General features: G+C 43.3%; 2 protein-coding genes across 3 annotated transcripts; one reads left to right on the forward strand and one right to left on the reverse strand.

Annotated features, from left to right (window-relative positions):
• The first annotated feature begins 33655 nt into the window (after positions 1 to 33655).
• On the forward strand, positions 33656 to 57533 carry LOC111951003 (calpain-5-like). Of its 2 annotated transcripts, none has more exons than XM_023968955.2 (12): positions 33656 to 34242; positions 40874 to 41069; positions 42186 to 42317; positions 42770 to 42978; positions 43077 to 43269; positions 44348 to 44538; positions 44676 to 44753; positions 48005 to 48323; positions 53933 to 54135; positions 54241 to 54362; positions 56124 to 56260; positions 56414 to 57533. In XM_023968955.2, the coding sequence occupies exons 2-12, from the start codon at positions 40905 to 40907 to the stop codon at positions 56594 to 56596; spliced, it is 1932 nt and encodes a 643-aa protein (XP_023824723.1). In that variant the 5' UTR covers positions 33656 to 34242; positions 40874 to 40904; the 3' UTR covers positions 56597 to 57533. The 2 variants fall into 2 exon arrangements, with proteins under 2 accessions (XP_023824723.1, XP_070290706.1); XM_070434605.1 differs by lacking the exon at positions 33656 to 34242 and adding an exon at positions 39206 to 39439.
• A 3036-nt stretch (positions 57534 to 60569) lies between these two features.
• LOC111950740 (serine/threonine-protein kinase PAK 3-like) lies at positions 60570 to 121593 on the reverse strand. The gene is given in 18 exon segments (XM_070434606.1): positions 60570 to 60950; positions 61157 to 61294; positions 61407 to 61603; positions 61742 to 61841; positions 61955 to 62072; positions 62432 to 62544; positions 62710 to 62758; positions 75033 to 75096; positions 75641 to 75661; positions 75664 to 75735; positions 75738 to 75812; positions 76452 to 76599; positions 78491 to 78553; positions 79732 to 79769; positions 79946 to 80099; positions 80544 to 80644; positions 85847 to 86040; positions 121386 to 121593. Coding segments are annotated over 17 exon segments (1713 nt in total). The 5' UTR covers positions 86019 to 86040; positions 121386 to 121593; the 3' UTR covers positions 60570 to 60860.
• Between the last annotated feature and the right edge of the window lie 19670 nt (positions 121594 to 141263).

The raw sequence follows: 141263 nt of genomic DNA on the forward strand, positions 1-141263 counted from the left end.
CTCTCTCTCACCCCCCCCCCCCTCTCTCTCAAACTGCACCTACAAGCCCAATAGCTTAGCTCAGAACTCATTGAAGAGGATGTGTCCCCTAGCTCATTCAGATAATGATCCTCCATGTTTTTCCCTGTAGGATCTCTACCTGCCCCTATCTCTGGATGATGATGATTCTCTTGGGGAGTCCATGTAGAGCCTCCTGTCTGTCAGCTGCTGCCTGCCTACCCGTCTCCCCCTGGCCTGCCACTCGGAGGTATCTCTGGTGCTCTCCACCTTCACAAACGGCCAGCGTCCTCTAGTGTACTATCCGGGAGGACTTCTCCATTTGATCTCTCCCTGGTGCCACGTGCTATGTCTATCTGACCTTGGCCACCACGGCTGTTCCACCTTTTGCTGCTTGAGAATTCACCACTAGATCTTGTTTTTTATATCCTATGTTGTTAAGAATGTATATGCTGGGCGTATACGACAATGATGTACGAATTACTGCATCTAACAAATTCGCCAAATCCTTCTATTGTGTGAAAGTCCAATGGTTCCTCTTCTGCTCTCAGAAGGGGCACATCATTTACTAACAAGCAATTTCAAAGATGCAGTTCCCACAATGTAACTACAAAAGTGTATTTTTCCCCAGTTGAAAACCATGCATTCTGATATAGGGCAAATCACACATTTCTACGATTTTCCCAATTCAAGTGCACAATTCCAAGCAGCAAATGGACTATTTCTCTGGGGTGTAGTAGTCAGTAGTCAAGTTTTGCTCATAATGTCCCTCTTTGTCCTCTCTCTTTCTGTGCTATGGTTCAAGCTGTTAAAAGTAATGAGAACATTTTTAGGGGAAGGCGCTTTAGCCGTGAGAGGTGAATGTCCTCCTTTTCATCTACTGTAAATACTGTGTATAGCCATTGCAACATCCCAGCTAATGCCTAACATTCATAACTATGCTTTCATAAAACGTCAGTACAACGCCTGCCAAACGTTGAGTCAACATAACATGTTTTCTGTGCATCATCTATCTATGAGGTCTTCAAAAACTGCAAGGCACAGTGGAGCCAAGCAGCTTTGAAACCGTGGGCATATAGAGTAGGGGTACTGGGGGAAGTCCTATTAGTGTGTACAAACCAACCAAAGCCAGAAAAATATTGGCCCTTTTTAAAACAAACAAGCACATCCTTTTTGGTTTTTATTAAATAACAGTTTAGGATTCTTAAATGTGTTTTGGTGATGATTATTTGAACTCCTTTTTGTGACTGATTCTAAGATGGAGACGTCAATGGAGATGTGATGAAGCCAGGTGTACTTATATTGAGGCAAGTTTAGAATAAATGATCCTTACAATAAAAAAATGTCAAAGCCAAAGTATATATTGTATCAAGCAAAGTGGAAATCTAAAATGTAGATCATCTGTAGTTCCCCCAGTGGAGACGTACCTGTCTGCTACTGTACTGTACTGTCTGCTTGTTACTGGGGCCTCCCATGAGACCATTCTAACCAGACCATGTCCATGTAGGGTAAATAGATTTTCACCAGCACAGAAAACAGTAAGTAGAGCTTCTCACATTTTGCATGGCTAGATCTTTTTTCTTAGTGCTTATTGATTGAATACAAAGTTTAGATAGGAGGAAATTGAATTGTTTGTTCGGGGGAAAAAAGTATTATTAAAAAAAACAAAGTAATATATATGTCTAAAACATTGTTCCTTTTCTTGACGAATGACACATGAATGGTTATAGTAACGTCATGTTCCTAGAGAGGATGTCCGGCGAAATCTGATTAACACATCGTTGTGTTATAGTGCAGGCGTAGGGACATTTTTCTGTGGCAGTCGTCCCAAAGAATAGTGTGAAATACTAGACCAAGTATTACGTATGTAAGGTATTTACGTATGTAAAGTGATCCAGTGTGAACCTCTCTCTGGATCTGACCCGAATCGGACCCAAATGAGCAGCACAGCACACTCTCGACTACTTACACCCGCCATCTGCAGGGAGTGATGTCACTGTGATGTCAGCACTACAGCTGCATGTCCACTTTTACATCTTCTGGGAATCAACACTTTGTAAAATAAAAGTCTTTTCTGGAGAATTCAGTTCTACTTTATCTCACCAGCTGTTCAATATCTTGTCTCTTTGCCCCAGATTTTCTACAGCTTAACATTAACAGTGTCAGTCGGTTGTTTTGTGTGAAGCCGCCACCACCATATAATACAGGAGGTGTGGGCCAAACTCTCACCTCCAGTGGTGCCTTTTTTTTTTTGATTGCCGTCTTTTGATATAAAAAAACAACAAAAAAACAGGAAAACTAAGACATGTCCTCTTTGTTAACAAACTGTTTGTAAAGCATTTTTAAATGTCTTGAATTGTAGAGCTGCCATCAGCGCAGTGGGATCTCTCATACATTGTTTTGTAGAATGCCAGGGTAACTATATCATAGTGCAAACGTACTCTCTTTCTGTTCTCTTTGAATGCATCTCTGATGGAATGACTTGGGGTTACTGGGAAATGTACAACGTCCTCTTTAATGGTGTTTTTGCAATGTCACAGTGGCTTGTTTCAGTGCTTCACTCTATGTATTAACCAATTCCCTTTTTCAATTAAAAGAGTTGTATTCCACCTCCCGTTCTGGCTGTACTCAAATGATGGCTGTTCGCTCAGTCTTAACTGAACAACACAATTTTACATTTCTGTCTCATTGTTTGAGTCACACCACTGCCACACAGTACCAATCCATATTCACATCCATGAATCGTATCATGATGAAGTCACATCACAGTCCATCTCCAATCTGTTTTTGATCATTACTAGGCGCGGTCTGTGTTGCAATGGATCCTACTGTGTAATGTTTGCAGCAGTTCCTCTTAGCTGTATTCTGAAGACATGCAACCGTCGGTGAATTTAGAAAGGAATTTTAAGTGATCATATCACCCTTTAAAAATAGCAAGGGAAACAACTGCGATACGTTACCATGGTAACACAATACAAGCCCTATCCTATACCTATGTCCCTTGGTACAGGTTTTGGGGATGTATTTGACGGTGTCCATGTGAGTGTATTTTATTCTGTGTGTGTGTGTGTGTGCATGCGCGCGTGGATGTGTGTGTCCGCATGCGTGTTTACGCATGTGTGTTCATGGTAGGGGGAAGTCTGGATGAGACGTCAAGAGGTAGAAAAGAGCAGACGCTGTGTGAAAAGCATGGTATTACTATTCTGTTCATGATCACCATTTTGGCCGTCTCAATCACCATGGTAACTGGGAGTCTCTCTCAACAGTAAACGTTAATCTCCAGTTTAAACAGGGGGTGTCTGGGAAATGAATTGCACTGTACACTACTGGGGACTGCTCCCCACGTTTACACTGCTTTCAATGCAGCTGATACAGGGGCACTTTAGTAGACCTGCCGAAGCTACTGCCAAGCACTGAACCACTGCTACTGCTGTTCTGTACTGTTTCCTCTGGTAAAACCTAACCAGACATCTGGAAGACATTCTGTCTCACCAAAGAGCATGTGTCCAAGACAAGTCACAAAGACAGAATAGCATGTCAATTATTTTCAAGTAGTAAATACATCTATAGACAGACAAAAGGTGTCTAAATCCATCATATAATTTACTACAATATATCTTAAATGTTAGTCATGATTGACCCAGATTTGAATGCAAGTTCAACTAAGGGCTCTTTTATATCTGGATCGCTAAGGAGTTACAGATTGCGCAATAGAAATGTAAAGGTAATTTCCGATTGAGCCGACATATGCAGCGTTCACTGTGAATGCAGTCTCCGCGAACGCGGGAGCGTTGCCTTTAAATTTCAATCACGCTGTAACGCTGAACTTCCGCCATACGGATTGAATAGAGCCCTAAAACTGCAGTAAGATTAAGAAAAAACATTTATCAACACATATACTTAACCACCTGTACGGGCTAAATACATCCACAATAACTGTGTACCTTACACTATTCAATACAGACGCATGTAATTCATCCACTTGGATATGACATCCTACAGTTATATAAACTCAGGCATTCCTCTAACCTGGTGCAAAAACCAGTTGGTCCCCATAAACCCCAGCACACCGGCAGAGAGATGGTCAACCCTAATGACTACCTTATGCAATCATGCGCACACTCTCAACATACAGTACCAGTCTACTCATTCAAGGGTTTTTCTTTATTTTTACTATTTTCAACATTGTAGAATAATAGTGAAGACATCAAAACTATGAAATAACACATGGAATCCTGTGGTAACCCAAAAAGTGTTCAATAAATCAAAATATATTTTAGATTCTTCAAAGTAGCCACCTTTAGCCTTGATGACAGCTTTGCACACTCTTGGCATTCTCTCAACCAGCTTCACCTGGAATGCTTTTCCAACAGTCTTGAAGGAGTTCCCACATATGCTGAGCACTTGTTGGCTGATTTTCCTTCACTCTGCGGTCCAACTCATCCCAAACCATCTCAATTGGGTTGAGGTCAGGTGATTGTGGAGGCCAGGTCATCTGATGCAGCACTCTATCACTCTCCTTCTTGGTCAAAAAGCCCTTACACCGCCTGGAGGTGTGTTGGGTCATTGTCCTGTAGAAAAACAAATGATAGTCCCACTAAGCGCAAACCAGATGGGATGGTGTATCACTGCAGAATGCTGTGCCTTGAATTCTAAATAAATCACAGACAGTGTCACCAGCAAAGCACCATCACACCTCCTCCATGCTTCACGGTGGGAACCACACATGCGGAGATCATCTGTTCACCTACTCTGCGTCTCATAAAGACATGGTGGTTGGAACCAATAAGCTCACATTTGGACTCATCAGGACTCATTTCTGAGGCTGGTAACTCTAATGAACTTATCCTCTGCAGCAGAGGTAACTCTGGTTCTTCCTTTCCTGTGGCAGTCCTCATGAGAGCCAGTTTCATCATAACACTTGATGGTTTTTGCAAATGCACTTGAAGAAACTTTCAAAGTTCTTGACATTTTCTGTATTGACTGACCTTCATGTCATGATGGACTGTTGTTTCTCTTTGTTTATTTGAGCTGTTCTTGCCATAAATGGACTTGGTCTTTTACGAAATAGGGCTATCTTCTGTATACCACCCCTACCTTGTCACAACACAACTGATTGGCTCAAAAGCATTAAGAAGGAAAGAAATTCCACAAATGATCTTTTAACAAGGCACACCTGTTAATTGAAATGCATTCCAGGTGACTACCTCATGAAGCTGGTTGAGAGAATGCCAAGAGTGTGCGAATCTGTCATCAAGGCAAAGGGTGGCTACTTCGAAGAATCTCAAATATAAAATATATTTTGATTTGTTTAACACTTTTTTGGTTACTACATTATTCCATAAGTGTTATTTCATATTGTTGACGTCTTCACTATTATTCTACAATGTGTAAAATAGTAAAAATAAAGAAAAACCCTTGAATGAGTAGTTGTGTCCAAACTTTTGACTGGTACTGTAAATACACACATGCTTGCACACACACAAACACACATACACTCGTACACAGACATACTGTACACACCATATGACAAAGTTGATTCGAATTGGACAGGGCTTTTGGACATCTGTAAAATAGTCTCTTACCATACTCAACATTCTACCATGGTGCTAGGAATCCCCGAATAGAGTCAATTTAAGAGACTATTCAAACCTTTATACAATACTGTATGCAGGGGTGATGTTTTCATGAATAACCAATATTATCATCAATGGGGTTGTAAAGAAATGTTCCTCACTACAATATTACTCAACAATAATAAACAGATTGATAAAATAGTTAATTTGTTCGATAATGTAGCTAAGAAACTAACATTGTTTTCGTGTATTATTTGGAACAACCCGAAGGACGGGTTTACCTTAGAAGGCTAGTTAACAGCCATAAGTCATTCCCTATCAGCCGTGGATCATAAAGCTATTCATCTGTGGTCATTACTGAACATCATTACTGATCACAATGACTGATAAACACTGAATATTTATCGCACATTAGTCAACAGATGGCCCAAACTGCCTTCATATAGTTCACGTTCCTGTAAAAAACAAAACAATCATGATTGTCAGATCATCTCATTTGCTGGTTTAGCTGTCCATGTGTACGATTCTCTGTCGTGCCCTCTTTTTTTGCCTTTGTTTCCATGAATATTTATTTTGCGAGAAATTCCCTTTGCTCGTGGATATTTCTACTGTTATCGACTTTAGAAGGAAAAGAAACAAACTTTCCGTAGTTTAGAGAATAGTTTGCAAAATTATAGAATTAGACGTGTGGCTTGCTGAGATGACGTATGCTCCTTTAGTTTCTCATATGTGAGTTTTGTCTCCAAAAAAGGACTTATCTTTGTAAAATGAAACATTTTTAAGTCAGATTGCATGCTTTAAATCCCATTTTGTACCAATATTGAGGTCGATTGGTTTTTCTATGGTCCTTACACAACTGTACAATGTAAAGATCAAAACTGAGTGAAATGAAAATACAAAGCTATCATTTTTGTGAACATTGCTGTCATATAAAAAATATCAACACCAAATAAATTTGATTACATGAAAACACGATCTGCTTTGTCTGAGTCCCTGGAATTTCCCTGGTGAATGCTGTCACCCCTTTTACATTTGTTCTTTCTGTAAACAAGTAGCCTACATGAAAATATAATACATCCACACAATAATAAATCCACACAATGCATTACAAGTTTCCTTCTAGTCCAGGGCCTTACCCACTGAACAAAAATATAAACGCAACATGCAACAATTTCTAAGATTTTACTGGAACTGGAACATGCAGTCGTACATGTTGAACCAGAGCATCCCAAACATGCTCAATGGGTCACATGCCTGGTGAGTATACAGGCCATGGAAGAACTCTGAGATTTTCAGCTTCCAGTAATTGTGTACAGATCCTTGTGACATGGGGCCGTGCATTATCATGCTGAAACATGAGGTGATGGCGTCGGATGAATGGCACGACAATGGGCCACGTGGTCTGCGGTTGTGAGGCCGGTTGGACGTACTCCCAAATTCTCTAAAACGACTTTGGAGGCGGTTTATTGTAAAGAAATTAACAATAAATCAAAAATCAGCATGCCAATTGTACTCTCCCTCAAAACTTGAGACATCTGTTGCATTGTGGTGCGTGACAAAACCACACATTTTAGAGTGGCCTTTTATTGTCCCCTGCACAAGCTGCACCTGTGTAATGTTGGATGGATTATCTTGGCAAAGGAAAAATGCTCACTAACAGGGATTTAAACAAATTTGTGGAATTATTTTTTTGATAAATAAGATTATTGTGCATATGGACATTTTGGTGATCTTTTATTTCAGCTCATGAAACATGGGACCAACACTTTACATGTTGCGTTTGTATTTTTGTTCAGTGTAATTTCATTGAAATTACATGGAAACTGTGAGTGCCCAGTGGGTAGCATCAAAAAGTAATGAAAATGTTACGCAGCGGATACAAGCGTGACATTTGGTAGAGCTTCTCTTTGGGATGTATTCTTTGATACTAGAAGGGGTGCCCAAATTTTGGGGCAATTGCGTAATTTACTCTGAATGTGACCTTAAACTGGAGATGGTCATTCTAACATTGGCTTTTACATTACGCTGCAATTTTCTAATGTCACCTTGATATGAAACCGTTAGGGTAAAAGCCTGTTAGAACAACCACCCCCAGTTTTAGGTTATATTCAGAGTAAATTACCTGTGTTCTCAATAAATTAGCTACATAATGTAACTCCTAGTATGTGATGGCAATTTTTTTACTTGATAACATGGTGTTTTTCAAGCGTCAAATTTGGTAGAGATTATCTTTGAGATGTATTACCTGATATTAGAAGGGGTGATATAAAATTTTGGGCATGGCACCCCAATTTCCCTTTTTACATAATCCAATATGGCCGCCAATATAGAATCAGATTTTTTTGGGGGGGAAATTGCTGTAGAATTTTTGTTGCCTTATATAATCAAAATGTTGTGTATTTGTGAGTAGTGGACCAGTCTTCAACAATACGCCATTATATTTCATAATTTTGTTGAACTACTGCATGAATCACTTTAAAAACATCATGTTATCAAGCTTAAAAATTGGCAACACCCTAGGAGTTACATTATGCAGCTAATTTATTGAGACCATGGCTAACAACAGTCAACATAGAAAGCTCCATTTTAACAAACCTAACGCTATGATTCATCTAAGCGCTGACGGTAGCGCTATAGGTTTGGGGGATGTGTCAGAAATATTTTTGCTATTTTCACACCCACAAATATTGGCACAGTTGCTGGCGTTTTGATGATCAATAAACAAAGATCCAATATAAAGAGAAAGGGAGAATGTCCACTCACCGTTATACTGCTGCCAAATATGTTTTATATACATATTGGAACCATTTTACAGATTGCATTCACACTTCTCCAGAAGTTGCATTGGACAGTGAATCATTCTAATAAGTTTGGTTTTAATTCAATTCAATGAAAAAACTAAGCCCTCCGTAGGCCACCCTTTCCCTAGGCCTACTATAACGAAGACTGTCTCAACAGCAATGGGTTGTGTCTTTTTTTCAACAACAATAAATACATGTAAAATGTAATGATATCATAAAATCTCCAGCATAAAAAGAGACAAACCCATTGCTGTTGAGACAGTCTTCGTTATAGTAGGCCTAGGGAAAGGGTGGCCTACGGAGGGCTTAGTTTTACAAATATGAAACGGAAAACAAACAATTATTACAGGAAAATAACTTCTAAATACGAGGTTCACCCTCATTATTGTTATTTTATTGTGTTACTTTTAATTTTTTACTTTTGTTTATTTAGTAAATATTTGATAAACTCTATTTTCTTAAAACTGCATTGTTGATTAAAGGCTTGTAAGTAAACATTTCACGGTAAGGTGAAATACCTGTTGTATTCGGCGCATGTGACAAATAAAGTGTGATTTGATTTGTTCACAGAGGTTCTCATCTCTCGTTTCACGATGGGCATGGACACATGTAGCCTACATCATGGAGGGAGATTTACTCACATCCAAAGCATGGCTAAAATAATTTTCGCCTGCTTACAATACATAGATAAAAAGGGAATGTCAGCTCACTGTTTTGCTCCTCAAATTTCATATTTTAATAAACCTTTGGTGATTAAGATTTATTTCCAGCAGTCTCATGAGCCAAACTCTTTATTGACGGTCTTGACTATCCTACTGTACTTGATTAGCTACATTAGACAGGACAAAAAGAAAAAACGCTTCATTGAGCAGGGGGGGGGCTATACTAGGTTTTAAATCAAATAAAACAAAATGGGGGAAAAAACTGTGTTTTATGTTTCTAGATACGAAGTATACAGGCACCAAATCACATCTTGTTCTCTGCGCAAGATGTCAGTGCGACAGTCTTTACTTGACGAAATTGCAAACTAACTTGCGTTTGACACTAGCTCTGCCTTAACGCCAGATGAAAATAGAGTCCATAATATTAATTCATTGAGAAACTAGGCACTTCTCAATATAAAACATATCTCAAGGAAGTAATTGTGGATAGGAACACATCTATCCATCAGAGCATTAAGAGCAATAATGTACCACTGCTTAAAAATGGAAACCTAGATTTGTTTTTCCACCTTCCAAGCGAAAAATCGGATATGCTAGGCCTGATCATTGTAGATTCCTACCCACCTGTGCCCTAAGATCGATATTGAGTGGGACACATACAAAGAAGATAGTCTACAAGACTCAACGAGAGAGAAGCGAGGAAAAGGCATCTGAAAGAAAGTTGGGAAGACAACCAAGCTTCCATGTAAGTTCTCTGACTTTCTCAGAAATCCTAATAACGAACAGGAGCTTTAAAAATGTTGACACAGAAGGTGTGCCAATGAATTTGAAGATGGTAAAGAGATATATGCTACAATTGATGAGTCTGTGGTCACAAAAAGGGCCTGACATCAATGGTGGAATGTGACCACGAAGAGGCAGATACAAGAGTATGCCTTCATCTTAAAGATTCCCTTCAAAAGGGTGCACAAACCACGATCATTTGAACAGTGGATATAGACATCATTGTCCTCCTTGCTGGGCTGTTCTTCCATCTTACCAAGGATTATCCAACCACCAAGTTATGGGTTGGTGGTTGGATAATGGCAGCAGATCAAGATGTTGGTTGTCTCCCCAACCCCTTGATCTGGATTGAAAAGAACACCCCTTCTTAGATGTTTTCATATCATCTGAGGAATGTTTGTACCAAATGTCATGCTTTTATCTGTTGCATAATGTTTTTTTATGGTCAAATACCAGCTATTATGGCAGCCATTTACAATGTTTTTGATAACTCGTTTCTGTGTTCCATTTGAAATGGGCACCCATTCTGGGATGTTTTAATATTCCTGAGGAATGTTTCTACCAAATTTCATGCTTGTATCCACTTCGTAACGTTTTCCTTCTCTAAGGCCATGGCGTATTGTGAATAATCACGATCAACTCATACATCACAACACATGATTCGCAAGACACAGATCAAACAGAGAAAAACACTCCCTAGTCTAGGCCATGTCCCTCTGATCTGATGGCCATGTGGCGTGAATGTGTGGCTCTAGTGCCCTCTGCTGCAGGACTGAAGGTCTGCCATCGACAGACCCCAGCATGAGCCATAGACCGAATGTCGTGGTGCTCTTGGCTCTGGAGACTGACAGCCAGATCGTGCTGCATTGGAAGTTGAATTGACTCCCTCCCTAGCGTTAGGGTTACTGCTATGGTTAGGGTTATGGCTAGGGTTAAGGTTAAGGTTAGGGTTAGGGTTGTATTTGAGGATAGGGTTAGGGTTTAATCGGGATGTGGATAGGAAGCTAGGGTGAGGGTTAGAGTTAGGTTTAGTTCAACTCTAGCTCAACCAAAACCCAAACAATAACTTCATGGCCACAACACTAATACTAACCAACCGTAACCCTAATTTGGCTTGAACCCTTATTTTGGCATAACACTAACCTAGTTTATCACCACTGGCTATTCATGATATTGGCCAGAACAACACCTTGGCTTGTCTGCCATCTGGTGCCTGCCTCATCGGGGCATGACGAGTGCATCCCTTTATTTGTAACCTGTCCCTAGGAATGTGTAGGACTTGCCACGGCATGGAGTAGTTGACTAAGGGCTCGATTCAGACAGGTTATTTCCACCATTCTACGAAGACCTTTCCTATGCAGGCCATTCCTATGCACTTTTCAGTTGAAAACCCAGCCACTTGCTGGCCAACAGATTTTCTCATGGAGTTTCTATTCAATAGGGTTTTCAACACATTTATCTTAAGCCATTCATTCAAATTTGGTGTACCTTTAATTAGAATTTTCTCCACAGACTCACTAGAATATATGGACAGATGGTTCAAAATAGCTCAATTAAAGACAGCCATGTAAATACACACATATTCTCTCCTTTCAGCACCAATTGTTATATTTTAAAATCCTCTTACGTTGTATATTATTTAGGGTTAGGAAAGTCTTTATGAATAATAAAAAAAAAACAGGTTTGGAGAGCCTTTATGTGCTAAATATATTGGTGAATAAAAAATACAGTGGTTTGAATCTTCCTGAAAGTTGCCATATTCAATTGTTCAATCCATAAAATAAAATAAAATATAGATGTGTACAATAGGGGTTGAACAGTAGTACTATAAATCTATACTAATAATCCTCACTAATCATGGAGCTGTGATAACAACGGTCCAGTCATTGTGAACCATGCATCAGGCTCCAGATTTAAACTGCTACGTTTGGTTTGCCTTCCATAATGATTCGAATAGGCTACATGTCCCAAATGATTGCACAGCTTGTAATATGTTAGCCCAGGTATTCCCAAACTGGGGTGCGTGCAATGCCATCGAGGGTACGCTAAATAAAAACGTGATTCACATTTTTTTTAAATTATAGTAAAATATATACAGTGGGGAGAACAAGTATATGATATACTGCCGATTTTGCAGGTTTTCCTACTTACAAAGCATGTAGAGGTCTGTAATGTTTATCATAGGTACACTTCAACTGTGAGAGACGTAATCTAAAACAAAAATCCAGAAAATCACATTTTTGATTTTTAAGTAATTAATTAGCATTTTATTGCATGACATAAGTATTTGATACATCAGAAAAGCAGAACTTAATATTTGGTACAGAAACCTTTGTTTGCAATTACAGAGATCATACGTTTCCTGTAGATCTTGACTAGGTTTGCACACACTGCAGCAGGGATTTTGGCCCACTCCTCCATACAGACCTTCTCCAGATCCTTCAGGTTTCGGGGCTGTCGCTGGGCAATACGGACTTTCAGCTCCCTCCAAAGATTTTCTATTGGGTTCAGGTCTGGAGACTGGCTAGGCCACTCCAGGACCTTGAGATGCTTCTTATGGTGCCACTCCTTAGTTGCCCTGGCTGTGTGTTTCGGGTCGTTGTCATGCTGGAAGACCCAGCCACGACCCATCTTCAATGCTCTTACTGAGGGAAGGAGGTTGTTGGCCAAGATCTCGCGATACATGGCCCCATCCATCCCCCCCTCAATACGGTGCAGTCGTCCTGTCCCCTTTGCAGAAAAGCATCCCCAAAGAAKGATGTTTCCACCTCCATGCTTCACGGTTGGGATGGTGTTCTTGGGGTTGTACTCATCCTTCTTCTTCCTCCAAACACGCCGAGTGGAGTTTAGACCAAAAAGCTATATTTTTGTCTCATCAGACCACATGACCTTCTCCCATTCCTCCTCTGGATCATCCAGATGTTCATGGCAACTTCAGACGGGCCTGGACATGCGCTGGCTTGAGCAGGGGGACCTTGCGTGCGCTGCAGGATTTTAATCCATGACGGCGTAGTGTGTTACTAATGGTTTTCTTTGAGACTGTGGTCCCAGCTCTCTTCAGGTCATTGACCAGGTCCTGCCGTGTAGTTCTGGGCTGATCCCTCACCTTCCTCATGATCATTGATGCCCCACGAGGTGAGATCTTGCATGGAGCCCCAGACCGAGGGTGATTGACCGTCATCTTGAACTTCTTCCATTTTCTAATAATTGCGCCAACAGTTGTTCCTTCTCACCAAGCTGCTTGCCTATTGTCCTGTAGCCCATCCCAGCCTTGTGCAGGTCTACAATTTTATCCCTGATGTCCTTACACAGCTCTCTGGTCTTGGCCATTGTGGAGAGGTTGGAGTCTGTTTGATTGAGTGTGTGGACAGGTGTCTTTTATACAGGTAACGAGTTCAAACAGGTGCAGTTAATACAGGTAATGAGTGGAGAACAAGAGGGCTTCTTAAAGAAAAACTAACAGGTCTGTGAGAGCCGGAATTCTTACTGGTTGGTAGGTGATCAAATACTTATGTCATGCAATAAAATGCTAATTAATTACTTAAAAATCATACAATGTGATTTTCTGGATTTTTGACAGTGAAGTGTACCTATGATAAAAATTACAGACCTCTACATGCTTTGTAAGTAGGAAAACCTGCAAAATCGGCAGTGTATCAAATACTTATTCTCCCACTGTATATATATTTTTTTCCATCACATTTTCACAGTCTCGTTTTACTGCCAAAAATAAAATTAACCATCTAGTGTTCAGTGAAATAACAACACAATGTCAAATACAGGTAGCCTAGTCAAATAATTAACATCCAATCACATTAACCGTTACGTAGCTGCTGCTCATTCCGTTTGCTCGAAAGTGGATAAATGGTTAAAAATAGTAAGGCCCACGTCCATAGAGACACATACAAGCTCTACTGGTAGTACTGCTACTACCAGCAGTACTACACCTGCACCTGTTGACGACACAAGTTGTTCTGCTTCCACGAGCACATCCAATGCTAGCATCAGTAATACTACATTTATTGATAGCCCAGCTAGCATAGACACTGACAGTTGTGAATCTGATGCAGCCTAAGAGCTACTGCCCCCTTACCCGGGAAAGCACCGAACAACAGACAGGGATGTTGGACCATCGAAGAGGCGCAAATATGATGCGAACTACATTGATTTGGGGTTCACTTATATTAGGAGTAGTGCCTTTCCTCAGCCACAGTGTGTTATATGTGCAAAAATACTATCTCACAACTCGATGAAACCTTCACTCTTGGGTAGACATTTAGAAACAAAACATGGCAATTTGAAAAATATGTTTTTTGAGCGAGAATTAAGACGACTTTCGAGTAGTAAGACATGTATAAAAGCAACAGATACCATTAATAAGAAGGCGCTAGAAGCATCTTATTTGGTGAGCTCCCGAGTGGCTAGGACAGGCAAGCTCCATACCATTGTGGAGGACTTAATTCTTCCTGCTGCCGCGGATATGGCTGGGACAATGCTGGGGGTAAAGGCCAAAAAAACAATACAGACAATGCCTTCATCAAACAACACTGTTTCACGACGCATCAGTGACATGGCAGGAGATGTTTGTGACATCTCTGGCATAAAACATACAAGCCAGTGAATTCTATGCGTTACAGCTGAATGAGTCAACAGACGTGGCGGGCCTGGCACAGCTACTGATATATGTTTGTTATGTTTATGGGTGGTCAATTAAAGAAGACATCCTCTTCTGCAAACCACTGGAAACCAGGACAACAGGAGAGGATATTTTTTAAGTACTGGACAGCTTTGTGACATCAAATGGACTTTGGTGGTCAAGATGTGTTGGTATCTGTACTGATGGCGCAAAAACTATGACAGGGAGACACACTGGAGTGGTAACGCACGTGCAAGAAGTTGCTCCCGACGCCACTTGGGTACACTGCAGCATCCACCGAGAGGTTCGTGCTGCCAAGGGAATGCCTGACAGCTTGAAATACATTTTGGACACCAGTAAAAATGGCCATTTCATGCCCTGCCTCCAGTCCACTTACTGATATCTGAACAAGAGAGCCTCATCGAAATTGCAACAAGCGGTTCTGTGAAAATAGAATTTAATCAGATGCCACTGCCAGATTTCTGGATTGGGCTGCGCTCAGAGTATCCTGCAATGGCAAATTGCCTGTTAAAACATACTTCCTTTTGATATATTTTTGTAATAACTGTTTTTCCATGTATGAACCTGTTATGCAATGAATTTCTATGGGCTAATAGCAGTAAGGACAAATTCAATGTATCATCAAATCATTTTTGTATATTTTTTTTGTTGATACCTACAGGGGTCCTAAAATTCAAAATAGAATAGCTAAATGATCCTTAGTATGACCATCTTAAAACAATTCCATATGCTAGCTTAGTAGAAACCCAGCCCCAGGCCCTTAAGACCTTATTCATGTCTGTTATAAACAGTTGCCATCTTCTTTATTTGTTTAGTTCTGCGGTGAACCCTATAACAAAATGACTACAATCACTCCTGTCCTGACTTTGGACAATTCGTCACACATATAGTGTGCTTCCAAACTGTTGTGTAGAGAGATAGGGAGGGGGAAAGGGAGAGAGGGAGAGAGGGAGAGGGAGCTGCATTTGTCTTCCACAAGCTAGAGCTGAGAAGACAAAATAACTCACAAATCATACAGGACAGTAAAACAATGATGGCAGAAGCATCATCCCTCAGGGCCTCAACAGCAAAACCACAACACCTGAAAATAGCCCTTTGTCTGCCGCAACACTACAATTACGAAGTCGAATAGAGATGGAAGAGAAAGGGAAACATCCCACTCCCTCATTTTTTCTGTTTCAATGAAAGTCAATGAACTAAGTACACCAGACCCAGCTGCTATCGCATTGGTCTCTGGGAGAGTCACCCCCTTAAGATATTGATGCCCATTGCAACCAGGTACCTTTATGTGAGAGGGGATTCAGTTTGCTGCCATATGGCTGGTTTCACATTTGTTTCCAGAGACCATAATGTAAAATAGATCTTCAACAATTGTCATTTATATTTACAATCCCCTTATCCAAACGGTTTACTAATTGACCTAGCTCTTATCAATAGCTCTTATCAATAGCTCTTATCAATAGCTCTTATCAATAGCTCTTATCAATAGCTCTTATCAATAGCTCTTATCAATTTGTAAATTACAGTGCATGGAGAAAGGTTTTATTTCTATCGTAAAAAATATGAAATAGATGTTGTTCCACTTGAAACCGACAGGTTGCTCGACCTTATTCATCGTTTCGTCTCGCATAAAGGTGGTGGAATAACGAGGGAACGAAGTCAAAATCAGAATACGGTATATCTGTAGACATACCTCCGCCACACCTTCATTTATTTGATCCCCACCCCCAAACGAATAGCGGGTGAATAGAATACTATTCAGTATACGTGCAGAGAGAAAAGTGCATAAAGATGCACGCGTCATGAACTATGCCTGGGCAGGGCGAAGCCAGAGGAATCTCTGGTGGAGGTCCGTAGCGGTCCTGACGTGCACATCGGTCGTCCGACCTGGGTATAGGGGCGAAATACTCATCGAACCATCTAGTTAGTAGCTGGTTCCCTCCGAAGTTTCCCTCAGGATATTACCTTAGGTCGGAATTCCCACCTAAATGAATCCACTTAGAGCTTGGCATGAGGACCCGAGGTCTGGACTTTATAATTACTGCAATTACTGAAACACGTACAATGATTTAGCTTTGTGTGAACTGCTGATTATAGGTTTCAGCTGTGCTTGCCCTAGACATGTATTTAGAAGGGAAATGGGTTTATAGCTAACAATCGTGTCTTATGGTATTTAACAGGCACAGGCAGGGCCAGACACAAGTTACCAATAGAGGAGTAACAGTTAACTCTGCAGTAACTACAGTAAAAGTGACTTCACACTCATACAGCATTAATGTCTCTTCTCTCTGTAACTGGAATACACACAGGGGTTATGGGGAATTTTCAGACTGATGAAAAGGGCGCAGGCTGATTAAGATATAAATAGCCGTTCATGGGACACATCTCTGCCAGTACACAAGTGGAGGGCTGTGCGTTGTTTGCCTTTGTACACAACGCTCCACAGAATGACAGGAGATAGCTTCATATTCACCACAAGATGTCTGGGAATGAATCAGTGACAATATGATGCAGCGACTTCCTATTCATTTTCTCATGGATTACGCAAGGACCTTGACCTTGTGTACGCAGTTGATGGTGAGAATGTTAAGGAAGGGACATTTTTTGAGAGTTGTGTAAGAAGTTCTGTTTGTAAGTATAATCATTACTTTCTGGAATGACGTTTCTGGAATGAGTCAGTGTGGTTTTCGTAAATATCTGGGTACCCTAGAGTGTGCCCTGCCGTCACATCAGCATGGAGAGTACTAGTCATGCTGCGTCACATACAGTGGTGGAAAAATACCCAACTGTCATACTTGAGGATACCTTCATAGAAAATAACTCAAGTAAAAGTGAGTCACCCAGTAAAATACTACTTGAGTAAAAGTCTAAAAGTATTTGGTTTTAAATATTCTTAAGTATCAAAAGTAAATGTAATTGCTAAAATATACTTAAGTATCAAAGCAATTATTTCATATTCATTCAATTAAGCAAACCAGACGGCACAATAGCCAGGGGCACACTCCAACACTCAGACATAATTTACAAACTAAGCACTTTTGTTTAGTGAGTCCACCAGATCAGAGGCAGTAGGGATGACCAGGGATGTTATCTTGAAGTGCCTGAATTGGACAATTTTCCTGTCCTGCTAAACATTTTAAAAAATGTAAACAGTACTTTTGGGTGTCATGGAAAATGTATGGTGTAAAAAGTACATTATTTTCTTTAGGAATGTACTGAAGTAAAAATTTCAATAATATAAACAGTAAAGTAAAGTACAGATACCCCCATAAAAACTACTTAAGTAGTACTTTAAAGTATTCTCACATAAGTAATTTACACCACTGGTTACACAATCTATAACTGGACCCTTGAGAGAGTTAAGATGGACTGCAGAAACTACATGCACAGTAAGTCCATCATGCATCCTCATTCATTCATGCTTAGCTTACAGTATATTGGGTTGCAACATCACAAGTCCTACTGGTATTGTGATATTGACATTGTGAACTTTGTAAAGGAGACCTCAGAGGCAGCAGCTCAGATGGTCCATCTTTGCTCCCATCTCTGTTAATCCAGATGCGTTCCCTTTATTTGGGGAACCTCTTCAGGCCATGTGTTTCACTCCAGCATGGATATGACCTAATTTGCTGCAGCCATGTTCAGAGTTGTGTGACTGTCCCCTGGCCCAGGCCAGGCAGCCAGTCAGGGTTTGTGTATCTCTGTCTACTGGGGCCTTGTTTATCAAAGGTGCATGCACACAAAAAAGACTCCAAACCTTGCATGCTCCAGTTTTCCCACAAAGGTTGATGTATACATTTTGAACTTGATGGGAAAGTGTGCTTATCTCCATGCAAATCTAAGACCACCAGTACACACAACTTTTAGTGCTTGATCAACTGTATTGCAAGCAAATGTTGTTATTTTGGGGTGAAATGGAGGTGTTTGATGCACTGGAATTATAATAATTTAGGTTAATAAAAACATTTAAACGTAGGCCTGATTATAAAACAGATGCATTTGCATGTTGGTAAGAAGATTGCTTAGCAGCATGACGCCTCATATATTTATTTAACTTTTATTATATACAGTAGACCTAAATCATAATCATATTGCAGGGCATGTCTCTCATTTTTTGTTGTTGCTAGAACTGTCTGGGAGTGGTCTGAGTGGGGAGGGGAAAATGGAAAACTAGCTGTTATTGGCAGAGAGTTTTGGAACTCTCGTTTTCATTGGTCTATTAACCAATTTATCACCTGGTGAGATCACCAGGCAAGCCAAAACTCTATCCCGCCAAACAGGCTGAAATTTCAGGCGGCCTTTTCAAACAACTCTTACACTAAAAATGCATTATCATAATTTTCATAGTGTGGAAATTTGTATAAAACATAGGAAAATCACATTTTGGACTGCACTGGGCCTGGTTTCCCATAAGCATCTTAGGCTAAGTTCATTGTTAGAAACATAGGATCCCTGGGCCATTAAGAAATGGACATGGCCCAGTTTCAACATTTACAAATCACAGAGCAAATTAGGGCGTTTTTGTTACCATAAAAGGTGAATGGAGGGTGTTTTTGTTACCATAAAAGGTGAATGGAGGGTGTTTTCCAGCCAGGGTTAAGGCACTCATTCACGAGAGCACAAATATAATATGGCTCTGATTTATCAATGAAAACATGCTGTATGTTGTCGATGTACGCCAGAATTTAGTACGAAATGTACGCACGGTTGATACATTCGCCCCCTGGAGTTTTAGACTCATAACTCTAATCTCTTCCTTAAGCTTGTCTCATGTCAAACAGGTCCCACCAGACCACTACATTATGTGGATGACCACACAGCTTACCCCATTACCAATGCTACCTCATCAAGACAGTACATGGCTCTGTATACTAAGCCAATATTTTGCTCTATTTCCAGCCCATTAACTTTTAATATGGCACTGAGTTTCCGCTTCATTAGACTGAGCAACCAGCCGTCAATAAACAGTCAGCTTCACAGACAACGGGTGCATGACGAAACATTGAAGGGAACCAGACTGTGTTCCTGGAAGTCTGTCGGTGCTCACATTTTTTGGGGGGGAGATAACATCTGAATAGAAAAATCTTTCACCCAAATAAGGGTGAAACTGGCCTAGCCAGGTAGGCCAGTTGAGAACAAGTTCTCATTTACAACTGTGACCTGGCCAAGATAAAGCAAAGCAGTGCGACACAAACAACAACACAGAGTTACACATGGAATAAACAAGCGTACTGTCAATAACACAAAAGAAAAAAAAGAATGTCTATATACAGTGTGTGCAAAGTGGCGTGAGGAGGTAAGGCAAAAAATAGGCCATAGTAGCAAAGTAATAACAATTTAGCAAATGAACACTGGAGTGATAGATGTGCAGATGATGATGTGCAAGTAGAGATACTGGTGTGCAAAAGAGCAGAAAAGTCAATAAAAACTATATGGGGATGAAGTAGGTAGATTGGATGGGCTGTTTACAGATGGGCTATGTACAGCGATCGGTTAGCTGCTCAGATAGCTGATGTTTAAAGTTAGTGAGGGAAATATTAGTCTCCAAATCAGTGCTTTCTGCAATTCGTTCCAGTCATTGGCAGCAGAGAACTGGAAGGAAATGCGGCCAAAGGAAGTGTTGGCTTTGGGGATGACCAGTGAGATATACCTGCTGGAGCGCATGCTACGGGTGGGTGTTGTTATCGTGACCAATGAGCTGAGATAAGGTGGAGCTTTACCTAGCATAGACTTATAGATGACCTGGAGCCAGTGGGTCTGGCGATGAATATGTAGCGAGGGCCAGCCGACTAGAGCATACAGGTCGCAGGGGTGGGTGGTATGTGGATGGCACTGTGATAGACTGCATCCAGTTTGCTGAGTAGAGTGTTGGAGGCTATTTTGTAAATGACATCGCCGAAGTCGAGGATCGGTAGGATAGTCAGTTTTACGAAGGTATGTTTTGCGGCGTGAGTCAGGGAGGCTTTGTTGCGAAATAGGAGCCGATTCTATATTTAATGTTGGATTGGAGATGCTTAATATGAGTCTGGAAGGAGAGTTTACAGTCTAGCCAGACGCCTAGGTATTTGTACATATTCTAAGTCAGAACTGTCCAGAGTAGTGATGCTAGTCGGGCGGGCGGGTGCGGGCAGCGAACGGTTGAAAAGCATGCATTTAGTTTTACTAGCGTTTAAGAGCAGTTGGACGCCATGGAAGGAGTGTTGTATGGCATTGAAGCTCATTTGGAGGTTTGTTAACACAGTGTCCAAAGAAGGGTCAGATGTATACAGAATGGCGTCGTCTGCGTAGAGGTGGATCAGAGAATCACCAGCAGCAAGAGCGACATCATTGATGTATACAGAGAAAAGAGTCGGCTCGAGAATTGAACCCTGTGGTACCCCCATAGAGCTGTCTCTTATACACATCTAGATGTGTATAAGAGACAGGTGGTACCCCCATAGAGACTGCCAGAGGTCTGGACAACAGGCCCTCCGATTTGACACACTGAACTCTGTCTGAGAGGTAGTTGGTGAACCAGGCGAGGCAGTCATTTGAGAAACCAAGGCTGTTGAGTCTGCCTATAAGAATACGATGATTGACAGAGTCGAAAGCCTTGGCCAGGTCGATGAAGACGGCTGCACAGTACTGTCTTTTATCGATGGCGGTTATGATATCGTTTAGTACCTTGAGCGTGGCTGAGGTGCACCCGTGACCAGCTCGGAAACCGGATTGCACAGCGGAGAAGGTACGGTGGGATTCGAAATGGTCGGTGATCTGTTTATTAACTTGGCTTTCGAAGACTTTAGCAAGGCAGGAAAGGATGGATATAGGTCTATAACAGTTTGGGTCTAGAGTGTCACCCCCTTTGAAGAGGGGGTTGACCGCGGCAGCTTTCCAATCTTTAGGGATCTCTGACAATACGAAAGAGAGGTTGAACAGACTGGTAATAGGGGTTGCAACAATGGCGGTGGATAGTTTTAGAAAGAGAGGGTCCAGATTGTCTAGCCCAGCTGATTTGTAGGGATCCAGGTTTTGCAGCTCTTTCAGAACATCTGCGATCTGGTTTTGGGTGAAGGAGAAGCTGGGGAAGCTTGGGCAAGTAGCTGCGGGTGGTGCGGAGCTGTTGGCCGGGGTTGGGGTCGCCAGGTGGAAAGCATGGCCAGCCGTAGAGAAATGCTTATTGAAATTCTCAATTATTGTGGATTTATCGGTGGTGACAGTGTTACCTAGCCTCGGTGCAGTGGGCAGCTGGGAGGAGGGGCTCTTATTATCCATGGACTTGAATGTCTAGCAAACTAAGAGCTTTTTGGCACAGAGCAGCTTGTATTTGTAAGCTTTTCTGTCAGGAATTATGTTGGCTCCTTGATTTGTTATTCTTGCTGCGCAATGCAATTCAATATCTTGACAGCAGCCCTTTCTAAAATGCAGATATGGAAACTCATATTTCAAAATACCTTGAGGAAATCAATTCATTTGTTGTCCCTCTTTAGAACTGTGTGCTGTTGAGCTCAACTAGTTAGATTTGTCTCTGCCTCATTGTTCACGGCTCCTGTTCCTTCCTCTGATTTCTTAATTTACCTCTTTCTCCTGCCCGGTAGGGTGCATCCCAATCATATCTTTTGTTCCATTAGCTTCATGGATTTAACAGATTTTACAGTGTCCCAAAACGTTTTGTAGTTAGAGCTACAGGATGCAAATTTATGTTTGAAAAAGCTAGCCTTTCCTGACTGACTGCGTGTATTGGTTCCTGACTTCCCTGAAAAGTTGCATATCGCGGGGACTATTCGATGCTAGTGCAGTCCGCCACAGGATGTTTTTGTGCTGGTCGAGGTTGGTCAGGTCTGGAGTGAACCAAGGGCTATATCTGTTCTATATCTGTTCTTAGATACATCTCTGTGGTTTCATCCAAACAGCTTTAGTGTATCCTGGGACTGTTAGCTCTGCTAACAGGTATGCTAACTATTGTGGGGATGGGTCTATCAGTAGAAGAGATGGGCACAGGCACGGCCTGACTCCTTTGATCCAACAGATATCAACTCCTCTCCTGGCTCTTTCAATACTTCCCCTCTCAGCACCCTGCACCTTGGAGAGCCTAACAGCCCCAGGCATGCAGTTGATAACATATCTCTCATCTTACCTCACTAGCCAGGAATTTGGCTGGGAGACAGCACTTAGCATGATGCCAACTGCCCCAAAACCTTGTCAGACCTTTTTTCAATCAGTGTGTGTGTGTGTGTGTGTGTGTGTGTGTATGAATGTATTTGGGGGATACAATCCTCTTAGGAGTGGAACATAACACGGTGTATCCCAGGCAATCCCTAAGTGAAAAACCTGAAATTCACAAATTGTATAAATATGGCTGCTCTGGCATCATATTTAACCTTGCATTGACGTGTTTTACCATTTCATTATCAGGACAGCTAGGTGTCACGATCGTTCGAAAGGATCGGACCAAGGCGCAGCGTGCGTAGAGTTCCACATCTTTTAATTAAATGAAACTCACCAAACAAAACAATAAAGCACAAGAACAAACGAACCGCTACTGGTGTGCACACAGGCAACTATCTGTAGACAAGATCCCACAAACACAATGGGGAAAATGGCTACCTAAATATGATCCCCAATCAGAGACAACGATAAACAGCTGTCTCTGATTGGGAAGCATACCAGGCCAACATAAACCATTAATCACCTAGATGACCCACCCTAGTCACTATCACGCCCCATCAACATAGAGAATAAACAGCTCTCTATGGTCAGGGCGTGACACTGGGGCTACAAGTAGAACACAAAACAATTTGCATTCATGACTTTTAATGACAAATGTCAATCAAAAAATAAGATCTGACAACATGGATCTTAGGGAGGTGGATAGAATTTGTGCCACCCTGTTTGTTTCCCCATAACATCACAAATGGTATATGAATGGTGTAGTAATGTAACATTTAGTAGTCAAAATATCAAAATACCTTCTGATTGGGCACCTAGCCATGCACTGTCATAAGGTAGCACCTTCATTACCTTGTTTAGGAAGCTCATTGGATCCCACCCGGGGCGGGGACAAATTGACAGTGTTTTTCACACAGAAAGGGAAGAAATGTGTTCACTTTTGCAGACAGCTACAGCTAATAATAGGCTAGCTAGCAACTACTAGCGGTACGCTGAATAATCATAGCTTGCTAAGTTTTGATCAGCATGGATATCCGAAATTGTCTGGGCACTGACAAGAACAAAAAAACGGATGACCACCATGTCGAGACGAGAGCGATGCCGAGTTCACTGAGCAGCCTGCTGGCCCGTGCCTACAGCAAGTGTAATCCTTGCCCATCCCCCAGCTGCCTGCTAACTAACAACATCAAGAAGAGCCAGGGCCTTGCACCGGCGGCACGAGGGTAACATCACAACAAGCACCTGCAGCTCCATTAAACCAGGCACTAGTACCTGACGACCTATTGGATCTAACCAAAACTGAACCAGGAGAAGGGGAGTTTATTGTGGCTTGCCATTCCTTGTCCACCCTGAAGAACGTATTCAGTGAACACAGACACAGCATGACACAGATTGTTAGTTACATCAACAAAAATCCCAGCTTGTCCAGCTGGCGTTTGAGAGGGACCTGACAAGTAAAATTCGTCAGGAAGGAGAATGGAATCAGAAACTTCTCATGAGGTTCAGCACTGCATGGAGGAGGCTGCAACTTTTCTAAATGGTAAGTTACAACCTTTATGGACTTGGCCGCCTTGCCAGAATGATTCATTCATTGGTTTTCCCTCATCTAAGTCTACTGGCTGTTTGGCTGATTTTTGAATGTAATGTATAGTTTAGGCCTTTGCGTTTTACTTCAATACATCTTTCAGATTTTTCTGTGATGTTAATGTCATTGTATGCTTTTGTGGGTCTAATTGCTATTGATAGATATACAGCATTGTGTTATTTTATTGGTATGGGACAATGACCAATGTAGCCTATTGGTTTGTTCTCTGAGGTGCTCCTGGGGTGCATTCAGTTTGCTTGACCGTTTGCTACATTGCGGAATGGTTTGTACTGAACACATTTCCCAAAAACTTTCTTGAAATTCTTGAACAGACTTTGAGGTACGTTTGCTCCCGTTTGGTGGGTGTGGCAAGGTGTGGCTTGAAGGAATGAGTGATATATTTAAAGGGCAGTGGCCATGCTGACAGCGTTCCCCAACCCACAACCCAACCCCTCCCCGTTTTTCAACTGGTTATTCAGTACAGCACAATTTCCGCTCAATTGAACATTCCAGAGCATAAAAACGTACTGAACGCAGCCCTGTTGTCCGGCTGTCCATTCCGGTGGTGCTGAAATTGGCAGTGCATCTAATGTTATCACTTCATCGGGCTGACTGGTGGTCGCCTTCTGTCCATGGTCCTGAATCGATAGTTACAGTGTGTGCTGTTTTCATAAGCGCGTCTGGGCTACCAGTCTTCGTGGGATTTTTCTTCAACATTGTGTGCTTTCTTGTCTGCAAAATTACAGTTGTTGTGTATATGGCTGCATAGCCACAGGAAGTAGGGATGCAGAGGGTGCTGCAACACCCCCTGATAAAATAATAACAATAATTTAAAAGTTATATACATGGGCGTGGTTATGGCATTGAACTGAGCGGATGTGTTTTTAGTGCTCTCCTGACAATTTTGGGTGAACTTCTTTTAAATTATTTGAATGTCTTGTTTTAAATCCTCGTAACACGAACAGCAATTTTCTTGGACAATTTCAGGCGTATCTACATCTATTATGAATCAACTTAAACATAGTCCTCCTAAAACAAGAAGAACATCTCGTATCAACAACGTGGTCCAGGCTAGGCCAGTTAACCCTACTAATTCAGCCAGCTCTACTAACCCAGTTTGCCCTGCATGCTCAGCTAGCTCCTCACACCACAAGTCCAACATGGCAACCAACGATGTCGACGACCTACACCAGAATCAGAAACAAGGGGTTTTGGAAGCAATCTCTGAGGGCGGACTTTTCCACCAAACTCGAAGGTGTCTTAACAGGGATTAGTGAGGTTAAACATGACCTTCAAGCCTACTCCACGCGTTTGAACGTAGCAGAGGAATGCATTAGCATGGTGGAAGATACTGTCGTCCCTGTCAAAACAACGACCGAAAAGTTGGAAAAACAGGTGCCGGACCTTACCTCAAAACTAAGCTCGCCCGAGAACATCCACAGGAGGTCTAATTTGAGACTTGTTAATCTATCTGAAAAAGTGGAAAATGGTGATGCAGTTGCATTTCTTGAGAGATGGCTTCCCGAGGCACTGAGGCCTGACAACTTTACGGACATCCTGCTTATTAAAAGAGCCCATCTGCTTCCGGCTCCTACAGGCCCAAGAAACAACCCCTTTCCTCGAGTCCTTATCATGAAGTTTCTCAACTTTCAAGACAAAGTCAGAGTGATGAGGAAAGCTAGGGCTAAGGGCAAGGTGATGTATGGGGACCAAGAGCTCTTCCCTGATCTATCTGGGACCTGCACCAAAAAACAAAAGGCTACGACGGGGTCAAACGCCATCTCAGGTCCCTCAACATTGCCTATGGAATAGCCTTCCCAGCTAAACTACGTCTGACTTACAATACGGTCACACAAGTTTGAATCTCCCTCTCAAGCCTAGGCATTCATCTGTGGCATACATCGTGAATCTTCTTCCTAGTCATGTTCCCGCTGTGAAGTTTACCACCACTCTGGACTACGGAGAATTAAAACACCTTGGATTATGTGACTGTTGGCAAGCTAACTAACATTAGCTAATTTATTAGCTGCTACTGTAGTATTGTAGCTAGCATAACAGCTAAGTGAATAATATTGCGAGCTAACCCCCTCAAAGTTTCCTTATATTATTTGTAGCCTGTATGTGCTCATCGGTTAGCTCAGTTTCTTCTACAGTGGGGCAAAAAAGTATTTAGTCAGCCACCAATTGTGCAAGTTCTCCCACTTAAAAAGATGAGAGAGGCCTGTAATTTTCATCATAGGTACACTTCAACTATGACAGACAAAATGAGAAGAAAAAAATCCAGAAAATCACATTGTAGGATTTTTTATGAATTTATTTGCAAATTATGGTGGAAAATAAGTATTTGGTCAATAACAAAAGTTTATCTCAATACTTTGTTATATACCCTTTGTTGGCAAGGACAGAGGTCAAACATTTTCTGTAAGTCTTCACAAGGTTTTCACACACTGTTGCTGCTATTTTGGCCCATTCCTCCATGCAGATCTCCTCTAGAGCAGTGATGTTTTGGGGCTGTTGCTGGGCAACACGGACTTTCAACTCCCTCCAAAGATTTTCTATGGGGTTGAGATCTGGAGACTGGCTAGGCCACTCCAGGACCTTGAAATGCTTCTTACGAAGCCACTCCTTCGTTGCCCGGGCGGTTGTGTTTGGGATCATTGCTGAAAGACCCAGCCACGTTTCATCTTCAATGCCCTTGCTGATGGAAGGGGTTTTCACTCAAAATCTCACAATACATGCCCATTCATTCTTTCCTTTACAACGGATCAGTTTCCTGGTCCCTTTGCAGAAAAACAGCCCCAAAGCATGATGTTTCCACCCCCATGCTTCACAGTAGGTATGGTGTGTTCTTTGGATGCAACTCAGCATTCTTTGTTCCTCCAAACACGACGAGTGAGTTTTTACCAAAAAGTTATATTTTGGTTTCATCTGACATCAGACATTCTCCCAATCTTCTTCTGGATCACCAAATGCTCTCTAGCAAACTTCAGACGGCCTGGACATGTACTGGCTTAAGCAGGGGGACACGTCTGGCACTGCAGGATTTGAGTCCCTGGGCGCGGTAGTGTGTTACTGATGGTAGGCTTTGTTACTTTGGTCCCAGCTCTCTGCAGGCCATTCACTAGGTCCCCCCGTGTTGTTCTGGGATTTTTGCTCACCGTTCTTGTGATCATTTTGACCCCACGGGGTGAGATCTTGCGTGGAGCCCCAGATCGAAGGAGATTATCAGTGGTCTTGTATGTCTTCCATTTCCTAATAATTGCTCCACCAGATTGATTCTTCAAACCAAGCTGCTTACCTATTGCAGATTCAGTCTTCCCAGCCTGGTGCAGGTCTACAATTTTGTTTCTGGTGTCCTTTGACAGCTCTTTGGTCTTGGCCATAGTGGAGTTTGGAGTGTGACTGTTTGAGGTTGTGGACAGGTGTCTTTTATACTGATAACAAGTTCAAACAGGTGCAATTAATACAGGTAACGAGTGAGGACAGAGGAGCCTCTTAAAGAAGAAGTTACAGGTCTGTGAGAGCCAGAAATCTTGCTTGTTTGTAGGTGACCAAATACATATTTTCCACCACAATTTGCAATAAATTCATAAAAAATCCTACAATGTGATTTCTGGATTTTTCCCTCATTTTGTCTTTCATAGTTGAAGTGTACCTATGATGAAAATTACAGGCCTCTCTCATCTTATTAAGTGGGAGAACTTGCACAATTGGTGGCTGACTAAATACTTTTTTGCCCCACTGTATATGACAGGCGAGATAGCTGTCCATTGAACGTTGGACGTCATGTTTAAGTTTATTTTTGTTATGTTGATAGTTCTCATCCGTTGGATTACATAAAACGCTGTAAAATGCCAGCGAAGATGTTTAGCTCCATGTCAACGGACTCGAAATGGCTAACGTTACCTCACTTATTTAGCCAGTGAGCCAGCCTTAACACAGCAGGACCGTATTCTTTCATCCTGGACCACCGAGAAGCATCGGGACTACTTTATATGAAGACTTAAGTTTCGATTAAATCCTTGGACTAAAATGATTGACACTCACATGCAAACCTGACATCATGTGCAAAGGGCCGTTCAATGGTATCTCTTTTTCTCACGTAGCCTGTTCATTTCTAATCCTTGATACTGTTTATGGTTTATAAACGTAGCATGGTATACTACGTTAACGCTATATGTATTGGCCATTTTGATACTTGGTAGCTACTAGCAACAAACCCTGCGTTGTGGATCATCTACAACTATTTTGGACTGTCCATACTGTAACGTTAACGTTAGTCTCAGGCTTCACTAACTAGCATTTCTGTTTTAGGTGGAGCTATTCTTTGCTACTTTTCAAACGAATACTACGTGATATTTCACATATCATCTGGCTAGATATGCCTTTTGTTAAATAAACTCCAACCTTGACTCCAACCTAAGTGTACGTAAACTTCCGACGTCAACTGTAGATGTTTATTTTACATTGAACACTGACCAAACGTCAGCGAGTACCAGATGGGAGGCTTTCAAAGCATATGTTAAGTGGCAAATGTTTTACCAGTTTCAAATCAATGACATCTGAAAATGAGAGAGATGGACAGCAAAATCAGAGAATTGAAGAGGGAAGTTCTATTGGATAACTCAGTAGAAGTAAACAAAGGAATTATTTGCTCTTAAAGATCAGTATGAAGAACGTTCCACCTCAAAGGCTGCGAACAGCGTAACGAGGCTGAAACAGTCCTTCTATGATCAAGGTGAAAAACCTGGTAAATTGCTCGCCTGGTGCATTAAGAAGTTAAATTCAGACAGGGCCATTAATGCAATTCATAATTTAAAGGACAATTATCAATGTATCCTGTAAAAATAAAACAAACATTTGCTTCCTACTACAACACACATTACAACTCTGAATCTTCTGAGAACTTAACTAATCAGACATCCTTTTTGGATGGTCTTGATTCTCTCTCTATTTCAGAAGACACAAAATTGCATCTGGAAAAGGAATTGGATGGTGTTGAAATATCTGATGCTATTTTCATTATGAAGGGAGGTAAAGCGGCAGGTCCAGATGGGCTCCCAATAGATATTTATAACATATTTAAGGACAAACTTCTAGGTCCACTTTTGGATATGTATGCTGAATCGATTCAGAAAGGTTGTTTCCCCCCCTCTATAAGGAGTGCTTTAATCACTCTTATTCTGAAGCCTGATAAATCCCCAACAAAATGTGAAAGTTACAGACCGATTTCTCTTCTGAACTCCGACTCAAAAATGATTGCTAACACCTTAGCCAGGAGATTGGATAGACTGCTCCCATATCTAATACACCAAGACCAAAATGTCTTCATGAAAAACATCAAGGTTACTAAACATGTGTGAAGGATCCCCTGATACTGCCATACTCTCACTTGATGCAGAGAAGGCATTCGATAGAGTTGAGTGGTTTTATTTATTTGAAGTGCTTAAGAGATTTGGGTTTGGGAACTACTCCTGTAAATGGAGTAAGATATTGTATACCGACCCCACTGCAGAAGTTGCCACTAACAACTTGATTTCACAACTTTTTAAGCTTTTTGGGGCACGAGACAAGGATGCCAGTCCAGGACTCTTTATTTTAGCTATAGAATAGCTATAAGGCGCCACTCGTCAATTAGTGGAATAAAAACATCAGATTTTGAACATCGAGTGGCCCTGTATGCCGATGATACCCTCTTATTCATAACAGATCTAAAGAATTCTATCTCTTCCCTCTCCAATTTAATTAATAACTTTGGTCAGTTTTCTGGGTTTAAAGTTAATAAAACCAAATCTTCCATTATTTTCCTCAACAAGCAAAAGAGACTGAATCCAGTTGAACAGCATCCATTTGTGAATACAGAACAAGGTTTCATATATCTTGGTATTAAAATCACACCAGAAATTAGCTCTTTGAGTTCAACAAATTATGAACCCATGGTAACGAGTTGTCACACCCTGATCTGTTTCACCTGTCTTTGTGATTGTCTCCACCCCCTCCAGGTGTCGCCCATCTTCCCCACTTATCCCCTTGGTATTTATACCTGTGTTTTCTGTCTGTCAATGAATGCCAGTTCGTCTTGTTTGTTCAAGCCTACCAATGTTTTGTGTCTCAGCTCCTGCTTTTTCCAGTCTCTCTTTTCTCACCCTCCTGGTTTTGACCCCTGCCTGTCCTGACTCCAAGCACGTCTGCCTGACCGCTCTGCCTGGCCCTGAGCCTGCCTGCCGTCCTGTACCTTTGCCCCTACTCTGGATTACCGACCCCTGCCTGCCTTGACTTGTCGTTTGCCTGCCCCTGTTGCTACAATAAACATTGTTACTTCTACACAGTCTGCACTTGGGTCTTACATGAAACCTGATGGTATGAACTGGCCATGACTGACCCAGCAGACTTGGACCAGTTCCGCAACGCCATCTCCTCCCAAGGATCCATCATTAGTACACATGAGGAGTTGCTTCGCGGTCTGATGGAAGGGTTCCAGGACGTGGCCGAACATCACGACCTAGCATTGGACGCATTGTGAGGGCAATTTCGTGGGTTGCTTATCAGGCAGCCTACCACAACGGTAACCTCCCAGCCCCTCAGTAACATGGCTGGTAGCAGCGCCGTCACCCTGGTTTCCCAGGAACCTCGCTTACCTCCCCCGGAGTGCTACGATGCAGATTCCCGAACCTGCCGGGCCTTTCTCTCCCAGTGCTCCCTCGTTTTCGAGCTGCAGCCTTCTTCGTTCCCCTCGGACCGCTCGATGATAGCGTACATTATTACGCTGATGTCCGGGAAGGCACTCGCCTGGGCCACGGCGTTGTGGGAGCAGCAATCCGCTGTCTGTCTCAGTCTGGAGGTATTCATGGCGGAGGTGAAAAGTTTGAGGCTCCGGTGTCTGGGAGAGAGGGTGCCCGGAAGTTACTCCAGCTTCGGCAGGACACCCTCAGTGTGGCAGACTATGCGGTGGAGTTCCGCACGCTAGCAGCGGAGGGTACCTGGAACCCGGAAGCGCTGTTCGACATGTTCCTGCGTGGATTATCAGAGGAGGTAAAGGATGAGCTGGCAGCCCGAGAACTACCAACGAATCTCGACTCACCCATCGCTTTAACCATCCAGATCGATGGAACTTAGGAGGGAGAAGAGGTCCGATTGCGGTCCCAATCACTCACTCAGGGATATCACCTTGCATCTGATGAAGTCCCCGGCATCTACGTCCCCAAGAGGATCCGAGCTTACCTGTATCCCTCAAAGAACCTCTGGAGACTGCTGGTTCACCTCTTACCGAGCCGATGCAGCTTGGTAGAGCTAGGCTGTCTCCAGCCGACCGCGTACGCAGACTTGAGACCTAGAGTTTTCTGTATTGTGGTACTGCCGTTCATTTTGTCTACCTGTCCCTTCAAGAGACCCAGCTCATTCGTTTGAGTGACTAGACTGGTGGGTCTTAAAGATAATTGTTCTTCTCCCCTTACCCGCCCCCCTCTCCATGCCATCCTGCTGTGAGGCGACCAGTCCAAGTCTCTCCAGGTACTCATCGACTCGGGGGCCGATGTGAGTCTCATGGACGTTACCCTGGCATCCGAGCTGGGCAACCCCACTCAACCCCTCTCCATTCCCGTGGGTGTTAGAGCACCACAGCGAGACGATTAAATCCCTGCTGGTTGAGTATCCGCAGGTTCCTGTGATATTGGTATTCTCTTGGCTCCAGCAACACAATCCCTCCATTGACTAGGCTACTGGTGCCATCATGAGTTGGAGCCCGTCCTGCCACACTCATTGCCTGAAGTCAGCTCTGCCTGCCCCGGGACATACCTGGTTGACTGGGAGGGTTATGGCCCGGAGGAGAGGTGCTGGGTTCCCGCTAAAGACATCCTGGACCCGGCCCTCATCGCCGACTTTCACCGCCAGCACCCCAGTCAACCAGGTATCCGCCCAGGTAGGACGCCAAGAGGTGTCCCTAGAGGGGGGGAGTACTATCACGCCCTGATCTGTTTCACCTGTGCTTGTCTCCACCCCCTCCAGGTGTCGCCCATCTTACCCACTTATCCCCTGGGTATTTTTACCTGTTCTGTCTGTCTGTGCCAGTTTGTCTTGCTTGTTCAAGCCTGGATTATTGACCCCTGCCTGCCTTGACCTGTCGTTTGCCTGCCACTGTTACAATAAACATTGTTACTTCTACACAGTCTGCACTTGGGTCTTACCTGAAACCTGATTATGAGTGTAACAAAATCCATCAACAGATGGACATCATTGCCTACACAGGAGTGTTGGGTGCTGATAATGGGCCTATGTAGATATTCCATAAAAAATCTGCCGTTTCCAGCTACAATAGTCATTTACAACATTAACAATGTCTACACTGTATTTCTGATATATTTTAATGGACAGAAAATTAGCTTTTCTTTAAAAAACGAGGACATTTCTAAGTGACCCACAACTTTTGAACAGTGGTGTGTATCACCCCTGTTAAGCTCCACAAATTTGACCCTAATATCCCAGTCCTGTGTGTTAATAGTAACACACATTTAGGCACCTTAGATCATTGCCTGAGGGAATGTGCTGAGATACAAAAGTTTTGGATCTCAGTACTGCGCTATATCTCTGAGATTATCTCTGAGACTACCCCAATACCACTAATCCCTAAACTTCCTAAATCTTTACCCAGAGAATTTGTCTTTACATAGGAGAGAGAAGAAATGGTTGACCTCTGTCTATTACAAGCTATACATTCAGTTGCTCTCCACTGGAAGTATGTCAGTTCCCCCTCACTTGGTCATTTATTAAAAGAATTAACGTCAAGCCTGGCTCTTGAAAAATGTACTTAAATAGTGAAAAAGAAAGCCCCAGAGTTTCCTGATATTTGGGATCTGAGTTTTTGCAAACCGGTGATTATAGTAGAAGCATTGTAACTGTTGATCTGTATATTCTCTATTTTTTATGTGAATATTGGCTATAGTCGACGCGTAATCTGAACTATCTGCGACTGCATATTATACTTTTTATTTATTTGTATTATTAGAAATGTGTTTTTTTCTGTTAATGTTTGGTTATTATGGTTTTGTCTATCTTAGGGTTGGGGGGGGGGGAGGGGTATGTGTGAAAAACAACAAGAACATTTTATTTCTCAAATTGTTGATTGTCCTGTTTGGAACTAATAAATATATGTGTCATTTTTTTAAATCAAAATAGTTATATATACTTTATCTTTCTTGTGTTGTTATTATATAAAACAACGTTTGTGTATGGCTATATTTCAGATAAAACATTTTAACAATATAGGACCAATCTAACTTGTGTTATTAGGGCTCTAAAACAATACTAGTTGTGACCCCCCCCATGGATTTAAAATACCGTCTCAGGCATGTCATCCTGGAGCCTGGCCTGTCCGCCAAGCAAAAACTTGACAGAAAATCAATTCATAAGATTGCTGTAAGTACAGAAATTGTTTGCTCAGTTGGAAATGAAACTAGTCAGTTTGTGACAACAACTATGTGAGCTTATTTTAGTATTACAGACACTATCTATTTCCTGGGATGTCCAATGATCTTCTATGTAGAAGAACCCTTACCTTCTAGCAACTCTTGTGTGGCTCGTGAGTGTCACAGAGCAAAACAGATTACATGCGCGTTTGTGTGAGTCTCAGCTTTTCATAGTGGAATCATAATAGTTTTTGTAGTTCTAACTGTTCAGACTTTACAGACATTTTTGTGAGAAGAACAGTTTTGGGGATCTGCCACTGTCTCACAAACACTGTTCTAGCTCAGCCCCCGGTAATTGCACAAGGCTAATGGTTGGTATCAGCAGATGCAGAAGTCTGTAGCTCAAACACAGTGTTTAAAAGGGTCACTAAAACGTGCCGACGTTACCGTGGGACTCGGAGTCAAATGATGCAGACTGTTGTCCTAGGGAGGGGACAGACGGGAGGACACAACCCTTTGGCTGTAGCTGGAACATCCCAGTAGAACTTGACAAGGCGTATCAGAGGTGGCATCTTAACAACCCTGTAAGGAACTCCAGGACTCCCATTGGGATTCGAGGAGGACAAGAACAGGTAAGAGCCACAACACTGTGGAGAACTAGGCCTACATTTGATTTGACATTAACTTGAGCCATTTTTCTTGTGTATGAAGTTGTCAAATTGTCTTGTTTAAGAGGGCTACATAACATGTACTCCCCTTTTAGAAGCAGTATCACTCAATTTCTTCAGTAGCAGTTGTAGAGGGAACGGAACGCTGTCTATCACAGCCTCCACGAAACAACTTGCATCTAGGGCAGCTCTGCTATGTTAAACTGAAACCCAATTGGATGTGTTGGCCTACATACTCCCAATGAGATAGTGATTATAGTATTCCAAATACAACATGTATCATACAGACATTATGACAGTGAATTAAGTTTTTCTAGTTTTGCCACCATTCTTTTTCTAACTGTATTAGTAACAAAACCTTTAATAATGCATTCTTATGAACTTACCAAAATCATTTAAACAGCCACAGCTTTTTAGTAGATTGTTGGTGACACCGAGTCTAAGACTATTGTATCAGTATGCACTAAAATAGACCATTATCATAGTAAACACAACAACCGTGATAAGTTGAACAGTGACAGTGCGATTTGATTGATCATCTTCTGATTTCAGACAGGCCTAGTTTGGGTGGCTACTTGATATATGTCCTAAGATAAGCAGCTGTATCGTCACACTGCCTTCAATATTATGGGAAAAAGATGTAACTAGATTTACCAGTTTTGTCATTTTCTTAGGAGAACATGTGTCCAGTTTCTCCATCTTGTCCAATGTTGTTTAACACACATAGATGTTATTTAACCTTTATTTAACTAGGCAAGTCAGTTAAGAACAAATTCTTATTTACAATGACAGCCTAGGAACAGTGGGTAAACTGCCTTGTTCAGGGGCAGAACGACAGATTTTTACCTTGTCAGCTCGGGGACTCGATCTTGCAATCTTTCAGTTACTAGTCCAACACTCTAACCACTAGGCTACCTGCCACCCCATGTACCTGGCATGTGTGCCAGAATAAGTGTGGCTTCTTGCATATAAAGTGTCCGTTTGGGAATGTTTCGGCAGATCACTTTTGGGTAGCTCAAGGGGAGGCAGTATCTGAGCTGAGCCCGGTAGACCCCACCCGTGCCTTGTATGGTTAGTACAGGTTTTGCCTGAGAGATTTTTTCTTTTGAATAGAAACTTTGAAGTCTAGAACTTTGTAAATATAATTGAATTGTACATTTGTCACCATCATCACCAGCGCTGTGTAAATACATTGAACCCCAATTTACACCTCTACCTGCCTGCCTCCTGCTGAGGAATTTGGTGTGATATAAATGAATTATGAAAGTAATGTTTATTTAAAAAACATTAAAACATTAAACATTAACATTAAACATTAAACATAAAAAAAAATGTAATGGCCTTTTTTCATTTTGAGAACAAATGTCTGTGCATAGCCCTCACTACCCGGCTGGCAATGAGCACTCTGCAGCCTGCAGACCAGCCTGGTCTCATAGACTAGACCTTAATAAAGTAAACGTAAATCCGAGACACTCAGATTAGTATGATATGTTAGGTTTGGTGTGGGTGGGTGGGCGTATAACACTCATGTCTAGCAACCCAAAGGTTCCGAGTTTGAATCTCATTGTGGACAACTTGAGTTAATTAGCTACTTTGCAACTACTTAGCTAACCCTTCGCCTAACCCTAACCATTTTAGCTAACCCTTCCCTTAACCCTAACCCTAACCCTAACCTTAACCTTTTAACCTCATTTCTAAACTTAACCCTAACCTTAACCCTAACCACTAACCCTAACCCCTAGCCTAGTTAACATTAGCCACCTAGCCACCTAGCTAGAATTCGTAACATATCATACATTTAGCAGATACGTAACACATTGTACGTTTTGCAAATTATAACATATAATAGGAATTGTATTTCATAGCATATCATACAAAATGGGTGATGGACATCGAAAAATGAATACATACCATACGAACCTAACATATCATACTAAACGGAGTGTCTCGGATCTACCTACAGAATAATACGAAATGCTCTGAGACCAGGTGGTGCAGAAAGGCTTCCCTCCAAAGTGATGGTGTGGTGCAGACAGAACATGCTTTCTATCCAATTCTGCAGCCTCATCTACAAGTAGGCCATATGAATTTGCTTGCTCTGGGGCCTCATTCATCAAACGTGTGTGCACACCAAAAAATACACTCTTGCGCCATATTTCCGGCAAAGGTTGGTATTTATTTTGAACTTGACGGGAAAGTGCCTCCACGCAAATCTCAAACCATCCATGTGCACAACTTCTAGAAGGTTGATCAACTACTGCAAGCAAATAGGCTTATTGTTCGTTTGGGGAAAATGTGAGGTGTTTGATGCACCGGAATTATAATAATGCCAGGCTAATAAAAACATTTAAACGTAGGCCTGATAGAGCAAATGCATTTGCTGTTGGTAAGAAGATACCCGCATAACAGCATGTCGTATAATATTTTATTTTACTTTTATTATATAGGCCTAAATCATAATCATAGTGCAGTCCGTCTCTCCTTTTCTGACATGACTGATTTAAATGATTTCCCGCTTCACAACAAGTAGGAGGCTACCATTTATCAATCACTAATTTAATAGCCAAGCATGCTCTAAAGTAAATAGACCGGTAGCCTTGACAGTAGCCTATGTGAGTAGTGTGGGTAGGCTATAGTACTGCTGTGCAATAGGATTAGGAGCGTGACATCATATTTTAGCCTATTTAATTTCAGAGCCTATACTTAGGCAGGAGATATAAACAAAATAATGTAATAATAAACAACATATTGAACAACAATTCGTATTTTGCATAGAAGCGTGGGCTGTAACACTATACATTTTTTCTCACCCTTTTTGTGATATCCAATTGCGATCTTGTCTCATAGCTGCAACTCCCCAACGGGCTCGGGAGAGGCAAAGGTCAAGTCATGCGTCTTCCAAAACATGACCCGCCAATCCGCACTGCTTCTGAACACCCACTCGCTTAACCTGGAAGCCAGCTGCACCAATGTGTCAGAGGAAACACCGGTCAACTGATGACCGTTGTCAGCTTGCAGGTGCCCAGCCCGCCACAAGGAGTTGCTAGAGCGCCATGAGCCAAGTAAAGCCCCCACGGCCAAGCCATCCGCTAACCCAGACAACACTGTACCAATTGTGCACTGCCCTATGGGACTCCCGGTCACGGTGGGTTGTGACATAGCCGGGGATCAACACTGTGATGCAGTGCCTTAGACCGCTGCACCACTTGGGAGGTCACAGGCTGTAGCATTGACTTAGAAATTGTTCGAAAGGACAAATATAACCCTTTGGTTGTTCTCAATCTCTGACACTAGCACCTCTATTTAAGTCTAGGGAGAAAAAAAAATGTCTAAGCTTTTTTTGGTTGCACGTTTGTATTTCATAGTACGGTGTTGTATAGTCCCCACCGGCTTGAAAGGGAGGATTTTAACCAAATATGGTTAATTAGGGGGGTTTCGAAAGATCAGGCACGAGCACGGAGCCTGAGTTGGTTATCTGAGGCTGAGATGGTTATCTGAGGCTGAGATGGTTATCTGAGGCTGAGATGGTTATCTGAGGCTGAGTTGGTTATCTGAGGCTGAGATGGTTATCTGAGGCTGAGATGGTTATCTGAGGCTGAGATGGTTATCTGAGGCTGAGATGGTTATCTGAGGCTGAGANTATCTGAGGCTGAGATGGTTATCTGAGGCTGAGATGGTTATCTGAGGCTGAGATGGTTATCTGAGGCTGAGATGGTTATCTGAGGCTGAGATGGTCAATGGTTATCTCCTCCTGGTGTACATATTACGGTCGTAGGATTGTTTGATAAATCACACTTTTTCTATGCATAAGAACATTCTAAATTCCATTTGTAAGCAGTATTTTAGAATAGTTTATACACAATATTGATAAATGAGGCCCCTGTACTCCAGAGAAGTGACATGATATATCCCCAGTTGATATTGGCTGCTAAAATGAATGACTTTCAGCTCCAAATGCAGATGTAAAACGCAGATTCTTTTGTTTTTCTTGTGCGTGAGGGTCGCAAGTTTTGTACGACTCCTTTTTGAGGGTTGCAGGTCAAAATGTTTGAAAACCACTGGAATACATGACACTGGCAACAAATGGAGTTGGGTTGGATATAGTCATGGTAGACCACATTATTTCTTAAATATCTTCTATTTTGACTGGAATTGTTTTGGTCGTTGTTAATAAGTGTAAAATGTATTCAAGTTCAAAATAGTTCAGCAAAATACTTTACTCATCAGTGTGCTGCTTTCCCCTCGTTTTGTAATAATTCCTTAAAGAATCTGTGTCCCCTGGTGCAGGGAAATCTTTTTTGGGGTGCACTTTTTGTTGTTGTTGACCACATGCCCATCAAAATGTCTGTGCACAGCCCTGGTAAGTGCCTCTGATCTACTGCTCTTTGCTGCTATGCATGCACTCCAGCTAACCACCATATTCAATATCCACACAAGCCACTAGCCAGCCAGACATACACTCACCGGCCAGTTTATTTAGTAGACCCATATTGTACCGGGCCTGAATTCTTTGGGGCATTCTACACGGTGTCGGACACGTTCCACAGGGATTCCACCAATTTCTATGAGTGAGGTACAGTAGACAGTCGTTTTGCTGAGCTTTCTTTTAAAGATACTTAAATTGGGAATGATTGGTATAGGACTACACATATGTAAAATGTGTGCACCATGACTGTAAGTCGCTTTGGATAAAAGCATATATTATTACTTAATTAGCAGGTTGTCATTTATTGTCATGCGTCTTACCCTGGGGGCATCTCTGCAGAGTTCATGGTCGCTAGCTGGCACAGCCACAAAGTCATCAAATCTGACTTTAAACCTAACCCTAACCTTAACTACACTGCTAACCCTAATGCCTAACCTTAAATTAAGATCAAAAAGATTTTTTTTGTTTTCATACAGTTTTACTATATAGACAATCTAGACTTTGCAGCTGGCCCATCTAGAGGACATTGCTCAGTTCTGCCTCCAGGGCAAGATTCATTATGACAAATGTCTATAATATAAATAATACAATAAGCAACCTGCATATATTTAATTAAGTATCTCTTTGCTTTCTTTGTCTTAGTTTGAGGAAGATACATGCAATCAATGTACAATGTGGCTGTTCTGAGTGTGAAGGAAGGAGAGAGACAGTGTACAGGAGAGAGAGAAGGACAGAGTAAGATACAAATATTCGAATTTATTCCACTAATTATTCTAGTGTATTGAATGTGGGGGCTTTTCTGCTTAATGTTCTGTCTGAAAACTGAAGGTAGCAGAATGTTGGACATGATGATAATGAACTGTCATCATCCTCACGACAGCCTTATCATGAACTGAATCTCACTGTGATACTAATGGGCTTCGCTCTGAGAGGCATTTTCTAAAGTGTGTAATGTTTTTGGGAAATGTAATTACCGACAACTCACTGGGAGTTTAGAGCTTGATTGCGCTCCGGTGACAACAAAATGGAATTATTTGTGTCTGTGTTATTCATGGCAGACAGCAAAAGGACGTGACTGCAGTGGCAGACAGTCACAATATCAGATCTTGTTTATAAAGAGTTTGACCTCTGTGGTCAGGGGTCAGGGGGATGGGGTAAAGTGCCCTGTACCAGTCAAAGAGTTAGAAAATCATAATATTCCCAGAGGACAGAAGATGTTTTGAACAGATGTTTTTCGTCTGAAAACTTGGCACACATGGGATGTTTCCATCGCAAAACCAGTAAAAGTTTAGCCTTTTGCTGTTTTGGTAACACTTTATTTTTAAGGGTCCGTAATAAATAATTTACAAGACATTTAGAAAGTATTTACCATTTATTAATCATTACTCCCACATGTATAAACCATTTACTAATCATTACTAAAGCATCTTTTCAGCCCTTAATCTAAAGTGAGCGCTATTTATGCTTTTTAAATACTTTATACATATTTGAGTTACCACTGTAATTTCTCTCACAAAGATGTGTATGAAATTGCTCGACATTCCAGCAGTACCTGGTAAAAGAATAAGCACACAACACAGGATATTTAAGGAAATATGTATACAGTTGTGAAAAACTAGCTTACTAACTGTAAAACATGTGGGAGTAATTAGTAATAAAGGGTGAGCAAACTGTAAATGCCTTATAAATGGTTTATAAACGCCTTATAAATGTTTTTTATGGACCCTTAAAATAAAGGGTTACCGCTGTTTTTGAGTCAAAGGTCAGAGTACAGTAAAATCCATGGTTGACCCTAACTTTGAAAGTGATGTAGAGTATTTGTTCGTAGATTTTGTTTGCTGAAGACTGTTTTTACTTCCATTTATTAAAATATGCACAATAGTTAGCATATTGGGTATTGGATGTATTTATCCTGAGACCAATTGTTTGCCCTGTGGGAGTTTGCCTTGGAGACTATGTCCAAACTTCGATGATTCAAAGGAAAAATGCCATTACAACATTTTCCAAGAAAGCGCTACTCTGGGATTTATGGGATGTATTAGTGTATGGTATGCTGAGCTCTTGTCCAGACACCCAGAGTCAAAGGTGAACAATGACAGACCCTCAGCTGACAAGGACTCTCCAGATAGTCTGCCTATAAAATAACATGACGTCTTCTTCTGTGGTCAGTTTGCAGTTTGGAGATTGCAGCGTCTGAACCATGTTCTCCACGGCCACTTCATACAAGAACCAGCATTACTCGGAGCTGAAGAAGGAATGTCTGGAGGACAAGAAACTGTTTGAGGATCCAGAGTTTCCAGTTACCAACGCATCCCTGTTTTACAGGAAACCACCTCCTGGTATCGTGGAGTGGAAGAGACCAAGGGTGAGTGACTGAGACGACTAAACAGAGCACTTCAATTTGATTTTTGATTCACCTGAGCAGTCACCTGAGCAGTCACCTAAGCAGTCACCTGAGCAGTCACCTGTGAGCAGATTTGACCAAGAGAAAAATAAACCTGTGCTTTATTATTTTATATATATAATACCAAAAGCAGAGTCTGCATGCACTGTCTGCATGCAAAAACACCAAACAGGAAATAGAATGTCACAATTTGTATTGCTCGTGTTTTTACTCATAGTTTTGGGGGAAATGTTATTGCTTAAAACACCAATTTATAGGTTGATGTTTGATGTTAGTCAAATGGAAGCTTATCAGAGTGCTATAGACTGCTGTCTGGGACCAGATCATGACCTTCCTCTGGTGCAATATTGAAACCAATGTCATGTTTATGATTGAACTTTCATACGTTCTGGCTTTGACAAGACTTTTACAAGACCTCTGGCATTGATGTACAAACAGTATGACTGTGTTATATTTAGCCATATAAAGGTATTGTGGAAGGTGTTGTTTGCTCATACAATATTTTGTGATGGAGTACTTCAAAGGTCAATTCCTTTTGAGTGGTTGTCTCTGGAGGATTGTGTTAAAGGTTGTCCATAAGGAACAACAACGCTGGCCTTGGCGATGTATGTCATGGTGAATGTCATCCACAATGGTCATGGTGGTGACAGACAACAAACTGTGGTGTGAAATTGGGGTGAGGGTGTTACTGGGAATGGTCTCGAAGTGTGTACTTTACGTAGTGTGTGAGATATATAGTATATGACAGAACATGTTTCAATACTGTCAGAGAAAAAAATAATCTATGGTTGTATCACTGCCAATCTGTTCAGTGGTGGGAGACAGAGTTATAGTATTCCTGTTTAATTAATGTATTCCCTTATCTGTGCTTTATATGGCACGTTGCTCAAGTGACAAGAAGAGAAATTACAATTTCTTCTTTCTCACAAAAGTACAACACCTCAAGAGAGTTCCAACTCATTTTAAAACAAAACATGTTCAAAGCCAGAACTATTTGGTAAAAATATTGTTACAAGCATAATCACTGAGCACATTCTAAGATGTATTTGCATTTTCCAAATCCTCTCGTTGGTACAGGAAATCAGCGACGAGCCTCATCTGTTTGTGGAGGGCATCAGCTCCCATGACCTGAACCAGGGCCGTCTGGGTAACTGCTGGTTTGTGGCGGCGTGCTCCTGCTTGGCACTGAAACCAGACCTCTGGCAGAAGGTGAGTTTGATTTCCTCCTGTCTGGTCACAGTCTGAGATGAGCGTTGCAAGAGAAGACTGTATGTGTATTTCCGTGTGTATTAGTTTCCTTTAGTCCCCGTATGGAGATATACAGTACATGGTGCTGTTTGGGAAGGAACATATACATTATGTATGTGACGTATGTGGATGGGTGTCTATGTCATTCCAAACTGTTGATACCCGACTCAGTTTAATTAACATAGTTGATGTGAGGAATTCACCTGAGGGGCTTTTTACTGTCATTGAATGGAAAACAGTGTCATGTTTCCTTCTTAAATTACCCTACTATCCCTCAGCAACATTAATATTTTCCTTATATTCAAATGAACCTGGCTAGGAAAATAAGCACTCGCCAATATTCCCACCCAAGTTGAAAACTATGAACATTTTACTAGACATGTGGTTCACTGTGAAGCCCTGTGTGTTGACAGGTCATCCCTGACTGGAAGGAGCAGGAGTGGGACTCTAAGCACCCGGTGAACTACGCTGGCATCTTCCACTTCCAGTTCTGGGTGTTTGGGGAGTGGGTGGATGTGGTGGTGGATGACCGCCTGCCCACCATCAACAGAGAGCTCATCTACTGCCACTCCAAACTCAACAACGAGTTCTGGAGTGCCCTGCTTGAAAAAGCCTATGCCAAGTCAGTATACTCTAAACATTACTCAACCCTCCTTTCAACTCCCCTTTTTTGCCCTCTGACCTCTCTGTATCCTCTTCTGTCTCTCCTCTTGTCTCCAGGCTCTCTGGCTGCTATGAGTCGCTGGACGGGGGCAACACTGGTGATGCGGTTGTTGATTTCAGTGGAGCCGTGACAGAGGCCATTAACCTGGAGGCTGACGTTTTCCACAAAGACCAGGAGAAAATAGACAACCTGTTTGAGGACTTGCTCAAAGTCTACGACAGGGGTGGAATCATCAGCTGCTCCATCAAGGTCTGTCTTCTCAATTGATCGTGTTCAATTGGTCAGCACACTGTATATAGTCACAGGTAACTGTCACAGGGGCAGAACACACTGGGCAAACACTGATTAAATCAATGTTGTTTCAACGTATTGTGATGTGGGAATCAACGTGGAAAATACATTGGATTTGAAAAAAGTCATCAACCAGTACAGTTTCTCATTTCAACCAGCCTTGTAAACATTGAAATTATGGTAAAACTTCAACTTAAATACATTGACTTTAAACTGAAAAAGTCTATTATTAATATTGTGAATTTGGCATTCTATTTATAGGGCTAATGGTAACTACTTCTAAACTTCCAAAGCTCCAATCAACCATGGATGAATGAGTTTATACAGTGCCTTGCAAAAGTATTCATCCCGCTTGGCGTTTTTCCTATTTTGTTAAAAAAAAGCCCACCTGTGTGCAATCTAAGTGTCACATAATCTGTTACACGATCTCAGTATATATACACCTGTTCTGAAAGGCCCCAGAATCTGCCACACCACTAAGCAAGGGGCACCACCAAGCAAGCGGCATCATGAATACCAAGGAGCTCTCCAAACAGGTCAGGGACAAAGTTGTGGAGAACTACAGATCAGGGTTGGGTTATAAAAAAATATCTGAAACTTTGAACATCCCACGGAGCACCATTAAATCCATTATTAAAAAATTGAAAGAATATGGCACCGCAACAAGCCTGCCAAAAGAGGGCCGCCCACCAAAACTCACGGACCAGGCAAGGAGGGTATTAATCAGAGAGGCAACAAAGAGACCAAAGATAACCCTGAAGGAGCTGCAAAGCTCCACAGCGGAGATTTGAGTATCTGTCCATAGGACCACTTTAAGCCGTACACTCCACAGAGTGTACCCTAATTTCAATGTTTACAAGCCTGGTTGAAATTAAATTGAAAACCGTACTGGTTGATTACTTTAAAAAAAATCCAATGTATTTTCCACATTGATTCCATGTCACAATATGTTGACAAATGATGCTGAAACAACATTTATTCAACCAGTGTGTGCCCAGTGGGAAGTGACTGACTAATGTGTTTGTCACTCTCTTAGGCGTCTCCTTCTGAAATCGAGGCTTGGATGGCGTGTGGGCTAGTGAAGGGCCATGCCTACTCAGTGACTGCAGTGAAGAAGGTACGGTTGGGCCACGGTCTGATGGCCTACTTCCAGAACAAGACCATCCCCCTGATCCGCATGAGAAACCCCTGGGGAAAGACTGAGTGGAACGGAGCCTGGAGTGACAGGTGTGGAGGACATGGAGCCTTTATCCTCCCCGCTCACGTGCAGTTCAACCTCTCCACACTTCAGTGCCCATGTGAACACATCAACTCATTATTTCATTCTCCCTCTTTCCTGTTGTCTCTCCCCCTCCTCACTTCAGCTCAGCAGAATGGGAAAGGGTTGGCAGCATGGAGAGGGATAAGCTTGGCATCACAGTAGAAAACGATGGGGAGTTCTGGTGAGTGTAAACAAAACAATTAAAGACTATTATCTCTTCTGTTCAGCGCATGAGATAGTGGTTTATCTACCGTAAAATTTCAATTAATAGCCCGGGAGTTTATTTGCTTAAATCAACACAACAGGCACTTTTTAGAGGCAGGCTTCTATTTAAGCCATGCGTCTATTTCCTTAAATCACACAGCTTTTTCTCATTTGCCATAGTTAATTGTGTAATACCAGCATTCACTTCCAGCATTTTATAAAAATTCTTAATTTCCTGCACTAATGTGTTATCATTTATACACTGTATCACGTTTTTTTGTCTCAGCATGCCTCTATTTCTTTAAAGAAATATATATTTTCCTTAATAATAATTCTCCTCTGACTGTGATTTTTCGTCAGTTTTTACTTTTGTCACTAGAGGGCGATTGGCCGATTTCAAGGGGTCTGTACTCCCAAAGTTGTTGATTGTTTTTGTGCATGTTTTTGTATGGCTTATTTGATCAAACAGAAGTAATCAAATCAAATTTTATTGGTCACATACACATGGTTAGCAGATGTTAATGCGAGCGTAGCGAAATGCTTGTGCTTCTAGTTCCGACCATGCAGTAATATCTAACAAGTAATCTAACAATTTCACAACAACTAACTTTTACACGCAAGTGTAAAGGAATGAATAAGAATATGTACATATAAATATATGGATGAGCAATGGCCGAACGGCATAGGCAAGATGCAGTAGATGGTATAGAGTACAGTATATACATATGAGATTGTAGGGTAATGTAGGGTATGTAAACATTATATAAAGTGGCATTGTTTAAAGTGACATGCAATTTTTAATTATTAAAGTGGCTAGAGATTTGAGTCAGTATGTTGGCAGTAGCCACTCAATGTTAGTGATGGCTGTTTAACAGTCTGATGGCCTTGAGATAGAAGCTGTTTTTCAGTCTCTCGGTCCCAGCTTTGATGCACCTGTACTGACCTCGCCTTCTGGATGATAGCGGGGTGAACAGGCAGTGGCTCGGGTGGTTGTTGTCCTTGATGATCTTTTTGGCCTTCCTGTGACATCGGGTGTTGTAGGTGTCCTGGAGGGCAGGTAGTTTACCTCCGGTGATGCGTTGTGCAGACCTCACCACCCTCTGGAGAGCCTTATGGTTGTGGACGGAGCAGTTGCCATACCAGGTGGTGATACAGCCCGACAGGATGCTCTCGATTGTGCATCTGTAAAAGTTTGTGAGTGTTTTTGGTGACAAGCCAAATTTCTTCAGCCTCCTGAGGTTGAAGAGGCGCTGTTGCGCCTTCTTCACCACGCTGTCTGTATGGGTTGACCATTTCAGTTTGTCTGTGATGTGTACGCCGAGGAACTTAAAACTTTCCACCTTCACTATTGTCCCGTCGATGTGGATAGGGGGGTACTCCCTCTACTGTTTCCTGAAGTCCACGATCATCTCCTTTGTTTTGTTGACGTTGAGTGTGAGGTTATTTTCCTGACACCACAGTCCGAGGGCCCTCACCTCCTCCCTGTAGGCCGTCTCGTCGTTGTTGGTAATCAAGCCTACCACTGTAGTGTCGTCTGCAAACTTGATGATTGAGTTGGAGGCTTGCATGGCCACGCAGTCATGGGTGAACAGGGAGTACGGGAGAGGGCCGAGAACGCACCCTTGTGGGGCCCCAGTGTTGAGGATCAGCGGGGTGGAGATGTTGTTTCCTACCCTCACCGTCAGAAAGTCCAGGACCCAGTTGCACAGGGCGGGGTCGAGACCCAGGGTCTCAAGCTTAATGATGAGTTTGGAGGGTACTATGGTGTTAAATGCTGAGCTGTAGTCGATGAACAGCATTCTTACATAGGTATTCCTCTTGTCCAGATGGGTTAGGGCAGTGTGATTGCGATTGCGTCGTCTGTGTACCTATTGGGGCGGTAAGCAAATTGGAGTGGGTCTAGGGTGTCAGGTAGGGTGGAGGTGATATGATCCTTGACTAGTCTCTCAAAGTACTTCATGATGACGGAAGTGAGTGCTACGGGGCGATAGTCGTTTAGCTCAGTTACCTTAGCTTTCTTGGGAACACGAACAATGGTGGCCCTCCTGAAGCATGTGGGAACAGCAGACTGGGATAGGGATTGATTGAATATGTCCGTAAACACACCAGCCAGCTGGTCTGCGCATGCTCTGAGGACGCGGCTAGGGATGTCGTCTGGGCCGGCAGCCTTGCGAGGGTTAACACATTTAAATGTTTTACTCACGTTGGCTGCGGTGAAGGAGAGCCCGCAGGTTTTGGTAGCGGGCCGTGTCGGTGGCGCTGTATTGTCCTCAAAGCGAGCAAAGAAGTTGTTTAGTTTGTCTGGGAGCAAGACATCGGGGTCCGCGATGGGGCTGTTTTTTTTATTGACTGTAGACCCTGCCACATACCTCTCGTGTCTGAGCCATTGAATTGCGACTCTACTTTGTCTCTATACTGACACTTAGCTTGTTTGATTGCCTTGCGGAGGAATAGCTACACTGTTTGTAATGCTTAGGTTGTTACGAGTGTGCTAATATAAGTAGGACACGTGACATCCAGACAACTTTGAGAAAAAACACTTTATATTGGAGTTGTGCCTGATGTTCACGAGCCACTGTCGAGTCCCCAATAACCGGATGTTACAGTTTTCAGGAGAAATGGAAAAAGAGCCTGTGACACGATTTCCACTTTGGAACGTTATCAAGGCGACACTCCATCTTAACTCCTCCACAGTTACTGGATTGGTTGAACAGTGCAGAACAGAACTTCCCTCAAAAAAATGTTCTTCTACTTGTCAAGACCAGTATGTAGGAGATCTGGTTTCAGGTGTTACTTTTATGCTTTCTACGTTAGATTAGTTGTTCACATACATATCTGCCCTCTCATTGGCCAGAATGGTCCCACCTGATCTTGACTCTTCCTGACTGCCTACCATTTTTGAAGACACTTATTTTCATTGTTAGAGCGGCCACTTGAGTATCTGGTCAATATAATTGATCATCTGTGTAAAAACAGATTTCCATAATTATTTCAATTCATTCCTGAATTATTTATTGTAACAAATAAAACATTAAACCTAAAAAAAATCATGATATTTCATGGAAACCTAGTAAACAATTCATTTAGACCCAGCATTTATTTGAAACCGGTGTAAATTTGCTGAAATGTGTGCTGATGCCCAGCTATCAAAAGGGACTGCGTTTGATTGAAGTTTTATAGTATCTACCAGTCTTAATTTGTGTCTCTCTCTGTGTGTTATCTCCATAGGATGGCGTTTCCAGACTGGTGTAAGTACTTCACGGATGCAGACGTGTGTCATCTCATCAACACTTCTCTGCTCACCATCCACAAGACATGGCACGAAGTGGTGCATTTCGGGAGTTGGACCAAGCATTCAGAGCCTCTGCACAACCGCTGTGGCGGCTGCATGAACTACAAACAGACCTTCCTACAGAACCCCCAGTACCTGTTTGACATGACCAAGGAGGTGGACGAGGTTCTGATCTCCCTACAGCAGAGAGACATGAAGATCCACAGACGTATCGGCCAAGGAGAGAACCTCACCCTTGGCTTCACCGTCTTCAAGGTAGTTCATATTAACACTCTCTTAGATTGACTGCAGTGGGACTGGGGTGAGAGACTGGGTCAGTGAGGGTTTGTCCAAAGGACAGGGTGCATGTCTGGAGCGTGGGGCGTTGGTCCAACTGCAGTTTATTTTAGGGGAGAAGTTCTCTGTGCTACATGTTTGGCTTCCCCATCCGTACAAGAATTTGGCTAAATCAATGGAATTTCCCTTTTCTCTCTTCATCCGTTGAACAAACAGCAAATCAGCCAGTGGGTGTTTACAATAATGGGTAGACATTACCTATAATGGCAACATTGGCCAATGAGACCTGTAATCACGAAACGAATCGGTAACACTTCATTTTAAGGGGTTCTTATTACAGTGTAAATACATGCAGTTAATTGTAACTTGATTGAGTTTACTAAAACAGATAAGATATAGGTCAACCTCACTGACTGGGGTCTACCATATGGGTGTCCTCCCAGATTATAATAAACAAAGTACTTATAATTACTGTGTGCAGTACCCATTATGACAACCTGATACTCTTTGCCATCCAAGTGAGAGGCTAAACCCACAAGTACACCACAGAGTACATGTAATACATGCATAAGTACAACGTAATTACTCGGTGTTACACAGGATTTAGCTACTTCAAATGAAGCGTATCTTGTAATTAATGTGTGAGAGCATTCGGAAAGTATTCAGCCCTTTTTCCACATTTTGTTACATTACAACTTTATTCTAAAATTGATGAAATAAATGTTTTCCCTCATCAAGCTACACAAAATACCCCATAATGACAAAGCGAAAACATTTTTTTTTTTTTACTTTTGCAAATTTATACAAAAAAAACAGGAATACCCTATTTACATAAGTATTCATACCCTTTGCTATGAGACTCAGTATTGAGCTCAGGTGCATCCTGTTTCCATTGATCATCCTTGAGATGTTTCTACAACTTGATTGGAGTCCACCTGTGGTAAATTCAAGTGATTGGACATGATTTGGAAAGGCACACATCTGTCTATATAAGGTCCCACAGTTGACAGTGCATGTCAGCGCAAAAATCAAGCCATGAGGTGGAAGGAATTGTCCCTAGAGCTCCGAGACAGGATTATGTCGAGGCACAGAAGTGGGGAAGGGTACCAAAACATTTCTGCAGCATTGAAGGTCCCCAAGAACACAGTGGCCTCCATCATTCTTAAATGGAAGAAGTTTGGAACCACCAAGACTCTTCCTAGACCTGGCCGCCCGGCCAAACTGAGCAATCTTGGGAGGTGACCAAGAACCCGATGGTCGCTCTGACAGAGTTCCAGAGTTCCTTTGTGGAGATGGGAGAACCTTCCAGAAGGACAACCATCTCTGCAGCACTCCACCAAGCAGGCCTTTATGGTAGAGTGGCTAGACGGAAGCCACTCCTAAGTAAAATGCACATGACAGCCCACTTGAAGTTTGCCAAAAGGCACCTAAAGGACTTTCAAACCATGAGCAACAAGGTTCTCTGGTCTGATGAAACCAAGATTGAACTATTTGGTCTGAATGTCTGGCAGAAACCTGGCACCATCCCTACGCTGAGGTATGTTGGTGGCAGCATCACACTGGTGGGGGATGTTTTTCAGCGTCAGGGACTGGGAGACTAGTCAGGATCGAGGGAAAGATGAATGGAGCAAAGTACAGAGAGGCCTCAGACTGGGGCGAATGTTCACCTTCCAACAGGACAACGACCCTAAGCACACAGACAAGACAACGCAGGAGTGGCTTTGGGACAAGTTCTCTGAATGTCCTTGAGTGGCCCAGCCAGATACCGGACCTGAATCCAATCTGGGGAGACATGAAAAGAGCTGTGCTGCGACGCTCCCCATCCAACCTGACAGAGCTTGAGAGGATCTGCAGAGAAGAATGGGAGAAACTCCCCAAATACAGGTGTGCTAAGCTTGTAGCGTCATACCCAAGAAGACTCAAGGATGTAATCACTGACAAAGATGCTTCAACAAAGTACTGAGTAATGGGTCTGAATACTTATGTAAATGTGATATTAAGTTTTTTCATTTTTATAAATTTGCAAAAATTTATAAAAACCTCTTTTTGCTTTGTCATTATAGGGTATTGTGTGTACATTGATAACGGGAAAATATAATTGAATCCATTTTAGAAAAAGTCTTTAACGTAACAAAATGTTGAAAAAGTCAAGGGGTCTGAATACTTTCCGAATGCACTGTATACAGTACATGATCAATCCTGACAATCTGGCCCTCATTTTAAGGCTTCTGGAAGAACCATCCAAGTGGGATGTACACCACAGAGTACATGTAATATCTGCATAAGTATAATGTAATTACTAGGTGTTACACTTTTTAAACTAATTAAATCCTGTGTAACACCTAGTAATTACATTGTACTTATGCAGATATTACATGTACTCTGTGAAAGTTGCGCCCCTGTTCATAAGTACAAGGTTGGCCTAGTTGTTACACAGGATTTTGCTATTTAAAGTGAAGTGTAACTTTATATAGAAATTGCTCATAGGTAACTATAATTACTCATTACTCATTATCAAGTAAAATACTTACAAACAAAAGATGAGATTTTAGTTTCATCAACTTTACTGCAACAGAATAATAAGGATTTTTATTGTTAGATTAATACTTTTATTAATTAGATTAAACAAAGCTATAGGCCTACTCAATAACATAAAAATAACTATTCTAGTGGTGATTTAAAATCTAAAGCTTATATAATATGGTGAGTAGCCTAGATAGCTAGCTATTTTTAACATTACAAGTAACAATAGAAATCGACAACTCCGTCTGACTGTCTTTATCTGTTTCTTTCTTGTAAGCCTTTCCCATCCTGTAGTCTGATACCTTGTGAGAATCTGTGGTAGAGAAGAAGAATGTATGACTTAGCATAGACGCTCTACATTATCCCTAATTATCATCATAATTTCTATAGTTTAGGCATATATAGTATACAGTGCCTTCAGAAAGTATTCACACCCCTTGACTTTTACAAATGAATTACAAAGTGAAAAGCTTAAATGTCTTGAGTCAATAAGTATTCAACCCCTTTGTTATGGCAAGCCTAAATGAGTTCAGGAGTAACATGTTGCTTACAAGTCACATAATAAGTTGTATAGACTCACTCTGTGTGAAATAATAGTGGTTAATATGATTTTTTAATGATTAACTCGTCTCTGTACCCCACACATACAATTATCTGTAAGGTCCCTCAGTCGAGCAGTGAATTTCAAACACAGATTCAACCACAGGGAGGTTTTCCAATGCTTTACAAAGGGCACCTATTGGTAGATGGGTAAAAACATTTAAGCAGACATTGAATGTCCCTTTGAGCATGGCGAGGTTATAAATTACACTTTGGATAGTCTTCAATACACCCAGTCACTACAAAGATACAGGTGTCCTTCCTAACTCAGTTGCCGGAGAGGAAGGAAACCCCTCAGGGATTTCACTAGCAGGCCAACGGTGACTTTAAAACAGTTACAGAGTTTAATGGCTGTGATAGGAGAAAACTGAGGATGGATCAATAACATTGTAGTTACTCCACAATACTAACCTAATTGACAGAGGGAAAAGAAGGAAGCTTGTACAGAATAAAATTTAAAAAAACATGCATTCTGTTAGCAACAAGGAACTAAAGTAATACTGCAGAAAATGTGGCAAAGCAAACCACGTTTTGTCCTGAATACAAAGTGTTATGTTTGGGACAAATCCAATAAAACACATTTTCAAGCATAGTGGTGGCTGCATCATGTTATGAGTATGCTTGTATTGGTTAAGGACTGGAAAGTTTTTCAGGATAAAAAAGAAACAAAATGGAGCTAAGCACAGGCAAAATCCTAGAAGAAAACCTGGTTCAGTCGGCTTTCCACCAGACTCTAGAAGATGAATTCACCTTTCAGCAGGAAAATAACCTAAAACACAAGGCCAAATCTACACGAGTTGCTTACCAAGAAGACAGTGAATATTCCTGAGTGGCGGAGTTACAGATTTGACTTAAATCTACTTGAAAATCTATGGCAAGACCTGAAAATGGTTGTCTAGCAATGATCAACAATCATTAATTCAGGTGTGGAAAGCTCTTAGAGATTTACCCAGAAAGACCCACAGCTGTGTCTACAAGTATTGACTCGGCTGTGAATACTTATGTAAATGAGATATTCTGTATTTCATTTTCAATACATTTGCAAAAAATTCTAAAAACATGGTTTTACTTTGTCATTACGGGGTATTGTGTGATGATTAATACATTTTGAAATCAGGCTGTAACACAACGAAATGTGGAATAAGTCAAAGGGTATGAATACCTTCTGAAGGCACTGTAGCTAGTTAGGCCAAGTTAGCTACCTAGCTAGTTGTTGTGTTATCCAGCTAGCAATAATAGTGCTTGTGTCGACACAAGTAGTTCGCCAGCAAGCTAACGTTAACATGCTGGGTGTGTCTCACATAATACCCTTAGGCTACCCTGAGGACAAGGTTCAGGGAAGATAAGACCACCGAGCCCAGCTAATGTTAGCTATCTAGTTAGCTAGCGAGTAGTGATCATAGCATATTTGCCAGCTTTAGGTAGTTAGCTAGCTAGTTAGTCAAGAATAGACAATTAGGTGGTGTGCTAGCTAATCCCCCCCAAAATTGACAGATTGCATGGAAAGTATATTCTGTACATGGTAACTATACTGAACAACAATATAAATGCAACATGCAATAATAAAAAATATTTGACTGAGTTACAGTTCATATAAGGAAATCAGTCAATTGAAATAAATTCATTAGGCCCTAATCTATGGATTTCACATGACTAGGAATACAGAAATGCATCTGTTGGTCACTGATACAGTACCATTAAAATAAGTAGGAGCGTGGATCATTAAACCTGTCAGTATCTGGTGTGACCACCATTTGCTTCATGCAGCGCGACATCTCCTTCGCATAGAGTTGATCAGGCTGTTGATTGTGGCCTGTGGAATGTTGTCCCACTCTTCAATGCCTGTGTGAAGTTGCTGGATATTGGTCGGAACTGGAACACGCTGTCGTACACGTCAATCCAGAGCATCCCAAACTTGCTCAATGGGTGACATGTCTGGTAAGTATGCAGGCCTTGGAAGAACTGGGACATTTTCAGCTTCCAGGAATTGTGTACAGATCCTTGCGACATGGGGCCGTGCATTATCATGCTGAAACATGAGGTGATGGCGGCAGATGAACTGCACGAGAATGGGCCTCGGGATCTTGTGCATTCAAATTGCCATTGATAAAATGCAATTGTGTTCGTTGTCCGTAGCTTATGCCAGCCCATACAATAACCCCACCGTCACCATTGGCACTATGTTCACAGTTTTGACATGATGCCATACAGTGTGCAAATACTCACCTTTGATGGTCACTGGTAAGCTGGAGAAGTGTGTTCTTGACCCATTGTCAAATGCACAATTAAATGATTTAACAATTTAAAATATTGTTTATCATGTGGTTTGTGCAGGCTGGAATATGGTGAAATACCCCTTAAATAAAATGAAGTGTTACCAATGATTTAGAGTTTCAATCTGTTCAAGCTGAAATAACAAACATTGGCGAACAGTCATGGTGAGAAATGATTTCTTCTGATTTAAGGTGGAACTGAACAGAAAGTACCGCATGCATAACATCATCACCCAGATGAACGTGCAAACGTCGAAGTACATCAACGCCCGCACGGTGTTCACGAGGGTCACGCTCCCCAAGGGTCGCTACATCATCATCCCCTCCACCTTAAAACCGGAGATTCTGGGAGAGTTCATGCTGCGTGTTTACACTGATGTAGACTCAGGATGCAGGTACTGGAACTAGACCTGTGGCATAGCTAAGAGCCCTATTTAGATGTAATAACACACTTTAGTATGATGTCGATGCAGTTTTTAGCATTACTTTTTGTCTCTCAGAGAGCTAACAGAACACAAACCCAGGATGAGGTGTTGGAGTGCATTCACTGGCTACCCCCATGCTGTGTCCCAGATCTACATCCACGGAGCAGAGGGGCTGGAGAACCAGGACAGCACAGGGGGTTAGGGAACGCTCCACAACCTCTAATGAATACTATACATTACAGGGAAACATAAGTCAGAAATAGACATTATGAGAGTATACTCGGCATGACCTCTAATGAATACTATACAGTCGTGGCCAAACGTTTTGAGAATGACACAAATATTAATTTTCACAAAGTCTGCTGCCTCAGTTTGTATGATGGCAATTTGCATATACTCCAGAATGTTATGAAGAGTGATCAGATGAATTGCAATTAATTGCAAAGTCCCTCTTTGCCATGCAAATGAACTGAATCCCCAAAAAACATTTCAACTGCATTTCAGCCCTGCCACAAAAGGACCAACTGACATCATGTCAGTGATTCTCTCGTTAACACAGGTGTGAGTGTTGACGAGGACAAGGCTGGAGATCACTCTGTCATGCTGATTGAGTTTGAATAACAGACTGGAAGCTTCAAAAGGAGGGTGGTGCTTGGAATCATTGTTCTTCCTCTGTCAATCATGGTTACCTGCAAGGAAACACGTGCCGTTATCATTGCTTTGCACAAAAAGGGCTTCACAGGCAAGGATATTGCTGCCAGTAAGATTGCACCTAAATAAACCATTTATCGGATCATCAAGAACTTCAAAGAGAGCGGTTCAATTGTTGTGAAGAAGGCTTCAGGGCGCCCAAAAAAGTCCAGCAAGCGCCAGGACCGTCTCCTACAGTTGATTCAGCTGCGGGATCGGGGCACCACCAGTACAGAGCTTGCTCAGGAATGGCAGCAGGCAGGTGTGAGTCCATCTGTACGCACAGTGAGGCAAATACTTTTGGGGGATGGCCTGGTGTCAAGAAGGGCAGCAAAGAAGCCTTTTCTCTCCAGGAATAACATCAGGAACAGACTGATATTCTGCAAAAGGTACAGGGATTGGACTGCTGAGGAAGGGGGTAAGGTCATTTTCTCTGATGAATCCCCTTTCCGATTGTTTGGGGCATCCGGAAAAAAAGCTTGTCCGGAGAAGACAAGGTGAGCGCTACCATCAGTCCTGTGTCATGCCAACAGTAAAGCATCCTGAGACCATTCATGTGTGCGGTTGCTTCTCAGCCAAGGGAGTGGGCTCACTCACAATTTTGCCTAAGAACACAGCCATGAATAAAGAATGGTACCAACACATCCTCCGAGAGCAACTTCTCCCAACCATCCAGGAACAGTTTGGTGACGAACAATGCCTTTTCCAGCATGATAGAGCACCTTGCCATAAGGCAAAAGTGATAACTAAGTGGCTCGGGGAACAAAACATCAATATTTTGGGTCCATAGCCAGGAAACTCCCCAGACTTTAATCCCATTGAGAACTTGTGGTCAATCCTCAAGAGGCGGGTGGACAAACAAAAACACACAAATTCTGACAAACTCCAAGCATTGATTATGCAAGAATGGGCTGCCATCAGTCAGGATGTGGCCCAGAAGTTAATTGGCAGCATGCCAGGGCGGATAGCAGCGGTCTTGAAAAAGAAGGTTCAACACTGCAAATATTGACTCTTTGCATCAAATTCATGTAATTGTCAATAAAAGCCTTTGACACTTATGAAATGCTTGTAATTATACTTCAGAATTCCATAGCAACATCTGACAAAAATATCTAAAGACACTGAAGCAGCAAACTTTGTGGAAAATAATATTTGTGTCATTCTCAAAACTTTTGGCCACGACTGTGGGAAACATAAGTCAGAAATAGACATCACAAGAGTTTACTCAGCATGACCTTATGGCTGGTTCATACTGTGTCATTGTGCAGGTGCAGATCCATATGTGATCGTGTCCTGTGAGGGCCACTCAGTCCGGTCAACAGTTAAGGCAGACACCCTGGACCCGGTGTTTGAGACCAGAGCCATCTTCTACAGAAAGAAGCCCAGGAAGCCAATCACTGTGGAGGTAAGATATAGAGGTGTCAAATATCATAAATACCAATGGGAACTAAAGATAAAGTGATTCATGAATTGGTACACTTGATGTTCTTAGTGTTAGTGTAGTTTTCATGCTTTGGTCTTACCTGGTCTACCCCTCCCTTCTTGTCCTCTTCCCCAGGTGTGGAATAGTAACGCTGTGAAGGACCAGTTCCTGGGCCAGGTGGTTCTGACAGGCTCATTAAAAGACTCGACCAAACCCCAGAGGCTCCAGCTAAGGAAAAGAGGCAGAGCCATGGCCGACGAGATGCCTGGCTCCATCACCCTCCGCATCGTCACCTGCACCGAGCTCACAGAGATGTGACCTGGATCAGCTGACTACTACCTGGGTCACATTGACAATGTATACAACACTCTTGTCACCTCTTGCTTGCAATAACAACGCCAGAAGGAGACTTTGGACAGGAGCTTATCACCACAAGACATCATTTGGTTGTCAGAATGTCTATGAATGTGAGCTCATAATCTTTTAAGGACTGGCATGGTCATTGACCAAGAAGAACCTTCAAGCCTTCCGGAGTACATTTTTTCTTACTGTTATTGCATTACTTTGTGTTTTGTAAAGAGACAAGTTATGCCTTTTTGAAAGGTGAATGAATGTGAAAAAGTCCGCATGAAGCAAGACAAAATGCAATTATTTTATACTAAACTATACACTCTGAAACACAATAGCTCACTGAAGTGATACACATATCGTATCTGTCTACAAAATGATGCAGCATATACATTTTAATAGCATGTTTGTTATCATATAGAAATGTATGTGCCTCTTTTGATATTGTTGAGAAACAGACCAAATGTTTAAGTTTTTGCTACACAATATTGTAAAGTCTTGAATAACCTGAATGTACAGTATCTACAGTGTAAGTTTTGGACTACGGTCATCAATTTGTATCCTTCCACTGAGCAACTTGAAATGTCTAAAGGGTATACTGCATGTGTCTAAACTACCGTACTCCCTTGCTCAAAATGACTTGCCGGGTAATCCCTACTTAAAGGTCAAAGTAAATCTATTCAAACCAAAAAGTTAATTTACAATGATGTTTTATTTATTTTTTATTTCAGTCCAGTTCCCAAACTGCAGTATTTTGTTGTTTTACACTCAAGACACAGCCATGCACAATTCATAATTTAAAAAAGTCTATAGCTTTAACCACAATTAAAAATAGCTTATCCGAAACCTTAGTTTCCCCCTGTCGCTTTTTCTCATCTGTCTGTTTCCAAAGATGGGGCCTGCTGAGGTTTACCAGATGGATCAGCAGTTTACAAACCCAGATGATAATAATAGTAGAATAATAATAGGAATAATTTAAAAAGAAACGCTTTTTTGTCTTTGTTCCATTCTCTTGATACACATTTATAGAGGAATTTTCACACCACGTGTACAGGTTTACACATTCAAAAGAGAGGAATGTACAGAAGCGACCGCAGAAGAGGAGCGGACCGGCGGGGCGGGGTGGGGCAGGCCGGGGAGCCGCTAGCTGTCCCAGAGTTCATCTTTGTGCTCATAGTTCAGGTACATAGGTGAGACCAAAGGTCACAGGGCAGATAGTCTCTGTGAGGTCCCTGATACTCTCAGCCACAGGCACACTCAGCAGTCGTGCTCCGGACAGACAGACAGGCTCCATGGGCGTGCTGGAGACAGACGGGACTGCTTCCAATGGCTCTGTGTCCAGGTGGAGTACAGTCTAACACAACCCAAGCAGGATTGTTCCATCCAGGAGTGTAGAGACAATGTTTATTTTCTTGTTCAATTTCCAGGGTGCAAACCATTTACAAATACATAGGCCTACTATAGAGCAACCTGAATATTGTCATTGCATTTTTTCCATCTTATTTACATACATACACACATATTCTAACAATGTTAGCCTACTTGGAAAATGAATTAACACGTGTTGCTTCCCATGCATGAAATCGGCCATGTCCTCCTTGCAATGGCTCTCCTGCATTTCTACAGTACGTATAGCCTACAGGGGTGGTACGAGTGAGCAGCTACCCTGCACCTCACCGGCTGAGTTAAGGTGGACAACAGGAGTGGCATCTAGTGCTGAGGTAGCTCTCTCGCTTACAAACACACACACACGTGCTCACACATGTGTACACACAGCCACTCATGCATACACTCCCATTCATCTGCACACGCACACACACACACACACACACACACACACACACACACACACACACACACACACACACACACACACACACACACACACACACACACACACACCCACACACACCCACACACACACTCACACACACCCACACACACACACACACACACAAACACTCACCTCAACACACCCACACACACACACACACACACACACACACACACACACACACACACACACACACACACACAATCTACCAGGGATATAGACACAACACAAGGACAAGTGTCTATGTGTCTATCCTGTCTCCTACTCTCTCTGTCCCAGGTCTGGACTGTAGTACAGTCCTAAGGGAAGCTGTGTCTCCTATGGGACAGGCAGAGGGATGGTTATAAGTAAGCTATTGAATTAAGAATCAAGAAACAGTCTATATTTATGTAAAGAGAGAGCTTTTCAGAGTACTTGTCCAGTAGCCTCTGCTATGGGATGGTAGGAATGGCAGAGTGAAGGGGAATGTGATCCTCTTGTTTTCAATGGTCCGTAAGACAGGTTACAATTATAGAATGGCACTCAGTCATCAATCCAAAAACCTTTTCATGGACAAATTATTAACTAACACCCACCAATCTGCGGCCACACAGCCAAAACTCACAGAAACACAGTACTTAGGAAAGTTTAGCCGCAAGAAGACACTGGAGCAATGAGTCTTAACTCACGCTGAGGAAGCTAAAGAACGGCATCCCATTAAAAAAACAATATATACACTCCTCATGGATGGACAAAGACAGAGAGAGAGAGAGAAAGAGAGAGAGACCGACAGACAAACAGACAGACAGAGAGAGAGACAGACAGACAGACAGACAGAGACAGACAGACGGAGATTGCGACCCGACAGAGAGAGAGACGGACAGAGAGAGAGAGACAGACAGAGAGAGAGACAAACAGACAGTGAGACAAACAGACAAACAGATGAACATGTGCACTAACTCAGGGATTGTGCTCATTTCAACAAATGGCTTCTGCTTCAGATACATCTAGGTAAATTCACAGATCAGAGGTTAAAGCATGCAAAAGTAAGGCTCATTGATGTGAAACAAATGGTAACATTGGCAAACTGACCCCCAAAAATATTTTCAAGCTCATTTTTGTTGGCAGGCTATTCCCACATAGACACTAATACAGTCTAGTCTGTCCAGTCTAGTCTGTCCAGTCTAGTCTGTCCTGTCTAGTCTGTCCAGTCTAGTCTGTCCTGTCTAGTCTGTCCAGTCTAGTCTGTCCTGTCTAGTCTGTCCAGTCTAGTATGTCCTGTCTAGTCTGTCCAGTCTAGTCTGTTCAGTCTAGTGTCCTGCAATAGATTGTGACACCTTCAGAATCTTTCTAACGGACCACGTGTCTCAGACGTTCTGATTGGAAATTGACTCTGGACAAACAATTACAAATAAATTAATTTACTAAATCGATTTTAACTAAATACAGGTATTAAGTCCATAACATGGGTTTCATACTTGAACTTGAAGAATTGGACAATGTTTTCAAAGCTTTTGACTTTGGAAACGTGAACACACTGTGGCCCATCCGAGAGGCAGTAGTGATTGAATCAGCCTCCACTACAGCCATGGCCCAGCCATTCTCTATGTCAGATCTCATAACATCTAGGAAGTTTAGGGTATCCAAGGAATTACAGCTATGTCCTGGAGTAAGCCAAATGGCTTTGATGGATGGTTGCCACTTCTCTCGAGTCCCTCCTTTTTTTCTTGCAACACACACACACACACACACACACACACACACACACACACACACACACACACACACACACACACACACACACACCTGCAGAGGATGAGCAGGTTGCAAGTTGGTTACACAGAGCCAAAGTCATGCAGGCATATGTCGGTTCCCGGGTCCCAGAGTCTGTCTCTCATGTAAAATGTTCAATGCAGGAGAGGCCTTATTGGAAAGACCTAGAAGAAAAGGGAACCAAGGTGATCGCTGGACAGAAAGGGAAGGAATCACAAGCTCTCAGTGCTGTTACGTTCGGCTTCTCTTCCTGGATCTCTCCCTCTTGAAAAGGAGCACAAGTTTTTTTCTTTGTATTTTCTCTTTTTTTGTGTTTTTGTTAAGGAGCATCTACTCCCCTCACAGGACACACACACACTTACACACACACGCTTACACACACACACACACACACACACACACACACACTTACACACACACTTACACAGTACCGATGGACTGCTCCACATGTACAGAATGCTGGCGGACTAAAAGAGGAGGCAGGAAGGTGATTCAGCCGCAGCGTCTCGGCTGCTGAGAGGCCCTGTAGGCCAGCTGTCCATCCTCTGTATGAGGCAGCAGGGGGTTGGTTACTGTCTATCCCTGTGCTGCCTGTCTCACAACCCCATGGAGCAGGGTCCAGCTCTGTGTGTGGACACACAGTGCCTCCTAGCGGCTGCTGTTCTTGATAGCTTCCTTGGCTGCAACAATCAGGGGGCTCAGGCTGGACAGGGGCTTGGCTAACTTCAGGAACGAATGCTGCAAAGAACACAAGCGAAGAACAGTAATGAGGGGAATGCTCTGCATGTACAGACTGTGATTTAAGGTTAGAACGGTATGTTAGTAATGTAGGGGTAACCTGGTCAGTGTGGTTGAGTTTGGGTTATGTTAGAGTGGTCAGGTTAAGGTTTGGGTTATGTTAGTGGTCAGTGTGGTCAGGTTGGGGTTAACATGGTGGTCAGTACCTGGAGGAGCTCCTTGGCTGAGCCTCTGCGGTCCACGTCCATCTCCAGGCAACGGTTGAGGAAGTCTCTGAACACGGAGGTCAGGCGCTCAGGGTTCTGGAGCTCTGGAGTCCCGTTGGTGGCGATTAGGTACAGCGCCTGAGGGGATGGGAGAGAGGGGTGGAGAGGGCCAATCAGTTATTGGCCCTTACTGATCAAATAGCTCCAGTATATCCCTGGATGTGTGTGAACTGTAGATAATGTGTCTTACCCTGAGAGGGTTCTCATTCAGGTAGGGAGGTTCWCCCTCCACCATCTCTATAGCCATGATGCCCAGGGACCAGATGTCCACCTTGGGCCCGTAGGCCTTGCGGGTCACCACCTCGGGTGCCATCCAGTAGGGCGTGCCCACCATGGTGCTGCGCTTGTTCTGCTCTGGGGTGATCTGGGCACAGAACCCGAAGTCGGCTTTAGGGAGAGAGGAACATGTCAGACATGGCTTCTTCAACCCCACCACTCCCCACAGGACTCTCTACCGCAACATCCAATTGACTATCATTCCACCCTGGCCCCTCCTGCCTGTCCCTTACTGGTGAGATGACTTACTGAGCTTGACCGAGCCGTCCATGCCCAGCAGGATGTTGTCACTCTTGATGTCTCTGTGGATCACCTGGTTGGAGTGCAGGAAGTCCAGAGCCTGCAGACACTGTAGAGAGTGGGGACACAGACACACATCTGGATCAGAGGAAATGCCTAGGCTAGTGGTCAGAAGGGGCTCAGCTCAAGTCACTAGGGGGTATTTGTGGGCTGGTCTCTTACCTCTCTGCAGACTGCAGCGATCTGTCCCTCGTCCATGCAGGTCTCAGTCACGACATCGGTCAGTGAGCCTCCAGCCAGGTACTCCATCACCACCCACAGCTCATCCCCTACCAGGTAACTGCAGACAGAGGAGGACAGAGAGATTAAAGGTAGGATCCAGAAAGTAAACAGCAAAGTGGGTCAATGTCCGCTTCAACTAAGAGCACTGGAGCTTGAGGCTTAACTTCTCCTCTGTTTTGGTGCCCTGGCTACCACGCTCTAACAGCGTGAAGCAGACCCGTGCACATGCGCAGATAATGTGTGAGACCGTGTGAGAGTGATGGCTACTTTGCTACTCTCAATGGCTACGGTACTACTCATGGCAATGCCATTTCACTGAGTCTACCTTCGAGTATAGTAGTGCACGACATGGTCATATTTAGAGTATCTGCTATACTTGCGGTTTTCCCCATCAGTAACCATGGCTATGAAGGTCACCTGTCCAGGTAGTTGACTATGTTGGGGTTTTTGTTTTCCCTCATCACCAGGATCTCGTTGATGATGAGCTCCTTCTTGGGCTGCTGCTGGAGATTCATCTGCTTGATGGCCACCTGACAGAGGCACAACCACAAACGAGACATTAGACGGTGTTTTCGGTGCTCTTCCGACAGATTGCACAGCTATTGTGATTCGCCAGAAGGCTAATCAGGGTGACAGACCGACACGTAAGATGTGGATGTTTTTCTGAAAGGACTGCGGTAGTTAAGTTAGTTTACCTCCTGGCCTGTAGCAATGTCAATGGCTGTGTATACAGTGCCAGATGCCCTGAGGAAACAAGAGAACAACGCATTAGTTCCACATAGAAACAAGTCCTCATGCAAGGAGATAGAACAGATCATGGTGCACACAAGCTATCCATCCAAAACATGTCCCTCCACGGTATCTATCTCCATAATATTAGAGTTATGCAACTCTCCAGAGCCTGGAGGACACTTCCTTATTGTTTTATTAACACAATAATCTTAAAGAAAACTATTACACAATGTCTTTGAATGCGAGCAGTTCAATTGCTTTTTTCCATAGATGATCAGGTACCATTTCATTTGACCACCAGAGGGCAGCATTGATGATTGGCCATTGAAAAGGCAACACTAATGCTTCTGGGTCAGTAATAACTAATACAAGTCATAAACCTGTCAATAAAGTGACCTTTCCCCTGTGATTTCTATAAATGTCTTGCAGGGGTTATGTACCTACAGTATATAATGTACACATTATACCACTTGCGTATGTGGATAATGTCAAGAGCTCATTCTGCTATGAGTGGTGGGTCTGAGTTGCATGTGAAGTGTGTGTGGAGCAAGGTTATTATAGTCTTTTATTTCTATAATTTTAGATCTTTATTTAGAATTCAGTTTAATTTCAGTATGTTTTCAGAGCTGATTTGCAAGTTTATATTTGTTTATATTTGCTAACTACCTCTTTCAAAGAGTGCAGTGTATAAAGTCAGAAAATCTGCTGTCTCAGCCACTGCCTGTCACCAAGGGAGTACCCCAAGGCTCGATCCTAGGCACCACGCTCTTCTCAATTTACATCAACAACATCAACAACAGGCAGTAGGAAGCTCTCTCATTCATTTATATGCAGATGATACAGTCTTATACTCAGCTAGCCCCTCCCTGCATTTTGTGTTAAATGCTCTACAACAAAGCTTTCATTGTGTCCAACAAGCTTTCTCTACCCTTAACCTTGTTCTGAACACCTCCAAAACAAAGGTCATGTGGTTTGATAAGAAGAATGCTCCTCCTCCCACTGGTGATTACTACCTCTGAGGGTTTAGAGCTTGAGGTAGTCACCTCATACAAGTACTTGGGAGTATGGCTAGACGGTGCACTGTCCTTCTCTCAGCACATACCAAAGCTGCAGGCTGAAGTTAAATCTAGACTTGGTTTCCTCTATCGTAATCGCTTCTCTTTCACCCCAGCTGCCAAACTAACCCTGATTCAGATGACCATCCTACCCATGCTAGATTACGGAGACATAATTTATAGATCGGCAGGTAAGGGTGCTCTCAAGCGGCTAGATGTTCTTTACCATTCGGCCATCAGATTTGCCACCAATGCTCCTTATAGGACACATCACTGCACTCTATGCTCTTCTGTAAACTGGTCATCACTGTATACCTGTCGCAAGACCCACTGGTTGATGCTTATTTATAAAACCCTCTTAGGCCTCACTCCCCCCTATCTGAGATATCTACTGCACCCCTCATCCTACACATACAACACAAGTTTTGCTAGTCACATTCTGTTAAAGGTCCCCAAAGCACACTCATCCCTGGGTCGTTCCTGTTTTCAGTTCGCTGCAGCTAGCAACTGGAACGAGCTGCAACAAACACTCAAACTAGACAGTTTTATCTCCATCTCTTCATTCAAAGACTCAATCATGGACACTTTTACTGACAGTTGTGGCTGCTTTGTGTGATGTATTGTTGTCTCTACCTTCTTGCGTTTTGTGCTGTTGTCTGTGTCCAATAATGTTTGTACCATGTTTTGTGTTGCTACCATGTTGTTGTCATATTGTGTTGCTACCATGCTGTGTGGTCATGTGTTGCTGCCTTGCTATGTTGTTGTCTTAGGTCTCTCTTTATGTAGTGTTGTGTTGTCTCGCTTGTTGTTTTGTCCTATTTTTATTTTTCCTTTATTTAACTAGGCAAGTCAGTTAAGAACAAATTCTTAATTTCAATGACGGCCTAGGAACAGTGGGTTACCTGCCTGTTCAGGGGCAGAACGACAGAAAGGATGTTTGGGAGGCTAGGAGCAATTTGGGTTGTATAATTGTTTTGAAGTTGCTTCCTGCAACTGTGGGTTAGTAACACATAAGGTGATGGGTCAGGTCATAGGTTAGCCCTTCTCATGACTCAGTCCTTCCACATCCCTTTTGATTAGCTGAGGTGATTTGGTCAAGTGTGAAATGCTCTACAAACAATTTATCCTTGATTGCGATACAGTTTTGGAAACCTTGAACACTAAACTTGAACACAAAAGTTATCATACAAAATCAACTTTACAAATAAAAAAGATGCACTTTCTGTTAGCTGTTTTACCACAGATTTCCACTGAGTGTTTTTGTGTAACAGCTTCGAGCAGATGTTTTTTTTTGTTGCCTCCCGAGTTTCCATTAGGTCGGGAAGTGCAACACAAAACACCTCCGTGGAATCTAAAATGCCTCACAGGAAGTGTATCTTTTGTATTTATTAAATCAGATTTGGGGGGATATGAAAGTTTACTGAACAAAATATGTATGTAAACTGTTGGCCCCATGTTTCATGAGCTGAAATAAAATATCCCAGACATTTTCCGTATGCACACAAATATAATTTCTCTCAAATGTTGTGCACAAATTAGTTTACATCCCTATTAGTGAGCATTTTTCCGTTGCCAAGATAATCCAACCACCTGACTGGTGTGGCAGATCAAGAAGCTGATTCAACAGCATGATCGTTACACAGGTGCACCTTGTGCTGGGGACAATAAAAGGCCACAAAATGTGCAGTTTTGTCACACAACACAATGCCACATATGTCTCAAGATTTGACGGGGTGTGCAATTGGAATGTTGACTGCATTAATGTCCACCAGAGCTGTTGACAGAGAATGTCATGTTCATTTCTCTACCATAAGCCTCCTCCAACGTCATTTGAGAGAATCTGGCAGCACGTCCAACCGGCCTCACAACTGCAGACCACGTAAATGCCGTTGTGTTGGCGAGTAGTTTGCTGATGTCAACGTTGTGAACAGAATACCCCATGGTGGCGGTGGGGTTATGGGCAGGCATAAGCTACGAACCACGAACACAATTGCATTTTATCGATGGCAATTAATGCGCAGAGATACCGTGACGAGATCCTGAGGCCCATTGTCGTGCCATTCATCCACCGCCATCACCTCATATTTCAGCATGATCATCATGTCACAAGGATCAGTACACAATTCCTGGAAGCTGAAAAATGCCCCAGTTCTTCCATGGCCTGCAAACTCACCAGACATGTCACCAGTTGAGCACGTTTGGGATGTTCTGGGTAGACGTGTACGACAGCGGGTTCCAGTTCCCGCCAATATCCAGCAGCTTTGCACAGCCATTGAAGAGGACTGGGAAAACATTCCACAGGCGACAGCCTGATCAACTCTATGCGAAGTTGATGTGTCGCGTTGCATGAGGGAAATGGTGGTCACATCAGATACTGACTGGTTTTCTGATCCACGCCCATACTTTTTTTTTTTAAAGGTATCAATGTCATGTGAAATCCATAGATTAGGACCTAATGAATGTGAAATCCATAGATTAGTCATTAGCCAGTCATGTGAAATCCATAGATTAGGACCTAATGAATTTATTTATATGGTCTGATGTCCTTAGATGTACTGTAACTCAGTAAAAATGGTTGATATTATTGCAAGTTGTTTTTGTTCAGTATAGAATTTCTGAAATTTCCAAAACCGTATTGCATTGATTATTAGCAGTTCAAAGCAGAGCCGTATGGCTGTATGGCATTGGGTTCTTGAGAGCTCAGGTTAGGTTATATTCGTTTCTAGCCCAAACCGTTCAGAGTCTGCAGACGTTTTCGTGAGAAGAGCGATTTTCGGGATGTTTCCTGCCTGACAGACACTGCTGTAACTTTGCCACCTTCCACCGCAGATGCTGAAGGCCAACATTGGCTTAAACAGATGGACTTTGATGGGGATTTTTGTTCTATGCTAATTGGGTGCGTCGATCAACTCTAGGGGTAACTTTAGTAGGACATGTAAGAAGAATCAAGTTTGATACTTAGTCATTTTTTCCCCATTAGCTAGTGATAGCTAGTGAAAGTGATGCCCAAGCTAGGCCTTTTTGAAACATCCCCATCATCTGGCTGCCCACCAGATTAAGTAGATTGAAAATCCCATTAGATCTTTGCCCCAAAATTTTACAAAAAAACTAAAACTGAACATAATTCACAATGGTTTTCATTTTATTTTCTATCATTTTGGAGAAACAAAATTATAATAGTTTCAGTATAGCAGTATTTGCACTGCACTGTTTGAGCTAGAAACACAAGCATTTTGCTACACCCGCAATAACATCTGCTAAATATGTGTATGTGACCAATACCATTTGATTTGAGTTTGTTAATTCTTTTATTTCAGTTTACTAAATAGTTTTTTCATGAACTTAGTTTTTGTTTTAATTTCTGCTTTAGTTTACTATAATAACCTTGGTAGGGAGTGCCCATTCCTCTACGATGTTCACCAACTCTGTAATGCATACAGTGCATGACGGGCATGTGAACCTACTCTGCCAAGTGTACAGTGTATTTAAAGTGCACTTTTTAACATGTACATTATTATTCATTGCAAAGTGTATGTTCTGTAACATATACAGTATATGTATTGTGCGTAAATGATGTGTTATTCTGATGCCTGTGCCACAGGGGTATTGAGGCTCCAGTGGAATCAAAGATTTGATATTCCCTCTACAGTAGCCTGAGCAGCCTTTGAATTAGCCAGACAAAGATTACAGTAAGCTGATAAAAGCTCTGTGTGTTTGGCACCCCTGGCTCGGGTACAGTAATCTCTGCACCTCTATCCAAAGATGTCCCTCTCTCTGCCCTGACATTTTACACCTCTGAGTGCTGGAGGGCAGAACCACCACCCTGGACTCTGCCCTGGGGCAAGACACCACAGGCACCTCCCTGGGTACAGCCATGTTTTTACGATGCTGCCATTTCTGAATCAGCTCCAAGGGAATATAACACAGTCCCATGGTGAAGGAATATAACACAGTCCCATGGTGAAGGAATATAACACAGACCCATGGTGAAGGAATATAACACAGACCCATGGTGAAGGAATATAACAATAGTCCATGGTGAAAGGAAATATAACACGACCCATGGTGAAGGAATATAACACAGTCCATGGTGAAGGAATATAACACAGACCCATGGGAAGGAATATAAACAAGTCCATGGTGAAGAAATATAACACAGGACCAATGGTGAAGGAAATAACACAGTCCATGGTGAGGAATATAACACAGTCCCATGGTGAAGGAATATAACACAGACCCATGGTGAAGGAATATAACACAGTCCCCATGGTGAAGGAATACAAAACACAGTCCCATGGTGAAGAATATAACACAGTCCCATGGTGAAGGAATATAACACAGTCCTATGGTGAAGGAATATAACACAGTCCCATGGTGAAGGATATATACACAGTCCCAGTGTGAAGGAATATAACACAATCCCATGGTGAAGGAATATGAAACACAGTCCCATGGTGAAGGAATATAACACAGTCCCATGGTGAAAAATATGAAACACAGTCCATGGTGAAGGATATAACACAGTCCCATGGTGAGGAATATGAACACAGTCCCATGGTGAAGGAATATAACACAGACCCATGGTGAATGAAATATAACACAGTCCATGGTGAAGGAATATGAAACACAGTCCCATGGTGAAGGAATATAACACAGTCCCATGGTGAAGGAATATGAAACACAGACCCATGGTGAAGGAATATAACACAGACCATGGTGAAGGAATATAACACAGTCCCATGGTGAAGGAATATGAAACACAGTCCCATGGTGAAGGAATATGAAACACAGACCCATGGTGAAGGAATATAACACAGTCCCAGGGTGAAGTAATATGAAACACAGTCCATGGTGAAGGAATATGAAACACAGTCCCATGGTGAAGGAATATGAAACACAGTCCCATGGTGAAGGAATATAACACAGTCCCATGGTGAAGTAATATGAAACACAGTCCCATGGTGAAGGAATATGAAACACAGTCCATGGTGAAGAATATAACACAGTCCCATGGTGAAGTAATATGAAACACAGTCCCATGGTGAAGGAATATAACACAGTCCATGGTGAAGTAATATGAAACACAGTCCCATGGTGAAGTAATATGAAACACAGTCCCATGGTGAAGGAATATAAACACAGACCCATGGTGAAGGAATATAACACAGTCCCATGGTGAAGAAATATAACACAGTCCCATGGTGAAGGATAAACACAGACCCATGGTGAAGGAATATAACACAGTCCCATGGTGAAGAAATATAACACAGTCCCATGGTGAAGGAATATAACACAGACCCATGGTGAAGAAATATAACACAGTCCCATGGTGAAGTAATATGAACACAGTCCCATGGTGAAGTAATATGAAACACAGTCCCATGGTGAAGGAATATGAAACACAGTCCATGGTGAAGGAATATGAAACACAGACCCATGGTGAAGGAATATAACACAGTCCATGGTGAAGGATATGAAACACAGTCCATGGTGAAGAAATATAAACAGACCCATGGTGAAGGAATATAAACACAGTCCCATGGTGAAGAATATAACAACAGACCCATGGTGAAGGAATATAACACAATCCATGGTGAAGGAATATGAAACACAGACCCATGGTGAAGGAATATAACACAGTCCCATGGTGAAGAAATATAACACAGTCCCATGGTGAAGGAATATAACACAGACCCATGGTGAAGAAATATAACACAGTCCCATGGTGAAGGAATATAACACAGTCCCAGTGGTGGAATATAACCAGGAACAGACTGAGTCTCCTGCCAGGGGTCTGGTTAAATGTTTGGTTATACACCATGAACTTCAGCCTAGTTTCCACTGCATTGACTTTACCAGTGCACCATGGCAGTCTAACCAATAGAGATCCTATTAAATTACTAGAGGAGCTATGTTATAAACACTCAAAGTTCCATAATGGGGTGAAAATGGCAGCCATATTGATCATGGAGAAATCCAAACCAGTCTAATTGGTAGAGGCATAATCCAGGCTTTACTTATGTAGAAAAATAGGCATGTGGAATACGTGTAATATAATTATTGTCAACCTAAAATATTGTCATATAATTCTAAATACAGTTTATAGAGGTATTATACAAATGTTTTGTATAAATAGCCTCTAAAATATATTTAAACAGACCATAAATGTCACAGATGTAGTTTTCTTGGAAAGCTGTCAGTGCTATTATCTGATACAATAGCAGTACTTGTTGCATTTACAACTTGTCTAAGTCCTATCATCAACTGATTCCAGCCAGTATTTGGCTGTGGATTGGCATTGTTTGAATGAAATGTTGGCATATTGACAGTTAATTTGAAAAATTATCAGGGTTGTCAATTTAGCGACTTTTCCCGCTATATTTAGAGAGTTTTCAGACCCCTCCAAAAAGAGGCTAGCGACAAATTCAGCTACATTTGAGGCTGCCTTCGGGGAGTTTCTTTGGTTTTGATAGCATTTAGCGACTTTTCCCACTCAATTCTGCCACGTGGGAGAAGCTGTCTGTGCAACTGAAGTCACAGCAATGAGGCAGACACAGGCAGAGAATGCCAGCATCCCCTGACCTCTGCAAACAGTTTTTAAGATTCATCCCACAATGACAGTAGCCGAAGCCATACCATCATTTCCTGTCAGAAGGCACTTGAGGCAACTACTCTGAGACTGTCTACTGCTTCCTTTTGCTCCTTTGAGCAAATATCCTTCGAGTCCCTCCTTGGTACTGTAGACCACATAAAGACCTCCTCTTGCCCCTTGGACATGATCCCTACTAGACTACTAAAAAAGGTTATGCCTACTGTTGGCCCCAACATTCTGTCTATTGTAAATAGCTCCCTGACCTCTGGCTCCATTCCAGCCTATTTAAAAACTGCCCTGGTCCAACCTCTCCTTAAAAAGCCCAATCTAGAACCCTCCTCACTGAGTAATTATAGACCCATCTCAAAACTGATTTTTTTAAATCCAAGATTTCAGATGTTGCTTTCAAGCAATTGGTGGCTTATTTGAGCATGAACAACTTACTTGAAAAATTCCAGACAGGCTTCCGTTCACTTCACAGCACGGAAACTGCTTAATTGACAGTCAACAATGACATGCTGTGGGCTGTCGATGCCGGTGAATGCTCCATTCTAGTTCTTTTGGATAACATATTTGTTGGCTGGAGAGGTGGTTGATAATCTCCAGCATTGACCTTGACAGGTTAAGGTCATATCTATGAGGCAGACATTTCTCAGTGAGCATGGGTGGTTCAGTCTCGTCCCCAGAACCTATTCACTATGGTGTCCCCCAGGGTTAAATTCTGGGCCCCATCGTTTCCCCCCTGTACATGCTTTCCCTTGGTGACATAATCTGCAATCATAACATTCCGTTTCACTGCTATGCGGATGGCACATAGCTTTATTTACTAATCAAACCCAGTGGCCAAACTAGCATAGCTACCCTTCACAAGTGTCTTGCTGACATCAAATGTTGGATGTCTGACAATTTTCTCCAGCTCAACGATAAGAAATTGTTTTATTTGTCCCTGTCACGTTCCTGACCTTGTTTTCCTTTTGTATAGTTGTGTTTAGTGGGTCAGGACGTGAGCTGGGTGGGCAGTCTGTGTTGTTTGTTCTATGTTAAGTGTCATTGTTAATTGACCTTGTATGGTTCTCAATCAGAGGCAGGTGTTTGACGTTTCCTCTGATTGAGAACCATATATAGGTAGGTTGTTTCACATTGTTTGTTGTGGGTGGTTGTCTTCCGTGTCTGTGTATGTCGCACCACACGGGACTGTTTCGTTTTCGTTCGTGTATGTAGTCTGTTCCTGTTCGTGCGTTCTTCGTATATTGTAAGTTCGTTTGTTCAGGTCTGTTGACTTCGTTTATTATTTTGTAATTTCTCAAGTGTTCTTCGTGTTTCGTCGTTTTCATTTAATAAATTATGTCTACTTTCAACGCTGCGCTTTGGTCCAATCCCTACTCCTCCTCTTCAGACGAAGAGGAGGAGAACGACCGTTACAGAACCACCCACCTAACAAGGATCAAGCAGCGTGAGAGGAACCAGCAGCAGCGGCCAAAAAAACAGGACTCGTGGACTTGGGAGGAGATTCTGGACGGAAAGGGACCCTGGGCACAGCCAGGAGAATATTGCCGTCCCAAAGCTGAGCTGGAGGCAGCGAAAGCAGAGAGGCGGTGGTATGAGGAGGCAGCACGGAGGCGAGGCTGGAAGCCTGTTACTCAAGCCCAAAACTTTCTTGGGGGGGGGGTAAAAGGGAGTGTGGCGAAGTCAGGTAGGAGACCTGCGCCTACTCCCTGTACTTACCGTGGAGAGCGAGAGTACGGGCAGACACCGTGTTACGCAGTAGAGCGCATGGTGTCTCCTGTACGTGTGCATAGCCCGGTGCGGTACATACCAGCTCCTCATATCGGCCGGGCTAGATTGAGTATTGAGCCAGGTGCCATGAAGCCGGCTCAACGCGTCTGGTCTCCACGTCTGGTCTCCTCGGGCCGGCTTACATGGCACCAGCCTTACGCATGGTGTCCCCGGTTCGCCTACATAGCCCAGTGCGGGTTATTCCACCTCCCCGCACTGGTCGGGCTACGGGGAGAATACAACCAGGTAAGGTTGGGCAGGCTCAGTGCTCAAGGGAGCCAGTACGCCTGCACGGTCCGGTATTTCCGGCGCCACCTCCCCGCCTCAGCCCAGTACCACCAGTGCTTACACCACGCACCAAGCCTCCTGTGCGTCTCCAGAGCCCTGTTCCTCTTCCACGCACTAGCCCTGTGGTGCGTGTCTCCAGCCCATTACCACCAGTGCCTACACCACTCCAGACAGGAGCACCCGCCAGACAGGAGCCGCTAGAGCCGTCCGCCAGACAGGAGCCGCCAGAGCCTTCCGCCAGACAGGAGCCGCCAGGGCCTTCCGCCAGACGGGATCGGCCAGGGCCTTCCGCCAGACGGGATCGGCCGGAGCCTTCCGCCAGACAGGATCAGCCAGAGCCGTCAGCGACCATAGCCGCCAGAGCCGTCAGCGAGCCATGAGCAGCCAGAGCCGTCAGCGAGCCATGAGCAGCCAGAGCCGTCAGCGAGCCATGAGCAGCCAGAGCCGTCAGCGAGCCATGAGCAGCCAGACCGTCAGCCAGTCCGAGCTCCCGTCCCTCAGTCCGGAGCTCCCGTCCCTCAGTCCGGAGCTGCCGTCCTTCAGTCCGGAGCTGCCGTCCTTCAGTCCGGTGCTGCCCCTTATCCCGGTGCTGCCCCTTATCCCGGTGCTGCCCCTTATCCCGGTGCTGCCCCTTATCCCGGTGTTGCCCCTTAATTTAGGTGGGTTTAGGGTTAGGGTTATCCCCCACCTTGCTAGAACCCAGATTGTAAATAACCTTGGTTATTTGTCTACCAATGTAAAGCCTACAGCCAAAAACCTTGGTGTCTTCTTTGACCCTTTACCTAAACCTCAAACTGAATGTTAAAAAGGTTATCCAGTCCTGCTTTTATCCTCTAAGAAATATAGCTGGAGTCAAGTATTTTATTCAGTCACTGATCTGGAGACAGTTATAGCTACATGCTTTTATTTCCTCACGACTAGAGTACTGTAACGCTTTGTATACATGTCTCAGTCAGAACTCACTCCATCGTCTACAGTTAGTTCAAAATGCTGCAGTTCTGCACCAGAACATTTAACCATATCACACTTATTTTAGCTTCTGTGCCCCGGCTACCAGTCACTTTTAAAATAGATTAAATGTTATTATTCTCGTTTAAGGCTAGACTCGGTTTAGCCTCATCCTATATCTCTGATCTTTAATCTTCCTACGAGCCAGGACGCAGCCTCAGATCCTCTGGCAGGGCACTGTTGACCACTCCAAAGTTTAGATTGAAAATGAAAGGAGACAAGGCATCTGCCATTAGGGCCCCTAGACTTTGGATCAGGCTTGCAGATTCAGTGCCTCTTTAAATCCCTGCTGAAGTTTTCATAAAGTTTAAACTTTTATAAAGGTGCTTTTAATGTATGATTTCAATTAGCTATCTTCTTTCAGTCTCCTTCCTCCTGTCTTTGTTAGTACTTTTATATTATTATTTTATGATGTGAAGCACTTTGTTACCTGCATTGAAAAGTGCTATACAAATAAAGTTCATGTTATTAAGTTATTATTAGACAGAATGAAGTGGAAGACTGATTTCACAAGTCACAAGTCAGAGCTTGAGTCAAGTCTCACATCTCTCTCTCCCACTTCTCTCCCTCACTCTGTTCTCCTTGCCCTCTTCTCCCTCCCTCCCTCCCTCCCTCCCTCCCTCCCTCCCTCCCTGAGACTGTCACGCTACACCAGTGTATTGCATTGTAAGTGTGTATGAATAATGAAAGAGTGTTCATGTTTGGTCCAGTCAGCTCTCGTGGAGGCAGGCCCAGCCCTAGCCCAGGCCCAGTCCAGGCCCTGCCGAGGCCCAGCCCAGGCCCAGTCCCTGCCCAGGCCCAGCCCATGCCCAGCCCAGGCCCTGGCCCAGACACTGATACCTTGCAGCCAGCCAGGTAACAAACACTCTGTTATGTAGCTGTGCAACCAATCCATACTAATTATTGACTCATCAGGAATAGTCTCATGTGATCTATCTCCAGGTTTGTTAATAGCTCACATCATGAGATAACATTTTTCCTGTCGATTCAATCAGAGGAATCTGTGTGTAACCACAGAGTAGTGTTCTTATCTTTTTGCACAGCTGTTTTAATTTATAGACAGTGTGTGTAGATTGTCTGTCATTACCACCCACATTGATCAGGGAGCCCTTAGGGGTGTGTTAGATGAGGCTACACAGACAAACAGAGTGCCTCTGCAGTGCTGGAGGGAGCTGGAAGCTGCCGTTGTTGTGTTCAGGACTGAGGTGGAGGGAGTGGTGATATCAGGGCTAAGCTCACCCGAAACTCCAGAGAGAAGGAGAGAGAGAGAGAGAGAGAGAGAGATCGAGAGAGAGAGAGAGCGCAGGCTGAGCTCATCTGGCCCGCAGCCAAGCCTAGTTCTGATTTCCTCTCTACTTCTCTCTATTCTCTCTCAGACCCTTCGTTCTTTCTCTCCTCTCTTTCTCTGGTCACTTCTGAGTGAGACTCCGTCTTTATTTCTCTCAGCTGGGCTGACTACCAAAGACGCTGGGCTGACTACCAAAGACGCTGGGCTGACTACCAAAGTCTACTTTGGTAAATAACAGAAAGTAAGTAGCTGGTGGATTTGGATTGAAGGTGGACTTACCCTTGTCCTATTTTCTCAAAGCGTGTGTACTTCTTTTTGGGGTCCCCCACACTTCACAAGTACCCTGGAGGACAGAGAGAGGTGATTAGTGGAGAGGGTAGAGAGTGTGAGAGCATGACAATAGGGGGTCTAGGTCAGGCTGAGGCAACCACCACCACACCACCACAACACACACACACCACACACACACAACACACACACACAACACACACACACACACACACACACACACACACACACACACACACACACACACACACACGGAGAAGGCACCCCTGCATTACACACTCCTCTGCCCACGCCACTCAGGATGTGGCCCGCTGTGGGCATCGTACTGCAGCCAAATACACTGCTGCATGCTGAAAGGTTGGCCTGCTCAGTAGAGCACTGCTGATGTTTTTGGACAGGGACACAGGCAGCACTGCAGCACTCAGACTACGGAGGGCGCTTGGCCATCCTAAGGCTGTAATCTCTGGCTTACTGAGCAGCCCACACTAATCACTGCGTAGGATGGGTTTGGAGAACTAGACACACAACACACAGTACAGTTACAGCACACTCTCTATGGGACTCTCCATGCTCCATAGGTCCACAGAGAGACAACATACTCAGTCGCTCCAGAATCTCTCGTCTGTCATCTTGGACTTCTTCTTCTGCCGGTCGGTGTTGCGGTACAGAGTGCTGGACGTGTTCTCTGGCTGGCCTGGGACTCCGGTGGGGTTGTGACCTCCTTCACAGGGGCGGGAGGCGCCAAGGGCTCGATGACAGAGCGGGTGTATACTGTAACGGAAGCGGAAGCAGGACAACAGTCACAGTCAGAGAGGAGCAGGACACAGTCACGGTCAGAGAGGAGCAGGACAGTCACAGGTCACAGAGGAGCAGGACACAGTCAGTCAGAGGAGGAGCAGGACACAGTCACGGTCAGGAGCAGGATACTGTCACAGTCAGAGAAGAGTAGGACACAGTCACGGTCAGAGAGGAGCAAGGACAACAGTACAGTCAGAGGAGAGGACATGTCACAGTCAGAGAAGAGACAGGACACAGTCACGGTCAGAGAGGAGCAGGACACAGTCACAGTCACAGAGGAGCAGGACACAGTCACGGTCAGAGGAGCAGGAATCACTGTCACAGTCAGAGAAGAGCAGGACACAGTCACGGTCAGAGAGGAGCAGGACACAATCAAGGTCAGAGAGGAGCAGGACACAGTCACGGTCAGAGAGGAGCAGGACACAGACACAGTCAGAGAGGAGCAGGACAGACACAGTCAGAGAGGAGCAGGACAGACACTGTCAGAGAGGAGTAGGAAAACATGCATACTCTACAGCGCTGTAGTGAGTTGAGTTGTTGAGGTAGTAAGACTGTAAGTCTGTCTAGATCTGTAACAAGGTTTTAAGTCATCGTTCATAACCTCAGTGTGACTCACAGATTTAGTGTGCTCAGGTCGAGGTGCGATGACGGGCGGAAGCTCATTGTCATCATCTTCATCCTCCTCCTCTTCTTCCTCCTCCTCCTCCTCCTCCTCTGACACAGGGGGTGCTATAGGGGGCTCTGTGGATGTCTTTGCACCCTGAGGGGTAAAACAAGGGGTCAGTGAGGAGGTCTGTAGTATGTTGGACTGTGACAATCTGACACCGCTGGGACAGACTGCATCACTGGCATTATTGTCAATGGTTAGTCCAGGAACTCCTAATGTTCCATGTAATGAAGCATGTCCAAGCTCACAATAAACACCTCCTATTACAACAGGGTGCTCGGCTGTGAACTAGAATAGGGTCAAACAGAAAGATTGTAATGGATTTGACATGTGTAATTAGGAATGTAGGTATTCGACATGATCGGCTTGCTTAAACCTGGAGAGGATAGCTACTAGCATGGCTTATGGGCTGAGGTATGTACCAGAAAGAGAAAAGACAAGAGAGTGGGGTATGGCATGGATGGGATTTGGGTGGGGTTGGTGGGGGGGGTGTTGTAGAGTAGTTACAGGGTGAGGTTTGAGAGTGAATCATTTTACAGCAAAAACAGAGTTGAAATGAGAGTTAACAACAGAGATAAAATTAGAGTTAAAAACAGAGTTAAAATGAGAGTTAAGAACAGAGTTAAAATGAGAGTTAAAAACAGGGTTAAAATGAGAGTTAAAAACAGAGTTAAAATGAGAGTTAAATACAGAGTTAAATGAGAGTTAAAAACAGAGTTAAAATGAGAGTTAAAAACAGAGTTAAAATGAGAGTTAAAAACAGAGTTAAAATGAGAGTTAAAAACAGAGTTNATGAGAGTTAAAAACAGAGTTAAAATGAGAGTTAAAAACAGAGTTAAAATGAGAGTTAAAAACAGAGTTAAAATGAGAGTTAAAAACAGAGTTAAGAACAGTTCAAATGAGAAAACATGCTACAACAAGGCTAACAGGGATAATCTATGTTGTGATGTATTTGCGCGTCAGCTCATAGAACTGCATTACACAGCATACAGTTGGACCTGGAGAACCAAACATGCAAAACAAACCCCTGACCCAACACTTCAACTCCAACCAGAGCCACTAAAAACATCATCCAGTCTTACAGTACGGTAGGCCACAATACCAACTATGATGGTGGTGAAAGAGCCATGCAAAGGCCCCTCCCTGTCACTATTTGCTCCTCTGTAAATGATTTCTCATGTCTCTCCCCTCTGTACTGTACTCCATCATAAACACCATCATCTGGGTGAACCTGTTCTGTAAGGTGGGATAGATTTCATCCATCTCTAGCCTAAGTATGCAATGTAAGATGGCAAAGAACAGCCAAAGCAGCACAGCATAGCAATAGCGGTGACTAGCTGCAGGCTATGCAATGGTGGCAAGCCAGCAGTCCTTCGTTTAGCAGTGGAAGGTGGTTTGGTTTAAGCTCTGCCATGGGGGGATAAGAGGGGTCAGCGTTCTGAGAAGAGCCCGAGAGACAGAACAGATAGAGGTGAAGGCGGCAGAGGAGATGAGAGGCTAGCTGGCTAATGATAAGTAGCGCTAAGCTAGCAGGTTTCTACTGGGCCATGCGGCCAGATCTAAACAGCCGATGGCCTATTAAAGCAGGCACATATTGGCTACGTGGTGAACATGGGATCCGACATGCAGGAATGTGAGTATCGTCACAGCCCTCTCAGGCATGCGCCTCACAGCCCTGGCAGTTAAAGGATGGGCCATTTGGAATTGGTTAAGGAAATGCTTACAGCCAAGTGGTGAAATAGAGATGCATCCATGACATTAAATGTAGCCAGATTCAATTTAAATATAGAGAACGGCGATGTCTCTAAAATCTCAGACATTTGCGGTGGGCAAGTCATGTTCATTGGTAAGTCCTGTTCATTTTCATCCAATGGAGCCTGGACATCTGGGCAAATCTAGCATCAACAACAGTAAGAGTTCAAAATGGTTCAATTTAGAGTATAGCCAACGTAGAGGCATGTGGAAAGTAATATGGAGGAGTTACCTTGTCAAATAAGGCGCTGCAGGTTCTATGGCTGACAGGAGGCCCAGACGACAGCAGTCGGTTCTGAATGTGAAGGTTGAAAATGGGAGGATTTACTGAACACAGACCCACACAACATTACAGAGCAATGGACTGGACTACAGCGGGACAGGAGAGGGCAGAGGGCAGGGGACCACTACGGAGTGATGGGGAATAAATGACATCATCAACATCTAACTACAGATGAATGGATCCTCACATACTGAGGAGAGAATTTCATGGGTGAAGAGACACAAATCATGTTTTGGGGAGCGGAGATGCCAAGGGGATCACCACAGTGATATTAGTGGCAGAACCTTTTGCTTTCGGGACTGTAACTTAACACCACCGTGTTATTACATATATCAGAGGGCTGAGCGATTGGGAGGCGTGGTACCCACTGCCAGGCTCAGGAACCGGCTCCTTACGGACCTGCTCTATCAACACTTCGTCAGGACCCTCAGAGTGCTGGGAGTCAACAGACCGGCACAACCGCCTGGGAACAACAGCCTTCTCCAGACATGGCAGAACCATAATGGAGAAAAGGGCCTCCGTGCTCAGACCCAAGCCAGAGGTAAAGTACCATCAGACAGAAAGACTAAATGCAGGTGAGTGCACATGCCCTCTGAGTCTTCTTTCTCAGTCCACCAATGAAACGTTACTTTGACAGAGACACTGTCCAAAGAATGTGTAGTCAATAGCAACTTTCCCCCCCAAATCAAATCAAATCAAATTGTATTGGTCACATACACGTGGTTAGCAGATGTTAATACGAGTGTAGCGAAATGCTTGTGCTTCTAGTTCCGACTAGAACTTACCAGTCTAGCTATAATACAGTGAGGAGACTGGTTGCATCACTTGCGTAGACAGTTACCCGTACACAACTACCGATTAAGGGCCTATAGGGACAATGGTTTTCAAAATATATGAAATATGACAAAACGGTTCATTATTAAAATAAACTGAGCCATTGTGGCAGCCCAGAGAGAGTCATTAGGCTGATTTCCAAAGGGGACGTTTAGACTCTGAGACAGTCGTGTGAGGTCAGGGTAATGATAATAGACCGTCCTTGCTTACAGTCCTTACAAAAGCTCCGCAGCACTCTACGTCTGAGGAGAGAATACTACAACGCGTGCAAGCTCATAGTTGTTTCTCGTTCAACAAATGTGTACCAATTAGCTGTTGAGATGAAAGGAACATGTTGGAAATGGATGAGCACTTACCAGAGTGTTGACTGCTATGTATCCATGTGCAGATTTGTCTGAAAGAGAAAGGAATCATTGCCCCACGTCCAATTCTCTTACAGTGACAACACGCTGACATGTAGACTCTCCGATAAATAGTCAAAGCTTTTACTCAGTAGCACATTTTTCTTTTTCATTCAGAAAACGTAAGACAGCGAGATGATCTGAGCATTGTGTGTTTGTGTGTTCTCACCTCCGGAGGTGAAACTCATGTATTTCTGGTTGTTGACCGTCTCTTTGGAGTCGTAGAACTTGAGCACGTCCAGCACGGCCTGAGGGTTCTTCTTCTGCTCCAGCTTGGTGATGTTGGAGGTCTGAAGGAGCCGCGCCCACTGCTCTGGGATGCCCTGGGGGAGAGAGGTCACAGGTCATAGGTCAGGGGTTAGATCCACTCTTTGACCTCATTGCTACCGCCACTGCACACCTTTTCATGTTTGGGTTATAGTTAACAAGTAGTGGTAATATGGGTGATAAGGGTGTACTAACAGCTACTACTAGATACCTTCCTTGTCTGTGATATACTGTATAAAGACATGCACTGGAAGTACCTTGATCTGTCACTTAAAGATGTACTATTGGACTATAAATTATGCCTTCCTGTAATATACTTATGCTAAAATGTTTATTCTATTCTAATAAGCCATTTACTTTATGTTCGTATTCTTATCTTTTATTAGTTCTTATTGTTGTTGCATTGTCGAGAAGGAACCTGCAAGTAAGCATTTGGTTAGACGGTGAATACCACGTGTATCCTGTACATACGACTAAAACAATTAGAAACTGAAACTTACAGTGAACTCCCCTGTAACAGCGTCAAAACCAACATGGATGGTGTGCTCAAAGTCTGAAGGCAGGGAGATCTCAGGACGCTCCTTCTCCTTCTTCTTGTTTGCTGCACGGAGGAACAAAAGAACATGCAGATCTATTTATAATACATACACAAGGATTTTAAAGAGATGTACAGTGCCTTCGGAAAGTATTCAGACCCCTTGACTTTTTCCACATTTTGTTACATTACAGCCTTATTCTAAAATAGATTTTTTTTTAAATCCTCAGCAATCTACACACATCACCCCATAATGACAAAGCTAAAACAGGATTTTAGAAATGTTTGCACATTTATAAAAAATAAAAACACACCCATTGCCATGAGACTCGAAATTGAGCTCAGGTGCATCCTGTTTCCATTGATCATCCTTGAGATGTTTCTACAACTTGATTGGAGTCCACCTGTGGTAAATTCAAATGATTGGACATGATTTGGAAAGGCACACACCTGTCTATATAAGGTCCCACAGTTAACAGTGCATGTCAGAGCAAAAACCAAGCCATGAGGTTGAAAGAATTGTACATATATTTCGGAGACAGGAATGTGTCAAGACACAGATCTGGGGAAGGGTACCAAAACATGTCTGCAGCATTGAAGGTCCCCAAGAACAGTGTTGCCTCTATCATTCTTAAATGGAAGAAGTTTGGAACCACCAAGACTCTTCCTAGAGCTGGCCGCCCGGCCAAACTGATCAATTGGTGGAGAAGTGCCTTGGTCAGGGAGGTGACCAAGAACCCGATAGTCACTCTGATAGAGCTCTAGAGTTCCTCTGTGGAGATGGGAGAACCTTCCAGAAGAACAACCATCTCTGCAGCACTCCACCAATCAGGTCTTTATGGTAAAGTGGCCAGACGGAACCCACTCCTCAGTAAAAGACACACGCCAGCCTGCTTGGAGTTTGCCAAAAGGCACCTAAAGACTCTCAGACCATGAGAAACAAGATTCTCTGGTCTGATGAAACCAAGATTGAACTCTTTGGCCTGATTGCCAAGCATCAGGCCTGGAGGAAACCTGGCACCATCCCTACGGTGAAGCATGGTGGTGGCAATCATGCTGTGGGAATGTTTTTCAGCTGCAGGGACTGGGAGACTAGTCAGGATCAAAGCAAAGATGAACAGAGCAAAGTACAGAAAAATCCTTGATGGAAACCTTCTCCAGAGTGCGTAGTACCTCCAACTGGGGGCAAAGGTTCACATTCCAACCAGACAACGACACTAAGCACACAGCCAAGACAACGCAGGAGCTGCTTCTGAGCAAGTCTCTGAATGTCCTTGAGTGGCCCAGACAGAGCTCGGACTTGAACCCAATCGAACATCTCTGGAGAAACCTGACTATAGCTGTGCAGCAACACTCCCCATCCAACTTGACAGAGCTTGAGAGGATCTGCAGAGAAGAATGGGAGAAACTCCACAAATACAGGAAAGCTTGTAGCATCATACCCAAGAAGACTCAAGGCTGTAATCGCTGCCAAAGTTGCTTCAACAAAGTATTGAGTAAAGGGTCTGAATACTTACAGTACCAGTCAAAAGTTTGAACACTCCTACTCATTCAAGCGTTTTTCTTTATTTTTACAATTTTCTACAATGTAGAATAATAATGAAGACAACAAAACTATGACATAACACATATGGAATCATGTAGTAACCAAGAAAGTGTTAAACAAATCAAAATATATTATATATTTCAGATTCTTCAAAGTAGCCACCCTTTGCCTTGATGACAGCTTTTCACACTCGTGGCATTCTGTCAACCAGTTTCACCTGGAATGCTTTTCCAACAGTATTGAAGGAGTTCTCACATATGCTGAGCACTTGTTGGCTGCTTTTCCTTCATTCTGCGGTCCAAATGGCAAGTGTCTTCACTGACATTTTCAACCTCTCCCTGACTGAGTATGTAATACCTACATGTTTCAAGCAGGCCACCATAGTCCCTGTGCCCAAGGAAGCGAAGGTAACCTGCCTAAATAATTACCGGCCCTTAGCACTGACGTCGGTAGCCATGAAGTGCTTTGATAGGCTGGTCATGCCTCACATCAACAGCATCCTCCTGGATAACCTAGACCCACTCCAATTCGTATACCGCCCCAACAGATCCACAGATGACGCAATCTCAATCGCACTCCACACTACCCTTTCCCACCTGGAAAAGGGTAGAATGTGAGAATGCTGTTCATTGACTACAGCTCAGCGTTCAACACCATAGTGCCCATGAAGCTCATCACTAAGCTAAGGACCCTGGGACTAAACACCTCCCTCTGCAACTGGATCCTGGACTTCCTGACGGGCCGCCCCCAGGTGATAAGGGTAGGCAACAACAAGTCTGCCACGCTGATCCTCAACACTGGGGCCCCTCAGGGGTGTGTACTTAGTCCCCTCCTGTACTCCCTTTTCATCCACGACTGCGTGGCCAAACACGACTCCAACACCATCGTTAAGTTTGCTGACAACACAACAGTGGTAAGCCTGATCACCGACAACGAAGAAAAAGCCTATAGGGAGGAGGTCAGAGAACTGGCAGTGTAGTGCCAGGACAACAACCTCTCCCTCAATGTGAGCCAGACAAAGGAGCTGATTGTGGACTACAGGAAAAGGCGGCCCGAACAGGCCCCCATTAACATCAACGGGAATGTAGTGGAGCGGGTCAAGAGTTTCAAGTTCCTTGGTGTCCACATCACCAACAAACTATCATGGTCCAAACACACCAAGACAGTTGTGAAGAGGGCAAGACAAAACCTTTTCCCCCTCAGGAGACTAAAAGGATTTGGTATGGGTCCCCAGATCCTCAAAATGTTCTACAGCTGCACCATCAAGAGCGTCCTGACCGGTTGCATCACCGCCTGGTCAGGCAACTGCTCGGCATCTGACCGTAAGGCGCTACAGAGGGTAATGCGTACGACCCAGTACATCACTGGGGCCAGGCTTCCTGCCATCCAGGACCTATATAATAGTCAGCGGAAAGCCCATAAAACTCCAGTCACCCAAGTCATAGTCTGTTTTCTCTGCAACCGTATGGCAAGCGGTACCGGAGCGCCAAGTCTAGAACCAAAAGGCTCCTTAACAGCTTCTACCCCTAAGCCATAAGACTGCTGAACAATTAATCAAATGGCCACCGGACTATTACATTGACCCCCCACACCTCCATTTGTTTGTTGTACTGTACACTGCTGCTACTCGCTGTATATTATCTATACTCCACCCCTACCTACATGTACAAATTACCTCAACTAACCTGTATCCCCGCACACTGACTCGGTACCGGTACCCCCTGTATGTAGCCTCATTATTGTTACGTAATTGTGTTACTCTTAATTATAATTTTTTTACTTTCGTTTATTTGGTAAATATTTTCTTAGCTCTTCTTGAACTGCACTGGTTAAGGGCTTATAAGTAAGCATTTCACGGTAAGGTCTACACTTATTGTATTCGGCGCATGTGACAAAAAGTTTGATTTTAACTCATCCCAAACCATCTCAATTGGGTTGAGGTCGGGTGATTGTGGAGGTCAGGTCATCTGTTACAGCACTCCATCACTCTCCTTCTTGGTCAAATAGCCCTTACACAGCCTGGAAGTGTGTTGGGTCATTGTCCTGTTGAAAAACAAATTATAGTCCCACTAAGCCCAAACCAGATGGGATGGCGTATCGCTGCAGAATGCTGTGGTAGCCATGCTGGTTAAGTGTGCCTTGAATTCTAAATAAATCACAGACAGTGTCACCAGCAAAGCACCCCGACACCATCACACCTCTTCCTCCATGCTTCACGGTGGGAACCACACATGCGGAGATCATCCGTTCACCTACTCTGCGTCTCACAAAGACACGACGGTTGGAACCAAAAATCTCACATTTGGACTCATCAGACCAAAGGACAGATTTCCACCAGTCTAATGTCTATTGCTTGTGTTTCTAGACACAAGCAAATCTCTTATTATTATTGGTGTCCTTCAGTAGTAGTTTCTTTGCAGCAATTCGTCCATGAAGTCCTGATTCACACAGTCTCCTCTGAAGAGTTGATGTTGAGATGTGTCTGTTACTTGAACTCTGTGAAGCATTTATTTGCTGCAATTTCTGAGGCTGGTAACTCAGATGAGCTTATTCTCTGCTGCAGAGGTAACTCTGGGTCTTCCTTTCCTGTGGCGGTCCTCATGAGAGCCAGTGTCATCATAGCGCTTGATGGTTTTTGCGACTGCACTTGAAGAAACGTTCAAAGTTCTTGACATTTTCCAGATTGACTGACCTTCATGTCTTAAAGTAATGATAGACTGTCGTTTCTCTTTTCTTATTTGAGACAATATGGACTTGGCCTTTTACCAAATAGAGCTATCTTCTGTATACCACCCCTACCTTGTCACAACACAACTGATTGGCTCAAACTTATTAAGAATAAATTCCACAAATTAACTTTTAACAAAGCACCCCTGTTCATTTAAATGCATTCCAGGTGACTACCTCATGAATCTGGTTGAGAGAATGCCAAGAGTGTGCAAAGCTGTCAAGGCAAAGGGTGGCTACTTTGAAGAATCTCAAATATAAAATATATTTTGATTTGTTTAATAGTTTTTTGGTTACTACATGATTCCATATGTGTTATTTCATAGTTTTGATGTCTTCACTATTACTCTACATTGTAGAACATAGTAAAAATAAAGAAAAACCCTTGAATGAGTATGAATAAGTGTTTCCAAACTTTTGACTGGTACTGTTTATAAAATGTTATTTTTTAGTTTTACATTTTTAATAAAAAACTATTTTTGCTTTGTCATTATCGGGTATTGTGTGTCGATTGAAAAAACAATTTAATACATTTTAGAATAAGGCTGTAACCTAACAAAATGTAGAAATGGTCAAGGGGTCTGAATACTTTCCGAATGCACTGTACGTTAAAATCGGTGTCATTATTCTTGAACAGTGATTTTCAATATTTTTTGAATAAGAACTGTGTTTACAAGGATTATATGGCTCTAGCAACTTTTATATAACTGAGATTGTTTCACTTTTTTGCCGAGGGCAGAGCTAAAAATAAATACAATACCCATATCCCAAATTGCATAGCTCAGAGAGGGCTCCTAACCCTAATAAAACAGTGATGTTACTCTATCACTGATCAACGGGTTCCTTGTTTTCACTTGACCTCGTGAGCCAGTGAGGATGTCTCGGGTTTCGTGGAAACTACAGGCCTAGTTTTTCATATTTAGGTGACGTGGTCAGGACATACTCAGGGCCCTAGTTCTATACTACAGTAAAGGGTGATGCAGATGTCTACTCACTCTTGTCTCCTCCAGGGAAGATGGAGCGCAGGCGAACCTTCTTGTTCTTCTCTTCAGGAGCCATTGGGAGAGGTTTGGAGCCGTGATTCACTGATGAAGAGTCTCGGGAACTACTGTTCATTCTCAAGGGAGGGGCTGGCGGTTTCTCTTCAATATCGACACTATCGGACATCTTTAGTAACACTCACAGTATCCTAGGACGAAGGGGAAAAACAAGAGAGAGGGAAGTTTAGCATGAGGCTATGATAGAAAATAAAGTAAGGGATTCTTAGGATCAAAGTGGAAAGAGAGAAGAGAGCCATGCCTACAGGCTCTCCTCTGAAATATCAAAATATACTCGAAATCCACCACTCCCTCTGCACACTGCAGGCTTTAAACAGATCAACATCCATCCCACATTTAAAGTTTTTTTTTCATTCCAAATAACTGAATCAAGAAATGTGAGGAATGTTGTAATGGTTTTGAACTTGAGTACAAATACTGTAAGACTTTGTCAGGCGTTCAACAAAACTCTACAAGGTAATAGTCTTTGGATGGCTGTCTGTCTGCCCCTCACTGTGTAATCTTTGCTGTCAGTAGAGGCATGAGCAGCCTCAAGCCAGCGTGTTTTAATCTCCATGGGTCACAAGAAGGGCTCTCTGTGCTCCAGGGGGGCACAATATCCCATAATCTGTCTTTACTTAGACCTACAACTTCCTGTCATAGTTTCACTCTCTGGTTCCTAATCTTTTTCTTGAAGGAAGGCCTCTGTGTTCAGGAACTACTCTGTGTTCAGGAACTACTCTGTGTTCAGGAACTACTCTGTGTCCAGGAACTACTCTGTGTTCAGGAACTACTCTGTGTTCAGGAACTACTCTGTGTGCAGGAACTACTCTGTGTTCAGGAACTACTCTGTGTAATGTTTTAGATCTGCCGTGTGCCAGAGGGAAAAACAATCCAATCACAAGATTTACAGACTGGAAAACATCTAGCTACAAAAGCATGTTTAAATCTAAATGACTACATTCAACAGAAGCTCCAAGTAGATTACGGATCTTTGCTGAGATCATCGTCTGCTGAGATGATGGAGAGAAACTGACAAGAAAGTGTATAGTATGGAGACTGCAGCCCATCGACTTACATTCATCTAGGGGGAGATAAGTCCACTAGTACACACATCTGACTTCATTAGGAAGCATCTGTAAACAGAATGTTTAGTCCTCAGCATAGCCAAACCGTTACATCCCTGATGTAAAATCCTGGACTACTGTGCTATTGCAGTTGCAGCCTATACAGTATTTTCCATGTGTAACCTGATAATCAGAGATTCAACCAAGCCTCAGTACAAACAGACGCTCCCAGTTATTAAAACACACTTGACATTCAAATCGATCAATGTTTATGTAGGCCCACGACGAAACATGCTTCAGAAACATATCTCACCATTTGCAGTGTATGTCACATTGTGTTCCATTACATTGCTGTGCCTGTCACACTTCACACACCATCCTCTTAGGCATCTCTGTTCTAAATGTGAATATGTGAGGCGGACGTTTGGGCCAGCGATTTAGAATGTGTGTTATAGGGCATGGCTGCTCAGCTGCAGCAAGGGTAGGGCCCAGTAAGGGTAGGGCCTAGGTTAGGAGCTAAGGTTAGGGCAGTAATATCATATGAAGCAGAGGTTCCAACAGAGTTTCTTATTTCTCTCTGCTGCTCTCTTACATTGTTATTGCAGCTGTGGGCTTTTGAAGCCCTCTCCTGGAGCATCAGGACCAGGGTAATATAATGAGAGTGACAGGAGCATGCTCTGCATAGTAAACAGTAGGCCCTCTAGGAATGGCAGCAGCATACAGGACAGTGACACAGATCTGCAGCTTGCAGTAAAGCAGACCCCTAGTTAGGGATTCCAACTACATCAGGAACATTGGCCTATTTAGGTAATGTGGAGAGGTCTCCCGGATAAAGATGGGATAGCCATCTGGAAGAATCTATGGGGATTAATCTGTGCAAGTTAAGGTTAGGCTCAAGACAGTATACTCATTGTCAACCTGAACCCTGTTGACTACAGTTTGAGATGAGGAGAACAGCTACAGATTCAGTTAAATTAGGGTAATTCCCTCTCCCAACGTAAACAAGTGAAAGTCAATGAAGCGCAACCTTCAAGAGACAGCACATTTTTCTCAGGCTGTTAGAAGGACGCGAGCTAATGAGCTGTTTGGCGCTGGAACGGTGCTAATGATGTCCAATGACTTTGTTCGACTGTGAAATCGCAACCGGGATATGAAGAGTGAGAGCTGGGCTACATGTTCATATCTCTCATCCCCTCCCTCATCCTCAAGCCTTCCATCCTCCATCTTAGGCTCTTTTCACAGCCTCGCCCTGAGGCCCATCATGTGATTTACAGTCCAAAAGTCTCAGGGCCACACAGCCTCTTAGACTGGAGACCTACATTAGTGAACAAAGGCCACCAGGCAGCACAGGATACACTCCCGGACAACTTGCAAATGTCTGTCTGTGTGTGTGTCAAATCAAATCGAAGCTTATTGGTCGCGTATACAGTTTAGCAGATGTTATAGCTGGTGCGGCGAAATGCTTATGTTACTAGCGCCTAAAAATACAGTAAAACGTCAAACAAGTTCACAAATGATTTTAATGTAAAAAAAAAAAAAAAAGTACAAGAAAGTAGAACAAGAAATGAAAAATGAACGTCGGGACGAATCCAATTAACAAATCAGATAGCACTGTAACATTAATAAAAATGCAATCTATACGCACATACAGAGGATGAATTTACACCAGATGTACTAAGAATAATATGTACATTAATAGATATATTAGAGTGAGCTATATCAAGAATCCAGTATATGCGGTGTGTAAAACAGTGTAACTAAATACAAAGTACAGTAGTAGAAATATTAGAATGAGCTATGTCGGGAATACAGTATTGAAAGAGATGGAGACCTGCACACTGTCGAAAAATGAATAAATCCAAAACTGAGGCTTGAATGCAAAAAAAGATATGTTTATCAGAACATCATGGTGCGCAAAAAATCATAGTGCAAGAAAGGGCCTAAATGAAAGGTGAAAACAATCACAAGCGTTGCAGGAATACAGTTTTTGTGAAACATTGTGAAACGGGAAGTGTCCAGTGGTTCAATGTCTCTATGACATGGGACAGCAGTGTTTGCTGTGTGTGAGTGGGTGAGTGTGTATGTGTGTGTGTTTGTGAGTATGAAGTGTGTGTGATAGCTTGTGTGCGTTTTGTGTGAGTGAGTTTGCATAACCTGGTAGATGGCTAGTAATCGCTGTTCAACAGTCTGATGGTCTGGTGATAGAAGCTGTTCAACAGTCTGATGGCCTGGTAATATAATCTGTTCAACAGTCTGATGGTAATAGAAGCTGTTCAACAGTCTGATGCCTGGTAATAGAGATCTGTTCAAAAGTCTGATGGTCTGGGGCATAGAAGCTGTTCAACAGTCTGATGGCCTCGGTAATATATCTGTTCAACAGTCTATGCTGGGATGAAGCTTCAAGTCTGATCGTAAATGCTATGTTGGGATGCCGTTCAACAGTCTGATGGCCTGGTAATAGAAGCTGTTCACACGTTCTGCATGGCCTGTAATAGAATCTGTTCAACAGTCTGATGGTACTGATAGAACCTGTTCAAGCAGTCCCCTGATGGTTCCTGGTAATAAACTGTTCAACAGTCCTGATGGTCTACAGAAGCTGTTTCAACAGCTCCGAATGGTCTGGTACAGAAGCTGTTCAAAGTCTGATGGCCTGGGAATAGAATCGTTCCGTCATGTATGACCTAATCGATGTGTATGAGCTGTTCAATTGATGTCTGGTAAAAGAAGCTGTTCAAAGTCTGCATGGGTCTGGTAACTAGAAGCTGTTTCAACAGTCTGTATGGCCTGGAAAGAAGTTTGTTCTGCAATCAGTCTGATGGTCTGGTAATAAGAACTGTTCAATAAGTCCGATGGTCTGGTAAATAGCAGCTGTTCAACAGTCTGATTGGCCTGGGTGAATAGAAGTGTTACACTAGTCCTGATGGTCTGGTAATAGAAGGCTGTTCTCAAAGTCTGATGCCTGGTGGATAGAAGCTGTTCAACATCTGATGGCCTGGTATAGAAGCTGTTGCAACACGTCTGATGGTCTGGTAATAGAAGCTGGTTTTCAACAGTTGATGGCGTCGGTAAATGAAAGCTGTTCAATCAGTCTGATGGCTTCTGGTGATAATACGTGTTAACAGATTGTGGTCTGTGTAATAGAAGCTGTTAACGTAGTCGTGTAATAGTCATGGTAGCTATAGAAGCTGTTCAACAGTCATGTGTAATCGAGGTTCATTGTGGTTAATAGAAGCCTGTAATCTCTGATGGCTAATAGAACGTTCAATAGTTGTTGGCCTGGTTATAGAAGCTGTTCACAGTCTATGGTCTGGTAATGAAGCTGTTCACAACAGTTTGATGTGTCTGGGTAATAGAAGCTGTTTCGTTAACAGTTACCTGATGGTGCTGGTAATAGAAGCTGTTGTAACAGTGTCTGATGGTCTGGTAATAGAAGCTTGTCTCACAGTCTGAATGTCTGGTTAATAGCAAAGCGTTTCAATAGTCCTGATGGTCTGGTGATAGAAGCTGTTCAACAGTCTGATGGCCTGGTGGGATAGTAAGCTGTTTTAACAGTACTGATGGCCTGGTGATAGAAGCTGTTAACAGTTGATGGTCCTGGTGATAGAAGCTTTCAACAGTCCGAGTGCCTGGTGATAGAAGACTGTTTATTTAAGTCTGAATGGTCTGGTAATAGAAGCTGGTTCAACAGTCTGATGGTCTGGTAAAGATGCCGTTTATAGTCTGATGGTCTGGTGCATAGAAGCTGTTCTTATTAACACCACAGTACTGTATTGATTGGGGATCCTGGTAATAGAGCTGTATCAACAGTCTGAATGGCCTGGTAATAGAAGCTGTTCTCAACAGTCTGAATGGTCTGGTATAGAAGCTGTCATGGTATCACGTCTGATGGTTGTGTAATAGAGCTGTTCAACAGTCACTGATGGTATCACTGGTAATAGAGCGTCGTGGCTGCTTAACTAAGGCATGATGCTGTCTGGTATAGAATTGCTGTTCCAAAAGTCTGGGAATTGGTTCTGGTAATAATAAAGCTTGTTCAACCCAGTTTGATGGTTCATGCGCTAAATCGTAGAGCTATTCAACAACACAGTTTTTTACATGATGGCGTGGTAATGAGAAGCTGTTCAAAACAGTACTGATGGTCTGGGTAATAGAAAGCTGTACTATCAAACCAAGTCTGGACTGGTCTGGTAAATAAGAAGCCGTATTCAAAGTCTGATGGTCTGGGAATCGAATAGCTGTTCAACAGTCGATGGCCTCGGGTAATAGAAGCTGTTCAACCAAGTTTGATCTGGTCCCAGGATGAATAGATAGCTGTTCAACAGTCTTGATGGTCTGGTGGATAGAAGCTGTTCAACGTCTGATGGTCTGGTGATAGGAAGCTGTTCAACTTAGTTCTTGATGGCTCCCTGTGATCCAGACGGACTTGTACAGTTATTAGTTCATGGATCGGGTCTGGTAATTATTAGAAGCTGACCATTCATAAAGTCCTGATGGCTGGTAATGGAGAGAGCGTGGTTCAATTAGTCTGATAGTCGGCGGTGATAGAAGCTGTTGCCCATTCACCAGTCTGATGGCTGGTAATGGAGAAGCTGGTTCAACAGTCTGATGGTCGTGGTAATAGAAGCTGTTTCAACAGTCTGATTGTCTGGTAATAGAAGCGCGTGTCAATAGCCCTGACTGAGCCTGGTTATAAAGAAGCTGTTACAACAGTCGTGAGGTTCATGGTATAAACCTGGTCAACAGTACACAGACCCTTTTGCTGGGTGCTGGTAAGGTAGATAGCTGTTCAACAGTCTGATTGTCTGGTAATACGAAGTTTTCCCAACCAGTCTGATGCCTGGTGAAGAAGCGTCTCACCCCAGTCTGATGGTCTGGGATAGAAGCTGTCCTCCAGCCTTGATGGTTGGTGATAAGAAGCTGCTTCAACAGTCTGATGGCTGGTGAAATAGAAAGACTGTATATTCGTCTGATGGTCTGGTAAGAGCTATGTTAACAGTCTGATGGCCTGGTGATAGACTGTTTCAACAGTCTTGATGGCTGGTAAAATGCAACTCTTCAACAGTCTGATGGCCTGTAATAGAAGCTGTCACATTTAGTCTGATGCGTCGGTAATAGAAGCTGTTTCGAACAGTACTGATGGTCTGGTAAAGAAGCTGTTCAACAGTCTGAGGGTCCTGGTAATAGAAGCTGTTCAACAGTCCCTGATGGCTGGTATAGAAGCCGTTCAAATATCTGATAGTGTGGTGATAGAAGCTTTCAACAGTCTAAGGCCGGGGTGGTAATAGAAGCTGTTCAACAGTCTGATGGTCTGGTCAATGAGCTGTTCAACAGTCTGATGGTCGGTAATGAAGCCGTTCAATAGTCTGATGGCCTGCTTATAGACGCTTGTTTCAACAGTACTGATGGTCTGGGTGATAGAAGCTGTCAAACAGGTCTGAGCGCCTGTATATAATCTGTTCAACAGTCTGAATGGTACATAGAAGCTGTTCAACAGTCTGATGGTCTGTAAAAGAAGCTGTTCAACAGTCTGATGTCTGGTGATAGAAGCTGTCAAACTCTGATGGCCCTGGTATAGAAGACTGTTTATTAGTCTTGATGTCTGGTAATAGAAGCTGTTCAACAGTCTGATGGTCTGGTACTAGATGCGTTCATAGTCTGATGGTCTGGTGATAGAAAGCTGTTCAAAGTCCTGATGGCCTGGTAATATAATTGTCAATCAGTGATGGTTAGCGTAACAGTCTGATGGCCTGGTAATAGAAGCTGTTCAACAAGTCTGATGTCCTGGTAATAGGAAGCTGTTCAAAAGTCTTGATGGTCTGGTAGATAGAGGCTAGTTCACAGCTGATGGTCCTGGTAATAGAAGCTCTGTTCAAAGTCTGATGGGTATAGAAGCTGTCAACAGTCTGATGGTCTCGGTAATAACAAGTTGTTCAAGCAGTCTGATGGCTGGTTAATGAAACTATTCAAAACAGTCTGATGTCGACATAGACGCTGTTCACAGTCTGATGGTTGGTAATAGAAGCTGTCAACAGTCTGATGGTCTGGTAAATGAGAAGCGTTCAAAGTCTGATGGTCTGGATGAGACAGCTGTTCAACAGTTAGATGGCCTGGTAATAGAAGTTCTCAATAGTTTGATGAGCTGGTAATAGAAGCTTTCAAAGTCTGATTCGGGTAGCCTGTCAGTCCATCGTGATAGAAGCTGTTCAACAGTCTGATGGCCTGGTAATAGAGAGTGTTTCATATCAGTCTGTAACTGTCATGTCGATTGGTAATAGAAGCTGTTCAACAGTCTGATGGCCTGGTAATAGAAATGTCGTCCGTGTCTAATAGTAGCTGATTAGACATCTGGCTGGTGATAGAAGCTGTTCAACAGTCTGATGGCCTGGTAATAGAAGCTGTTCAACAGTCTGATGGTCTGGTAATAGAAGCTGTTCAACAGTCTGATGGTCTGGTAATAGAAGCTGTTCATAGCTCTGATGGCCTGGTATAGAAGCTGTTCAACAGTCTGATGGTCTGGTAATAGAAGCTGTTCAACAGTCTGATGGCCTGGTAATAGAAGCTGTTCAACAGTCTGATGGTCTGGTAAATAGAGCTGTTCAACAAGTCTGATGGCCTGGTATAGAAGCTGTTCAACAGTCTGATGGTCTGGTAATAGAAGCTGTTCAACTAGGTCTGCTGTGCTGGTGTATAGAAGCTGTTTCAACAGTCTGATGGCCTGGTAATAGAAGCCTGTTTATAGTCTGATGGTCTGGTAATAGAACAAGCTGTTCCAACAGTCTGATGGCCTGGTGATAGAAGACTGTTCACAGTCTGATGGCCTGGTGATAGAGCTGTTCAACAGTCTGATGGAGTCTGGTGAACAGTCTAAGAAGCTGTTTCATGTCATTGACTGTCTTGGTAATAGAAGCTGTTCAACAGTCTGATGGTCTGGTAATAGAAGCTGTTCAACAGTCTGATGTCTGGTAATATCAGAAGCTGTTCAACAGTCTGATGGTCCTGGTAATAGAAGCCTGTTCAAACATAGTCTGATAGCGTCTGGTAATAGAAGCTGTTCAACAGTCTGATGGTCTGGGTAACTAAGAAGCTGTTCAACAGTCTGATGGTCTGGTAATAGAAGCCGTTCAATAGTCCTGATTCTGGCCTGGTTATGAAGCTGTTCAACCAGTCTGATGGTCTGGTAATAGAAGCTGTTCAAACAGTCTGATGGCCCTGGTTAAATAAACTGTTCAACAGTCTGATGGAAATAGAAGCTGTTCCAACAGTCTGAATGGTAATAGAAGCTGTTCAACAGTCTGATGGTCTGGTAATAGAAGCGTTCAACAAGTCCTGATGGTCTGGGGATAGAAGCTGTTCACAGTCTGATGGCCTGTAAAACTGTTAACAGTCTGATGGTAATAGAAGCTGGTTCAACAGTCTGATGGCGCTGGTAAGATAGAAGCTGTTCAACAGTCTGATGGTCCTGGTAATAGAAATCTGCTTGTTCAACAGTCCTGTGGTAATGAGCTGGTTCAACAGTCGATGGCGGAATAGAGCTGTTCAACAGTCTGATGGTCCTGGTAATAGAAGCTGTTTCACAGTCTGATGGTCTGGTAATAGAAGCTGTCAAGTCTGATGGCTGGTAATAGAAGTGTTCAATTCTGATGGTCTGGTAATAGAAGCTGTTCAACAGTCTGATGGTTGTATAGAAGCCTGTTCAACAGTCTGGATGGCCTGGTAGATAGAAGTGTTCAACAGTCTGATGGTCTGGTAATAAAGCCGTTCAAAGTCTGATGGTCTGGTAATAGAAGCTGTTCAAACAGTCTGATGGCTGGTAATAGAAGCTGTTATCAACAGTCTGATGGCTGGTAATAGAACTGTTCAACAGTCCTGAATGTCTTGGTATAGAAGCTGTTCAACAGTCTGATGGCTGGTATAGAAGCCTGTTCAACAGTCTGATGTCTGGTGATAGAAGCTGTTCAACAGTCTGATGGGCCTGGTAATAGAAGCAGCTGTTTATTAAGTCCTGATGGTCCGGTAAAGAGTTTCAACAGTTGATGGCTGGTAATAGAGCTGTAACAGTCTGATGGTCTGGTAATAGAAGCGTTCAAGTCTGATGGCCTGGTTAAGAGCTGTTCACGCTGATGGTCGGTAATAGAAGCGTTCATGTCTGAGGTCTGGTAATAGAACGTCACAGTCTGATGGCCTGGTAAGAAGCTGTTCACAGTCGGTGCCTGGTATAGAAGCTGTTCAACAGTCTGATGGTCTGGTGATAGAAGCTGTTCAACAGTCTGATGGCCTGGTGAATAGAAGCTGTTAAGTCTGATGGCTGGTAATAGAAGCTCGTTCAACAGTCTGAATGGCCTGGTGATAGAAGCTGTTCACGCTGATGGCCTGGTAATAGAAGCTCATTCACAGTCTGATGGGCCTTTAATAGGTTTGTTCAATAGTCTGATTCGTTGGTGATAGAGCTGTTCAACAGTCTGATGGTCTGGTAATAGAAGCTGTTCAACAGTCTGATGGTCTGGTAATAGAAGCTGTTCACAGTCTGGATGGTCTGGTAATAGAAGCCGTTTATAGTCGATTTTTCTGGTGATGAGAAGCTGTTCAACAGTCTGATGCCTGGTAATAGAAGCTGTTCAACAGTCTGATGGCCTGGTGAATAGAAGCTGTTCACCAGTCTGATGCTCGGTAATAGAAGCTGTTAACAGTCTAATGGTCTGTAATAGAAGCTGTATCACAGTCTGATGGTCTGGTAATAGAAGCCAGTTCAACAGTCTGATGGCCTGGTAATAGAAGCTGTTCAACAGTCTGATGGCCTGGTGAGTAGAAGCTGTTTAACAGTCTGATGGCTGGTGATAGAAGCTGTTCAACAGTCTGGATGGTCTGGTGATAGAAGCTGTTCAACAGTCTGATGGCCTGGTGATAGAAGACTGTTATTAGTCTGATGTCTGGTAATAGAAAGCTGTTCAACAGTCTGATGGTCTGGTAATAGATGCCGTATCATAGTCTGATGGTCTGGTGATAGAAGCTGTTCAACAGTCTGATTGGCCTGGTAATGGAAGCTGTTCAACAGTCTGATGGCTCGTAATAGAAGCTGTTCAACAGTCTGATGGTCTGGTAATAGAAGTGTTTCAACAGTCTGATGGTCTGTAATAGAAGCTGTTCACAAGTCTGATGGTCTGTAATAGAAGCCGTTCAATAGTCTGAGGCCTGGTATAGAAGCTGTTCAACAGTCTGATGGTCTGGGTAATATAAGCTGTTCAACAGTTTGATGGTCTGGTAATAGAAAGCTATTCAACAGTCTGATGGTCGTGGTAATAGAAAGCTGTTCAACAGTCTGATGGTCTCTGGTATAGAAGCCGTTCAACATCTGATGGTCTGTATAGAAGCCTCTTCAAAGTTGATGGTCTGGGGATAGACAGCTGTTCAACAGTTCTGATGCTGGTATAGAAAGCTGTTCAACAGTTTGATGGCCTGGTGATAGAAGCTGTTCAACAGTCTGATGGTCTGGTGATAGAAGCTGTCACACAAGTCTGATGGTCTGGTGATAGAAGCTGTTCAACAGTCTGATGGCCTGAGTGATAGCAGACTGTTTATTATGTCTGATGGTCTGGTAATAGAGCCTGTTGAAAAAGTCTGATGGCCCTGTGATAGAAGCTGCTTCAAAGTCTGATGCGCTGGTAATAGAAGCCTCTTCAACAGTCTGATGGGGTTCTTCTGTGAATAGAAGCTGTTCTAAAGAGTCTGATGGAGTCTGGTTAATAGAAGCTGTTCAAACAGTCTGATGGTCTTGGTAATAGTAAGCTGATCAACGAGTCTGATGGGTCTGGTAATAGAAGCGTCAATAGTCTGATAGTCTGGTGATAGAACTGTTTCAACAGTCTGATGGCTGTAATACAACAGCTGTTCAACAGTCTGGGTCTGTAATAGAAGCCGTTCAATAGTCTGATGGCCTGGTTATTAGAAGCTGTTCAACAGTCTGATGGTCTGGTAATAGAAGCTGTTCAACAGTTGATGGCTCTGGTAATAGAAGCTGTTCAACATCTATGGTCTGGTATGAAGCTGTTCCACCAGTCTGATGGCCTTGATAGAAGCTGTTCAACAGTCGATGGCTGGTGATAGAAGCTGTTCAACAGTCTGATGGTCTGGTAATAGAAGCGTTAACAGTCTGATGTCTGGTAATAGAAGCTGTTCAACAGTCTGATGGTCTGGTAATAGAAGCTGTTCAACAGTCTGATGGCCTGGTAATAGAAGCTGTTCAACAGTCTGATGGCCTGGTGATAGAATGCTGTTCAACAGTCTGATGGTCTGGTGATATGAAGCTGTTCAACAGTCTGATGGCCTGGTGATAGAAGCTGTTCAAAAGTCTGATGTCTGGTATAGAGCTGTTTCAACAGTCTGATGGCCTGGTGATAGCAGCTGCTTTATAGTCTGATGGTCTGGTAATAGAAGCTGTTCAACAGTCTGATGCCTCGGTGATAGAAGCTGTTCAAAGTCTGATGGTCTGGTGATAGAAGCTGTTCAACAGTCCTGGATGGCGCGGTAATAGAAGCTCTTCAACAGTCTGATGGCCTGGTAATAGAAGCTGTTCAATAGTCTGAGGTCTGTGTAGACTCTGCAACAGTCGATGTATCAATAGCGTCTGATGGCTGGTAATAGAAGCTGTCAATATAGTCTGATGGTCTGTGTAATAGAAGCTGTTCAACAGTCTGATGGCTCTGGTAATAGAAGCTGTTCAACAGTCTGATGGTCTGGTGATAGAAGCTGTTCAACAGTCTGATGGCCTGGTAATAGAAGCCTGTTCAACAGTCTGATGCGCCTGGTAATAGAAGCTGTTCAACAGTCTGATGGCCTGGTAATAGAAGCTGTTCAACAGTCTGATGGCCTGGTAATAGAAGCTGTTCAATAGACTGATGGCCTGGTAATAGAAGCAGTTTTTTTGTCTCTCGGCCTTGGCACTGATGCATCTGTACTGACTCCGTCTGTCAGACGGTAGCAGAGTAAACAGTCTGTGGCTCGGGTCCTTAATTATCTTCTTGGCCTTCCTTTGACACAGAGTGCTGTAAATGTCTTGGAGGGCAGGCATCGTGCCCCCGATGATGCGTTGGGCTGACCGCACAGAGCAATGCGGTTGAGGGCGGTGCGGTTGCCATATCAGGCAGTGATGCAGCCCGACAGAATCTGTAGAAGCTCGTGAAGGTCCTAGGGGTCATGCCAAATTTCTTCAGCTGACTGAAGTTGTAGGGGCGCTGTTGTCCTCACCACGCTGTCGGTGTGGTGAGACCGTTCCATGTCCTCAGTGATACGCACACCGAAGAACTTTGAAGCTTTTGACACTATTCACTGTGGCCCTTCAATGAGGATGGGAGCATGCTTCCTCCTCTGTCTCCCGTAGTCCACGGTCAACTCCTTCATTTTGTTGATGTTGAGGGAGAGGATATTTTTCCTGGCACCACTTCACCAGGGCTCTGACCTCCTCCCTGTAGGCTGTCTCATTGTTGTTGCTAATCAGGCCTAACACTGCCGTGTCGTTAGCAAACTTGATGAGTTGGAGTCGTGCTTGGCCACGCAGTCATGGGTGAACAGGGAGTACAGGATGGGGCTGAGCAGACTCCCCTGTGGGGCCCCCTTGTTGAGGATCAGTGTGGCGGAGGTGTTGTTGCCGGCCCTCAGGAAATCTAGGACCCAATTGCACAGGGAGGAGTTCAGACTCAAGGCCCTAAGCTTAGTGACAAGTTTAGAGAACACTACGGTGTTAAAAGCTGAGCTATAGTCTATAAACAGGATTCTCACATAGGTATTCCTCTTGTCCAAGTGGGATAGGGCGGTGTGCAGTGCAATGGCGATTGTGTTGTCCGTGGATCTGTTGGGGCGGTATGCAAATTGTAGTGGTTCAATGGAGGTGGAGGTGATATGGTCCTTCATTAGCCTTTCAAAGCACTTCATGATGACAGAAGTGAATGCTACTGGGCGATAGTCATTTAGTTCAGTTACCTTAGCTTGCTTGGGTATAGGAACAATGGTGGCCATCTTGAAGCAAGTGGGGATGACAGACTGGGAGAGTGAGAGGTTGAAAATGTCCGTAAACATTCCAGCCAGCTGGTCAGCACATGCTCTGAGAGTGTGGCTTGGGATGCCGTCTGGGCCAGCAGCCTTGTGAGGGTTAACACGCTTGAAGGTCCTACTCACATCAGCTACAGAGATCGGGAGCCCGCAGTCCTCTTGAGCAGCGGGGGTCCACGTCGGCATCTCTGTGTTGTTTTCCTCGAAGCGGGTGAAAAAGGTGTGCTGTTTTTCCCTTTATAATCCGTGACTCTCTGAAGTCCCTGCCACATACGTCTCATTTCTCAGCCATTGAATTGCGACTCCACTTTTTCCCTGTACTGTCTTTTTACCTCTTTGATTGTCTTGTGGAGGTCATAGGGAGTCTGTTTGTACGCCGTCCATGTTTCCAGTCGCCGTGGTTAAATGGGTTGATTCTTGCTTTCAGTTTTGTGCGAATGCTGCTATCTATCCACGGATTTTGGTTTGGGTATATTCTAATCGTCACTATAGGAACAATATCTTCTATGCACTTTCTGATGAACCCAGAGACAGAGTCAGTGTATTCGTTGATGTTATTCCCAGAGGCGGCCTGGAACATATTCCTGTCCACATGAACAAAACAGTCTTGTAGCATGGATTCCGATTGGTCAGACCAGCGTTGTACAGACCATACCACAGGTGCCTTTTCTCATGAGATAATGGGGTTGGCATTTGATCGTGAGGTAATCCAGGTCAGGAGAGGTGAAACACTTAAGGGTTTTGTACATTCCTACAATCGCACTATGAGTTGTTGATTTTAACATACTGCTCCGCCTTTGTTTTTCGCGCAAAGTAATTTTTCCTAGTCCGTGCGATGTCTGGAAAACCCTGATGGCTGTATAGCCTGATCAAGGCACCTCCCCCAAAATCCAAGTCTATGTGAGGCAGTTAAGTTAGTCTCTCGTATTTATCTGGTAGGTAAATCTGCGCTCTGAGCTTGCAAAGATTATTTTCCAGTGACTGTACATTAGCAAGTAATATACTAAGAAGCGGAGGGTGGTTTACCCTTTTAACTTAAATCGGACTAGTACTATACCTCGCCTTACCCTTCTCCGGCTGCATCTTTTTGGGAAAAGGGCTCCAGTGATGAATGGAACTGCTTCGGGTAATCCAGAAAGGATCCAGCTCCGGAAATTCAAACTTGTGGTGAGTTATCTCCGATCTGATGTCCAGAAGTTCTTGTCAGTCATAGGACATAATACTGAAAACTTTCTGATCAATTAAAGTAAAAAATAACACTAAAATAAACAAAAGCCTGCAATGTTGGTTTGGAGCTAGCAACAGGGCGACCATCGTTGGCGCCATCTTGTTCCAGGTTTCCCATCTGAAGTGTGTGTGGTCTGTGTGTGTCCTGTCGCGCTGGCGTGTGTAGTGTGTGTGTGTGTGTGTGTGTGTGTGTGTGTGTGTGTGTGTGTGTGTGTGTGTGTGTGTGTGTGTGTGTGTGTGTGTGTGTGTGCGTGTGCGTATGCATGTGTGGTAGGGATGCAGATTTTAAATGATTTGATTATTCGACTAATATCATATTTTTTTTAAGTTACCCGGATAGTAATTGCTATTGACTCTAATGCCCTAACCACTAGGCTACCTGCCACCCCCAAGTAATTGAACACTAAAATACGTTCGTATATCCGGATAATCAATTAACCACGCCCATCCCTATTGTAGTGTGCATGCATGCGCGCTTGAGTGTGTGTGGATTAGAAGCCTTTATTTAAATGTTTGTGGAGAGTTTGTTACATCATCAAGCCTCAGCATGGGAAAACAGTGTGTTAGATTTAAGTCAGATCATTCCCATGAGAAACCCCTGATTTATGTCTGTCAGAGAGGTAGACAGAGGTGGTTCACTCACAGTGTGGGGAGATGGGCTGACTCCACCTCATAAAGCAGATAAGTGCTGCAGTATACAGTAAATGTGTGTGTAAGTGAATGAGAGAGAGGATGTGTTTTCAGTGATAAGACACTAAAGTAGCCGTGTCCCTGCCCACATAAAAAACACTACAGTTTACTATAGAATACAACAGTATTTACTATAGAATTCTGTAGTAAACTGTAGTATACTACACACTATAGTATCCCTCGATCATGTGCATTAGTTACCATAGAATTATGTAGTAAACTTTAGTAAATTGTAGTATACTGTAGTATACTATACTGCACACTGTAGTATCCCTCGATCAAGTGTAGTACCTACAGTGGAATTATGTAGTAAATTGTAGTATACTGTAGAATACTATACTACACAATGTAGTATCCCTCAATCATGTGTAGAACTTACTGTAGAATTCAGTAGTAAACTGCAACATACTATACTACACACTGTAGTAACCCTCGATAATGTAGTACTCAGGCCTACTGTAGAATTATGTAGTAAACTGTAGTATACTGTAGAATACTATAGTACAGACCTTGTCGATATGCTAATATTACATTTGCATATACCCCACCCATTTCTCTCCCCCATAGCCCAATTTGTGCCACCCATGAGTGAGAAACCTACATGCCAAGTATAGACCATATATTGTGTTGCCTACAGGTTATGGAAAATGTCCTCTTTTAGTACATGTCCAGTTGGTTTCCTCAAGAAGGAAGCCCCAGTTCTATGTCAAAGATAGTCAAACAAAAACACTATAGTAAATACTACAGTAATGTAAAAACACTGCAGTGAATACTATAGTATATACTATAGTTTGATATATAAACAATAGTATTTTTTAATGTGGGTGGGACTGAAACAGTCAACACAAAGCTAGTTCCTACACTTGTTTGGGTGTGGTGAGTCACGCTACAGTATATTCCCCATTTGAAGCAGTTTTTCTGGATATACCTGAATGCACATGAGGGCTTCTGTTAGATTGTGTTACTCTCCCCACGAGGAGTGAGAGGTCGTTAGTCCTCTATTCTGTAAAAGTGAAACTGTCTGTCTCACACCATGCCGTATGGTTACCCTGCACACTATCTGGGAACAGCTTAGAGTACAGCTGAAATACTGAAATTAAGCTTTGAAGTTAATTGAACATACTGTAGTTTGTCCCCCCAAAAAACGGTGTTAGATTGATCACAAGCGGCTAACGCTACCCGGTATCTTTGATCAGAAAAGATCCACTGATTTCCAATGTCTCTAACCTAACTTATTTACTTTATCCTCTTCGTTCCTGGAGGAACTTAGGCCCTGTATCTCTGTCCTGTTAATCATTAAATATTCCATGCTAGACTCAATAACCTACCTCTGAGAAAGACATCAATCCTGTGGTTACCATGATGTCATCAGTCATGGCCCTTGTTACGTAAAAGCAGGCGCCATGTTGAGAGACCGTCTACACTACCTTGTGGTAAAACAGTTGTGCTTTTCATTAGGTCACTATAATAGAGCAGTGTTGTACTGTAGTTCATATCCAGAGCCCAGACGCAGGCCTTATGTGACCAGTACAGTAATAACACAGACCAATCAGGTCCCTATCTGGTCAGCCAATCAAAGTGAAAGGAAGTTCAAAGCCTTCCGCCCGCAGGTCATTAAAACAACACTTGCGAATGTATCCCATTATTCCTCCACAGACAGACAGGACCACAGGGCAGCAGCACAGGGCTTCATCGATTGCACCTCTGACTCATGGTCCTCTACAGGGACTACATCATCAAGACTACACCTCCGTGTAGGCCACGGGGCATATTCATGAAAATGATGATTTGTGTCAACAATCGCAGGCATTGGGGTCTGTAATATAAAGCACACTCAATGAGTACTCTATCTATTCATCAGGGAACACACAATACACTATACTGTAAGCACTGGGAGCTAGAATCAATGCACTAGAAGTGAAAGGGTAAGTACATAGAAAGTAAAAGCATTTGCACTGTTAGTTAACTATATCTCTGCTGTACACGTATGATGTCATCAGCAGGTTGACTGCAGGAAGTTCCCTTCCTTTCCCTCCCCCATGGGTGTGGCCCTCTGGCTAGTCACATGACTAATGGATGCTTTAGTACTGCTGAGTGGTCAGTGTCCACAGGGACCGCTAAAGATGGACGTATCACAGGCGCCCATACATTCCTTATCCTTCACTGACTGTAGGTTAAAACACTGACCTATTTATTGGGTAATGTCAGCAGGCTGACAGGCAGGGAGGCAGTTAGTGTACATTTTACTGTATGAGTGCACTGCCCCTAAGGAGCATCTCCTGTTTCTCCATCTCTGATCCCATCCAACATTAAAAAAACAACAGCACCGGCAAGCAACAAACAACTCTCTTTTTTCTATGTACACGATGGTAGGGTTAGATAACAAGAGGTTTTTGTAATGCTTAAATATGTCAACTGCCCAGGAGGGAAAACAGAATCGCTCTGTCATCAAGAGACTTCTCTCTGTGATTCATCAATAAATAGCGCAATACTTTATTTTTTTTAAATTTATTCTGTTGGATTATTCATCTGTGGATATGCAGCATCATCAAAATGATACCATGATGCCAATTTAAGACCACAAGCTGTGAAAAAAAGGCAGAAAAGTAGCAACAGGAACATGAGGCTAACGTGCCTTAAATTGCCCTTCCTCTTCTTGCTCGGCAGGGCTTGCATTACGGTTGCCACATTAGAATATGCCGTCTTGACAGAAACAGGACTGTACACGTGTCAAAAAAGCCACAGGGAGCCAGCGCACACACCACTGCCTACTGCCTATACAGTACATGGCCCACCATTATCTGAGATATTACTGGGGATGTTTCCTATTCAACTATTACTATATCCATGAGGAGCTGTTATTTTCCCTGCTCTTTGGCTCTGATCAAACATTAATGCTGAATTTTCCTGGCTAAAGCAGGAGGAGCTGTAGAAGGACTGTGATTTAGAGCTGGCCCAGTGATGTGGATGAGGATGGGGGAGGGCTGGCTGTAGGAGCCTGCCTAAGTTGAGCCTCACTGAGCAGGATAGGCAGGCTCAGCCTCTAGATCTGGCACAGGCTCATGGCTCTATGTAGCATTAGGGCTGGTGGAGGGGAGGGGGGACAGGCCAACTGGGGAATGGGTCTGTTGTGGACGTTGAAGAGGCATATCCAGTTCTGCTCTGTTACAGGGGGGAGCTGTTAGGATAACCAATCATCACCTCTTGAGACTAGGATGACTAGCTGTGCAGAATGTTTCTGCAGGATTGGAGTATTTCTGATTGCTTTACGTAGTTCTGAAAATGTTGGACGACAATAAATCCCTATTTTAAGTTTGTACATTTGTATTCAGACACGCGTTACTTCAAAGCCTAAAATGACGTGTCAAAACAACAGCCTTTTTCTCCATACGCTCTCTCCTCACAGCACAGGGGAGGGCGCACAGCACAGACCCTGATCACAGCGGAGAGCAGACCACCACACACAGGCCAAACCACAGCAGATGTCATCTCTTTAAAGCCCAAACCCTCACCTCTCGCGTGATTTCCCTGTCAAGGTCACCACGGAAACAGTTGTTCTGCAGAAGTCATTGAAGGAATGAAAAGATCATTTTATCCTCCTCTTCACTTGAACAGACAGAGAGAAAACAGTCCTGGGTTCAGCTGACAACAACGGCTCTCTTTGATGGAGCCAGGGCCAATAGAGGGACCAGTCTCAAGGTAGAGAGCTCCAAAACTCTCTGAGGTCCACACTGATCCACTGGGTACAAACTATAGGCTATAGTTGTATTTTTGTAGAGTAAATGCTACCTCATGTCCATAATGTAGAGATAATCATGTAAGAGGGAAATGTACGTGAACAAGAAAGCTCTTAGATTTAAACTTCTTTCATTCAATTCCCTTAGAAATGTAATAGATAATTGACTCCATGTGATTCTGATTCTGTATAATCTGTCTTTCTGTTCCTCTGACTGATATATCAGTCTTTCTCCCTAGAAGCTCCACCTCCTCCCAGAGTTCCTTCCTGAGTCCCCCCTCCTCTAGGTGCTGCTGGGATACTGGGCCTGCTTTGCATACAGCCGCTAGACCTCCATTAGATTCACAATGAGCCACAGTTCAACTGCAGCTCAGAACAGGTGGCAGGTGGGATGTGGTGTGTGTGTGTGTGTGTGTGTGTGTGTGTGTGTGTGTGTGGTGTGTGTGTGTGTGTGTGTGTGTGTGTGTGTGTGTGTGTGTGTGTGTGTGTGTGTGTGTGTGTGTGTGTGTGTGTGTGTAATTACTATTTTTACTCTGAGATCCCAGTGAATCCCAAGGTCATTCACTACAAAGCAAGTGGAGTGTTCATCTTAGCGATAACCCTAACCAGCTGACTAACTAGAAGTGTCCACTTGCTCATCTGATGCAAAATGAACTAAAAAGACATAGAAGTATTGTTTCTATACTCAATGACCGCTCAAACTCATTTTCCACAAAATAATAAAATAATAACATGAAAATCATTCCTGCCATTTCTTCTGGGTCAGTTGTGTTAAAGTGATCTCTTTCCATGGGTAATACTGTACACTCGTCATACTGGTATTCACACAAACACACAGCTGTTTAGGGAGTAGGTATTCACAGAGAGGAGATTCATTTGGAGGGGGATGATCCAGTAAGAGCTGGAAGAACCCTTACACCGGATCATCGCAGCTAGCTAGCTGCTATCCGAGTGGCTACTCCTGGCTAACGTCTCTGTCCCGAAACAAGCACCAGTTAGCCTGGAGCTAGGCCTATCTCCCGGCTAGCCGATTGCTGCTGGCACACGCCCGCCCGACTAGCATCACTACTCTGGACAGTTCTGACTTAGAATATGTGGACAACTACAAATACATAGGTGTCTGGTTAGACTGTAAACTCTACTTCCAGACTCACATTAAGCATCTCCAAACCAAAATTAAATCTAGAATCGGCTCCCTATTTTGCAACAAAGCCTCCTTCACTCATGCTGTCAAACATACCCTCGTAAAACTGACTATCCTGCCGATCCTCGACTTCAGCGACGTCATTTACAAAATAGCCTCCAACACTCTACTCAACAAACTGGATGGTGTCTATCACAGTGCCATCCATTTTGTCACCAAAGCCCCATATACTACCCACCACTGCGACCTGTATGCCCTCATTGACTGGCCCTCTCTCGTTGAACTTGCCAGTTGAGGACTTGTGAGGCGTCTGTTTCTCAAACTATACACTATAATGTACTTGTCCTCTTGCTCAGTTGTGCACCGGGGCCTCCCACTCCTCTTTCTATTCTGGTTAGAGCCAGTGTGCGCTGATCTGTGAAGGGAGTAGTACACAGCGTTGTACGAGATATTCAGTTTCGTGCCAATTTCTCACATGGAATAGACTTAATTTCTCAAAACAAGAATAGACTGACGAGTTTCAGAAGAAAGTTATTTGTTTCTGGCCATTTTGTAATCGAACCCACAAATGCTGATGCTCCAGATACTCAACTAGTCTAAAGGCCAGTTATATTGCTTCTTTAATCAGAACAACAGTTTTCAGCTGTGCTAACATAACTGCAAAAGGGTTTTCTAATGATCAATTAGCCTTTTAAAATGACAAACTTGGATTAGCCAACACAACGTACCATTGAAACAAAGGAGTGATGTTTGCTGATAATGGGCTTCTGTACGCCTATGTAGATATTCCATTAGAAATCGTCCGTTTCCAGCTACAATAGTCATTTACAACATTAACAATGTCTACACTGTATTTCTGATCAATTTGATGTTATTTTAATGGACAAAAAAATAGCTTTTCCTTCAAAAACAAGGACATTTCTAAGTGACCCCAAACCACTGAACAGTAGTGTGTGTATATATAAATAAATATATATATCACCAATCTTGGTGTTCTCTGGCAAATGCCAAACGTCCTGCACGGTGTTGGGCTGTAAGCACAACCCCCACCTGTGGACGTCGGGCCCTCATACCACCCTCATGGAGTCTGTTTCTACCGTTTGAGCAGACACATGCACATTTGTGGCCTGCTGGAGGTCATTTTGCAGGGCTCTGGCAGTGCTCCTCCTGCTCCTCCTTGCACAAAGGTGGAGGTAGCGGTACTGCTGCTGGGTTGTTGCCCTCCTACGGCCTCCTCCACGTCTCCTGATGTACTGGCCTGTCTCCTGGTAGCGCCTCCATGCTCTGTACACTTCGCTGACAGACACAGCAAACCTTCTTGCCACAGCTCGCATTGATGTGCCATCCTGGATGAGCTGCACTACCTGATCCACTTGTGTGGGTTGTAGACTCCGTCTCATGCTACCACTAGAGTGAAAGCACCGCCAGCATTCAAAAGTGACCAAAAACATCAGCCAGGAAGCATAGGAACTGAGAAGTGGTCTGTGGTCACCACCTGCAGAACCACTCCTTTATTGGGGGTGTCTTGCTAATTGCCTATAATTTCCACTGTTGTCTATTCCATTTGCACAACAGCATGTGAAATGTATTGTCAATCAGTGTTGCTTCCTAAGTGGACAGTTTGATTTCACAGAAGTGTGATTGACTTGGAGTTACATTGTGTTGTTTAAGTGTTCCCTTTATTTTTGAAGCAGTGTATATATAATATATAATATATATATATATATTATATATATATATATATTATATATATATATATATAATATATAATATATATATAAATATATAAATATATATATATATAATTATAATATATATAATAAATGATGTGTATAGACAGTTTGGACAGTATATAAATAGAAAATGTGTGTACAGCAGTAGTTATATAGGATGATCCTTGACTAGAATACAGAATATATACTAGAATACATATGAAGTGGGTAAACCAGTATATAAACATTATTAAAAGTGATCAGTGTCAATGACTATGTTACGCCTTCTTCACCACACGGTCTGTGTGGATGAACCATTTCAGGTTTTCAGTGATGTGCACACCGAGGAACTTCAAGCTTTTCACCCTTTCCACTGTGGCCCCGTCGATGTGGATGGGGGCATGCTCCATCTTCTGTCTCCTGTAGTCCACGATCAGCTCCTTCCCTTTGTTGATGTTGAGGGACAGATTATTTTCCTGGCACCACTCCGACAGGGCTCTCACCTCCTCCCTGTAGGCTGTCTCTTCGTTGTTGGTAATTAGGACTAACACTGTTGTGTCGTCAGCAAACTTGATTGAGTCGGAGACGTGTGTGGCCACGCAGTCATGTGTGAACATGAAGTACAGGAGGGGGCTAAGCAAGCAACCTTGTGAGGCCCCCGTGTTGAGGATCAACATGGCAGAGATGTTGTTACCTACCGTCACCATCTGGGGTCGGCCCGTGAGGAAGTCCAGGACCCAGTTGCACTGGATTCAGACCCAGGGCCCTGAGCTTAGTGATGAGCTTGGAGGGCACTATGGTGTTGAAGGCTGAGCTGTAGTCGATAAACAGCATTCTCACATAGGTATTCCTCTTGTCCAGATGGGATAGGGCAGTGTGCAGTGCGATGGCAATGGTGTCATCCGTGGATCTGTTGGGGTGGTATGCAAATTGTAGTGGGTCTAGGGTGTCGGGTAAGGTGGAGGTGATATTATCCTTAACTAGCCTCTCAAAACATTTCATGATGACAGAAGTGAGTGCTACAGGGCAATAGTAATTTAGTTCAGTTACCTAGGGAGGACAGGTGGCAGTCCTCCCCAGGTATCTTTCTTGGGTACAGGAACAATGGTGGACATTTTTAAGCAAGTGGGGACAACGGACTGGGATAAGGAGAGATTGAATATGTACATAAACACTCCAGCCAGTCGGTCTGCACATGCTCTGAGGACACAGCTTGGCAGGCCGGCAGCCTTGCAAGGGTTAACACTCTTAAATGTCTTACTCAAGTTGGCCATGAAAAACGAGAGCTCAGAGTTCTTGTTAGCGTCAGTGGCCCGTATTGGTAGCTCTGTGTTTTCCTCAAAGCGTACGAATAAGGTGTTTAACTTGTCCAGGAGCGAGGCGTCAGTGTCCGCAATGTTGCTGGATTTCCCTTTATAATCTGTGATTGTCTGAAGTCCCTGCCAAATACATCTCGTGTCTGAGCTGTTAAATTGTGATTACACTTTGTCCCTGTACTGTCGCATTGCCTCTTTGATTGCCTTACGGAGGGCATAGCTGGTCTGTTTGTACAAGTCCATGTTCCCAGTCACCTTGCCGTGGTAGTTCGCACTTTCAGTTTTGCGCAAATGTGGCCATCTATCTACGGTCTTTGGTTTGGATAAGTTCCAATCGTCACAGTGGTAATAACATCCTCTATGCACTTCCTGATGAACTCTATCCCTTAGTCAGTGTATTCGTCAATACTATTCTCAGAGGCAACCCTGAACATTTCCCAGTCCATGTGATCAAAACAATCTTGAAACATAGATTCCGATTGGTCAGATCAATGTTGAACATTCCTTACCACGGGTACATCCTGTTTAAGTTTCTGCCAATAGGAGGGGGGGAGCAAAATGGAGGCATGATCTGATTTGCCAAAGGGAGGGTGGGGAAGAGGGAGCCGTCCTGGAAGAGGGAGTAGCAATGGTCCAAAGTTCTCGATGAGCGAGTAGCACAGGAGATGTCATAGAACTTCGGTAGTGTTTTCCTTAGATTTCCTTTATTAACTTCTTATGGCTGGGGGGCAGTATTGAGTAGCTTGGATGAATAAGGTGCCTAGAGTAAACTGCCTGCAACTCAGGCCCAGAAGCTAAGATATGCATAGTATTAGTAGATTTGGATAGAAAACACTCTGAAGTTTCTAAAACTGTTTGAATGATGTCTGTGAGTATAACAGAACTCATATGGCAGGCAAAAACCTCCTTTTTTCAACTCTTTGCCTATCCAAGATACAGTGTAAATTTGGTCCGATTGCACTTCCTAAGGCTTCCACTAGATGTCAACAGTCTTTAGAACCTTGTTTGAGGCTTCTACTGTGAAGGAGGAGAGAATGAGAGCTGTGTCAACCAGAGGTCTGGCAGAGTGCCATGAGCTCAGTCTCGCGCGCGCCCTTGAGAGTTAGCTGCGTTCCATTGCATTTCTAAAGACAAAGGAATTCTCCGGTTGAAACATTATTGAAGATGTATGTTAAAAACATCCTAAAGATTGATTCTATACATTGTTTGACATGTTTCTACAAACTGTAATGGAACTTTTTGACTTTTCGTCTGGACCTAGTGCTCTCGCCTCATGAATTTGGATTTGTGACCTAAACGCGCGAACAAAAAGGAGGTATTTGGACATAAATGATGGACTTTATCGAACAAAACTAACATTTATTGTGGAACTGGGATTCCTGGGAGTGCATTCTGATGAAGATCATCAAAGGTAAGTGAATATTTATAATGCTATTTCTGACTTCTGTTGACTCCACAACATGGCGGGTACCTGTATGGCTTGTTTTTGTGTCTGAGCGCCGTACTCAGATTATTGCATGGTGTGCTTTTTCCATAAAGTAAAAAAAAAATCTGACACAGCGGTTGCATTAAGGAGAAGTGAATCTATAATTCCATGTATAACGCTTGTATTTTCATCAACATTTATGATGAGTATTTCTGTAAATTGATGTGGCTCTGCAAAATCACTGGATGTTTTGGAAGCAAAACATTACTGACCATAATGCGCCAATGTAAACTGAGATTTTTGGATATAAATATGAACTTTATCGAAACAAAACATACATGTATTGTGTAACATGAAGTCCTATGAGTGTCATCTGATGAAGATCATCAAAGGTTAGTAATTAATTTTATCTCTATTTCTGCTTTTTGTGACTCCTCTCTTTGGCTGGAAAAATGGCTGTGTTTTTCTGTGACTAGTTGCTGACCTAACATAATCGTTTGGTGTGCTTTCGTCGTAAAGCCTTTTTGAAATCGGACAAAAAAGGCGGTGGGATTAACAACAAGTTTATCTTTAAAATGGTGTAAAATACTTGTCTGTTTGAGGAATTTTAATTATGAGATTTCTGTTGATTGAATTTTGTCATATCGATCCCGTTAGCGGGATTTCAGCCATAAGAAGTTAAAGCTACAATAAATACAGCCTCAGGATATGCGGTTTCCAGTTTGTGTAAGGTTCTGCTTTTCTTTTCTTAGTCTACCTTGTGTTCTTTTTCTTTGTGTTCTTGAACGTAGCCCTGTTTCTTTGTGTTCTGGAACGTAGCCCTGTCTTTCATTTCTGTTCATTTATTTCACCTGTGTTCGTTTCTCACCTGGTCTCATCAGCTCCCTATTTAGTTCAGTTCTTTCTGTTTGTATGGTTGTGAGGTATTGTTTGTTTTTGACTGCCTACCTGTGTTTGACCATTGCCTGCCTGTGACCCCGATTCCTGCCTTCTGCGAAGGCTTAATAAACATCTGCTGCGCTATGCGCGTGAATCTACACCTTTTTCTCCCTGAGTGTTCAGTACAGAATACCTCACCCAATAATGGAATGGATTCAGCGAAGCTACAGCGGCGCCTAACCCAGCAGGAGGAGCTTATGGAGCTTCTCTGCCAGCCTATCCCTACTCCGCCGATCCCAGGTATCGTAACTCATAGCCCTCCTTCGTTCATACCCATGCCTGGAAAATATGACGGTTCACCTGGGAAATGTCAGGGATTTCTGATGCAATGCAGCAAATACATTGAGCACAACCCCACTAACTACGCCACCGACAAGACCAGGGTGGATTTTGTTGTGTCTCTACTCACAGGCAAAGCCCTGGATTGGGCCAACGCCATATGGACTGCCAACAGCACAGAACTCGGATCCGAGACCCATTTCCACACCCTCTTCAAAGAGGTATTCGATCACTCTCCCTCTGGTCGTCCTATAGGAGACCTCCTCGTAATTCAGCTGCCGAGTATGCCCTTGAGTTCCTCAACATGGCTGCAAGGAGTGGATGGAATGAGGCTGCTTTACTTACCGTCTACCGAAGAGGGCTCAACAGGGAACTTCAGGCGGAGCTGGCCTGTAGAGGTGACCTTCAGGATTTAAATCAATACATTCATATGTCCATCTCCATCGACCACCTCATCGCCAAAGAACTCTGCCACCCAGGAACCTGAAACCTTCTCTTTCCATGACTCCGTCATCCTGTCCGAGTCTTCCTGAGCCCATGCAGTTGGGCCATGCTCTTCTCCCGTGTATCGAACGTCAAAAGCAGATCCAAGAAGGGCTCTGCCTATATTGTGGAGGGAAAGATCATCTACTCAGCCATTGCCCTGTTCGTACCCCACGGAGAGATGAGAAAGGTCCCCCCGCTGCCATGCAGGTGCGTGTCCTTATTTATAAATATCTCCCAGAAGCAATTCTCCGTCCCAGTATTGATAACTGTGAAGGGGGTTACCAAGTACATAGAAGGCTTGATAGATTCGGGAGCAGCAGGTCATTTTATCGATCACCAGCTAGTACAAGAGCTTGACAATGATCTAACACCTGTCACCCCTCCCCTAAGGGATAACACCCTGGACTGGCAGCCATTGGGCACGGGCTTTATCACGCACCTGACACAGAGCGTCACCCTCCAGATTGGAGTCTTCCACACCGAAACCATTCAACTCATGGAACTCTCATCCCCCAAACAGCCACTCATCCTCGGACACCCCTGGCTTTGTCGCCACGACCCTGCCATCTCGTGGCAACAAGGTGAACTAATGTCCTGGTCCTCTACCTGCTTCTCCAGTTGTCTCAGCCTACCCTGCAGAGCCACCACCATTGAGGACTCTGCCTCGGCAGTGCCACCCACCATACCATCTGAATACGCCCAGTACAACAATGTCTTCAGCAATATCAAGGCCTCCACTCTGCCACCACATCGCCCAGGAGACTGTGCTATTGACTTACTCCCTGGAGTGTCCCCACCGAAGGGCTGTGTTTAGCCCTATCTATCATGGAAAATAAGGCAATGGAGAACTACATTGATGAATCACTCAAACGGTTTCATTTGTCCTTCTTCCCCGGCTGCGTCCAGCTTCTTCTTCATTGGAAAAAAGGATGGTGGTCTTCGTCCATGTATTGATTACCGTTCCCTGAATGACGTCACGGTCAAGAACCGTTTCCCTCTTCCTCTGATTCCAGCGACCCTTGAACAATTGGGCCGCGCCAACATCTATACTAAACTCGACCTGCGAAATGCATATAACCTTGTCCGTATCACCACCCGAGGGCACTACGAATACCTGGTCATGCCTTACCAATGCCCCCGCCATCTTCCAATCCTTTATGAACAATGTTTTCCAGGATATGTTCAACTGCTTTCTCATCGTCTACATTGATGACATCCTGATTTTCTCCCACTCCCTGAAGGAACACATACAGCACGTGCAAAAGGTTCTTCAACAGCTCCCTGACCATAACCTTCATGTGAAGACTGAAAAGAGTGCCTTCCATGTAGCTCGATAAACTTCCTCGGCTTCGTACTGACACCTGGAGGGTGCATTTGATGGTGAGCTATTCCAGATCGGGAGAACAAAATAACTAGAATTTCTGTACGCTATCACAATCACACCATGAGTAGTTAATCATGCAACATACACCTCCACCTTTCCTTTCCCCTGTAGAGTTCTTTCATCCTGTCCGCGCGATGGACGGTGAACCCCACTGGCTGAATGGACGGGGACAGTAAATCTGGAGAGAGCCATGATTACGTGAAAAAATAGTATGTTACATGGATGATATATGGATGAACGCTTCTCCCTATGTCATGGATGCCATGGTTGCCCTTAGTTTGAAGATGTTATCCGGATAAAGGTGTTTTATACAGTAGTCTTCTTTCTGTGTTCTCTTTTAGAACTCTATCCTCATTTGGCATTCATCTCTCTGCTTCCACTGGGCATTCCACTGATTTCAAAACTTGGTCAACTTATTTAATGACGACACCATTTTTTCCCTAACAATGTCTGGTTCAATGAAAATGTTTTTACCTAAATCAGGGATTTCCTCTTTGATTCATTTTCAGTCAGAGAGAGTCAGCATGGCACGATCATCCTTCAGAAAGTTGTCCATCACAACGTTTTCCCACTGAGCTTTGTCGATAGCATTATTAACTTCAGGGCAGCAATGTTGAGAGCAGTAGCCAAACCTTTTTCAGTTCTTCATGATATCTTTCAAAAAAAGGTGCGGTAGACAGGATTATCCACACATACTTACCAGCTCATGTTATAGACCGAAGCATTCTACATGGCATGTAAAGCTAATACATTATCTCAGCCAATCATGGCTAGCGGTAAGGTTCCTATATTTTTTTACCTACTATCCTGGCGTTCCAAACACCATGCTCTACCAACTGAGCTACAGAGGACCATAAAGTGAGAATATTACATTTTTGAATATGAATACATACAGTATGTCCCAGATACACTGTTCACATTTGCATGCACTATCCTAATGGATTTTTATGAGTGATCATGTTGTTGTGTTCGTCTCATGTTGGGATTACAAAGAGATAATCATATGCCAAATGGATTAAATATGAACCTGGTGTAACTTGTTCGTGAGTAAACGGTCTTGACATTTGCCAGTGCCATGGCTTGATTTTCTATCCGCTGCTAAATAATAGTTTCTGATTGGTTTGAAGGGCATTCTAGAGTGTGCATTATTTTGCTATAATGCACGGTATATCGGCACAGTAGAATTCAATGGCTATAGTTAATTCTTACATGTTTTCTTTGAGCTGCTTTTGAAGGCAAAAGTCGAATTGAAAACATTATTGCTATTGTTGAATTAGATTCTCATAATAGCAAGCTAGGATTGATGGTTTGGTTAGCTAGCTAAACTAACAAGTCTGTTTGTTTGGTTACCAAGGCAACTACTGTAGCTATATTAAAATTGCTTGCTACTTCAGTGGATGTTGAACATTTCTCCTGGCAAATGAACACATTCCTAGTGGCAAATGTGTTCAATTATAGCCATGGTATAAAAGGGATAATCAACTCGGGGCTCTATGCGTTCTCTGGACAATAATGCAACTCAGCGTAATGTCAGTTCCACTCCGCTAGCGCGTTGTGGTCCACGCCGTTCATTATTTTCCATAGAACGCGTAGCCCCTCGTTGATTATCGCTTACTTAACCAACGAGCTAGCTACGGTTTAGAAACGTCACATTTTTAATTGAATGAAGTGTTAATATGTGTCATGTCAGTATTAGTAACAGAAGTTACCCTAAAAGTAGTACCGTTGTGGTATTTTGAGTGCTATGTGTTGTGTTGCTGTGTCTATTATTAGTGGTAGTAGTATTTAGAATCACATGGAATGGCAGTCGGTGGATGAAAGTAGGTCTTGTGGAGTGGACCTAAAGCTAATGGGAGTCTCTCCCTCTCTCGCCATATAAGCCATCGTAGTCAGTTAGTCAGTCATCGGGATCAGACAGACATGTGCAGCCTGGCCTGCTGTAGTACAGGAACAGATTGGGGCCGATCCTTCATTAACCCCATACTGTCATTGGCCAGCACCACTTTTCTCTGCTACCAGTCCTCCCCGTAATACCACGATGAGAGGAAACAATCATTGTAGATTTTGAAATGAAAAGGGAGCTTTCGGAATAGCATGGTTAGCTAGTAGTCTGATGGTGGCATGGTTACATCTGTGAGGTGCTATGCAAACGGTCCTCTCCTCGCAGGCTTGTAGTCTGACCACAGTGTGGCCGATGTGGTCTAGTAAAATGTGATATTGGTTAAAGCTGCACAGGTTCCCATGGCGGCCGATGACTGATCTTTACTGAACATGCCCTGTCCTCAAAGACACCATAGTGTCTACAGTCTATGTTTGCATGACACAATGAGGGGTGGCAGGTAGGTACTGTAGATGAATGTACAACAAACCACAAACACACCCACACATGCACGTGAACACACACCAACAACCAGCAACAGACAGAGAGCATGAAGATTGGGGGGGGGTCAATGTGTCAGTGTGCGAGTGTGCCTCCTACACCCTCCCTCCACCCCCACCTCTCTCAGGCAAAATGGCCAGATGGCCCTCAATCCTCCGTGCTAATCCAGTACACAGACCATGGCCCTGATATCACCTAGCACCACAACACTACAGCTCCACACACTACAACACTGGAGCACAGCACACTTCTTAAGACTCGGCCATTTCACTACTACACTCTGCCCAAAGCGTTACTAACCTACTCCACTCTGGCAGAGCACATTGCCCACTGCCCGACAGTCGTCAGCACCAGAGTGGTATAAGGCTTTACGTTACTATCCTAAGCAGACGGTTGTAGGCCTATTTGTATGTAATATCACATTTCAGATGGCCAGCTGACAGGCAGCAGGCAGAGACAAGGCGCTGGGTCTTCTGGAGCTTTTGTTAGCAGTTGGCTGAGGTGATGTAAGAGAAGCCCCATGTGTTGGGTTACATTCACCAACCAACCCCCATACTGTCCTGACCTGAGGTAGCACAGCAAACTGAACACAGCGCTATACAGCACACACACACACAACACAACCCTGATTGGACAAGCAGCCAGGCCACAGCCAACCAGTAGGCTAGGTCGGACAAGCTTGTTGTTTGTTTATGAATAGACTAGTGCAGGCTAATATACACACGGCTCCTATTCTGATCTCATCTCTTATTTCACTCGTATAACTGACCTAAAGAATTTGATATGTTCTGATCTAAATCTGGTTGCCTCTGTTGGTCCGAGAGACTACTGAATTAATTGTGTCTTAAGTCACGATGAGCATACAGTATCTGGTTAATGTGTTCAGTCAGGCCTGGAGGTGTGAGGAGTCAATGAAGGTGAGACACATTGAGCTGCACGGGGGAAGTGAGGTGAACAGCCAGTCTCCTCTCTTCTGCCTCCAGGAGGTTAACCACCACCATTTTTGTCCTGCAACCTCCTCATCCAATCACAGGTGTCCTGCAACCTCCTTATCCAATCACAGGTGTTGCATCCTGAGCCAGAGAGTGGACCTTTTTGTACAGCTGCAACACTGGGCCTTGTTATTCTAGTGTCAGGAGAAGTTGTGTTTATTTGGATGGAGATAGTCACTGCTGCTCAGTGATCACTAGCCTGGGCTTGAGCACAAAGCAGAAACTGTCAGTGGACTCCTCTACATCCAGCTCCTCATCAAGCCCCCGTTTACACAGCCTCCCTCCTGTGGGGATAAGCCTCAGCAGCACCACGCACAGTCCTACTCTTCAATAATGACAGCCCTCACTGTCACACACGTGCACACATGTGCACACACACACAAAGTCTCCCCTCATCACTGTTTATCCTTCTACTCTGCAAAGGAAAGCCATGCATGATTATGTAGATCTATACCAGTCGAACAAATTATTATTAGCCATGGCTTTTTGATTTATTCACACTAGGGTAAAATATAAAGCATTGACATACTAGAGCTTGTGAAACGTTCCATGTCATTTCATGGAGGACTGGCTTGAATTGTGAGGARGACCATACCATTTATTTTCATAATGAGACAAATCTATTGTTTTTCTACCCAAGGTTGCAAAGGAAATGTTGTGATCTATTTAATAAAGACAAGAGACCAGCACGATGGATCAAATATTGTGGCGGTATAGCAGGAACAGCTGCATTTAGTGGTCAATACCTGGTACGTTCACACTATATGGCAAATAATGCAAGCGAAAAAACATCACCAGATTCACAAGGAATACATGACATAGTATGGAGAAGCAATACTCCAAGCCACAGCTTCATACTGCTTGTCAAATATAGAGAACTGATACTGTATACTGGTTGTTGGGGTGGGATTGGCATGGGGTGTTAGGGGTAAGTGGGTGGCTTTTGCCATTTTGGGGGGGGGATTCCTCATGTTTTACTCATTGGTAGGAAGAAGTTAAGTCCAAATAGGATGTTGTGTACTATATTTATTGAATATTATCTGAATCCTATGAATTAAAACGGACAATTTGGGTGCAATCAAAAAGCTTAATTTGTCAGAGATCCAAATATATTTCAACAAAATAAGGTTTCAGGAATGCTAATTGTATCTGTCACTAAGTACAGACACGATTTCAGAACAATTTATGATGGTGTGCACAGTTCCTAAGTAATTCCAATTCACTTTTATAACTCAAAGAAGAGTCAGCAACTATAAGGTGCTTTTTTGAGCTCTCCTAGCGGTGCCGTTAAGGAACTACAGCAAGCACACTTGCAGTTGTTTTGTTTGGAACACAACACTACATCCCCGCCTTACACAATTACTGTTGTTGTTTATTTAATCCAAAAACGGTCCATTATAAATCGTAATCTGGGTCAGATGGGCATAATTTGAAATCGTGTTCTATTGCCAACATGACTAGCTAAATTATAAAATATGATCTTACATTGTTAGGCTTTCACAAGGCAATTCAGAGAAGCAGATTGTAATTTTGGTGTGCATAGAATGGAGTCATAAGTGCATTCCGATGCTTGTTCCATGGCAAATTTTCTTCACAATACAACAAACGGTCTCATTCTGGTCAGGACATCCCAGGGTATGACGCCATGTCATCTTGTAACTATATGTCAAACATAGTGATCATAAACGTTGACACTATATTACATATGAAAATGTGAAATGCTCATTTAGACTCACAGGTGTTTGGCTTGCTTGTATGACATCAAAGCGGCATTTATTATAATCATCAACGTCTCATCTTTCAAAATACTAATACATATGTAATTTACAGCATTTCCCTGGGATCAGACACTGTGGGAGTTTCTCAAAATACATACTACTGTGCTCTGAGCACACAAATTGGAGAACGGGAGGGTCAGAGTGCGAGTCCAAATCAAAGTATGCGAACGCGTACTCCGCTTGTACATATTTTTAAGCATGCATCAACAGAAGTTTTACAAATGACGCAACCAGGTAAAAAACAAATTACGCTACATTTCTTGAAATCAATGGTAGCCATTATTTGAGCTGAAGCGAGAGAAAATAAACTTTGACTTCGGAATTAAATGATTCTCATTCACATGTCATAGGTTGCCTGACTACAATATTTTATCTTGATACGGTAATAAATACATGCTGTGTTAATTTCGGCATGTTTTACTGCCTACAATACCCACTGTAGTGAGCGTAGATCGCAAGCCATAGTAAGTCAATAGGGCTAACTGGCTAGCTTTGACAGTTAGCTAGCTARCTACCCATGAAGAATTGACATCTACCTTGCATAACATTAGTTTTAGATCATTTTTGYCTGTTTAACTAGCTAGCTAGCTASATTATTACGATTCACATATAGTTRGMTGAAAATTATTCAGTAAAACGTTTGCTTTGTGTATATTTTGTTTAGTCTCTATTGTTGCCATTGTCCAGGCTGGAAGAAGGTTCAGTGAATGGGAGATGCAGAGTGAGATAATACAGTAAGGAGAATATGAGTGCTTCTCAAATGTATTGTTTGACGCGTTCTCCACAAGAGAACGTCCTCGGAGAATGCACCCGGAGCATAAGAGTGTGGAGCATGGTAGTATGCAAATTGAGAAACACCCTGTGACTCCAGACAAACACTACAGTGGAAGGTGTGGATACAGACACACACACAACCTCTCTGAAGGACTATTACACACAGCCTCTCCTCCGGTCTGTTCTCCCTCTGTCACACATCAACAACATCTGTCTGTCTGTCTGTCTGTCTGTCTGTCTGTCTGTCTGTCTGTCTGTCTGTCTGTCTGTCTGTCTGTCTGTCTGTCTGTCTGTCTGTCTGACGTCTGCCCACTTCTCTGTCACCCAGCAACCACCTAAGGACGACTGTGACAAGAGGTCTTCAGTTTCAATAGATAACACTGTAGATAAACAGCTGGTCTAATCATAGTGTTTATATGGCTCCACATGAACAGGTAAAAAAACCCAGAGGGAATTAGAATGGCCTGCTGGATCTATGTTTACTTGTTGACTTGCGATGAGAGAACTTTCACACACACAAAAAAAAATAAGAGCTCCTCTTAAAAGCTGAAGTGGTTCCTGATTTTATGGGCCACGTGCTGATAGCAACAATGAGGGTATGTGAGGGCTAGAGGTTTGTGCTAGCTCTGTGTAATTGTTGTCAGTGAGGAGCAGAGAGAGATGAGCATATGTCGGGGTGATATTGATAGATGTAACACTCCTGATGTCTGCATCAAACACTACAGCCCAACACACACACACACACACACACACACACACACACACACAACACACACACACACACACACACACACACACACACACACACACACACACACACACACACACACACACACACACACACACACACACATGGATTAGCACTCATTCCCACATCCTCCTCTTCCTAACTCCACTGTCACCCAGATGCGTTCCCAGCATCCTTTTTTAAAAAGAGAACAGCTTTCCCAGAAGGTTGTGCTTCACACAAACACGGGGATGACTGTGCGTCCAGGAAGAAGTGGAATCTCTCACCCGTCCTCTCAGCCCTACTCCTATCTTGCCCTGACACCAGCGTGTAAATGAACAGCGCCGATTGTGATGGATAGAATGGATAGATGACTGACTGACCCAATCCCACTCCCTTCCTCACTGAGGCAGGATCGCTCAGCTCCCACAAGAGCAGCCCCCGCCCCCATCCCCATCCCTGTAGGGTGACCAGACGCTGTATATCTCCCTGTGTCACCACAGCCGGCAGGGCCGCCATGAAAGAACTCCACACATACATGTTTAAAGCAGGAGACAGACAGAGCTCTCTGTGTCTATGTGTGGAAAGAGGAAGAAAAAATCAATCATCTCAACAACAAAAAACCTCTCTAAAACAGTGGGGCCAGAGGCAACAGCCCAGAGATAACAAAGGGCCATCCCTTTGCACATAATAACCATCATCACTCCCCATCCCCATCCACAGCATCTACAGCTCAGATCCATCCGCCAGCTTCGCACAGCTTTCGCACAGCCTCGCAAGCCTCGAACAGCCTTGCACCTTAGAACCCAAATAGCATTTCCTCTTTTTGTTACCGTGTTGCCACTGCAGCTGCTGCTTTGCTACAGGCTGGCTGGCACGCACGCACACGCACGCACGCACGCACGCACGCACACACACGCACCACACACACACACACACACACACACACACACACACACACACACACACACACACACACACAGCACACACACACACACACACACACACACACACACACACACACACACACACACACACACACACGGCTCTAACAAACGCCACCGATTCAGGCTCTCACATCAACAAAGATGCTTTTTTGGAAACACAAGGGTGGATGGGTCCATAAAATCCAGGAAAGGAGGGAGGGGATGGCGGGTTGATAACATTGAGCTGGCCAGTAATGGCATTGAAAGCCAATCCACACAGATGCAGGCATCCATTTCCTCTCTCTCTGTGATAAGACACAACGTAGATAAACACAGCTGCCTTCTCCTCCTCCTCTCCAGCAAGGCAGAATGCAGGGATGAAGGAAATAAGGCTACAAAGCACTCCCCACATGCACAGCCCACCTCCCTCTCATATCCACATATCCTATCGCATACACAGACAAGGGATTACCTGAAATATGTCTTGACATTCTCTTGTTCGGTGTGTCGCCTTTGGATCCAGTATTCTGGTAGGTTCATCCTTAACTGTATAGTCCTATTGACAGTTAACAGGCAGGATTGCCATTCTCTTGTCAGACCGGTTCCTGACCCTAAACTCAGTCTTGTTCGGCAGGCTGGACGCTTCACTGGCTGCTCACTGTTCCCTAGCTCATGATGTCATCCGCCTTGCTCAGTCCATTGGCTGGGAGGTGGCATATTAATGAAGGCAGCAGCTCTGGGGGAGGAGGCAGAGAGAGAGGCAGACACAGTTGGTATTTTGTTTCACAGACCAAACTAGCTCAGCGAGAGACAGGAGGAAGGGTGGATTATATTTCAATAGCTATCTCTTTTTATCTACCACTCTCAAGTCTGAATGGCTAAAACATTTTCCTCCTTATTTTGCTAGTTCTAACTTTATTTACATGTGCTACTTCCCAGAACTGTGCACATTACATATAGACATACAGTAACAATACCTGTATACCTTCACAATTATTTCTGTGTTATTTCTTACGGCAAGAATTAGACCTGCAACGATTAACACTCAGTTGGAAATAGTTTCACAATATCAGGTTTCATTTAAATGCTATCAATATCATGCTGCATAAATGTGTTGACTATTTGATTTACAGTTCCCTTACAGTTCCTGGACCCTGCCAGTCTTATGGTCTACAACCATAGTGGACTGTAGTTGTCCCCCAGACAGAGGAAGGCAGCTAACGTAGACTGTGCTTTCTCTCTTTGCAGCCTCACCAGTCTCTGATAGATGCTATTTATCAATTCCATTCAATTCAAGGCGCATTATTGGCATGGGAAACATATGTTAACATTGCCAAAGCAAGTGAAGCAGGTAATAATTACATAATAATTAGGTAGATAATMATTTCTCTCTCTCTGACTTCCTGGATGGGCGGTGATGACAAACCACAGACTCACTCCATTTGCCCTAATTTGCCTATGATGTCATCTTTTTCCCCTTGCTCACCTGTGATTGGCTGGCTGGCTGAGCATCTGCTAAGATCTCAAGGCTAGTGCTTCTTGCTGGAGGTGGAGACCTATCCCAGGCACTCTGAATCACAGCTGGTTGTCGTGACAACCCGTGTAACGTCGATTCCTCATTGAAGAATAAATGGCTGTTCTGTGACAGTGTTCACTCAAATGGAGGACAGAGCCCTTGAGGAGGACCCCTCTTCCTTCTGATGCCTTATGGAAACCTCCTCTAGTGTGACATAATAGAACATATCTCCATGATGGCCTTATCATTTATATTGATCATTGTGGGCGTGGAGGAGAAATTATGATTTTGTGAAATATCAGAATCCCAGAAAGAATCAGAATTCCAGAAAGTATGGGTTTAATTATACGAATGAAGAACATTTTGAGGATTTATTATACAAAACAACAACAGCATGGTAAAATAGGCTGAGGTTTATGTTTGGCATCACGTGATTGGAATATAACTGACATCACACATAAACTGCAGCAGACTAAATCCATACCTACAAAAATGGATTCTAAATATAGATATTGAGAAGGAAGTGTATTTTCAAAGTCTGCTTTTTTTCTATGGCTTCGGCGATTGATTTCCGTAGACAATTAWGTCAACTAGCTGAGAGCTGTCTTTGGAGAATAAGCCCAATCATCCTGACAACAATGAGACACATAGACATAGTGAAAACCCCGGTGACATCATTTGCATCGCTTATATCCTGGTTAGGTTGCTACCTAATAATAAACTAACTGACTATGTTCTGTTTTACAACRAGCTACAGTATTTAGAAAGACTAAAAACAGAGCTGATTAGTCTAAGCAGCAGAGGGAAAATACCAGACCCCATGTTTGATTTATATTTAACAGTAACATTCAGACACTTATTTTAGTGCACTGATGCAGAGAGATGAAGGGGATTTAGTCTGTCTCCGTACAGTCTCAACTAAGGTTATTTTAAAATGATCAAACTTAAACTACACATCTGAAACTCCCATCCACTATGCATTTCTGTTCACACGTATACAGTTGCGACAKGGGCTATTGATGTTGTAACGATCTTCGTTGGGAGAAAGAGAGGAGGACCAAAGCGCAGCGTGGTAAGTGTTCATGRTGAATCTTTAATAGAACAAAYTGAACACTGAAATACAAAACAATAAATTGAACGAACGAAAACCGAAACAGTTCCGTGTGGAACACACAGACACGGAAGACAACCACCCACAAAACACAACAGAAAACAGGCTACCTAAATATGGTTCCCAATCAGAGACAATGACTAACACCTGCCTCTGATTGAGAACCATATCAGGCCAAACGAAAAACMCAACATAGAAACACAAACATAGATAACCCACCCAACTCACGCCCTGACCATACTAAAACAAAGAAAATACAAAAGAACCAAGGTCAGAACGTGACAGATGTGAACTGTAMCGCCCTTGTGAATTATAATAACATTGATACAATCAATCAATCCAACTCCCAGAGAAATGACACTGAGACACAGCAAAACGTACTTTCATTAGGGTATATGCAGGAGTCCCACTCAGTTGGTTCTGCCTGAAACCAAAGTAATGGTTCTCTCATTGATTCAATTATTAAGCTCTCATCACCCTCTGTCCACATGGTCACCTCCTATAGCCAGCTGTAACCAAACCCAGCACTGCCTCTGTAGTAATGACAGACAGACAGACGGACGGACGGACGGACGGACGGACGGACGGACGGACGGACGGACGGACGGGCAGACAGACAGTACTGCGGTGCATTACAATTATCTTGACCAAACCGTTTTTCCAAAAAGTGAGATGTGGTTAACTGACTTACAGTCTAAGAGAGGGTTAAGTCTATAGGGGAAAGAGTATGGTATGTGGTATGGGGAGTTGGGTACCTTGGAGAGATGGCTGGTGACGAGACAGTTCCCAGCTTGATTCCATGAAAGACGACACAGGTGTTCTTCAGCAGCCGACAGCATGGAGACAAAATAAGAGTTTTCCCTGATGAAATAAGACTAGAACAAGAATGAATTGTTCATATCGTGCTCTGGGGAATGTGTTTGCTACCAAAAAATAAGTGCTAAAACTATTTCTATCTAAGTATCATGGGGCTAAAACTCACTGTGCCCAAAATGAGGACTCTTCTTTACTCTAACAGTGAAAACATGGCACATTACAGAGAATGAGACCACTACACTGACAGCTAATTATCAGCACATCACACCATCTCCCCTGGTGCTGGGAAAGACAGTCACACAAATATGCAGCATATAACATCATTACACACAAAAAACGAACGCACGCATTTTATATTTCTTAGTTGAGTATGACACATTCTGTAYTGTTCACATCACATTTATCTGAGATGTCGTGACTCAAACCAAACCTATTTCCTCTTCCCATCTTTGACAGGAGTGACCGAATGTAAGACTAAAGAGAATTGGGTGACCTTCAGCAAGAYTGATGACCCCCTCAAAGCACTGTGTGTTACACACTGAATCCCGTGTTCCTCCACTCCTCCACAGACACAGCCCTTTCACCTGATTTCCCATTATGACTAAATGATTCCAATGCAGCCCTGATCGAACTGATTCAGCATTATTCTGCCAAATWAACAGAATGTACAAAACATGACCAACACCTTTCCATGACAAAGACTGACCAGGTGAATCCAGGTGAACGCTATGATCCTTTTTTGGGGTATTTGGTATTTTTTTCCGATCCCCATTAGCTGTTGCAAAAGCAGCAGCTACTCTTCCTGGGGTCCACACAAMACATGAAACATGACATAATACTGAACATTAATAGACAACAGCTCAAGGACAGAACTACATACCATTTTTTTAATTACAAAAAGGCACACGTAGCCTACATATCAATACATACACACAAACTATCTAGGTAAAATAGGGGAGAGGCGTTGTGCCGTGAGGTGTTGCTTTATCTGTTTTTTGAAACCAGGTTTGCTGTTCATTTGAGCAATATGAGATGGAACAGAGTTCCATWCAATAATGGCTCTATATMATATTGTATGCTTTCTTAAATTTGTTCTGCATTTGGGGACTGTGAAAAGACCCCCGGTGGCATGTCTGGTGGGGTAAATGTGTGTCAGAGCTGTGTGTAAGTTGACTATGCAAACAATTTGGGATTTTCAACACATTAATGTTTCTTATAAGAAGAAGTGATGCAGTCAGTCTCTCCTCAACTGTTAACCAAGAGAGACTGGCATGCATAGTATTTATATCAGCCCTCGGATTACAATGAAGAGCAAGACATGCTGMTCTGTTCTGGGCCAGCTGCAGCTTAACTAGGTTGCAGCACTTGACCACATGACTGGACAATAATCAAGATWAGACAAAACTAAAGCCTGCAAGACTTGCTTTTTGGAGTGTGGTGTCAAAAAAGCAGAGCATCTCCTTGTTACGGACAGACCTCTCCCCATCTTTACAACCATTGAATCTACATGTTTTGGCCATGACAGTTTACAATCTAAGGTAACGCCAAGTAATTTGTTCTCCTCAACTTGTTCAACAGCCCACCATTCACTACCAGATTCAGCTGAGGTGTAGAACGTACAGTAAGGAATGATTTGTACRAGTTTATTACTGGCTACCCATTCCAAAACAGACCGTAACTMTTTGTTAAGGGTTTCAGTGACTTTATTAGCTGTGGTTGCTGATGCATACAGCATATGGTTGAATCATCAGCATACATGCTTTGTTTAATGCCAGTGGCAGGTCATTGGTAAATATAGAAAAGAGTAGAGGGCTTAGAGAGCTTCCCTGCGTTACACCACACTTTACATGTTTGACATTAGAGAAGCTTCCATTTTTTTTTTTAAACGTTGAGTTCTATTAGATAGATAGCTCTGAATCCACGATATGGCAGAGGTCGAAAAGCCATGACAGTTGAGTGGATTGAGTCACTGACGTGGTCTTCTTTCTGGGTTGGCGCCCCCCCTTGGGTTGTGCCGTGGTGGAGATCTTTGTGGKCTATACTCGGCCTTGTCTCAGGATGGTAAGTTGGTGGTTGAAGTTTCCCTCTAGTGGTGTGGGGGCTGTGCTTTGGCAAAGTGGGTGGGGTTATATCCTGCCTGTTTGTCCCTGTCTGGGGGTATCATCGGATGGGGCCACAGTGTCYCCTGACCCCTCCTGTCTCAGCCTCCAGTATTTATGCTGCAGTAGTTTATGTGTCGGGGGGCTAGGGTCAGTCTGTTATATCTGGAGTATTTCTCCTGTCTTATCCGGTGTCCTGTGTGAATTTAAGTATGCTCTCTCTAATTCTCTCTTTCTCTTCTTTCTCTCTTCTTTCTTTCTTCTCTCTTCTCTCTCGGAGGACCTGAGCCCTAGGACCGTGCCTCAGGACTACCTGGCATGATGACTCCTTGCTGTCCCCAGTCCACCTGGCCGCTGCTGCTGCTCCAGTTCAACTGTTCTGCCTGCGGCTATGGAACCCTGACCTGTTCACCGGACGTGCTCACCTGTTCCAGACCTGCTTTTTCAACTCTCTAGAGACAGCAGGAAGCGTAGAGAATACTCTCAATGATCGGCATAAAAAGCCAAACTGACATTTACTTCTGAGGTGCTGACCTGTTGCACCCTCGACAACTACTGTGATTTATCATTATTTACCATGCTGTAATTTATGAACATTTGAACATCTTGGCCATTGTTCTGTTTATAATCTCCACCCCACAGCCTGGGAGGACTGGCCACCCCATTAAGCCGGGTGTCCTCTCTAGTTTCTTCCTAGTTTTGCCCTTACTAAGGAGTTTTTCCTAGCCACCGTGCTTCTACACTGCATTGCTTTGCTGTTTGGGGTTTTAGCTGGGTTTCTGTTACAGCACTTTGAGATATCAGCTGATGTGTAATATGTGTTCTCAAACAACAGGTTATGGTCAATAATATCCAAAGGTGCACAAAAAATCTAACAGTACAACTCCCACAATCTTCTTATTATCAATTTCTTTCAACCAATCATCAGTCATTTGTGTCAGTGCAGTACATGTTGAGTGCCCTTCTATATAAGAATGCTGAAAGTCTGTTGTTCATTTGTTTACAGAGAAATAGCATTGTATTTGGTCAAAGACAATTTTTTCCAGCAGTTTGCTAAGAGCTGGCAGCAAGCTTATAGGTCTGCTGTTAGAACCAGTAAAGGTTGCTTTACCACTCTTGGGTAGCAGAATGACTTTGGCTTCCCTCCAGGCCTCAGGACAAAGACTTTCCTCTAGGCTCAGATTCAAGATAGAGTCAGCTACCATCCTCAGTAGCTTTCCATCTAAGCTGTCAATGCCAGGAGGTGTGTCATTATTGATTGATAACAAAACTTTTTCCACCTCTCCCACACTAACTTTACAAAATTCAAACTTGCAATTCTTGTCTTTCATAATTTTTTTAATGCAGGAACACGATGGTTCACTGTTCATTGTTGGCATTTCCTGCCTAAGTTTGCCCACTTTGTCAATGAAGTAATAATTCAAATAATTGCCAACATCAAATGGTTTTGTGATGAATAAGCCATCTGATTTAATGGAATGGAGTTGAATGTGTCTTTCTGCCCATAATTTCATTTAAAGTACTCCAAAGTTGTTTTYCCGTTATTCTTTATATCATTGATCTTGGCTTCATAATACAGTTTCTTCTTCTTTTTGTTGAGTTTAGTCAGCCGGTCAGACTTATTTTCCACTCCTTTTGATCCATCTCTTTCAAGGAGGTTTTCTATTCCTCATCAATCCACGGAGCCTTGACATTTCTAACAGTCAGTTTCTTAACAGMTGCATGTTTATCAATAATTGGAAGAAGCAATTTCATAAATTCATCAAGTGCAGCGTCTGGATGCTACTTATTAATGACATCAGACCAACAAATATTTTKAACATCATCCCCATAAGAGTCACAGCAAAATATTTTGAACGCTCTCTTATACACTATTTTAGGCCCAGCTTTTGGAACTTCGGCTTTCCTGGAAGAGTGGTCCCCAAGAAAGTAGACCTCTCTGTTTACATCACATACACTATCAAACATTTCACACACATTATTTAGATACTGACTTATCACTTGGTGCCTATAGCAACACCCCAAAAGAAAAGGCTTTAGATGTGCTATGTGACCTGCAACCACAACACTTCAATAACATTTACATTTAAGTCATTTAGCAGACGCTCTTATCCAGAGCGACTTACAAGTTGGATAACACTTGACATAAGATCTTCTCTAAGCATTACAGGGATATGGCTCTGAATGTATACAGCAACACCTCCCCCATAAGCATTTCTGTCTCTTCTATAGATATATTGCTACTTCTGTATCATCAAATGAAGTATCTAAGTGAGTCTCAGAAATGGCTAATATATCGGATGTTATAAAGTTATTGATTTCATTAACCTMATTTCTAAGGYTACATATATTAATATGGGCTATTTTCAGCCCTTTCCTGGGTAGCTTATCAGAGATAGACATGATATGGAAAAGCGCTAACAAAGCAAGATAAAAAAATATACATTCAGCAGTCCATTAATCAATTGGTGTGTGTGTGTGTGTGTGTGTGCTGCAGGGTTGAAGCTATGAACCCATAGGCTTGGCTCTCTCATCCCTTCCAGGCTACTGGGAGGGAGGGTGGACAATGAGCCTGTCATGGYGGATGTAAGCAATGTCTCCACGCGCTCTGGCAGCTTTCGTGGCTGGGAGAAGTTCTTTCCTCTTCTGGTGCACAGCTTCAGGATAGTCCTCGTTGAGGAAGATATACGTTCCTCTCAAGTTCTTGGCTCTTTCCAGAACAGCTACTTTGTCCTTGAATCTCAGGAACTTGACCACTATCGGCCTGGGCCTGTCACCTGGGCCAGTGGTGGGTTTTCCAATCCTGTGGGCACGCTCCACCTCAATCTTCCTGTGGTCCATCTTCAATTTCTCAAAGATCATTTCCCTCACTTTGTCCTCAGACTCCGTCAAGGTCTCATGTGGAGATTCTGCAATTCCGTCCACAACCATCTTATTCCGCCTTGATTGTTAAGTCCACTTCAAAACAATGTAGTTGAAAGGGTTTTTAAGCCTTGAGACAATTGAGACATGGATTGTGTGTGTGCCATTCAGAGGGTAAATGGGCAAGACAAAAAATTGAAGTGCCTTTGAATGGGTATGGTAGTAGATGCCAGGCACACTGGTTTGAGTGTGTCAAGAACTGCAAAGCTACTGGGTTTTTCATGCTCAACAGTTTCCCGCGTGCATCAAGAAAGGTCCACCACCCAAAGGACATCCAGCCAACTTGACACAACTGTCGGAAGCATTGGAGTCAACATGGGCCAGCATCCCTGTGGAACGCTTTCGACACCTTCTAGAGTCCATACCCTGACGAATTGAGGCTGTTCTGAGGGCAAAAGGGGGTGCAACTCAATATTAGGAAGGTGCTCCAAACGTTTCGTACACTCAGTGTATGCGCTGTACGGTATTAGGCCCTATCCATTGAGCTGTACAATTCTCATTATATTTCACACAGGATCTCTGTGAGCCCAGAATACCTGACGGAGCAGAAGACCAGCCCTATTAGAGACACGGCGTCTTGGTGAAGGAGAGTGGTGAAAGCTGTGGTCAGGACAGGTCAGCCTGCAACACACATCACACACATCACAGAGCTGCCGATCAGGTTTATGTAATRAAACCTATAAATATCCTCTATGAGACAGTTCAGTGAGCCCATCTCCCTCTGTGGTGACATTTAGTAATGAGCACCAGCTGTCTGGAATTGGCCCGCTCTACGAGATCTACGAGTCACCAGGGCATCCTCTGTCAGCAGCCTCCACAACCTCCACAGCCAAATCTACAGCAGCCACACAGCAGCCACATCTAGATCAGCCACACAGCAGCCACATCTACATCAGCCACATAGCAGCCACACAGCAGCCAAAGAAATCTACATCAGCCACACAGCAACCACACAGCAGCCAAATCTCCATCAGCCACACAGCAACCACACAGCAGCCAAATCTACATCAGCCACACAGCAGCCACACAGCAGCCAAATCTCCAGCAGCCACACAGCAGCCAAATCTATATCATCTGTACCACATCCAAGTCCAGAGCAAGGGCACAACAGCCAAAAGTACTTCACACCACAGCCAAAACACCACCTCCACCTCAAACCTAGTGCCAGAACACTGCCAACAGCCAGAACCACAGCCACCAGGATACAKTGCATGAGGGATGACATCATGACAACACTGAGGGGTTCACTAGGTCACCACCATGTGACAGTCCATGTAGGAGGAGTCCGAGGAGAAACCTACAGCTCTAACAACCATAGAAATAGAATGAATAGAACAGGCGTCCCCTGTCAACAATGGCATAATGGGTGGACTGGCAGGAAGTGGACCCATCAATCTGTGCTGTGATTTGTTGAATCAACTCAACTGACATGACCAACTCTMTCTGCTCAAGCCATGAACTGACCCTCTCCATCTTCAGAGGATGCAGCACTCAAAGACTTGGCCTCTATTGGTTGACCTTTCATGATATATTGCTTGTTTGTTTTTAGCTCTTGAAGCGCTTCGAGATTCTATGAAAAGCGCTATAGAAATATAATAAACTATTATTATTATTATTATTACAAAAAATACGTTCCATTGTATGAGTCCCATCAGTTAGTCTCATTTGAATGAACATTCTACATTCCCATGGAAATGATTGCATCACATTGCCAGGCAGCCATTGCAAGTGTACCACCACCAAACTTACCTGGAGGAGGTGATGGACTACAGAGAGGAAGAGACAACCTAACCTGGCCCTCATACTGTATGTATGTTCATTACTGTCATTTACTGTCGTTGAAAAATATCCTCTAACTTTGTCGCGCTCATCAGAATTTCCTTGATTCACTGCTAAGGGAGACCGTTAACTCCCCCCCCCCCCCCCCGCCTGCAACCTAGCCTGACTGAATACTGCAATGAATCACTGCAGGTTGTCATGGTAACCCCTCCGCTGCCTCTGCTCACAAGGCGGCCATATTATCATCACTAGGGTTGCAGTAGAGTGTAATGTAGTATAGTGGATGCTGGGGTAGCACTGACTACACACCTGCCGATGTACAAGAACCTGTACTGTGACGAGACTATTAAATAGGTGGTACAGGGTTATTACTACATAACTGTACGAGCAATAACTGTCATTTGCAGTAAATGACACAGTCATGTTGGTTATATGCTGCTGGTGGACAGCGGGGCACTGTTGTGGTGCTGCAGTGTTACAGAACTGTACTCCCACTGCCTCTGCCCCAAGTAATAGCCTCCCGCTGATCCACTGGGGCCTATATTTAGCTGTCTGGGGAAGAGCCTGCTCTGCTCTGCGATGGTGTGTTTGAAAATATCACCCCTCGCTGGGGGGTACTCAATTATTTTTTTTAGAGTTATTCTGGAAGAGGAGCCATGCTAACAAAGCCTTCTTAAGTGATGTAAAACGCAATCGTTCTGGATGATTTACTTTGCTGGGACACAATAATACTACAGTATTCTAAACAGCTATTAAAATATGATTGTGATATTATATTTAGTATCAATAGGCTACAATATGAATCTGTTGTTGAGTTATTCAATAATTAGCTGTTGTTTTTTCCTACATAATACTCTGTCATCGCCGTGTCCCATAGAGATGAATGATTTTGTAGCAGCGGTAGCAGTAGTTTGTAATGGGGAAATAATGCAGGGTAGCAGACCATTAGGTCCTGAGTGTCTGACCTCATTTTAGCCTCTACGGGCAAGGAGAATTATGGGAAGTAAAATGAAGAGCATAGTGGGTTTAATGCAGGCTACTACTATCTACCGCTTAATGGGTAGGGGAATCTACTGCCTATTCCCTTTGCATATTCATTTATTTTTTTGACAAAATTAGCTTTAAAAGAAAGTGCATATCTTTCAGTTGTTTTGCATCATCTCTTGTTTCGTTGCTTCTCTCTTTTAAATGTGTTTTATTTATTCCATACTTAATAGTCTACGTATTGTTATTTTATATATTTTCTCTCCAATATACTGTATATTCATCAATTTTTTTTAAATCAAAAGATAGAATTTGAATCAATACAATACATCACATTTACATTTCATAAGACAAAAAGGATTTGAGATTGATTGCAATGAAAGTTCATATATCAATAATCTCCCATTATTCACCCCATTCTCAATCACTGTCACCATCTTACTTATAGAAACCACATACGTTCCTTTTACCCCCACTTTTTTTTTTTTATTACTTGGTTTTACTTTTAGATCTTCCAGGCTGAGATCTAGTGCAAAAATAATTGTATCCATTTTTTTTTGCATTATTATTTTATTTAATTTAAGTTGGCTTACTATGTAGGGATATGTTTCTCATTGCCCAGATTGTACACACAGACTTTCAGACATTGTCCATTTCAGATAAAAGAAAGTGGATAACTAGTCAGTTGCACCAATAGAGATACCTTTTTAAAAAAGGGCTTTATAAATACATTTGATTGATTGAATGCATTCAACCGAAATGTGTCTTCCGCATAAAACCCAACCCCYCTGAATCAGAGAGGTGCGGGCACAGAGATGGTCAGTACTATACACATACATAATTACACAAACGTGTGATAAAAAAAGGTGAAGGTTTTGACACCCGGACCTATGGTAGTATTGCAGAATAAGCGGCTGTGTACATATTATTCAAACGGTGAAAAATGCTACGTGCGTGGTAAAAAATCGGTCTTACAGGCCCTTGCAGGTCTAAAGGTCAAGCGTGTACGTGTCTTCAAACTGATATGGTTACAAACATTACAGCCTGTCAGCTCACCCCAACAGGAGGATAGGGGGAATTCTTTGACAGAGTTACATGTTTTAACCATGAGACACGGACACTGTGTCGTTACTGGCTGGGCCACATCCACACTGYTCCCCAGTGGCATGGAGCAAAGCTATTGTCTGAGGCTCTCCCCCTGCACAGGGCAGGCCACTCCTAAATCCGAAACCTGCCTCATTTGCATGGCCGCAGGGGATGGAGGAGGAGGGGGAGGGCTGGTGAGGCCAGGTATTTGCATGACAGGGAGAATGGGAGTGAATCTAGTTCTCTCACACAATAAAGACAAGCTTCTTCTTCTCTCTTCAGGTGGGGTAGAGTTCTGTGTTTTCGCCACGGCCAGTTAGATATCACTGAAACCCTTGATCATTCTCTATCTCTCATTGAAATGCTTTACACAGCTACTGAATGGTTAGGAAAACAGGCTCACTCCCCTCTTCCTCGTAGTATCCCTGCCAGAGGCTGTATAATGCCTAGATGGAAGTGTAATATGTAGAAGAGAGTATAACAACAGAATTCTATAAACATCTCAATGTGATCAAGCAAAATCAACATATTTGATATGTAATTCTATGGTCAATTGGGTGAGACAGGAAACATAATCAATTACACGGTGTGATTTGACTCAATTCTCAGAGAATATGTGGCATACAAATCTATATTTCAGTGGGTTTACCCAGGATGAGTAAATGGGTTGTTTGATGACAGTAAAACGACATTTACCTCCATCTCACAAACATTTTAGGCTCAATCACTAGAAGCTCTCAAAAGACACAACTGATTAGAGTACTTCTCCACTCACCCAAATATACGCCTGACAGARGCATAGATCTGGGAGGAGAGGGGGTTGCTGGGGTGAGAGAAAGAGCAAATGTCTACAATTTAAGTCGACAAAATAGTATAACAACTATGTAATAGTATATTGAGTATAATGATGCACACACTCTATACACCTACTGTATACCATATGTAGATGTCATACTATACAGGGCAGCTGGTCTGAGGGGTGTGGTCAGTGGGAGTCAGGGCTGGAGCCACCAGTCTAGTCTATACAGGGGATTATAGAGGAGAACCAGAGGGGCGTTAAGTGGATATTTTAGTGATTTGTCTTTAAGGCTTTAACACTGTGTTTTACCACTACAGATTAACTCACCAAACTGTGGTCTGGGCTCACCCATGTACAGTAACAGACAATGTTGTCACGCTCACATGAGACTGATACCCATGCTGCAGCCATGTTCACTAGCAGGCGAACCAAACTATCCTCTGTCAGTGTGTATGGGTATGAAAGAGATTACACATAAAGCATCGAATGAGGTCAGCGGGCCTCTGTCTCAGGCACTCAATGACACATATAAGTCATAAACCCAATGTAATATTTACTCTCTACATACACACCCACATAAAAGTACACACACACACATATTGAATGGAATACATTATACTTCTGTAACCCAGGTTCTCTGATATTATGAGTGAGATGTCTCACATGTGGGATTCACCTGAATCTCAGAAACTCGAAGAAGACAGACAGGTCGAGTGGCAAATGAGCCCATCCCCTCATTATAAGGAGCCACTTGCCCGCCCTCTGGTCATTCTCGAGCATGCCGAACTTATTCACACTCTTACGAGTAGGGGATTGCGGTGAGACATCGCACTCGTAATATCAGAGAACCTGGATTACTTAAGTAACCTTGAGTTCCCTTAATTATTCGTTCCGATATCTCATATGTGGATATGGCCAACTCCCGTATTGCAACATGCAGCCTCAACGTATCAACCCCCAGAAGCCCAAACACCGGGGACAGTATGCATCAATAAAGGTGCAGTGACGTCTAGTCAGTAGAACTTCATAAAAGTATGAGGGGATGCCCAACAAGCCGCATAATACATCTCCTGTAAGGAGATGCCCTTGAACAATGCTCAAGAGTTAGTCATACCTCTTGTGGAATGAGTTCTCAGGCCCTCCGCAGGCTGTAAATCCTTGCTATTATAGGCCAAAATAATAGCTTCCACACTCCAATGTGATAACTGTTGACGAGAGAGGAGCCTCCTCTTGCAGGGAGGTGCCCAGGACACAAAGAGTTGGTAGAGCTTGCGCAAAGCTCTTGTTATATCCAAGTGTATGCGCAACGCGAGTACTGGACATAAACGGTGGAGCCGCTCATCTTCAGTAGAAGGGAAGGGCGCGGGTGGAAAGCCACAAGCTCCAAGGCGAGACAATTGTAATTGCTGCGAACCTTAGGCATAAAGGCAGGGTTGGGCAACATAAAAACTTGAAAAAAACCTGAGCAAACTGTAGGCACCAATGGTGACCTGACAGAGCATGTAGCTAACTCACTCGCTTTGCAGTAAAGCAGTCTTAAAGGAGAGATATGTAATCTCCATGATTTCCAGCGGCTCAAAAGGCTGCTGTGAAATAGCCTCAATCACAATAGACAAATCCCATGATGGGACTAAAGGCTTGGAAACTAGACGTAAGCAACGCACCCCTTCATGAAACAACATAACAAGGGGTGTTTTCCCACCAAGTTATTGTTGAAGCCTATATGGCAGGCTGAGATAGCGGCTAGATAGACATTAACAGTGGAGAGAGCCTTCCCTCTGTTATAAGGTCCTGCAAAAAGCCTAAAACGGTAAGGAATTATCTATTTTTGGTCACACCACTTCTCAAAAATGCACCACTTGTTTCCATACAGTRTGTCACGCCTGCTCCCGCTCCACCTCTCTGGCGCTCGAGGGCACCAGGCTGCCCTTCATTACACACACCTGTCCCCATCATTACACGCAACTGCGCAATATTGGACTCACCTGGACTCCATTACTTTGTTGATTACCCCCTCTATATCTGTCTGCTCCTCACTTTGTTCCCTGTGTCAGCATTGATGTCGTGATTTTCACCCTTTCCAGAAGCTGTTATTGTTTGGTTTCATGTCCGTGTTTCATTAAATGTTCACTCCCTGTACCTACTTCTCGTCTCCAGCGCTGATCCTTACAGAATACTGTCACCACTAAAGGAAGCATCAGGGAGTTTTGGGGTTTTGTTTTGGTTGGTGACGTCGGGTCCAGGTGCCGTCGCCAATGGATCCGGGGATGCCTCAGCTAGCTCGTTGGGCTTCCACGCCTTAGCTGGCTCGAGAGGTCTTCTTGCCCCGGTTGGCACGGCAGACGCCCACCCCACGTCATGCTTCAGCCGGCCCATCAGGCTCCCACGCCTCAGCCGGATCGCCGGGCTCTCACGCCTCAGCCGGCTCGCCGGGCTCCCACGCCTCAGCCGGCTCGCCGGGCTCCCACGCCTCAGCCGGCTCGCCGGGCTCCCACGCCTCAGCCGGCTCGCCGGGCTCCCACGCCTCAGCCGGCTCGCCGGGCTCCCACGCCTCAGCCGGCTCGCCGGGCTCCCACGCCTCAGCCGGCTCGCCGGGCTCCCACGCCTCAGTCGGCTCGTCGGGCTTCTACGCCTCAGCCAGCTGTCAGCAATTAGAGGTAATTTATGTGAGCAATGTGGAGTTGTGGGGTCCGCACTCCGTTTATTACATTCCCCTCGTGAACTGCCCCCCAGCCCATGAGTGACGCGTCTGTCATCACCACCTTCCTCATTGCCATTACCCCTTGGGGAGTGCCAGGAATGAAGATCGAGGGGCTTTTCCAGTGTCAGAGAGCCGAGAGACATGCGGATGTCACCTTTATCTGACGATTGAGGCGACGCAGTGTGCACAGATGTTGGGCAAMGACCCAGCATTGGAAGTCTCTCATCCTCAGTAGGCCAAGAGGTACTAATGAGATGGACCCCATCAATCCCAGCACTCAGAGGCACGCTCTGAACTTGACTGAGCGCTTCTCCTGTGGACCAGAGAGAGGCACTGTCAGAACAACACGATGCGGTCTTCCGAGAGTGTTGCCTGTTAACTTCTCTTGGGTAGGGGGCAGCATTTGGAATTTTGGATGAAAAGCATGCCCAAATTAAACTGCCAGCTACTCATCCCCAGAAGATAAGATATGCATATTAATAGTAAAACATAAAACCCTCTGAAGTTTCTAAAACTGTTTGAATCATATCTGTGAGTATAACAGAACTTATTTAGCAGGCGAAACCCCGAGTTTTTTTTTAGGTCACTCTCTTTTCAATGAGTTTTCATTGGGAAACCAGATTTCTTGCAGTTCCTACCGCTTCCATTGGATGTCAACAGTCTTGAGAAATTGGTTGAGGTTATTCCTTTGTGTAATGACGAAGTACGGCCATCTTGAACGAGAGTCACTTGAAGTGTCCTGTTAGATAGAAGCGCATGACCAGAAAGCTAGCTACAGTTKGTTTTAATCCTGTATTGAACACAGATCATCCCGTCTTCAATTTTATTGATTATTTACAATAAAATATACCTAAAGTTGTATTACAAAAGTAGTTTGAAATTTTTGGGCAAAGTTTACAGGTAACCTTTGAGATATTTTGTAGTCAAGTTTCACAATTTGGAACCAGTGTTTTTCTGGATCAAACGCGCCAAATAAATGKACATTTTGGATATATATCGACGGAATTAATCGAACAAAAGGACCATTTGTGATGTTTATGGGACATATTGGAGTGCCAACAACAGAAGCTCGTCAAAGGTAAGGCACGRATTCAAAAACAAAMATTCTGCGTTTTGTGTCGCACCTGCAGGGTTGAAATATGCTTATCTCTCTTTGTTTACAATGGTGCTATCCTCAGATAATAGCATTGTTTGCTTACGCCGAAAAGCCTATTTGAATTCTGACATATTGGCTGGATTCACAACCAGTGYAGCTTTAATTTGGTATCTTTCATGTGTGATTTAATGAAAGTTAGATTTTTATAGTAATTTTTATAGTAATTCATTTGATTTTGGCGCTCTGCATTTTCTCAGGCTTTTTGCCAAGTGAGACAGTAGCGTCCCGCCTAAACTCAGATTTTTGGATATAAATATGAACTTTACTGAACAAAACATACATGTATTGTGTAACATGAAGTCCTATGAGTGTCATCTGATGAAGATCATCAAAGGTTAGTGATTAATTTTATCTCTATTTCTGCTTTTTGTTACTCCTCTCTTTGGCTGGAAAAATGGCTGTCTTTTTCTGTGACTTGGCTCTAACATAACATAATCGTTTGGTGTGCTTTCGTCGTAAAACCTTTTTGAAATCGGACACTTTGGCTGGATTTACAACAAGTGTATCTTTAAAATGGTGTAAAATACTTGTATGTTTGAGGAATTTAAATTATGGGATTTCTGTTGTTTTGAATTTGGCGCCCTGCAGTTTCACTGGCTTGTTGACGAGGTGGGACGCTACCGTCCCACATACCCTAGTGAGTTAAGAGAGAGAATCCAGCATTGTGTGAGGAATGCTGCTTGCGCGTGTTCGAGACCAAAGCAAACGACATACAGGGGGGTGCGTGCCTTTGCCTGATATGGCAAAAAACTGCTAATCTGAGAACAAAATGAAACGTAACTAGTGTTCGCACATGGGCTAATAGCCTAATAGAAGAAAAAGCGGAAAAGCTCATTCTTACCCAAAGCGAAAATGTTCCTTTCGGTAAAGTCCCCCAACACAGAAGACGAGAGCTGAAAAACCTGCGCTCGGTGCTGTAACCTCGCAGGACAACTGCGAACAGTTGAACAGGAAAACAGATCAAGATGTGCTGAGGAGAGCTTAGAGTAGTACTCTTCATGAGGAAGAGGTGAGAATGACCAGAGGACGGCGAGTTYCTCCTTATCGTGAAGGGAGGGGCTCACCTCATTTGCCACTCAACCTTTCAGTCTCTGTCAGACCTTGTGTAATTGGTTCCTCGAGCTTCTGAGATTCAGATGAATCCAACATGTGAGATATCGAAACAAATATTATATTTAAACCGTATATTTACTTCATGATAAGGTTTTTGTCACTGTGGATATATCTGAGGCCCTTTTGAGTAAAGTTTCACACAAGATCTACTTTCACTACCAATTCATAACTGCAGAAAAATCCTTCCATATTTTTGCTCTTATCCTTTCTTTCCACTTTGCATGTTTTACTTTCTCTGGGAAACAGGTGGGAACTTTACACTTGGGCAAAACCAGGCCCTTAGACAAACAATGAAAAAGCAAATGAAGCACAGCCTTAGGCAATCTCCTAACCGAGTAGGGTGGAAGAGACTTTAGGGAATGWTGTGTGTGTCCTGTTCTCACATATCAGATTATGTATCAACTGTATTGGTGAGGAACTCTTTCGCCAAGGCAAAAAGAAACAGAGAAACCTGGACCCTTCATCTTCATTACTAGGAGTAGAAAACACCCCATAACTACACTGATCCTCTACAACTGTACATATGCCTACCATGCGGCCTAGAGAGTTGGAGACGGATGAGCCTCTCCTGCATGGTCCTGTAGTTTAGTGGTGGAGATAGCAGCTGCTCTTCATAGGGTTTCCCGCTGTGAAGCCTGAATAATTCAGCTAGTCCCATGTTACCAAAGTCAACAGAGCTGCCCTCCACTCCARGCCCTGGGGACTCACACCACCAGAGCCTTCTGTTTACTGGGGAGGAAATAGAGGACAATACTACTACAGCTCAGCCAGACAGGAGGCCTCAGCTCAGTTAACTTTCAAACACTCCCAATGTGGAAGAAGATGCTTCCCCTCATTCTAATGTACCCAGTTTTCTCTCTTTGTCAGGGAAATASTCAATCCATAACTCTGAGCTATACATATCATCATAGCCTATTCCACCCTGCAAGCTGAAGGGAGTGTGAATGCTCATTCTGAATTGAGTGCAAATCCAGCTGTTCTCATAAAACMATGTGTAACTTTCCATTTCATTAAATTAAATAGTTTTCAACAGAATATTTCTTCAAAGGCCTTTGGTAAAATAATCGGACAGGATTCTAGTGCATATTGCCTTTTCAAAGTCTAACCAGAAAGCTTTGATCTTAAAAAGTGTGTTGTCAGTCACAGGCAAAGTCAATACTTCATCAGCCAGAGCAGACATCAGTCAAGCCTAGTACCACACAATGTATTAGAAATAGATCATTGGTGTGGTGAGTCGCAGGATATCCTTCTGCAATATGGTTCGTTCGACAAGGACACCACAAGTGCTGTTCAGAGGGKGGCTATGAGACACACATTTGAATGCAAAATAAGGCTGGAGGTGTTGTTAAGTGGACACTTCACACTGGGCATAGACGTCAGTTCAACGTCTAGTTTTGATATACATTTAGTTGAGTTGCCAACTAACGTGAATTCAACGTGAAATCAACAAAACATTTCACCATGTCATTGGATTTAGACAAAAAATGGTGTGGAAAAAAATACAAAATTCTCTTACATTGATTACTTTTTTCAAATCCAATCAGTTTTCCCACGTTGATTCATCATCATCACATTACATTTCTTTCATTGAAATGACATGGAAACAACATTGATTCAACCAGCAGTGGGTTGGGACCCAGGGGGAGGGGTGTGTATGTCACTGTGTGTGTGTGTGTGTGTGTGTGTGTGAGCACCATGTCACGTCAACACCATATGTGGCATCAGATTTAAAGAAGAACTACAGACTCAAATCCCCATCTGACGAGGATGTGATTGGACATCCATCTCTAAAAGAGAACATTAACAGCTTCCTGTGCACCTTGATCTGCTCTCTTATACGTCTCATGTCAAAAATTAGATCCCCCCCCACCCCCTCCAGTCCAAACTGATTTAAATAAAACGGTTGAATACCTCCTGCTTCTAAAAAGACACAGGGGTGGGTAACTCCAGTCCTCGGGGGCCTGATTGGTGTCTCAGTTTTGCCCCAGCCCCAGCTAACACACCTGACTCCAATAATYACCTAATCATGATCTTCAGTTTAGAATGCAATTTGATTAATCAGCTGCGTTTCCTAAAGATGGAGAAGAAGCGTGACACTAATCAGGCCCCCGRGGTAGAGAAACCCTCTCCAAACATGTTGAACAGAATGTTTAGGATTTTGTCTGGCATTGTGACAGCAAACACAAAGTAGACAGTAACTTAGACCAACCAACATTTTGATCTCTGTCAAAAGACCATTCAGCACATTGCCGCAATCGGACTGCTTAA

This window comes from Salvelinus sp. IW2-2015, linkage group LG23 (assembly GCF_002910315.2).
Source record: "Salvelinus sp. IW2-2015 linkage group LG23, ASM291031v2, whole genome shotgun sequence".
NCBI lineage: Eukaryota > Metazoa > Chordata > Actinopteri > Salmoniformes > Salmonidae > Salvelinus > Salvelinus sp. IW2-2015.

Bases quoted from the DNA above. Each gene is read 5' to 3' on its own strand.
- LOC111951003 (XM_023968955.2), top strand. From the start codon at position 40,905: ATGTTCTCCACGGCCACTTCATACAAGAACCAGCATTACTCGGAGCTG. The intron at 42,979-43,076 runs GTCAGTATACTC...TCTTGTCTCCAG, and splicing joins CTTGAAAAAGCCTATGCCAA to GCTCTCTGGCTGCTATGAGT. The intron at 48,324-53,932 runs GTAGTTCATATT...TTCTGATTTAAG, and splicing joins TTGGCTTCACCGTCTTCAAG to GTGGAACTGAACAGAAAGTA.